Raw genomic sequence first — 144,179 nt, 5'->3', positions numbered from 1 at the left:
AATGGTTGATAACAGTGATAACCATTTAAGTATTTTTGCTCCTATGACAACGAGTCAAGTGTGGTGCCAAACACATTGACACAAAGTTATACGTTGTAAAGGAGATAGTCCGAAATCATGATTGAAATGCATTGTGAATATAAATGATAGACAAGTGTTTGCGGATCCTCTTATTAAAGGCTTACCGCCCGGTGTGTACAGAGAACACACAGTCGACATTGGTTCATGGTATAGCCTATGTTTCTGGACAATAAAGGGCCCAAAGTTAAAGTACCTATTTCAGAACCGAGAGGTGTGTTGTAGCTGTTAAGTCTATCGGCTATTGACCGTGACGATGAGGCATGCTCATATGCACTAATCCGTGATGGAGTAGGTAAACAAAGAATAAAGAATGTAGAAAGTAAAGATTGAGATAAGTTAAAAGACAATATGAGATCAAGGGGGAGAATGTTAGTATTGATCTCCACCATTTGGGCCCAACGGACCAAATGGACCTTGACTCGCGCCCTGATCGGGGGCTCCCAGCCCATGGAAGGCTGGTGGGCCCCCGTCGTGCAGCCCTATAAAAGTGAGGTGAGGACCAGCGGCACTATGGACGAGGTTCATCGCTGCCGCCGTGGTTGCCCATCTCAAACCCTAGACCGATCCAAAGGGTGGGCTGTAGGCGACGGGAAGCACCACCGGCGCCACTCCTGCTCCACACCGCCGTCAGCCTCTATGTCCCGACGACCACGGCATCGCCACTGCAACGCCTCTCCATACATGACTGCGCCATGGAGGTTGTACGGGCTACGAGCAATAGTTTTCCCCAACAAAGAGTGAGTTTTCCCGTTTGATCTACTCCTAGTCGATTAATGGTTTCTAACAAAGCAAAGCATAACACGAAGAAAGAACTCTGAAGAACTTTGAATTGAACGAGTTTTGCTGAATTTAGTAGCACCGGTTCACCGGTGACAAAGCCCCGGTCTAACCGGTAGGCTTCGGATACACCAGTGCCCTATCACCGGTGCATTTGGTCTGTGCGAGATGAACCAAGTGAAGAAGCCCAAGTAGCACCGGTTGAACCGGTGGCGCCAAGTTGAGGCATCGGTGTAATCACCATACTATCCTTCAGAGACAATGTCAAGCAAGGAAGAGTTGTTTCTTCAGCACCGAATGAACTGATGGGACACCGGAGCAAAGCACCGGTGCAATTCCACGGAAGCTGAGGACAAAAGGTTCAGGACCGGTTGAACCGGTGCACCACCGGTGCAACTCACCGGTCTAACCGGTGACAGCCACGTCAGCTGTCAGAGGCCAACGGCTAGTGCAGAAGCCGTGAGTGACCGGTTGCACTGGTGCCCCCTCACCGGTCTAACCGGTGCCCTCGCAGAAAAGTGGCCAACGGCTAGTAACGGCTCTATCAACTTGGTGGGATATATATATGCCATCCTCTGGTCATTTGAAGCTTGCTGGAGTACAGGAATATCACACCCACACCCAAGAACATCTCCAAGCCATCCAAGAGCTTAGTGATCATATCTTTAGTCCTTAGCACATTCTTGAGAGTGTTAGTGCTAGGTTAGCTCTTTAGAGAGTGAGAGAGCAAGGCTTTGTGCCCTTGTGCTGTGGTTCTTTTGTGAACCAACAAGATATCTTGGTGCACCGGCCCCTCGGAGCTTTGAGACTCGCCGGCAACGTCAATGACCCTCTGACTTGTTGTGGAGTGGCGTGGACGATCTTGTACGGGGGACATGGAGACCCCCTTCCTTAGTGGAACCCGGGATCAAGGTGACCGTGGTGACTCGGTGTCCCCGGAAGAGACTTGATTGCCGAGAAGCAATACTCTTAGTGAGTGCTTCAACAACGTAGATGTAGGTATGCCTTTGTGGCTAACCGAACCACGGGATAAACACCCGCATCGAGAGTTTGCTTTTTCCTATCCCGCTCTTTACGTTTCCGCATTTCTTGCTAGCAATTCATGTATGCCTTTACTTTCATAGAGTAGTATCTTGATAGAAAAGGCTATAGGTTGCTAAACTCTTTTGGGATAGGGGTTTCACACTAGCAAAGCCTTAGTTGCACATATCGATAGCATTTTTAGTTTAATATTGTGCAATTTAGTTGGAGCCATAGGCTAAGGTTTTAAGTTGCCTAATTCACCCCCTCCGCCTCTTAGGCTAGAGCATCCGAGCCGAGCTTTCAGATGGTACAAGAACAGTTCCTCTTGGCCTTTGGCTGGATCAACTCTCTCACATCCCTCTGTCCATGTGTAAATTGATGCAGAGTTCTTGTCGAAAGAAACTGCTTGTTGAGGGAATGGCCCAGCCCATGTTATAATGAGCCTCACGGGGTAGCCCAATGACCTATTTGTAAATCTTGTACTTACCAGGAATCGGAGGTAAATTGCCACCTCCTCCCCTCCTATATATATATAGCTGACCCCAAGTGGTCAAGGGGGAGGCTCTCTCTCCCTCATGAGCATTTCTCTCTCGGTAGATAGTTTTTCTCGATCGCTCTCAAGTTGATGTCTTCGTACCTCTCTCGATTGTCTTGGTGGACTCGATCCCCAACACTGTTGGGCACAGCTAACACGGAGTCATGTAGACTCCTGAGAAACGACCTTTTGCTTGTGTCTGAAAGTTGGGTCGCTTCACTTTGGTAAGGCTGGAAATGGAATTTAGTCGATCTACTTATTAGCTCTGAATTTCTTCTGCTCGAGCAGTAGAATATGCTGACTTTGGATGTCAAGCAGAGGAAGAATAAGACGAGATTGATCGCTTTTGTTATATGAGTGATCTTATCAAGTTTCATGACACATGAGGTTAAACACTCCTGCTTTCCATAATTAATTAGTAAATTTATCAGGATTAATCTACCGCGTGCATGCAGTGTCATAAACTCTTTTGACAGCACCAAAACGTAGGTGATTATATCTGCTCTGACCATATTGCCTTTTTCCTTTATTGACAACTTCATGCCGTGCATCAGAACTTCAGAAAGGTAGGAGAGTACTTATTTCTATAGTCGTTAGAGATGGGATGCAAGTTCAACAGAAAAATCATGTTCCCTGTTGGATTATCATTGTTACTAGTATGTGGTATGATGTGAATAGTTTGATCCAAAAAGAAGACACCAAAAAGTTTCAGTAAATTTAATTTGGTAGTTGAGCACTTCAACTACTTCTTAAAAAAGAAGAGAAAGGGACCAAATTTAGCCATTGAATTGAATTCTAAACTCATCACTCTTAGCTGAAAATGGACTCTAACGGCCAGTTTTAAGACATGAAAATTAAAATGATTTTTCTCACTAGTTTCCATAAACTGAAAATTCATCTACTAGATAAGCACTCTGTAGCTTGCGGTGTAATTTAGGCAGTGCTACAGGAAAAAACAAAATAAAGGAAGACAAAGAGAATCGACTAATTGGAACATAGCTTGTGATAGAAACACTTGCGATAGTCTGATTATAATCAAGGATAAGGACGAATGCCGACTATTAAAAAGTTACACAATTATATGATTGCAGGATATAGAGCCAGCTTAGATCAACTCAAAAATAGCCTAAATAATAGTTTCTTACTGTGGCTGTGTTGATTGCTTGGTTTCTTTTGGTAGGGATCATCCAAAGAGACCAGAATATATATTTGTCTAGAGAGAGGTCATTTGTGTGCCGTAAATGTTTTATTAACCATTAGCAAAGAAAAGAGGGACTCAGATTTTTCTGCATGCCAAACTTTCCTGGATGACGAGTGCCAAGTGCCAGGTTAAAACATGGTTTCCTCCTCTTACAATTCCACAGCTGCTGACTGCATTTTCATCCAGGCTGAAAATGATGGACTCAACCATCACACTTTTCCAAGCTTGGACATGTTCAGCATCTTTTTTCTTTGTTCCCATGCTCGTTAAGGTCACATGCATATATTCTCATGAGCATGTAGTTATCTGTTCATGCATCTGGAAATGAATAATTTATGCATGGCAACAGTTTGAGTCGTATGAATGCTTTGAGATTCTTCAGCTCTAGCCGTACAACTAGTAAAGGGGGAGCACCGGGGAGGACCTCTGTTACCTCTCCTAGTGAAAAAAAAAACTAGTAAAGGGGGACTGATTTTCTTTCCTAATCCGAAGCTTCTCCAAGTTTTGTCGTTCCAAATGTAAGTTACACTTAAATTCGAGACAGATCCGCACATACCTTTCCACTGACATAAAACAGCATTAAATTTGTCTGTCAACAAAGCTTTCTGATCAACCCTTTACTCATCAGTAGAAAAATTATGTATGCACGGTTAGCTTTTACATCCTGGACTTTTCTTCCTGAACCTGTTAATTTGAAGAGGCAACCACGGTCTCAAATCACGACAACAACTGGCCATAAAAAGAAATTACACAAGTTAACAAAAAAGTAGCAAATGTACTCCAAAGTATCTAAAAGATACCAGTCAGGCCCAAAATTAATTTGCAAACAAGCAAAAGGGTCCAATTTGCGTGAGTCAACTTGCGTGTTTTCACGCTCCACTTTTTTCTTAATTTGTGCTAACTTCTGTACAGTGTTGAAACCTTTTGGCTTTCCTTCTTCTTATTAATACGACAGATAACTCTCCTGCTGGTTCCGTTTCAAAAAAGGGTCAAATTTGAGAGGAAAATCTAGTAACTTATTTTTTCTCCTATAATGCAATGGCACGTAGCTGTCCTTCTTTCTAGGAAAAAAAAATCTACTAGTAACTTCTGGTTGGTATTGATAAATAAAGTCCTGGCTGAAACTAAGACATGTTGTTGTAGGAATTACCACTCACCCTCATTTGTGGTTAAAAAAAAGGATAGCAGATAATTCACCCCTGCAAAATTTAAAGGACTAGCTTAACAAATCAATTACACTCCTACCGAGTCAAAGGGCATGACCTCTGCCTTGACTTGGCACAACATATATAGTGTTGATGTGCTCAACCATAGAAAAAAAAATCTGGCCATCATCCATAAAAAAAATGTCACTAAGATGCGTTCTAAGTCAAAAATTGATTCGTTAAAAGTTTGTAAAGTAGATTAGGTTAAATAATAATTTCTTAGTTTCTCTAATTTGTGTAGGAAATGAAATGAGAAAGTTTAACTTATAAGGCCAAAATTCCACTGACTTGACCTGGGCAGAAATTTCTGATATCTTAATCTTTCTCTGTGTTTAGTTCAACATATGACCACTCATTTACAATAAGAACCAATCAAGAAGAGGCCATCCAAACATATTAATACAGCGATTAACCAAGTCCGTACTACACAGCCTCCATTTGGCCCCATCACCATGTATGACATGTATGCAGCTACCTTACCTTAGCCCTAGAAGCAAGAACAAAAGCTTCTAAAGCCAGCCATGGAGGAGAAGAAGCCGTCGGAAAGGGTCAAGGAGACACTACCGGAAAACCGACGTTTGGAGAGTGGCGGCGGAGTGGAAGTCGGAACTGAAGATGATGATTTGGTGTTTCCTGGGTTCCGGTTCCATCCGACCGATCAGGAGCTCTTGAGCTTCTACCTTGCGAGGAAGGTGGAGAAGAAGGGCTTCAGTATTGGCATCATCAAGGAGGTCGACATCTACAAGCACGACCCCTGGGATCTTCCAAGTAAGTCTTGATTGGTTGAATTCTTCTTTGATCGGAGGAGCTAACAGCTAACTGTTTGTGGAGGTATGAATAATGTGCAGATGAAGCTCGGCATGTGGTGCAGGGTGCAGGAGACAAAGAAGACTGGTACTTCTTCTGCCTGCGTGGCCGCAAGTACAGGAACAGCATCCGGGCCAACCGCGTCACCGGCTCCGGCTTCTGGAAGGCCACCGGCATCGACAAGCCCATACACGGCAGCGCCGGCGGCGAGTGCCTTGGGCTCAAGAAGTCCCTCGTCTACTACCGCGGCAGCGCCGGTAGGGGCACCAAGACCGACTGGATGATGCACGAGTTCCGCCTCCCCTCGACGGCGTCGTCGGCTGCCGAGCTCCAAGATGCAGTCAGTGCTAACAATTTCAGATCGATCAACCTCTAGTCATCACAGATAAACTGGAACAACACAATTGTTAATTCTTGGTTCATGTCTAATCACACAGGAAATATGGACGATATGCCGGATCTTCAAGAGGAACATGTCCTACAGTAGGAGGTGCCAGCAGCAGAAACAAGAAAACGGCAGCAAACGATGCCAGCAGCAGCAGCAGTTGCAGTATTACTATGACTACCGCTATCACCATCAGCACGGCGCTTCCATGACGAGCAGCTTCGGTTCGTCAGAGGCGAGCGAGGCTTATCCCACTGACAACCACCAACCGTTCCTGCTGCACGGTCTCCATGGCGTATCATCAGCCAAAACAACAACAACAACTTCATCAGGATTGATGGGAGCTCCTTTGCTGCCATCGATGTCAGTGTGGAGCGAGCTGACGACTTTCAGAGACAGCGGTAGCACCTGGGACGAGCTCGGGAGGATCATGGAGATCTGACGACGGATACAACCTGTCTACTTGTAAATATATACGATCGCTAGCTTTTGCATGGCTTTGTGGCATCAGTTTTACATTTCTCGAATGTTTTATGAACACGAGTGTGGCTGCATATGCTTGCAGTACTCACCAGATCGGATCATGGTTTTAAATCATCAGCTAATGGCGGCAGGGCTGCCGTTACGACGTTTAGCAGACTATAGCTGTCATTTAGCAGGTTAAATATCATAGCGGCTACCCTTCCTAGCAGCTATAGCCAACTATTTAGAACCTTGGATTGGATATGTAGTTTAGTTTGCTGCAGATAACTCCTCCTGAATGAACTTCTCAGTATGCTTTCTGAAATCGGCATACGTATATATCCAACATCACTGCAGATAATTGAGGCCATGATTCCACTCCCTATCTAGGTGGGTGGTGAAAGAACTAGCAGTGGACTGTGTGGATGCTAAGAAGTCCACAATATATAGTGACTTTTAATTTTAATTTTTTTTATGGAAGCCAATTTTCATTGATGGTAGTGTAATAAATGTGTGTATGTTTAGTGTCTTGTTTGATGCATATAGGAGTCAGCTTCCATACATATAAATCAGGAGGAGTAAAATGGTAGTTTTTTTTTGTAGAAAAGGGAAACTTTATTAATTTCAAGTTTGATACATCGAGGTGATACATCGCCTTGAAATATTCCCGGCCTCTGCCCTAATGACACACAACCCTACAAAAAGTTTTTGATAGAAGCCACGCACACTAATAGCTGTCAATCCTACAAAAAGTCCTTGGCCACCTGGGCCAAAAAATGCGACGCCGCCAAGGGTGTCCTGCGAAGAGGGCCGTTGTAGGATAGCCCATGTTCGTAACCAATGTGTAGTCATGAAGATAACTTGCAAGAAAGAATGTTTTTTGTTATCAAATACCACTGCATTTCTGCAACACCAAACATACCAGCAAAGGGCTGCAGCACCTACAAGGACAAGTGGTTTGTAATCTTTTGGTATACCATTCAACCAGTTTCCAAACATACTAGATACACTACTTTGTTTAGACAAACCCCAAGCCGTGTACACCGAGGCCCATACCAACCGTGTAACGCGGCAATCAAAGAAAAGATGTTGTATTGTCTCATTTTCATGACAAAAGCAGCATTGTTGGCTCCCTTGCAAATTATGTCTTGCTAGGTTGTCTTTTTGTAAGTATGACTCCCCGTTTTAGGTACCATAGAAAGATCTTGATCTTGAGTGGGATTTTTAGTTTCCAAAGCTTTTTGTTTGTATTAGGGATATTCTGATGTATTAGTCCGAAGTAATGTGATTTTACTGTAAAAACACCTGCCTGGTCTTGATTCCATTTGAAATCATCCCGTTCGTGGTTAAGTGTAATGTTAGCTAGGCGTGCAGCAAGGTTATTCCACATTACTAATTTGTTGCCAATTAGATCACTTCGCCAAGATAGATTGGGGGTACCTGAACTCAGTACCTCGGCCACTGTATCCTGTTTTTTGTGACTATGTTATAAAGTTTTGGGTATTGTTCGTGAAGAGATCTATTACCTAACCATGCATCTTCCCAAAATCTTATCTAAGACCCATTATTAATGATGAAGGTGCTGAATTTTAAAAAGTTTGCTTTGACCTTCATTAGGCTTGCCCAGAAATGTGAATCCCCACTCTTCCATTGGACTTGTACTAAAGGTTTATTTCCTAAGTACTTACTGCGTAGGATTTGCTGCCATGTACCGTCTGTCGTTAGAAGATGGTATAGCCACTTACTGAGCAGAGAAATATTTTTAAGCTCTAGGTTATGTATTCCTAGTCCTCCCTGATTCTTAGGTTGGCACAGAATACTCCACTTTGCAAATGGTATTTTCTTTTGTGCTCATCACTTTGCCAGAAGAATCTAGACCGAAAGTAATCCAGCTTTTTACGAACCCCTTTTGGGATTTTAAAGAAGGACATCATGTGCATGGGAAGGCTGCTAAGGACCGAATTGATGAGTGTCTCTGCCTCCAGTTGAAAAAGTTTTTCCCTTTCCAACTACTGAGACGTTGCTCAAATCGTTCTTGGATCCTAACCCAATCATTATTAGACAGCTTCCTATAGTGGATCGGAATGCCTAAGTATCTGATTGGGAAGTTGCCTGAGTTGCAACCAAACAGTTCCATATAATGGTTTTCGTAGTTCTCAGCTTCTCCAAAGCAGAAAATTTCACTTTTGTGAAGATTGATTTTAAGACCAGATAACTGCTCAAAAGCGCAAAGGATGTTCTTCATGTTTTGAGCTTGTTCCAAATTGTGGTAAATGAATAGTATTGTGTCATCAGTGTACTGTAGGATAGAAAGACCACCATCAATTAGGTGTGGCACCACTCCATGTACATCATCACTGGCTTTGGCTCTATTGATGAGGAGTGTGAGCATATCTGCTACTATATTGAATAGGATGGGTAAAAGTGGATCTCCCTGTCTCAGCCCTTTCTTCGTTTGAAAGTAAGGACAATCTCATCATTGACTTTAATCGTCACGCTGCCGCCTGAGATGAACGACTTAATCCACTCAATCCATTTGGGTGAAAAGCCTTTCAACCTAAGCGTTTGCAATAAGAAGTTCCACTTTACTTTATCGTATGTCTTTTCAAAATCTATTTTGATGATAACCCCACTCAGATTCTTTTGCTGTAACTCATGTATAGTTTCATGTAGAACTACAACTCTCTCTAAAATGTTCTAGCCATGCATAAAAGTTGTTTGTGTAGGGCTGATAAAGTGGTCTACCACTGAATTAATACGGCCTGTGGCCACTTTTGTGAAGATCTTAAAGCTGACATTCAGCAGGCAGATGGGTCTGTATTGTTGGATTTTGTTTGCTTCTCGGGTTTTAGGCAATAAGGTTATGACACCAAAATTGAGACTGAATAAAGGCAGGTCACCAGAGTGCAGATCATGGAACATGTTCATCAGGTCACCTTTGATGACTTCCCAAAAATGCTGGTAGAACTCAGCAAGGAAGCCATCCGGCCCTGGTGCTTTGTTGTGTTCCATGTCAAAAATTGCTTCCTGAATCTCCTTTTCAGTGAACGGAGCCGTGAGAAACTCGTTTTCTGGTTGACTGACTTGAGGGATATCATTCATCCTATTATTCAGGCTGAAGTGGTTGTCCTCCGGTGGTCCAAATAGGTCTTTATAGAACTTGGTGATATACTCTTTGAGGTTTTGTTGACCCTCTATTTTCCCTCCCTCATGTTCCTGGGAGAAGATGCGCTTCTTTCGATGTTTGCCATTAGCAATCATCTAGAAGTATCTAGTATTGTTATCCCCAGAAGAACATCAATTGCTTTGGCTCGTTGATAAAACCTAAGTTCTTCTTCCCGTAGAAGTTTTATTAGGTCATCACGAGTAGTCTCCAACTGGTCTCTCTCTCCCCTTGAGATAGATTTCTTATCTCAGCTTGAGTGTCTAGGTTAGTCACAACCTTTTGTACGTTTTCCTTTTGGGCTTTATACACCCCATGATGATGGCGTGCCCATCTCCGCAGGTGCTTTCTTAGTGCCCTCATTTTTCTATTCCAACGTTGAACCGAATTTTGCCCCACAACTGGTTGAATCCAGATTTCTTTGACTTTTTTCCTTTAAAGTCCTCATGAGACAACCAACTTAGTTCCATCTTGAACTATTTAGGATGTCCCGAAAAAGCTGGATCACCAGTCTCTAAAGGCAGCGGAGTATGATCTGATACCCCTGTGTCTAAAGCATGTACCGTTACCAATGGATATTTGAGTTCCCATTCAATTGTCATCAAAACCCTGTTGAGTTTTTCATAGGTAGGATCTATTTGTAAACCCCAGGTATTAATTATCTGTAATTAGGGCTAATCACATGCTTGACATGATAATTAGCACTAATTCATTCATTTATAAGGATATTAAATAAATTTGGCTAGCATTTTAATATATGTAATGTTGAATTACATTAAATAAATTTGATTTCTTCTCTCTTTAGAATTTCAAATTTTATAAGGTTTTGAACTTTCAAATCTAGGTGGAATGGGTTCCCAGAGCTATCCTCTACTTCTGTACAAAATATCCAGATTTTTGCACCTCTCCAACTACCTCGATTGAGTGAGTAAAGAGAGAGGAAAGAAAATCCTATGAGAATATCAACTTTTACTGTAGTGCCGAGAGCCTTCTCCTTCATCTCGCTGTTGCTCGTCAACATGCCGTGCCACCTCACCTCCACGCGTTCGCAGTCGAGAGGACGGGCCAAGTGAGCCTCTGGGTGCTTCCCCCTTCTTCTACACGCTCCTGCTGCTGCTGCTCGACCGCTGCCCCTCTCTCTCCCTCACCCCTCTCTCTCTCATGTGCGAGCGCCGCTCGCTTGCGCTGCTGCCGCGGCGCCGAGCCCGCGCGGCACCGGGCCGTGCCTCCGCGAGACACGGCGCGCCGCGGACGCCCCTGGCCCTGCTAACCTCCGTGCCGCTCCGCCCCACCGCCGCCTCGCCTCGCCTCGCCTCGCCGTCGGCGAGAACGATGCCGCCACCGCCGCCTCCACCACGACCACCGCGGATAGCTCATCTCCGGCCATCTCCCGCCGTGCCGAGCACCTCCCAAGGTACCCCGTCGCTCCCTCTTGCTTCTCCCCCACCGCCGCCGGCCATGCTCGGGGCCTCACGTAAGAATAGGAGTAATTCCAGGGGTTTCTTTGCAAAGTCTGTGACTCATTTGAATAGTTCTTAATAGTGCTGCGTAATTCTAGAAAAGTCTAGGGGCTTTGATGAAAAGTGTCTTTTCCTTTTATGCATAAATTAGCTGTTAACTTCTAAAATTCATATAAAATCATAGAAAAATCAGAAAAATACAACTAAATTTTGTTAGGTTTCTTAAATCAAGATCTACAAAGGAAAAATATGCATGCATGTGAAATGTCAATTTTGCCCCTGCTAAAATTTTGGGTTGTGTTTAATCTAGTTTATTTTGTATCTGTTGTTCTGTTTGTTTAAAAAATCTTGAAAATTTTGTGGTAGCCTACTCTTTGCATGTGTATTTCACTGGAAAATTTTCAGGTGCCTAGCTTAGGTGCATGTTTGTGGATCTATTATTGTCGGATTTCCATCCTAGGGCTAAAATAAATATTTTTGGTCACCGATAAATGTTAATAAATTTTTGTTACACTCTTTACCAATATCTTATCATGCCAGCTAATTTTTGTTACTGAAACATGGCTGCAAGTTAAGTTTTTGTATTTGTTTAGTTTCTAGCTATAGCTTCATTTTACAAAAGCATTGCTAAGCAATTCCTTTCTGCATGTTTCGATCCATCAAGTTATGTCATTTCTGGGTGAAGTATATTAACTCTTGTTAGCTAGACAGGTTTGGCTAATCCTTATTTGGTGAGTGCTTGCAATGATTTGATTTAAGTTAATTTGTATGTTATGTTGGGGTTAATTTAATTACCTCCTGTTATCAATAAATACTGGAAAATCATGATTGCTTGTTAATTCCAACAATTTAAGTTAGTCCTGTATAAGTTATGTTAACCACTTGAGAACTAGTTCATGAGTTGCTTTTATTTATTTTACTTTTATGCCTTGCTGGTTAAATAAATTGTTCTTTCTTGCTTTATATCCTTGCTTAGCCTTTTCTAAGCAAGCTAGTAATGCTTTTTAGTAGGAAATACTTCAGACCAAAATACTTGAATGAACTCTCGTGTTGTAGCACCAACCCAGTTTGTCTTTTTGAGTGTGTATGCGGTGCTTGCTTGATAAATGATTGCCCAGTCATGTCTTTCTTTTTAATCGCATTGCATTGTCAACACCCATGCAATTGTGACCTTATGCTTGCTTTATATGACTTTTAAATGCATCATGTGGTGTTTTTCTTAAGTTCATGCACTTGCATCGTTGCATCTCATTTAGGTACGCTAGGCGTACAACGTGTGGACATGGAGCACGTGCTGACGGAATCGAACCACAAGACGGTGTTGGGTGGACGCATCCTAAAGAGAAAAGAACCCGCTGGAGCAACCGAAGACCCGGCTCAAAGTCAGAAGGGCCCAAGGCCTTGTTAGTACTAACACTGACTCAGTGTTATCCCAGGCAAGCCCCGGAGCATAACCCTAATTTTAAGTATTTAATGTTTATTTAAGTATTTCGTGCATTTACGTTCGAGGAGTTGTATGGAACTCTAGTATGCATGTTCTCCCTAGGTACTTGAGGGTCAATACGAGTATGCAGATGTCGTTAGAAATGCTATGCTAAGTAGGATCTCGGTAGAAGTCGAGTGATTCCTATCACTCGCGAGATTTAAGATCTTGTTACTTGTGGCAATGTAGTTTGAGAATGAATCAATGAGGAAAGAGAAATGAAGACTGGGCGGAAATGAATTGGTTCTGGATATGAAATGGATGGAAAGTAAGTCTCCGCCTGTGTCGATTGAGGACCGTACCGTTGTTGGCATTGCTGACCGAGTTTGAACAGTACTAACCACATGCCGGAAGTAGGAGGTAGTCGAAACCGGTAAGCTAAATACCTGATTTGCAACGATACTTTGAATCGCGACCTGCTACTCTGGGAGTGGAATGATGGCGGGTATTGGAGTGTATGTCGCCTCCTAGTTCTCTGGGAGTTCGCTGTGAGGGACCCTTCACCCGGGTTTTGGCAAGCGTGGTTCAGACGTCGGGGTGATGATGGGAACAGTTGACGTGTGTGGTCCGGCGTGGCTGCATGTGTCATGTGAGTTAGGTCCACCTTGCAAGGTTAAATTGGATCGATTCGCCGTCTCTCTCGGTTAAGAGAACCTTGGTCACTGTGTCACATCGTAGTAAAAAAAGTGAAAATGAGAAGAGAAGTATGATGAGATATGTTTTTGGTACTCTGTAAAGATTAATGTGATCAACCATGGTTGCTTTAGATGTTCAGGCAAATCTAGTTGGTACTTGATAAACTTAAATTGAGCTAAAATATTAAAAGTAAGGATCTAGTATCAGTAGCTTTTCAGCAAAACAAACTCCAGAGCCAAAAAACTTTGCATGTCTAGATAATAGGCTAAGTATACCCGTGTCGGGTAAGTCTTCCTGAGTATTAGTATACTCAGGGTTTGTTGTCACCCTGTTTTCAGGTAACTAATGCTGGTTGGAGCTAACCAGGATCCACATCGGTGGGCTCGTTGTGACGTCCTCACGTCATCGTAGTTACTGTTGTTTTTCTAAACTAAACTTTTATATAAATTTCGCTGCATGTTGAACTCTGATAATTTGTTTTAAAACTCATTTTGTAAAGCTCTTCTTTGTAAATTAAAGTTGAGAAATTTTGTCTGCTGGTAATCACCTGTGCTCGTCTTCGTGCGAGACTTCTAGTGTTTTTCGATCCTTAACCCGACAGACGACGAGATTACACCATTTTAAGTGCGTGGCAACTTGATTAACCATTAAGATGATAGTTAGCGCACTTAAGCCGGTTTAATTTGGGCGGTTCTGTTACACTGTTAGAGAGTTTGCCCAGGTGAATTGTCGACCCGTCAACTCTATCTCCCGAAGATCAAAACTATCCATGACAGCATTGAATTGAAATGACCATCGGGGATTAAAGTTATCTTTGTTTTTTTCTTTGTTGTGTCTCATGATATTAAAATCTCCCCCGATTAAGGTTGGCAATGTATTCTGTTGACAGGTGCGAACAAGCTCAGACAAAAAGGCTGATTTAAAATCCACCTGTGCTGGCCGTAGACTGCCATTAGAATCCATTTGAAATCATCTTGTCTATTGCGGAGATGGAATTTTATGAAAAATTCCCCTTCCACTATTAAGGATAAGTCAAGGATTAAGGAGTTCACCCCCAGAAGAATGCCACCCGAACGCCCTCTTGGCGGTAGACAATGCCAAATGAAATCCGCACCTCCCGAAAGTCGGTTAAGGTTGGCCCTAGACATGTCTTGTTTCCCAGTCTCCATGACGGCGACAAAGTCAAGGTTGTGATCTCTCATAGCTTCTGATATATAGCTGTATTTCGCCAAGTCTGATAGACCTCTGCTATTCCAATAGAAGCCTTTCATGGGGAAACTCTTTTTTTAGTTTTTTGGGCTCTCTTTCGAGCCTTCTCCTTTTTCGATGATGATTTAGATTTACGACCAGATACCTTAAGGTCACATATTTTTGTGCCAAGGTCCAAATAAACATCCGTTATGTCTTTCACTAAGTGGGAAAGAAGACTACTGTCATCTTCAGAGTCCTCCCCATCGCTTAAAGAAAAGGGATTAACTTCACCACTATCAGCCCTACTAGCTTTTGGTTGAACTTTGATTTTGTCAATTTCGATGTGTTTCAACGCATTATAGGAAACTTTAATTGTCTTTGGAGTGCTACCCATAGAAATTCCTATCGATTTTAATTTGAAGTACATGTATCAATTGGTGACTTCCCTGTATTTTTAGGTGTGTTGGGGCCTTTCTGTGGAGTTGCCACCGAGCTGTCTAAGTTCCTTTCTGCAGCTCTTCTTGTGGCCTTGTCCATCACTAGCTCGTCCGCTGCAGAACTTCCATCTGCAGAATACGAGTAGTTAGCCCGCGCACTCCGGCGTTTCCCATCAATAAAAACTGAACCAATCTCAACACTAGACCGGTCATTACCTGCCATGTTGTTGGTTGGAGTCGAAACAACAGTCATGGGCGCCTCCTGTGACTCCATCTGAACAGGCGACATATTTCATTGTGCAGTAGGTCCGGCTGTATTCAATGGTGTTCCAACTTGTATAGTAGATGCCCTGATGGTCGAGACCTGCGGCTTTCTCTTCCGAGCATCGGTCGATGTCGACTTCTCCATCTCTCTTGACGCTGCCAGCTTATCGAGGCGGCCAGACTGATAGAGCATGGCAGTAGCCATCTCCTTTTGGGCCGCAGCCCTCTGGGGCGAACCAGCAGGGTCAGCCACTAGGGGCGCCGCCACCTGTGCCAGATCAGCTGCTCCCAACATGCCATCACGAGATTCTGAAACCACCGAGTAGCATTGCAATGTTACGGTAGGGTAAACAGAATTTTAATGACACGAAAAGCGAGGATGGTACTTACTTACTTTCAACGCTTCCAAGATCCGTGCTAAAACTATTTTTTGGTACAGTCACTGCGATAGGAGGTAACTTGTCGCTTGACGCGAAATGATCACACACCAAAGCCCGAGAGTCCCGTACACCAACCTCGAACTGCACTTGATTCAAACCAAGGCGTGCCAGTCAATTTGACCTATAAATTAACAAGGAAACAACAAACCGTCAAATATGAGAGAGTATCGGCTAGATTTCCGAATAACTCTCACGTGTCGTATCGGCAAGGCTCTGCCGATACAGAAAACGACAACAGATCGAGTATAATAAACGTGTATTAAAAGCGATCTACAAGGAATCGGCAAGAAGCTGCCGATACCGGTATGCAACTAGACGGTTAGATCTAAAACCGACATATGCCAAAAAGATAATGCACAAACCCACGAATGTATGGATCTGAGCAAAGCTAAGCTTATAACCGATCTAATCAACTTTATAAGATTTAACGTGATAGCAAAAGAGCTAACAGCCGATTAAACAGATTACTAAGCCGGATAAATTGTGAATAGATCTAAACGAGAAAACAGCGATGCGCCCAAGATCAAAGCTTAGATAAATTCGATAACTTTTGAATAGATCTGAACGAAGCCACAATGATACGCCCGGAAGCTAAAGCTCAGATTTACTCGGTAAATGAAAACTTACCAGCAAACCAAGTCGCTCGAATGTTAGGCGTCCTTGATCAGCTTGAAAGAACTCGCGAAAAAAGAAAAGGGCGAAATAGTCAACGAAAAAGTAAATTGCAAGAAAGAGTAAAGTTTTGTTGGTTGGATGTGTATCAATCTTTTACAATAACCGGGGGATCATATTTATACCCCACACTAACAAAGATCTAGCCGATCACGACAAACATGATTCTAACGTAAAAAAACAAAATCTACTTCTAAATAGAATATTCCCTGCCAAACTGAAGCCAAAATATCCGGACAACTCTGCCCTTCTTCGGTCAATAGGATCTCCATCGGCGATGTACGATCACATCTGCCAAATCTACCATTCCTGCCCAAACAGAACCTTTTCTCCTTCGCAACACTCAACCTTGACACGTGCTAAAATCTGGTGTCAACACATGCCCCCCAATTTCGGAGTAAAATGTCCTTTTACTTTGAAATTAAACCTTGTCATGACTACGCTGCCGAACGGTCTTCTCATCACTGTCGTCTCGCTTTTCGTGCAGACAGTGAGCCAAAATCTCTTCTTTGCTCTTCACCTTTCACCTTCCCGTCCACACAAACGGAATCTGCCGATTCACCTTCCATCTTTTTACCCACACGCTCTCCCCAATTAAATCCAGGGGTAAAAGCCATACCAGCACCCACGACCGATTCATCTTCCTCATTTTGGGCTATAAATAACCCCCATCGGCATAGTAATTTCCTCATCGGCCATAACTTTTTTTTGCTTCCTTCTTCTTCCTCCAGCCAAAAACCCCCAGCCTCTCTCTCTCTTCTTCCTAGCAAATGGCAAGCACCGTCGCCGCGTGCCTGCGGAACATCCCCAGCCACGTTACGGAGGTCACCGGCCACGGGGCCCATGAGGGCGCTACCAGGGCCATCGCCGTGGTGTCGACCATGTCTGGGGCAGACTACCGTCAGTTCCAGCCGATCTTCCCCGACTGGGGCGCGGCGCGGGAGGAGTTCAAGGACTTGGTTGATGACCTCAGCATCATCGCCGACGCCATCATCGATGATGTTAGCCTGGATGGGGTTGTCAGCAATGTCTTCGGCGAGGAGTCGGATTAGGTTGTAGTGATGTAACAGCCTATCTGGCTCCTTGTAAATATAATGAATGGGCCTCCTCCCCCTTTCCATCTTCGTCTCGCTCTGATTTTCTCTGGATTTTCTCGCACTTAACCGTGACCATCGCATGCACTGAACTCATGCGCCTTCATAATCCAAATTAGAGAACTGAGCATTAAAACCCCAACAAACAAAGAAAAACACCACGCAATCTTGAACAAAATCTGTTTTTTGCAATAAGGGAGATACATATTATATCAGCCGCGAAAGCATTTGAACGCGCTCACGTCACGATCAAATCTTTCTTATTTTTATGCTGAAGGCGACACTTCTCTGTATCGGCTATATTTGGAACCAACCGATCCTTCATGTAATCGGCTATGCATCTACCCAAACACTTGGGTAATACTTCTTCAAATATTTTCCATTAAGTGCTCTGGAAAACTCTTCTCCTTTCAATGTCTCCGAAATATATGCGTTTCCAGGAACACATCTGTTAATCTTATACGGTCCTTCCCACGTTGGGGACCATTTGCCAAATTTGGGATCCTTAGTTCCTATCGGCAGGATCAATTTCCATACCAAGTCCCCCTGGTCAAAAGTTTTGACCTTGACCTTTTTGTCATACCATCGATCCACTCTAACTTTGTTGGCCTCAACATTTATGAGAGCGTGTAGCCAATGACCAGTCAAATCCTCCAACTCATCTTTCATCAGCGCCATGTAATCATCAGCCGTTAACTGATCTTGGAACGTGACACCTCTGAAGCCAAGTCAGTTCCCAAGGAAGAACAGCTTCATGCCTGTACACTAACTGATATGGAGACACCTTGGTGGCTCCATGACAAGCCATCCTATAGGCTCACAAAGCCTCATTAAATGTAGTATGCCACTTCCTCGGCTGCTCGTCAACCTTCCTCTTAATCAACTTAATGATTCCTTTGTTGGATGCTTCCGCTTGGCCATTAGCTTGGGCATAGTATGGAGAAGAATTCAACAATTTGATTCCCATACTCATGGCAAATTTCTCAAATTCCTTAGAAATAAATATACTACCTTGATCGGTCGTAATAGTCTGTGGAATACAAAACCGATAGATAATGTGTTCCATCACAAACTCAATCATCTCTCTGGATGTCACAGTTTTCAGAGGAATCGCTTCAACCCATTTGGTGAAATAATCTGTCGCCACCAGTATGAACTTATGATTCTTGCTGGATGGTGGATAAACCTGCCCGATTAGATCAATTCCCCACCCTCTGAATGGCCACATGGCTTAATTATAGGATTCATAGCCGATGTCGGTGCCCTCTGCACGTTACCAAACTTTTGGCACTCTTGGCGCCCCTTATAATAAGTGAAGCAATCTTCCAGCATTGTTGGCCAAAAATATCCGTTTCTCCTGATTACCCACTTCATCTTGTATGCTGATTGATGATATCCACAAACACCTTCATGTATTTATCCCATCAGAACCTTAGCCTCTTCCTTGTCAAGGTATCTGAGCAAAACCCCATCAACCGTCCGATAATATAATTCCCCTTCAAGCAATACATACTTAGTTGCTTAAAATCTAATTCTTCGGCTCACTTTCTTGGAGGGATCTTCCAAATAATCGACAATTTCTTTCCTCCAATCATCAGCAGGCAATTCCAGAGCCATCGCACCTTCTATCGGCCGATAACCAGAGGCATGCTGAGCCAGCCGATTCGCATCACCATTGTAAAACTTGGGGACATGTTCTATAGTCACTTTCTTAAACTCTTTCAGCAATCGACAGCATTCTTCATGATAAACCCGCAGGATATCATCTTTATATTCATATATGCCAATCAATTGATTAACCACCAACATAGAATCCCCAAATATCTCTACTGCATCGGCTCCAATTTCTTGTAGTAGTTGAATTTCTTCGAGCAAAGCCTGGTACTCTGCCTGATTATTAGTAGCGGTCACTTCTATTGGAAAAGACAAATCAAAAGTTGCCCCCCTAGGCGATACCAAGACAATGCCGATACCAGATCCAGCTCCACATGACGAACCATCAAAGAACAATGTCTATGGAACAAGATCAACAATTCCCAATTCTGACCCACAATGCTGAACAACGAAATCGGCCATGACTTGTCCTTTCACTGCTTTAGCCGATTCGTATCTTAGATCAAACTCAGATAAGGCCAAAATCCATTTTCCAATTCTCCCATTTAAAATCGGCAACGAGAGCATGTACTTAATCACATCATCTTTGCTTACCACAACATACTCAGCCGATAATAAATAATGTCTAAGCTTGGTACAAGAAAAGTATACGCAAAGACACAATATTTCGACGGGAGAATAACTGGTTTCAGCATCTAAAAATCTTCTGCTAACAAAATATATCACACGTTCTTTTCCTTCAAATTCTTGAATAAGGGCCGATCCGATAGCACATTCATCAGCCGATAAATATAATTTAAACGGCTTGTGCTTTTGCGGTGGAACCAACACAGGAGGCGATGTTAAATATTGCTTGATTTCTTCCAACACCTTTTGTTGTGCTTCTCCCCACACAAATTTTTGATCGGCCTTCAACTTCAATAATGAACTGAATGGCTGTATTTTACCAGACAAATTAGCAATAAACCTCCGGATAAAATTAATCTTGTCGATCAATGATTGAAGTTCAACCTTTGTTTCTGGAGCCACTACTTTGTTAATGGCTTTAATGGTTTTCTGAGTAATTTCAATTCCTCTTTCATGAACCATAAACCCAAGGAATTGACCAGCCGACACACCAAACGCGCACTTGTTGGTATTCATCTTTAACCCAAGCTTTCTGGTGCACTCTAAATGTGACAATCCAGGTTTTAGGGGTTAAAAATATAATTTTTGTGTTGATTTAAAAATTTAAACCATGATTTCCAGAGCAAGGGTATTTTTGTAATTTTGAAAAAGTGCAAAGTCCTTTTTACAAAATAGTTTTGCAAAAGGAAAATTTTCAAATTTTATGAGGGGTTAAAATGCACATTTTGTTTTCACTTTTACCCTCATAAAAAGACATTTTTATGCGTAGGGCGACCCTTGCAATTTTGAAACTTAAATTGTGTTCTTTTGTACTTTGAAAGATTTGATGGATTTGAAAATATTTCAAAATCCTTTGACCTAGTGAAATTTTGCACAACATAAAAGTTGTAGCCCATGAAAAGTTACACAACTTTCATGTTGAACACTTTTTCATTTGAGCCCGAAAACCGTGAGAAATTTTATGTTTACAGAAAACCCCTAGCCTTTTTCCTTTTTACAACCAGGTCCACCCACAGTATCTTCTTCCTCCTCTCTCTGTTTGAAACAGAGGCGCCGCCCCTTCGCCGCCGGTCTGCACCGCCGTCGCTGGTTTCGCCCCCAGGCTGGCCGCGCCGCCACTGGAGCGCCAACCAACCTCCCTAGGTCCTCCTTGGCCCCACTTCTCCCTCGCTGGCACCCCTCCTCTTCCCACGCCGCGCCGCTGGTCTCGCCGCCTCTGTTTTGGAATTCCGGCGAACCCGGCCGCCGCAGGAACTACCTCCCGAGCTGCCTCGCCACCCCACGTGTCGAACGCAAGTACCGCCGCCTCTTGAACTGCCTCTGCCTGGCCTCCATGCCTTGCGCCACGCTGCCCAGGGTAATCCTCTTTGAGCCACATCTCCGGCCACCCATGGAACAGCCATTGCTGCCGCCGGACTTTGCCCACAGCCCTGGCGAGCTCATCCCTTCCTTCTATTGCTTATCTTCTCCATTCTGGGCCTATAAATAGCCCTGGCCATACTCCATCACCAGCATACCTCACCACCGCACCCTCTCCCAACTCCGGCAAGCCCTGTCCACTGTGGACCCGTCGCCACAGTCCCCCTCCGACCCACACAACCCTCCAGCTAGCTCCGCCTTGAGTTCGTGAAGCTTTTCCACCACCTCGCCTCGCCATTCCCTTGCCGGAACACCGTCGTCGCCGTTCATCCCCGCCGCCGAGCTCTACGCCATCGCCGACGAGCTCCCTCCAGCATCCCGCGCCCCATCCAAACCATCCATCAGGTGCGCCTTGATCCCCTCTTGCTCCCTGGCCACTTACCCCTCGCCGCCAGTGAATAGTACCGCTGGATTTGGCCGGTCAACCCCCTTCCCCTGCTTTGACCCTGGCCAAGGGCCTATTTGCTTTGGTTTGAATCTTTTCAGGGTCCTTGCTGCAAGAGTTCAAATCCTTTTCAATATAAACTTTGAAAATTCATAGAAATTAGTAGAAAAATCAGAAAAATGCCAAATAAATTTTATTGTGTTCCTCTTAATTAGATCTATAACTTTGGATACTGAAGTTTGTTTGAAACTTTATATTGTGTGCTCTAGTTTAATTGTTAGCAAATGAGTGATTTATTTATATCTTTTTAACCATCGCTTTGTTACATTTGATTTTTGGAACCTAGCATCCTTTTGCCATGTATAGACTTGTGAAAAACTTGTGGTCCAAATGCTTGACTTTTACTTATTATTTCATGTGCTTTGTTTATTTCTAGCATATACATTTGTTTATTTGTTTAAAGCATGCTTTTGTTAATTTCTTAGGACCATTTTTTTATCATGATCTCTACTAATCATAAATAGTTTATGATAATTTTTGAGATAATTGTTGCACTGTTTAACTTGAGTTTTTTATTTATTCTTGAGTTTTAGGGTTAATTCATAAATGCTAGTTCCTATTCATGCAAATTTATGAAAATATTCTTGAGAGCTACTCCTGAGTAGTATGTCATGTCCATGAAGTTTCAGTCCCTAGTTATATCTGGAACTTGACTTATAAATAGATTTTGTTGTGCTAGTGCTGTTTTTGTTAAAACAAACTCCATGTTTGAGCCTGATTCATATACATGGTCTTTTCTTTTGGACTTTGAATTAATGTTTGTTTTAAAACCCTAGTTGTTGAATTTTCTTTTGAATTCAAATTATTGATTTGAATTCAACACACCCCATGTTTCTAGAACTACCCTTACTCTCTTTTCAAACCTTGTTTCTTAGTGTAGCTAGTTTTGTTATTTTATGGAGTTCCTTGTGTTTACTTTTACTCTATAAATGATTACCCAGTAAAGTAACACTTTTAAGCTCGGTCTTAAATGTTTACTTTATTGGATAACAACTTTTTAGTGAAGGAAAACTATACTTAAGCACTTCACTAATTTCGGGTGCTGTATTGCATATAGAAATAATATTGCTAGACGACGGAATATACGAACTCATCCAGAATCTTGACGGAAGATAATGAAGACCTGAACGTGAACCCGAAGTCCGAGAGTGAACTACATGAAGCCCAATCAACATCACGGAACTAATTGAAGTCCCGAACTTCGATTCGGAAGAATTAAAGCTTATTGACTTTATAAACGTCACTAAAGGCAAGCCCCGATGCATAATCCTATTATTTTAAATTATGCAACTATTATTATTATTTACTTGTGCATTTAAGTTATTGGAGTTGATTGAAAACCTTAGATGCATAATTCTAGATACCTATTGATTGAACACTAGAAATAGAGTTCGACTAGATGCTATGCTAATAGGACCGGTAAAAGTCGAGTGATTGCCTGTCACTCGCAAGCTTATAGGAGTTGATTGTTTACTTTCTGCAATCACTATAAGGACCATGGATGGATTGTGATACAAGTTTCATGGTGGAAATCCGTCTGTGTTGATAAAACTTGATAAGGCCGCAGTGTGTGGTAGTGTTGATTAAGCATTTGAAAGTACTAGCCACATGCCGTAAATATGGTACGTGGCAAGCCTAGTAACTGATCGGCCCGGCAAGTGGACATACCTCCCACTCTCTTTTAGGGATAGGATGAATAAAATGAATAAGATGGAACTGGTAGTGCTACACCATGACTATGAGGGACGAGGTCTGGAGCCCTATAGTCGGGGAAAGATACGGCTATGAGGGATGAGGTCTGGAGCCCTATAGCTGGGGAGAGTGGTCCTGATCCATGAACCGGAATGGGAAGCCAACGGTTGTTTGGGAGTGACTCAACAGTGCTCCAAGCGTGTGTGTTAGGTTTACCTTGCAAGGATTCAAATTCGGTTCGAACTGTTCCGCCGCTCACGGATAATGAGACTGCTTAATCTCTTTGCCACATAGAGTAAGAAGTGGAACAATGATGATACTCAATCTTGTTGGATGCAAATAATTTCTCTACCATGCTTGTATAGATAGGTGCAAACCTAGAATGGTTAATCCAACTAGAATCTGAAAGCTAAAATTTGAAATTAAGGATCTACTCTTTGTTGCTTTTCAGCAAAAGAAACCCCAGAGCCTTTATAAGCCTTGCATGTCTAGCTAAAGGGATGTTATATACCCTTAGTCGGGTCAGCCTTGCTGAGTATTAGTATACTCAATCTTGCTTTTAACATTGTTTTTAGGTAACTCTTGGAATGCTTAGTGAGAATGACATCATGTACGGGCTTCATCATAATGCCATATATCGTCGCTAGATATCGTTTCCTTTTCCGCTGTTTATAAACTCTGAAGAACTTATCTACTTTCAAATTTCTGAGGTTTTTTTTGAATTCTCAAACTTAGTTTATAATAACATTTACTATTTAAGTTCCTATTATAAAAATTGTGGCTAATGTAATCTCTGGACTCACCTTCGAGTGAGGTATGTTGTTTCGATCCGAAATACAGTGGTTTTATCGGGATTTTACCCAACAGACTGTCAGATTTTTCCGTTCGAAGTGCGTGTTAACCATTTTAGTAGTAATAGTGATGGTTAGCGCACTTAAACCGGATTAATTCTGGCGGTTCTGACACACTAAAGCTTTGTGCAAATTGGCTAAATGTTCTTGATGCCCCTTGGATTGTACCACAACATCATCAATGTAAATCTCCATAATGTTGCCGATGATCTCATGGAAAATATAATTCATGGCCCTTTGGTATGTAGCTCCAGCATTTTTCAGCCCAAAGGTCATGACAATCCACTCGAACAAACCAACATGTCATGGGCATCTGAATGCAGTTTTATGGATATCTTCCTCATCCATGAATATCTGATTGTACCTAGCATTACCATCCATAAAACTGATAACTTTGTGCCCCGCAGCAGCATCTACTAGCATATCGGCAACAGGCATCGGGTAACCGTCCATCGGCATAGCTTTGTTGAGATCCCTGAAGTCAATGCATACGCGCAGCTTTCCATTTTTCTTGTACACAGGGACCACATTAGATATCCATTCAGCATATCTGCACTGCCTGATGAACTTTGCTTCTATTAACCTTGTGATCTCGGCCTTTATATCTGGCAAGACTTTAGGATTGCATCTTCTCGCACTCTGCTGAAATGGCCGATACCCAGGTTTAATAGGCAACCGATGTTCAACAATAGATCGATCCAAGCCAGGCATCTCATAATATTCCCAAGCAAAACAATCTTTATATTCTTTTAATAATTTCACCAACTCTTGTTTGTACTCAGGATCTAACTTGGCACTAATAAACGTCGGCCTTGGTGTGTCTCCATCTCCAATGTCTATCTCTTCTAATTCATCAGCCGACGTGAACCCATGCCCCAACTTCCCTTCATCATCAAGGAACTCATCCATTAGGAATGGTTGGAGAAACCGACTGCTTGGATCGGTGGAAGTATGAGAACCATGTTAACAGGTGCAGCCGATGACCCTTGGATCTTGCTGATCATCAGCCCTTGGCTTGACACGCCAATCTTCTGACCTGACTCCCTTCTTCTTGGGAGCTTCCTTTCTTTCTTCCTCCAGCAACTCTGTTTGATGTAGCCTCTGAACTTGCCTCTTCTGCGATCTGGTCAAACCCGCTGGACACCAACGAGGCCGATCAATGTTATCATGAACAGGCTCTCTTTCTGGACCCTGCACATAGGCTGATCATCTGGAACCCGAGCGTTGGCCATATGCTCTAACCGCTCATCAGCAGGAATCCTTCCTCCCACAGGATCACGTAGGATGGTCCTGCCCCCCAGCCGATCACGCACTGAGACTGCATTGAGACCCTGCCCCCCAGCCAATCATGTACAGGGATGCGTCTATCATCACCCCTTTTCTCTGATGATCGGCCCTCGAGGCCTCTGGTCGAATCGTGGCTTCTTGTACGATCGGTCTTTACAGTAGAAACCATTGCACTCCGGACAGTTATCCACTGTCGGCAGAGTCAACCCTTCCTCCCAATAGTACACAAAGAAAGGACATCTCCAATGCCCCTCATTATGTCGTGTAGCTTCTTCTCTGTATTGCCGCCTTTTCTGGTCACGCTGAAACTTGTTCAGCAGCATCTGAGACGTGACCTTCTTCTTTGGTGCCGTAGACCCTTCAGCTTCCTCCTGCGGCTTCTTGCCTTTGGCTTCATCGGCCGATACCTGAGCTTTGGGATCAACAGCTCCAGATTCTTTGGGCGTTTGCGATGTGAGCACCTTTGTCTGCAATGCATTCTTCTTCCCTCCAACATCTACCATGTTAGTAGGAAACGGGTGCCCATCGATCTTCATTGGCTTTTTGGGTGCCTCAAATTTGAGCCTACCCTGCTCGATAGCCGATTGTTTCTGCTGACGGAACACTTTGCACTCATTCATGTCATGAGACGTTGCATTGTGCCACTTGCAGTACTTCATGTTCTTGAGCTCTTGATCTGTGAGGATCTTTTGATACGGCTTTAGCTTGATCTGACCCTCTAACAGCAACAGATCGAAGACCTTGTCAGCTTTTGTGATATCAAACCCATACTTCTCGGGTTCCTTGTTGCCAAACGGGCATGAGATCGACTTCTTGTTATTCTGAACCCATTCAGCCGATCCCACCATCTGGTCATCATCGGAGTCGGAGGAATCTTAGTAATCAGCAAAGTTAACTTTCTTCTGAAAGTTACTCCTCTTTTGCTCGTAAGATTTGATCTCCCCCATCATCCCGTGAGCCATCTGACTAATGCTATCGAACTCTTGGGAAGTATATTTCTCCTTGATGTGTGGCAAAAGTCCATGGAAAGCAACTTCTGCTAGCTGCTGATCAAACAGAACCAAGCTGTAGCACCGGTTCTTGACATCTCTGAACCTTTGGATAAAGGCAGCAACCAATTCATCGTTCCTTTGCCTCAGATTGGTCAAATCGATCAGCTTCATCTCGTACATGCCAGAGTAGAAGAACTGGTGGAACTATTTCTCCAGATTGGCCCATAACAGTATAGAGTTTGCTGGTAGCGTGGTAAACCATGTAAAGGCCGATCCTGAGAGAGACATAGAGAACAAATGCACCTTCAGCGCGTCATTCTGCACTACTTCTCCACACTACATGATGAATCTGTTGACGTGCTCAACTGTGGAGACTTTCCCTTGCCTAGAAAACTTGGTAAAATCTGGTAGCTTGTATTTGTGGGGCAATGGGATTTGATCATACGCAGCAGGATATGGCGTCTTGTACATCAAATTCTGCTGCTTTGGCCTTAAGCCAAACTGATCTCTCATCACTTCAGCAATCTTAGATGTCTAGTCAATTTGTTGACCAGCTGCTGGCGCTGGCTGTGATGGAGGTGAAGCCATAGGCAGAGCTGCCGATGCGGGTTGCGGACTGGGCGTAGCCATTGGCTGAACAGTCGATGCCGATTGCATAGCATGCTAAGTGACTTAACTAGATGGTGGCTGATATAGGACCATCTCATTGCTGGCTCTGGCTTGTGCTGACCCCCGATTAGCTTGCTGCTGTGCCATAGGATGTATGTATGGCACATTCACATGATGGACAGAACTAGTTGTAGGGTCATGGAATATCCAAGTAACTCCATTGCCGTGAGAAAATCTGGACATGAGGACCTTTGTAGGAGACTTGGGTTGTATCAGCATCGCCAGATTTTGTTGATGATATGTCGGCCCAGAAGCCGACATGTTAGTTGGACCGCCACATTGGTTGGACCCATTGACTGCGGTGCTGATGCATTTGGAACCGCTGGCTGTGGAGCCAACGTGCTGTCTTGAGGCTGGGTCGGCTGTGGAGCCGACACGTTTACTTGTTAATTTGACGGCTATGAAGCCGACGAGCTTGCTTGCCCCCTGTAGATGGAATAAAGAATTCTAGAGGCATACAAAGACCAGTAGCAGGGTCCCATCTAGCAGGGAATCCTGTCATGAAGCCTCCCTGCGCATGTGTGGCCATTGGCGTAGAGTTTGTAAACACAGGGATGAACTGAGGCGGCACTGTTACGCCGATCGACTATGTAACTCCAACGTTTCCCTCTGCCTGAGTCTGAAGGTTAACTGGAGGTACTGCAGTAGCCGATCCGGTAGGGGCGAAGATCATCTGACTAGCCTGCTGATAGGCCGGTCCCACAAAACCTTGCAATCCCTCCTCTTGTAGTGTCTTGACCACAGCATTATGAACAGAATTGGCCATGATCGAAGCATGGCTTATAAAAGCCTGACCGACCGCTTGATTCACCATGTGTGCCATTCTGTCCTCTTTCTGCGCCTCAATATAAGATGGGAGAGTAGGAAAATCAAATTTTTTGATCACCTCTCCGCTCCTGTTTATGCTGAAAGATAAAAGTCATTGTTTCTCATAAGCATCAGTAGCTGCCTTGAATTCTGCCTTCCATTCATCCTTCAGCTTGTCCTTGTCGACCAGGATGCAGTTGTCGTCCTCGACGTCGGACATGTTGATTATTCTGGTCCCACCTGGCGTGCCAAAAGATATGTTGCCGCGAAACAATCACACACCAAAGCCTGAGAGCCCCGTACGCCAAGCCCGCACTGCACTTGATTCAAACTAAGGCGTGCCAGTCAATTTGACCTGTAAATTGACAAGAAAACAGCAAACCGTCAAATACGAGAGCGTATCGGCTGGATTTCCGAATAACTCTCACGCGTTGTATCGGCAAGGCTCTGCCGATACAGAAAATGACAACAGATTGGGTATGATAAACGTGTATTAAAAGCAATCTACAAGGAATCGGCAAGAAGCTGCCGATACCGATATGCAACTAGACAGTTAGATCTAAAACCGACACGTGCCAAAAAGATAATGCACAAACTCACGAATGTATGGATCTGAGCAAAGCTAAGCTTATAACCGATCTAATCAGCTTTATAAGATTTAACGTGATAGCAAAACAGCTAACAACTGATTAAACAGATTACTAAATAGGATAAATTGTGAATAGATCTAAACGATAAAACAGCGATGCGCCCGAGATCAAAGCTTAGATAAATTTGATAACTTTTGAATAGATCTGAATGAAGCCACAACGATATGCCCGGAAGCTAAAGCTCAAATTTACTCGGTAAACGAAAACTTACCAGCACACCAAGTCGCTCAAATGTGAGGCGTCCTTGATCAGCTTGAAAAAACTCGCAAAAAAAGAAAAGGGCGAAATCGCCGACGAAAAAGTAAATTGCAAGAAAGAGTAAAGTTTTGTTGGTTGGATGTGTATCAATCTTTTACAATAACCGGGGGCGCATATTTATACCCCACACTAACAAAGACCTAGCCGATCATGACAAATATGATTCTAACTTAAAAAACAAAATCTACTTCTAAATAAATATTCCCAGCCAAACTGAAGCCAAAATATCCGGTCAACTCCGCCCTTCTTCGGTCAATAGGATCTCCATCGGCGATGTACGATTACATCTGCCAAATCCACCGTTCCTGCCCAAATAGAACATTTTCTCCTTCGCAACACTCAACCTTGACACGTGTTAAAATTTGGTGTCAATACATGCCTCCCAATTTCAGAGTAAAAATATCCTTTTACTTTGAAATTAAACCTTGTCATGATTACGCTGCCGAAAGGTCTTCTCATCACTGCCATCTCGCTTCCCGTGCAGACGGTGAGCCAAAATCTCTTCTTTGCCCTTCACCTTTCACATTCCCATCCACACAATCGGAATCCGCCGATTCACCTTCCGTCTTTTTATCCACATGCTCTCCCCAATTAAATCCAGGGGTAAAAGCCGTACCAGCACCCGCGGCCGATTCATCTTCCTCACTTTGGGCTATAAATAACCCCTATTGGCACAGTAATTTCCTCATCGGCCATAGCTTTCTTTGCTTCCTTCTTCTTCCTCCAGCCAAAACCCCCCGTCTCTCTCTCTCTTCTTCCCAGCAAATGGCAAGCAACAAGCACGCCGGCGAGGGTTCCTCTGATGCGCCTCTGCCACTCCGCCCCCGTCACGGGTAGCATTTCCTTCTTTCTTTCACCAATGCTGCATCTTAGATTAGATCTCTGACTGGTTCTTGTTCTCTGTAGGGACATCGACACCGAGCTCCCAACGAACTTCCACACCCTGGATAAGGGCACCCAGGGGTTCATCCGCGACCTCCTCCGTCAAAGGGAAGAGGCCCGCCGCCGGCTCGACGCGGCACAGACCAACGGGGTCGTCATCGGTGGCCAGCTCTCGAAAGCCGACACCAGGGTTGCCAGTAAGCTTCCTTGCCATGGCCCCTCCATCGATCACTTCAGCTCCTTGTTCTAACTCCCTTTTCTTTCAGACCTGGAGTCGCAGGTCCAGACCCTCCTCAACGCAGCCCGAGTCGCCAGACTCGTCAATGTCTCGGGGAGCACCATCGCCGCGCGCCTGCGGAACATCCCCAGCCGCGTCACGGAGGTCGCCGGCCATGGGGCCCATGAGGGTGCTACCAGGGCCATCGTCATGGTGTCGACCATGTCTGGGGCTGACTACCGTCAGTTCCAGCCGGTCTTCCCCGAGTGGGGCGCGGTGCGGGAGGAGTTCGAGGACTTGGTTGATGACCTCAGCATCATCACCGACGCCATCGTCGATGATGTTAGCCTGGAAGGGGTTGTCAGCAACGTCTTCGGCGAGGAGTTGGATTAGGTTGTAGTGATTTAACAGCCTATATGGCTCCTTGTAAATATAATGAATGGGCCTCCTCCCCCTTTTCGTCTTCGTCTCGCTCTGATTTTCTCTGGATTTTCTCGCACTGAACCGCGACTATCGCATGCACCGAACTCATGCGCTTTCATAATCCAAATCAGAGAACTGATCATTAAAACCCCAACAAACAAAGAAAAACACCACGCAATCTTGAACAAAATCCACTTGTACGGGGTGTGTTTTTTGCACTAAGGGCGATACATATTATATCGGCCGCGAAAGCATCTGAAAGCGCTCACGTCACGATCAAATCTTTCTTATTTTTATGCTGAAGGCGACACTTCTCTGTATCGGCTATATTTGAAACTAACCGATCCTTCACGTAATCGGCTATGCATCTACCCAAACACTTGGGTAATATTTCTTCAAATATTTTCCATTAAGTGCTCTAGAAAACTCTTCTCCTTCCAATGTCTCCAAAATATATGCGTTTCTAAGAACACATCTGTTAATCTTATACGGTCCTTCTCATGTTGGGGACCATTTACCAAATTTGGGATCCTTAGTTCCTATCGTTTGGATCAATTTCCATACCAAGTCTCCCTGGTCAAAAGTTTTGACCTTGACTTTTTTGTCATACCATCGGCCCACTCTAGTTTTATTGGCCTCAACATTTATGAGAGTGTGTAGCTGATGACTAGTCAAATCCTCCAACTCATCTTTCATCAGCGCCATGTAATCATCAGCCGTTAATTGATCTTGGAACGTGACACGTCTGGAGCCAAATCCTGTTTCAATGGTGATTTTGACCATCTTTTTTTCTAACTTTGTGATTTTCTCCCAACATTTTTTGAATTGAATCTACCGTTTATCCCTATTTTTTATCTTCCTTCGATGGAACTAGATTAAATGAATAAAGAAAATAAAATTAAAATAAAAAAATGCGTGAGTGGTTCACTGATCAATGGCTTGGGATCCGGTCATGCCTCTCATTGTTCGAAGTGAGGAATTCAACGGTGGCTAGTGAAACCGAGTGTGGAGGGTGAGGGAGATACAAAAATGTCAAGTCTTTTTATGACTTGGGTGCGCAGTGAAACTTATTTTGTACCTAAGGAATTTGGACCATTGCAATTTTTTTGGTTAAGTTTTGCATTGTCAACATGCCTTCTGAGTGGTTTCATTCACCAAAACAAGTTTTCTTTAATGATGAGTAAATTTTGGCGTTCCTATTTTAAAATAGGAGAAAGATGTCATCGGTTATCTTACAAAAGGCCTAAAATAAATAGTCTCAATTTTACTACCTCCAGTGGTTTGTCCCCTAAAGTATCTGGATAGAGAAAGAGATTCTTGGTTTTATACTTCTCTTAACCTCGCTTTTTCATTTGCACTCGTCCGGCTAGCTAACCTTGCCTATCATCGAAGATTTCTAAATTCGTGATATGAGCCACGAAGAAAGTAGCTTATACAAGAAAGGATGACCATTCACAGGTTGAAGGTGGGCACTGATCGTCTAACCCCATATCGTTTTGATTTTTTTTGCGAGCATTGTTTGCTTACGGCTAGTATATTATTTGCTTGTGAATGGTCCAGTGCAGGAGAATCGATTGCATATTCTGACTTAAAATTAAACTTGTATATCAACTATAGGATACATGCTATTTGCCGCCGCGTGCTAGGACTCGGGAAAGCCCAAAAGCAATCGACAAAGAGTTTGCTGAGCTTAGTAAACATGACACGACAACTAAAGTAACGACAAACAACCGGTTTCCGGTAGTGACGATGAAATAAATGAACAAAAAATTATTAGGATGGATAAATGTAAAGTGGAATTTTTTAAGAGGGTAAAGCAGAACAAGTGTTGTCGCATTTTTTTTTCCAATATTCGATAAGATGATGTTCCCTCCATCACAAAATATAGGTACTTCTAGCGTTCAAATTTTGTCTCGTAATATAGCTACTTTTAAGTTCCCAAGTGAATTTGAATTTTTTGGTACGCGAGGTCTAAAATATACCTCCTTACATGCAAATTAATTATGGCATACAGAAATGCATGCTAAGCTAAATAGGAAAACCTTAATTATTCTCTTATTCAGTGCATGGTAACTAAAGAAGGATAATATAGACTTTTACTCTCCATCCCTAATCTGTTTGAAAACTCTAGAAGTAGCTAATGTGATAGAGGGAGTAATCTCCTTGATCGTTTCATATATTCTAGCTAAGCTTTCGGTCCCTTCATGTGCCCAAACTTGTTTAAAATTTTCCCTCTATATGCAATTCTTTATTGAGATGATGGTCTTATTTGGTTTGTAGAATGCTAGAAAATAGTAACACTTTGACCGTTAATTACGGTGTCAAACAAAGTCAGTTTACAAAACCAACTTCAGAACCCTTGCGCTAGGAACCCTGAAGATTCTAATGAGAACTTTGACCGCGTGCTTTGAGGATAGTTACTGTAGTATCACTGTAGCTAATTGTCGATTAATTACCGTCATCCTATTCGTCCTATTCGTCGTGAAAAATTATACACATCCTTGAAAAAGTTTTGCAAATATATTTTATTTGGTCCAATATGCGGAGGCTAGAATTTCCATTATAGGATCGCTAGAATGGGAAAGGTCGATATTGCGGTAGACAATTGAAATTTCTTCTGTATAAAAAATTGAAATACCTTTCTCCAAACAAAACTGAGACGGGAAAGGGAGGGGTGTATCTGGCGAAAGAAATGAGCTAGATTCTTGCCGCCATAGATAACTTTTTCCGAAAGCGGTAAGCGATAGCCCATCATCACATCAACGATGATTACCTTAGCCGCTGTGTGTGTGTTAGCATTAGTGGCTCAATAATCCTCCCTGCACCCACACACCCGGTGGAGCGACCAATCATCGGTGTCCCTCTCCTCTCCCTGCGGTGGATAGCTCGCCTCCGCCGGTTCACACGCTCCGGGACGCCCGTCATGGCCGCCGCTGCCGCCCAATGCGTCCCGCTCCGGGGGTCCCCGCTGGCACCAGCCTCGCCGGAGACGGCTAAGGTTCCTGCCTCCACCCCGACCTCCTCGGCCGCCTCTGCTTCTCCTCCTCTCCGCGCCGCCGTCGCCCCGAGCTCCGGCCGCCGCCAACTGGCGCCGCCGCTCCGGTGCTCCTCTTCGTCGTTGGAGAGCCCGGCACCGCCGAATCTCTGCTTGCTTGTGGAGGTGGAAGGGTGAGGGCCTTAAAAATCCTGCCTTTTTAGTGCTCGGTTTGTTAATTCCCCTTGTTTTTATCCCCAAAGGAGTGTCTTTTCTGCTTCTTGAGGATAGCAGATGCTGAAGCTAGAGCTGTTTCTGCTACTACTTATCTTAAAAGTAGCTTAGATTCTTAGAATTACTGGGCAGATGTAGAACGTGGTTGGAATTGGTGAGGACAACGTGTCCTCAGATATAATTCGTGGAGACAAGTGCCACGAATAAGCGATGTGGTATCTGATTAATTCCGCGAGAATCCTTTCTCCATTATTTCAGTTCTAGCTGAAGCATGCTTCATTGTTGAACAAATACTGTTAAGTTTATTTTCGAGCTTTTGTGGAGTGGTGAATAGTGATACCTTTTCTTGCCATCCTTTGCCTTGCTGATCTCTGAAGAATCACTGTTTCTGATTGAACATTTCTTGTTCTGTTCCTCCAGAGTTCTAGCAGATGTTTACCGTTTCGGCAATCGACAAGCTTTCAATGTAGGTGCGAGATATATAAATATTCTTCTGTGCTTCATGCCCTTATCAAATTCTTTTACTCTTCTGTAGCACTTCATGTTTTCTTCAATACATGCTATGCCATGCTGAGGTTGAAATGCAAAGTAGCAAATTCCGTAGATCAACCAGGCAGGAGTCTAGCGGAATAGAAGTCTAACTGCACAAGTATGCATAGTTCTTGCCTGTCTTGATTTTAATATATCTTAACATTTTATTCCACCAGCATTTCAAAGTCTCGGGTTAGATTGTGCAAATTGGACAGAGCCAATATATGCTGATTTGGTCAGGTGCGTATTGAATTCTCAAGCATCGTCAATCATATGTCCTGTCTTTCCTTTAACATTGAGTTAAATATTGATATTATGGACTGGAGCGTGTTCCCTTGCTATTTTGTTTCGCCTTTGTCTAACCTCTTAGTTTGGACTACACTGGAGGGGGTGTTTCCTTTTCACTTTATGTTGATTATTTTCCTAAAGCTGCTCTGTTTTCTAGGAAAGCTCGGGGTGATGAGGAAAGGATGCTGGTATTGTTCTTTGACAGGGTATGGTCTATTTCTTCCCCTAGTACCCTCCTTTGTCAAGTATGAGTTAGCAAATCTTGCTACAGTACATCTCAAGTCAGCCATTTGCTTAAAGACATTGGAGTGGAAAGCAGAACTAGCAAATTCTTTCAATTTCTGTAGTCTGTAGCCAAATTTCATTAAAATTTTATTCCTTTCTCCCATGCAACAAACTAATTGTTGTGTAACATAGCTTTATGGAGCTGTTTAATTGCTGATGCATTGCATTTTCTGAATTTAACCCCTTCCTCTGACTTAACACAGATTGGCTGGCCTACATCTTTGCCAACTAGTGAGAAAGGATCGTTTATGAAAAGTGTTCTTCGTGAAAAGGTAAGCATTCAAGCATTAATTGGTCATACTTTATGATATATCAGGCCTTGACAGAAGTTTGCTTGAGCTGTTACCTGGCTGGTAGTCTGATAGTGTTTTTTTTATCCTTTTGACCTTTTCCTAATTGCCAGAGTCCTGATTTCACCTAACTTTCCAAGGTTCTCAGTTTCATGTGTGCACATGATCCATGAATGATTTTACTAAGGAATGGGGGTCAACAATTTATCCAGTACAACTGGCTGGCAGTTTTAGCAGTTAGAAAACAAGGTTTTGTATATAACCTGAAAGCAGGGTTTGCTTAATTCCTTTCTATGCACTAGTTTTTCTCCTTGCTTTTATGCACTAGTTCCTGGTACTGATTTCTAATTTGGAATCCGATTTCAACCAATCTGATTAGTCAAGATCTTGAATTTAATTTATATCAAAAATTCAAAATGGACTAGTGGTTCTTCTCTTTCAACCATTTTCATTATAAATATTTTTATATTGACTTCTTTGAGCTGTTCGAGAAAAATTGACTTCTTTGAACATCTTTCTTGTTCTAGTTGAAAGCTTTGGAAGACTTCTCAGCTTCTGATAGGTTACCACTACGTCCTGGAGTCGAAAAGTAAGACTTCAATCTCCTGCTTGCCTCTTTTGTTAGAAGATCTCTCTAGATAGAATGATCTAGGAAATTTTGAATTATTATTGATAGACTTTATTTTGTTTTGAGAATACGCAGGAGAGCTGCGTATCTTTTTCATTAAGAAGAAAAACAGAATAAACATTGTTACAACATGAGGTGCCGAGGCTCTCGCTGGCACATGGTTCAAACTATTGGCTTATGCTAAGGAAAGAACAACTGGAACAGAAGAAGAGTAGTTGTTATCTAGACTAAAACAGCGACTCCTGATGTTGGAACTACAGCATAGCTGAGTTCACTAAGTATAGCTGAGTTCACTAAGTCTTTTTGCTCCATCTTGAGTCCATAACCTGATCTCTTCACCGATATCCCAGACTACTTGAGCGACTGTTGCGTTCTTGCTTTGGAGGATGCAAGCATTCCATTCCTTCTAGATTTTTCAAGCTACCTGCACGCAGGGAGTTGAGGCCCTTACGATGTTGCTTGTGCATACCCTGCCTGAGTTGCAGCCACCAGTCAATTACTTGTAAATTGTAATATGCAGCCTGTATAGACGTATCCAAGGTCTTTCTTTTTTTTCTCATCCTTAAAAACTTTGCAAGAATTACAGGACAATTTTACTCGATCATATGTGGGGCATTTGTTGCTATCTAAAAGAAGGAACATAATTCACAGCATTTCATATAAAAGTTTCTATGTATATTCTGATACTCATGCTGCATGCTTTGATTCCATCAGTGCATGAGCATTTATAAGCAAAGTACCTTGGTCCTTATTTTGAGCTTTTGTTATTTTCTGAACAGCCTTTGTCTCTCTTCAGTACTGTATGCTTGCATGGGATATGAATGACTCTATCTTGATCTTTAAGTTGCCATGTGTCTGATTCTGTGTATGAAATCATTCAAAGGTTCATTGATGATGCACTTAATGAGGGTGTTCCCTGTGGCCATATTGGCTGCATATGGGAGAAATGGAGAAAAGATTTCAAGGTACAGTTTGTATAAGATAAATAACTACTGTCCGCTCTTTTTATCTCTCAAACTAATTGATGGCAATATTGTAACCTGTCAAAATATTTTGTGTTCTCATTTCTTTTCTATTTGACTCTAGATCTATAGTTAAAAAGTTGGGTCCTGAAAGAACATCAAAAATTAAGATTGTTGGAAAAGATGAGGTTGAAGGAAGCTTCTACGGGCAACTTGTTCTTGGTAAAGGTATCACGTCCAGTTTGGATGAACAACTTATCAAGGAAGCCCAAAAGGCTGGTGAGTATTTGCTATTGAAAAAATTGCAGCCTGGTTCATTTTTCGTTTTCAGTTCATGGATCATTTGAAGTTAATTCCAAATGTTCTGTTGCAAACTGCGCAGAGAAGCAGAGGATTGCAGAAGAGGTTGCATCGATCCTAAAGCTTAGCGTTGACATCACGGCGTCTGAAAGGTTATTACTAGCACTTAACTCCCTGGAAGAATATTATCTACATTTGACTGCGTAGAATATTATCTAAATTTCACTGCCCAGTCGCCATTCTCAGCTCTGAGAAGGTAATAGCAGCTCTGCGAGTTGGATCTGAATATGTTGGGTGTGACGTGCAAAACTGCATTCTTGTTGCGGGCAGCCAATCTGGCGTCCTCGCAGCTGAGCGCATTGGCATGCCATGTGTAGTTGTTCGATGCAGGTAAACTGTCTTTGCCTCTCATACATTGGTTATTTCAACCAACAACCATGATTCCGGTGCTTGTTATCTTAGTATCTGTGTCTCCCAGCTTTACTGCCAGAGCAGAATTTCCCTCCGCGAAGGCTGTCATGGATGGATTCGGCGGTACAGACTTAACTGTATCAAAACTACTGAGCAAGAAATGGTCTTAAAAACGCAACAGACTTAACTGTATCAAAACTACTGAGCAAGAAATGGTCGTAAAAATGCATCAACTATCAAAACTAAGGATGGATTTGGGACTGTGATGATTTGGTAATCGACTGAGTGCTGCTGACCGAAGCGCTTTATGTAAACATGAGATGTTGCTGAGGAAAGCTGTGAGAAGCACAAACAGTTATTGTTTTAGCAGTTGAGCAATAATGTAAATGAGCAGTTCGAGTATTCAGTAAACTGTCAAATTTGGTCTGTGATCTTTGGCTTTTACTCCTAGAGTTGAGACAAACAGAAACAAGAACAAAAGGATTGGTGCAAAATCTTAATCTGTCCTGTCCGTTAGTTTCGATTTACAGGCACTTACGTGGTAAATGTTCACATATTATTTGAATTGAATTACTCTAACGTTCGTGACCTCAAGAGATATATTCCCCTCTACACTGTTGTGCTACATTATCAATAGATGTTTGCTGGCCCACTTTCATTGAATGGTGGTGCGCCATGCAGTAGCAAGTAGTTGCATGCCTCAGGTGCTTTATTTGTGTTGTGAAACGGTGCCTGTTGGCGTACGTGTACCCATTCACTATCGATCTCATCAAAGACTTAGCAGTTAGTTTTGTATTAGCAGTTAGGCTTGTCACCAAAGGGACATGTCCTTTGGCGTTTCTCCCGAACAGTCGCGTCCGTACGACGCAACCGTTCACTTGTATATATTCCAAAGAGATCAATGAAAACATCGGTTGTTCCCAAATCTTGTTCATTTACATTCACGCTTTAACACGTTATCAGCACCGCTCTACGAGAACATGTAGAGGAGAACGCACTACTCTCAGTTCTGCGCTCTCGAGAGGGAATCCAGAAGGGGATCGAAGTTGCACTGTCGCCGGAACTCGTCGCCCCGCCTCCTCTGCCTCGTTCATGACGATGGCGAGGCTGACAACCGCTGCTCTGGCCTTCGACAATCCGGCGATACAGCCATGCTCTAGCACTTCTCCAAGATACGACGGTTACGAGAAGGAATACTGGATTAAGGTAACTGCCGTGATTCGTACCTTCCTCATCGTCAATCTGAAATCTTCCCCAACTCCATCGCGCTCACCGGCACCATGCTTGGCGAGCCCCCGCGGCGGCCCTCGCTCGGCCAGGCCCAGGCCCAATCCGCGCCGCGGTCAGCGGCCACGCACTGCGGATGACTGCGCCCCGCGCGGCGCAAGCACAGCCACGCAGCGGCTCCCAGTCAGCCCTGGCTGGCCACGCCCGCGACGAGGCGTCTGGCGGCCTCATGCCCCGGAACCGCGGCAGGGCCTGCGGCCTCGCCGTGGTGGGGCGGTCTGGCTAGGCAGAGGCTCGTGCCCCATGCCCATGGCTGGGCGGCCAGCGGCTACGCCCGCTCCCGGGACCCAAGCCCATGGCCGGTCGGAGACAGCCCCGGCGGCCTCGCTCTCCTAGCGGCGGGTGGCCGGCTGGCACGCGCATGTTGCCGGAGGCAGCCTCGGCGGCCTCGCAGCCCTCAGAGGCTGGCTGCCGGCCGGCTCGCGCCCGCGCCTGGAGCCCGGAGGCAGCCCGCCTGCGGCAGCGATGGCGCTCACGGTCGAAAGACCGAGCGTCGTTTTTCTTTCCCGTGAACTACGTCCGTGGGGGAACGGGAACCAGGGAAGGATAAGATTGTACAGATTTGCATTAAGACCCTTATGTTTTCTGCGAATCATGTAACAATATATACACAAATTAATTATGCATTCTGTTTTATGGTTTAGCCTTGGATTTCTTTTCCCCCGTAAACCATATTACAGACGCTGGAAAGCAAATAACTTTTGCACTGTTATTTCATCCAGTTCTTTGCATAAAATACCATGATGCGTATTATTTACCTTAGTAAATAATATTTTTGAGGCCATGCGTCATCAAAAAATTACATCATAATATGTATTTCTATATTTGAATTTACCATAGTAAACTCATACATTCCAGATCCTATTTTTCTGGATTTCTTTTTAGTATCGTTCAAAGTGTTTGTCCAAATTGGCAAACCCAACGAAATGATACTATTAGCATTACATGTTCAAAGTGTTTGTTCAAATTAACAAATCCAATAAACATGTGTTCTATTATATGTTCAAAGAGTTTGTTCAAATTAGCAAATCCAATAAACATATAATATTTTTATTATGGTATTGTTCAAAGTATTTGTCTCAATATATGGCAAATCCAATAAAAAAATATCATCACAAATAACGACCTCTTCTAACGACCATGATTTTGCAATCTATTTATTATTTTGCAATCACTCTTTATTTTAAGCCCAATTATGCTTTAATTAAAAGCTCTAGGCACTTAAATAATGAATGCAACATTTTATGTGTATCATCACAAAAATAATTGTATAACACGCATGTTCGAAAATCATTTTGTTGGCCACTCCACAAGGTAGCACCATAGTTGCTACTGCGGGATCTATACTAAACAATATTTAGTGACTATCCTCAACGTCCGTACCCAACATCACCACTTAGAACATTTGGTCTACATCTTTTTATAAAAGATGACTACCATTAATTCTGCATCTGTATTGACCACTCTAGCACCATAGTTGCTACTGCAGGATATACACTAAGCAATACTTAGTGACTATCCTCAACGTGCGTACCCAATATGTTTGCGAATTAAACAAGGTCTACATCATTAATGGATGACTACCTTTAGACGTGTTCATACAATTTACATTAACAATTTGGCATCTACTATTAAGATAGATTATGCCCAATTCGAGGTCTACACCTTCATGGTGACTACCTCCATTATATTGTTATGTAAATAAGATACACCATCATTAATACAAGATTTATCTTGTCTTTATTTTGCATCTCATTACAACACACCTCAACATTTTAAGTTTTACTTAAAAATGTTCGATGGTTTGCCTCGTGTTGGATAAATGACCGTCAAAGAAGTTTAATCGCTCTTGATGGTTTCCATTATCCAACATGGTCAATGGACGTAAGGTTAAACTTAATGCTCTATGGATTGATACCAATATTTGATGCTCCTCATAAGAGAGCATCACTTGCTCATGATAAATTTAAATAAAGCACCATACACATCCAGATCACACATATGTGTATCTCAAAGGATGCAAATCAATGCACTGGCTAGCTCTCAATAAGTGATATGAACAACACAAGGCAATAATTTTGCCCAAATGCCAACTATGTTTGGCCATAATTTTATCTCTAGGACTTCATGTCCACTTGAGAATAAAAGTTATGTTGTTCCAAATATCCTCATTATTGCGTTTTTGCGATTAACCGCAACTTACCATATGAATTCTAGAAAATTCCTACAATACTTCCGGTCTAAATGTATGATAGATTCTAATGAGTAATCATCATTGGCATCATAGCGATGCTCCATTAGCACCTAAAGTACAGTTGAATTTTTAGGATCATGAAAAGCTTTGGTCGTGCTACTATCATACTCCCTATTGGTACTCAATTAGTAATCACGAATCCAATATTACATTCTGATTCCATAATGTACCCAATTCGATTATAGAGATATCCATCAACGTGGTTTCCATATTGAAACCCCAAGATGACAACCAATGGAATATTTTCTCTTAAAAATGGATATGGCAAATCAGGTGCTCATACAAGGTGCCCTCTATTTGATTTGGACTACACATACATAGTATACATACTCTATATGAGTGCAAATTCAAATTCGAATATTGCCTCACTCTATATAGAATTGTTTGGGATTCAACTAGATGGAAAGGAATCTTGATTACTGGACCATTGTATTGCTAACACAACTATGAGAGATTATGCTCTTTCTATGGGTATTCAAGTAATCATGGATGCATCAATGTATCCCGATTCTATAAATACCATATGTAGTTTTCATATTATCTAGTTACATGGTTTCCACTGAAACCCAATACTAAGGAGCGATGATGAAAATCTTCACTCTATTTAGTGCAACATATATGAAAGCTAATTAAATTCTGTAGATTCTTTCCATATTATCTAGGGTGTATTATACATACATCAATCCCATATTACATGTTGCGTACACAATAATTCTCTTTTGATGCCAGCAAGACTTGGCATATTTTCCTAGGTTTTTCAATCATAGGAATAATATGAGAATTATTATCAATTCTATTTGTCATAGCATCAATATGAGCCACTAAATTTCTTGAAGAAATTCAAGTACATACTAGTGCTTCACTTAACCATTTATTGTGGACCATATGTACTCACTTTTGATGCATCTATAATATAGTCCCACATGTGTGTATTATCTTAGTCATAAGAACCACTGATATACCAAACTTATTTCTCTAAATCTTAAATTTAGAGCAAATTATCCTGGACGCAGGATAAATCCATTTTACATGGAATTGTTTGTATTTTGGGAACTATATATTTTCAGTACCTTATGTCCATACCAATAATGGTTTGTTTGAATCTCTTATTGAGAATCAACTTAATTGCATGACCCATTAAAATAGAATTGTAATTACCAACACTAAGTTGTTTTCATGTGGCCTTACACACTACATCCATAATTCAAATTCATCAAACTGCACTTATACAACACCCTCCGTTGCAGTATGTACGTGGAGCTTTGGCCACAGCCAAACATTCCCTATCTGCGCATCGAGTATGTTTGCACATACCAATATCACCACCCCAACATACCAATGGGCATTAGGGGTCCCAATGAGGTATTATTATCCGTCATTCATACAATACGTCGGATCTCTATAGGGGATTTATATAGCCCGTATGTTGATCACAATTTGAGGAGAATTCCAGGCATTAGGGGGAGACTTATACCACACAAAGAATGCCAGGAATCAAAAGAGTATCACATATTGATATTCAATCCTCATATCCATGTACCAAAAAGAATCTAAACCAAACCGTTTATACCATCTTATATTTTTGCATCATATTGCAAAGAATCTGCCAAAAGCATTTACTGATAATAAGGGTGTCACAAAATCCTCTTATCCTACTCACAATGTGCCCAAAAGAATGGAGGTACCAATGAAAACCATTCATCTCTCACTTCCAAAGATGAGGGGGAGAAGTACGGCCGCTTGTAAGGATAATGCTCTAAGTAAGTATCTGAGGATACCGAGGACTGATCTATCCTCCAAGTCAGTAAATCCAAGCCAACCTCAAAGTTGGTAGACACCCAATGGACGAACATCCAATACCAGGATCGAAGTCTACCCAAATCAACGGTGCATCCAAATTCTGATTTCGGGATATCGGAACACCCTGACTCTATAATAATGGGAATGACAAAGAGTCCAAAAGGGTTAAAATTTTCACATGCTATATTGATTCCAAGCAATGAATCAATCATTTAAAGGCTACAAAATGTCGCGACATATACTCCTCAAAGATTGTTGTATACCTTACTGGATCCAGACCAAAAGTCCAAGGCAGAGTGTCTTCACACTCAAATTGGGTCAAACTAAAAGGTGGCAATCAAGGAGAATTGCTCTTGTTCAATGATGATAAGTATTAGTACAACTGATGTCTTCTCTCACATAGCTTATTTTAAGAAGCAAGGTGGTGAACAACGAGAGCTTGTAGCATATGGTTTCACGTGGAGACCCAGCATAATGTTAACATACCTAAGGGTATGTGTGAAAATTATGTTCCTAAATTCAATCATTGGCAGGTCAAATGAATTTGATAGGTTCGGATATATAAGTCCCAATGGACTTCACATTCTGAATCCAAATACAAATTGCAACATACATTGTGTATAATTCAGGTCATCATAGTATGACTTGAGACAGTTAAGTTGATTGTGGTACAACTTATTGATTGAGTTCCTTCCATAGAAGGATTACTCTACTCATGATTGCATATATGTGTAAAGAAATCCCTAATTGGATTCTTTATCATCTCAACACATATTGATTATTTCAATACCTTGAAATAATAAAGCAATCATTCAAGGTACAATTTCCATTATGTGGAATTGGCTTCTAAGACGGAATTTGAGATGAGATATGCTTAAGTCTCAACTTAAGTACATATATCAGTATACCAATATCCAATTGATATTGTTTGTCAATATCCAAATTATATATTGGACTTCATATCCACATTCAATCCCTAAATATGGACTTATATCCATTTAGACCCTGGGATAACAACCATAATGCCATAAAGCGCTCATGTATCTTACAATTGCAACATGCCTGATATTGCATTTGTAGATACTTTGCTAGCACAAAATAGCGCAACTTCTACAACACTCAAGGGATATCCATAGATATCCATATGGTAGTGGATATCACTGGCTATTTAATCCCCATGCCATATTACATACTGATTTGATTATAGTGGAATCTCCACACACACGTCATCAAATTTGACTCCAATGGTTACTTCCACTTATCATTATGAAGTATCACATATGCATGGCTTCATAGAGTGATCAAATGTGATTCCATAGAATCACCAACCATTATCTGTAAAGATAAGGTTGCTTGTATTGTCAAGATGGAAACAGGTCATATAAGAGCATAAATTATTGTTCAAAATGTTTTATCTCTATATTGGGAAATAAACATCTTGCCAAAGTAGTCTTGCAATCATTTTGCAGATTCACTCACTAAGTCCATACCTACATCCATATTTCATGGAATTGGTATTCAATGACTTTGAGAGTTGCAAGGTTCAGGGGGAGTCTTTTTCTGGATTATAACCTGTTCAAACATCATATTGTACTATTTTCCCTCTATGAGTTTTCCTCACAAAGGTTTCTCATAAAAGGTTTTTAACGAGGCAATATCAATACAAAAATGTGTCATATTTTCTATTTTCCCCATCGGGGTTTTTGTGGGAAATATCAAAGACACATATTGCCCTCACAACTCATTCATGATTTTTCCGTGAAAAGGTTTTTCATGTGAGTTATCCAAGAGGCAATACCAATAATATACCGTCATATTTTCTCCTATTTTTTCCACTGGGTTTTATAGGAGTTTTTGCGGTATATCAACTTATACAGCTCCTCATATTTTTCCCAAAGGGTTTTTGAGGGAGTTAACAATATGTCGTATCTCCAATATTTTTCCCCACTGGGTTTTTAATGGAATACCAATGACATAGTGATTTATTTTAAATCACACATATATGCTATTTTCTCCTTATTTTCCTACAAGGTTTAAAGGAGTTTTTATGGCATATTATACATACATATTCCTCAGATTTTTCCCACAGGGTTTTTCGAGGAATCCAAGCTTTCAACTTCATTGATCTCAAGTAATATTCGATCGAGGGGGAGTGTTGTGAAACGGTGACTGTTGGCGTACATGCACCCATTCACTATCGATCTCATCAAAGACTTAGCAGTTAGTTTTGTATTAGCAGTTAGGCTTGTCACCAAAGGGACATGTCCTTTGGCGTTTCTCCCGAACAGTCGCGTCCGTACGACGTCCATACGACGCAACCGTTCACTTGTATATATTCCAAAGAGATCAATGAAAACATCGGTTGTTCCCAAATCTTGTTCATTTACATTCACGCTTTAACAATTTGCCTTACAAGGAGCATGTGCACAGGGAGAACTGCTCTGCATGAGTGCATGATTACATTCATATATAAGTATACCATAGGTCATAGGCAATGATAATAGAAACAGATAGGTATAGGAGGTGTCAAGAAATTTTGTAAAACTGGGAAATAGGCTGATGGAAGAATCTTCATAAATGTAGCGTTCCCTTCCAAAAGTAATTAAAAACAAGTAAACACTACCATAGCAATGAACTTCTTCAGGACTTACACCTGATTATCGCAGCCTTCTTGAGTTGAAGATTGGACCCGTTAATTCTTGTTAAGAGCGGATTTCAAAAAAAAAAATACAACCAAAGTTTCCACTTTATTTTATTGTATCATAAAATATATGGGCTGATAAGTGGTATGGCGCGGCGCTGTAAATATATAGTGTTACTTTAATTCCCAGTAAGAAATCACTAGTAATTATATACTATAATAATACAGGCTAGGCGAGCATGGCTGCAGAGACGCAGGCCACGACGAGGGGCGCCACCAGGTTGGCCGCCGCGACGCTCCCGATCCCTCCCGCCGGCGCCGCCCGCCAGTACAGCGGGCCGTTGTACCCGTACGTGCCCGGGCCGAACCCGCCGGGCCCGCCGAACCACCCGTACCCCCAGCCGCCGCAGCACTCGTCGCCCGGGCTGCCGTACCCAAAGGCCAAAGCCGCCGTTGCTGCCGAACGGTAATACGGCATGAAAAATGATAAATAGAAGAACTCTTTTTTTTAGTTTATCGAATCTCAATTCCACGAAGGCCGACGACTTCGCTGGCGCCTTTGGACAAGGCCAAACACGATGGGGAGCAGGAGCATGCCAGCCATAGACGAGCGAGAGAGTGCCATGGCTGTGTCTGCCTCGTAGCAAAGTTAATAATTTAGTCTGCTGCTAGCTACAAAATTTTTTGGAACTCATCTCTTAGCCCACTTGTATAATAGTTTAGCTCTTCATCATAAATATATGGTCTACTTGTCTATCTCACAAAATGTCTTTATTCTTGTGTCGAAGCGGGCTGTAAACTAACAGCCCACTTCCTCTTTCTCTCCTCTATCTCAACATTTAGTCTACTTTTAACCCACTATAATAATTGCTTTCAAACGGTGCAATCACTCATGCCTCCATCTCCTCCTCCTTCCATCTCGGCTGCACCAGCTTTGGTCGTCTTCTCCATCGATCAATTTTCGAGGAACCATTGTTAGACTATGATGGCAGTTTTTTACTCTTTTTTATTTTGCAGCAATTAAGTACTAGTTTATTTATCGATTTGCGAGTGTAACAATGCTCAATCATGTCCTCTGGATTTTTTTAAAAAAATAGTGTTTTTTTCTCACACCACTCCAGCAGCAGTCTCCAGTCACTAGCCAGCCAACAATGTTTTTCTTTCACACTACTCCAGTAACAGCCTCCAGCACCAGCACCAGCACAGAACATGGCCTATATGAACCCCACCCATGCTGAGAGTCCATCCCTGATAACGAGCTCGAGCTGACGAAGTTAGCATCGACCATGTCCAAGCCAAGGTGAGTGTGCTGGCGGTGCTGATTTTTTTTTTTGGTTCGAGTTGCGAGTGCAGCTCGTGAATTGACTGAATTCCGAATTGACACCGTTGGGTTTTCGTCGTCATCGGTAGGTTGGACCAAGGTGGCCATCGTCACCGGCGGCGCGAGCGGCATCGGCGAGGCGGCGGCGCGGCTGTTCGCGTCGAGCGGCGTCACGGTGGTGATCGCGGACATGCAGGACGCGCTGGGCGAGGCGGTGGCCGCGTCGGCCGGGTGCACGTACATGCGGTGCGACATCACGGACGAGGCGCAGGTGGAGGCGACGGTGGGTGCCGTGGTGTCCGCGCACGGGCGGCTGGACGTCATGCTCAGCAACGCCGGCGTGCTGCTCCCAACGGGGTCCGTGATGGATATGGACCTGGCGGAGCTGGACCGCGTGATGGCCGTCAACTTCCGCGGCGCCGCGGCGTGCGTGAAGCACGCGGCGCGCGCCATGGTGTCGCCGAACGGCCCCCGCGGCGGCGCCATCGTGTGCACGGCGAGCGTGGCGTCGCTCCAGGGCGGGTTCGGGCCGGCGTCGTACACGGCGTCCAAGCACGCGGTGCTGGGCCTGGTGCGCGCCGCGGCGGGGGAGCTCGGGCGCCACGGCGTGCGCGTCAACTGCGTGTCCCCCAGCGGCGTGGCCACGCCCATGAGCTGCGCGCTCATGGGCATCGGGCCAGAGGAGCTGGAGGCCATGACGGTGCCGGGCAACGTGCTGCAAGGGAAGGTGCTGCGGGCGGAGGACGTGGCGGAGGCGGCGCTGTTCCTCGCGTCCGACCAGGCGGGGTTCATCAACTGCCACAACCTCGTCGTCGATGGCGCCACCACCGTCGTCAACCCCGCCGTGCTGCACGCCGTCGGACTGTGAACGCCGACCGTACCCCGTCTTGTTTGCCATTGCCATTGATCTTGTTGTTGCATAATCCTGGCACGTTCACATGATCCTGTTACTTTAGAGTTTGTTACAATAAGCTGAGCTCTTTCACCGTTGTGACGAGCGCGTCTGCAGGCACCTGATGCATGCTCCGTTCATGCAGAGGCAACCTGGGTCTTTAGTTTCCTCTTCTGTGCTCTGCACGTTCTCTTTGTGGGATGGCGCGGCCGTTTCGGGTGCGTGGAGAGCGCGGGGTTCATGGTCACGGCTTAGTTTGTTCAGGTTGCAATGATAGAGTCAGAAAAGCTGCCATTCTAGCAGCACAAAATCCTCGTGTTCAAGCATGAGAGTACAGGTGTGTGCTGTGTTCTTCTCCAGCTCCGGCAAGGTGTAGCCGGGGTCGCGACGTCACTGGTCCTGTGGTTTTTCGTTCATACTCCCTCCGTTCCAAATTATAAGCCATTCCAATACTTTTGAAGAGTTAAATTTTTTCAAATTTGACTAAATTTATATAACAAGAAAATAATATTTATGATACTAATTAAGTATTATTAGATTTTTTATTTGCTATATTTTCATAGTATAGCTACTTAATGTTATAAATTTTTCTGTTTCTCTTCATAATTTTGATTAAACTTTGAGATAGTTTGACTCTTCAAAATTTTTGAAATCACTTATAATTTAGAACGGAGGGAGTTGTTATCGCCATAAATTAACAGGGGCCGAAAGCAAGTTGGGCTTAAAGCAGAAGATTAAGAAAGCTTATAAATCGGCTCCTGCGTGAGCATTTGGGCCACATGGGCCATGTATCTTTAGATTTAGTTCAAGATTAGAGATAGAGTCCGATCGGGACAAGATATGATTATATTGTTTCTCAAGTCTCCGGATTATAAATATGTACCCTATGTTATTCATGAAGGGGGAGAACATCCTCACGATTGCAAACAACAACTCTCGGCGCATCGCCACCCCTAATTCTAGGGTTCCATCTAAGTAAACGCCATGCTGCCCTGATCGCTTCTTGCGATTAGGGCAGCATTGTTCTTACCTTTACCTTGGCATTACTCATACTGAAGCGTTTTTGATGGCGAGTAGTGCTAGTTATCTTGATGTTCGTAGCATGATTTTTAGTAGATCTATCATGTTCTTATTGTTTACCATCTACGAATATCATGTTTTCTCTATGTGTTCATGCTTGATCTTAAGCTAGTTCTCATCGTAGAGGATTAGTTGCATAGAGTTAACACCTTACTTCTTTTCTGTCTAGTAGATCCAATCTGTTACGGTTTGTTCTTATTCTATAAGGATTAGTTCAATATCTGCTAGGTTAGGCCCTAATACGGATTGGATGTTCCGGTGATGTAATAGATGCTTTATCTTAGCCTTGATAGGGATTGTTCCGGGAATCAGCTCTTGCTAGTTCTTAGGCCTCTGTTTTGAGTTATGGTTTAGTTATTTGTTATGTTCGCTAGGCCTAATTACGTGTAGGATGTTCCGATCTAGCAGTGAGGCTTTTACCGTCGTGGATCAGATCAGCTAGATTTAATTGAAGCAAGTTTTCCATGATTATTTGCTTTATTCATCAATATCCGGATAGATACAGATCCAATCTGACACCGGGACACGATCGTCTCTTTAAAGCCGATGCAAGAGTCGTCCCGGGGAACTGACCACGGCTCGGACTTACGTTTCCACGTATTTGTGTATGCAGGCAAAACGTTGCAAGCATGTTCGCACCCTCCTGATCGGGTATAGGTCAGGTGGCACGCCCGATATTCTCCGGAATCCCCGGGCGCGTGACGGAATTGCAGGCCATTGACGTGGGAGCAGTGCCTGCCAGTGCCCCGGCGACCTCCCGGCTCTTCATGTTGCTTGTCGCTGCTCGCCGGTGGGTTTCGACCGACAACACATTCTAGCACACCCGGTGGGACATTCATCAACAACAACGCCCGCCGCAGAGATGACGGGATCTCAGGACCAAGCGCCGGTTCCGCCGGTCACCAAACCTGTCACGTATGAAGAGCTGACTCCAGAACACAAGCAGAAATACGATGAGGTCAAAGCTCAGTTCGAAGCCGATCTCATCGGCTCCTTCGAGAGGACTCGCAACCATGGCATCAGATGGAAGGGGTTCTCGCCAGAGGGCGCTCTCGACAACATTGATCTGTCCGTGCCATCAGAGGAGCGCACCAGAGCCCTACGCCAGGAGATGAACTACATGGTGGCTCATACGCTTCATCGGCACTCGGAAAGCCTGGTGAACGAGCTTGAGCGCGTGGCACATCGCGTTGTCCAGGAGGTGATCAAGAACCAGTACTCCCCATCGGGACCAATTCTGGGGAGTCACAGGGGGGAAGCTGCATTGCAATCTAGGCCGCCAGTGTCCTACTCGCTCGCGGCAGCAGGGCAGCAGAGTTCGCCGATCTATGTCGTCCACAAGATTGGCGGTGACCCCGGGGAAGGACAGTTCCTGAGAGGAGATCCCACACGGCTACATGTGCGTGTACATTCCTGATAATATAAGTGCAACGCGCGCGGGACAGCTGGTGGGTACTGGAGCCTCAGGAGCAGATGCAGAGAAACAGGCATGGCTGGCAAAGTACGCTACCGGGCCGAGTGCTGAGCCCTCGGCCCCAGGAGTTCTTAGTGTGGAGCAGGTCAGTGCAATACTAAGGGATCAGTTTGGCATCCTGCCCAAGAGAAAGGCGATCGGCTATTCCAAGCCGTATCCAAGTGATTACGATTTGATCTCGTTGCCACCCAAGTATCAGCTTCCGGAGTTCACCAAATTCAGCGGATCAGAAGGGGCCAGCTCTATTGAGCACGTGAGCCAATACTTAACGCAGCTTGGGATGATCTCAGTATCGGATCCTCTGAGGGTCCGTTTCTTCTCCCAGTCTCTCACCGGTTCAGCTTTTGGATGGTACACATCATTGCCTCCAGATTCGATCCGTACTTGGAGGCAGCTGGAAGATTAGTTTCACACCCAGTATCATTCAGAGGCTGCTGAAGCTGGGATTGCCAACCTCGTTCAAGTTAGGAAGAAGCGAGGGGAAAGTGTTTCAGAGTACGTGCAGCGCTTCCGAGAGGTCAAGAACTGATGCTACACGTCGCGCATAACAGAAAAGGAAGCGGTTGATTTGGCAGTTCTGGGACTCGCTAAGCCGATCAAGGATCTGGCTTTTCAGTTGGAATTCACCTCTCTGGCACACATGGTGCAGAAGCTTACGGCATATGAACACTACCACCCTGATCTGTACCAAGAAAAGTTCAAGCGCCATGTCAATATGGCCCAAGCTGGTGATTCCGATGACTCTGGCAAGGAACAAGAAGTGGCTGTAGCAGAATGGACCCGGGGGGTAAACCCCGTCCCGTGCAAATGGGTCAAACAGAAGGGGCTTGTGAAGGGCTTCGACTTTGACGTGGCCAAGGCAGAGCAGATATTCGATCTACTGCTCAAGGAAAAGCAGTTGAAGCTCCCAGAGAGTCACAACCTACCAATGGCACAGGAGCTGCAGGGGAGGCTATACTGCAAGTGGCACCACTCGTTCACCCATGCCACAAATGACTGCAAGGAGCTACGTCGGCAAATCCAATCGGCTATCGAGCAGGGCCGATTAATTCTGGCCCAACACATGATGAAAGTGGGCACTCAACCGTTCCCACAAACTAATGTGGTGGAGCTGTCAGATTTCGGATCCGAGAGCCAGAATTTGGCATTCCAGATCAACATGGCAGGACCCATCCGCCACCGTGTTGGGCAGAGGAAAGAGGTCGTTTCTGGTAAACGGCCCCAGGATGAAGACAAGCCAGAGTAGCAACATGTCACTGAAGAACAAGTGCGTCACATCCGCAACCGCCCAGCTTCCAATCGGCTTCTGGAAAAATACTAGTACCAGTACAAGTTGTGCCGCCGATATGAATCGGAAGAGGAGGAGTACGAGCACCGCATAGGGAGGACGCTGGGGAGGCGCCAGGCTATACGCGATCACTGGCATTGCCCATTCTTCAGGTAATGTTGAAACTCCGGAATGAGCCGATTGCCTACTATAGATGATTGCTTGGAGTGCAGGCCTCGGGAACACCAGCAAGGCGAGACATCGGTGTTCCAGCGCTTGGGGACCAGAACACATCGCGATAACCGTGTGAGGCGGCCATCCAGGGATGATCTCAAGCCAGAAGAAGAAGACAAGTATCATCGTCCACGATGGTGTCCTGACGGGCTCAGCCGATCACAGAAGCACAGAGTGCAGCGCCTGCGCAATCTCGAAGAGGCGGAAGCAAAGTACCTCGACGTGTTGAGGAAAGCACATCCGGATCTCGCGGAGCAAGTCAGGCGACCGCGAAGGGAGGAGAGGCGTCCTCCAAGGAGGGAGTGGCGCCCCAAGTAGCCAAGAGCCGATGAGAAGCCATCGGCTGATGTGAACATAGTGTTCGTGCTCTCGTCGGAGTTTCGTGCACCCCAACAGGAAGAATCGGCCATCGTGCAGCTGGATCTCGGCCCACAGCCGATCATCTTCGAGAAGCCCAACGAGAAAAGCTACAAGCACCTGAAGGTATTGTATCTCAAGGGCTTCATAGATGGCAAACCTGTGAACAGAATGTTGGTCGACACTAGCACCGCAGTCAACCTGATGCCGTATTCAGTGCTACGCCGGCTGGGTCGTTCCACTACTGATCTTATCAAGACCAATGTGATGCTCAATGATTTCAACGGTCAACCGTCGGAGGCACAGGGTGTCCTAAATGTGGAGTTGACAGTTGGCCGCAAGACCGTTCCAACGTCGTTTTTCATTGTCAACAGTAAGGGTACATACACAGTGCTGCTTGGGAGGGATTGGATTCACGCGAATTGTTGTGTTCCTTCCACGATGCTCCAGTGTCTGGTCCAGTGGGATGGCGATGAAGTAGAGGTGGTCCGTGCAGATGATTCCAGCGAGGTTTCGCTTGCAGACATGAACACCTGGGATGCGGAAGGGCAAGAGCCGATCTCAGGGATCGCGCTGGAAGATTGTGATCGGATTCAGGCAACAAAAAATGGACTGAGGCTGGTCTTATCTACTGGCCTCACAGAGTAGACACATCCTGGCAAACTACGGAATCTAGCAAGGTTAGAGGGGCCGGTCCCAGCGACCGGCCCCAAAAAATGAGTAATATGTACTTGGGGTTACAATTGTCATGTAATGTACAAACAATGGCCTTTGTTGAGCATTCAGTTCTGAATAATAACGGAAATGTGGGAACGGCCAGCCCGTGCGGTTGGCCGGAAAATTTTTCTTGTCATCTCCCTGTGTTTGCTGTCGATGTCGATGTCGATCTTTCAGACGGTGGCAAGTTAGGGTACGGGTTTACGTCTGCTGACGATTTGGAGGAAGTCGATATCGGTCCCGGGGATAAGCCGCGACCGACATTTATCAGCAAAAAGTTAGACCCGATCTTGCGTGAACAAATGATAGCACTGTTGAAGGAGTACCGGGATTGTTTTGCATGTGATTATACTGAGATGCCCGGTCTGGATAGAAACATCGTCGAGCATCGGCTCCCGCTTAAGAAAGGATTTCGGCCGTTTCAGCAACCAGCGCATCAGATGAAGGCCGAAGTCCTAGAAGAAGTTAAGAAAGAGGTGGAGAAGATGTTGGATGCCGGGTTCATCAGGCCGTGCCGGTATGCGGAATGGATCTCTAGTGTGGTACCGGTACAAAAGAAGGATGGCCGATGGCGATTCTGCGTGGATTTCAGAGACCTCAATAGAGCAACGCCAAAAGATGAGTATCCGATGCCTGTTGCAGAAACATTGATCAACGCAGCAGCTGGCCATAAGATGATGAGCTTTATGGATGGTAATGCCGGCTACAATCAGATTTTTATGGCCCCAGAGGATGTACACAAGACCGCATTCAGAGTACCAGGTGCAGTCGGGTTGTTCGAATACTTGGTCATGACCTTTGGATTGAAAAATGCCGGTGCAACGTATCAACGTGCCATGAATTACATTTTTCATGATCTCATCGGCAAGTTGGTAGAGATCTACATTGATGATGTCGTGGTCAAGTCCACATCGGCTGGGGGACACCTGGAAGATTTGCGTCAGGTCCTGGAGCGGACTCGGAAGTTTGGGCTCAAAATGAACCCAAAGAAATGTGCTTTTGGCGTGTCGGCCGGTCAATTTTTGGGATTCCTGGTGCATGAACGGGGAATCGAGATCGGCCTGAATAGTCAAGAAGTTATGAAAACGATGAAGCCACCTACTACGAAGAAAGAGTTGCAGAAGCTCATCGGTAAAATTAACTTTGTCAGACGATTTATTTCTAATCTGTCTGGGCGCATCGAATCATTCATGGGTTTAGTGAAGATCAAATCCGATGATGAGTTTAGCTGGGGGGCAGAACAGCATCGAGCTTTCGATGAAATCAAAGAATATTTATCAAAGCCTCCAGTGTTGGTTCCTCCTTAGCAAGATAGGCCGTTCCATGTATACCTATCCGTGGGTGACACTTCCATTGATTCGGTGTTGATCCAGAAGCACGATGGCCAGGAGAGGGTGGTTTTCTACCTCAGCAGGCGCATGTTAGACGCCGAGACCTAGTATCCTGAAATCGAGAAGCTTTGCCTTTGCTTATTCTTTACATGTACAAAGCTTCGTCATATTTTGCTCTCGGCGGAAAGAATTGTCATATGCAAATCGGATGTCATAAAGCACATGCTGTCGGCTCCTGTTCTGAAAGGCCGGCTTGGAAAATAGATGTTTGCATTGTCAGAGTTCGATATTCGATATCAGCCCGCAAAAGCAGTCAAAGGACAGGCACTGGCGGATCTTGTTGCAGACAGGATCAGCACTGATATTGCTGCACTATTTATTCGTGCTTGGGCTATGTTTTTTGATGGATTGGCTTGTGCTGATGGGTGCAGTGTGGGAATTCTGTTGGTGTCGCCTCGAGGGGCGACTTACTCCTTTTCCATCAGGATGACTGCCCCATGCACCAATAATTTGGTGGAATATGAAGTTGTTCACAAAGGGATGTAACTGCTCCTCGAAGCTGATGCAGAAGCGGTGGAAATATTTGGAGATTCGAAGCTGGTGATTTCTCAGCTCACGGAAGAATATAGATGTGAGAGCGAGGCTCTTTTTCCGATATGGATGCAATGCCGTGAGTTGATGTCACAATTCAGGTACATCAATTTCCACTGGATACGCAGAACTCTGAACAATGAAGCCAATGACTTGGCACAGATGGCTTCTGGATACAAGAAAACATCCGATGGAGTCGATGTAGAGGTTCAGTTTTAGAACCCGGAGACTGGAGAGCCGATATCTTCAATTACTTGAAGGATTCGGCTCGGGGGGCACCCAGGAGGATAAGACTCAAGGCTATGAAATATGTTCTGATAGGGGATGATATGTTTTACAGAACCTTGGAAGGACTACTGCTTAAATGTCTGGGACCTTCAGAGTCAAATCGGCTCTTGCATGAGGTTCACGAGGGAACCTGCGGTACTCATCAATTGGCTCATAAGATGAAGTGGCTGATTAGGCGATCGGGTTATTACTGGCCTATTATGCTTGAAGATTGTTTCAAATATTAGAAGGGATGTCAGACATGTCAGAGGTTTGGCAAAATTCAGATAGTGCCAGCATCAGTAATGAATCCTATCATCAAACCATGGCCATTCAGAGGTTGAGCCATGGACATGATTGGTCAGATCAACCCGTCATCTAGCAAGGGTCACCAGTGGGTCTTAGCTGCTACAGATTATTTCACAAAGTGGGTAGAGGCAGTGCCCATGAGGTCAGTAGCGTCAAGAGATGTGATCAGCTTTGTCAAAGAGCACATCATTCACAGATTTGGGATTCCTCAAACTATTACAACCGATGGAGGATCGGTCTTTATATCAGAGGAATTCAAGAAGTTCGCCGATGACATGGGGATTAAGCTGATCAGATCATCTCCATACTATGCCCAAGCTAATGGACAGGCTGAAGCATCCAACCAGAGCCTTATCAAGCTCATAAAGAGAAAGATTGATGAATATCCTAGGCGCTGGCATGAGGTGTTGTCGGAAGCTTTGTGGGCGTATCGTATTTCATGTCACGGGTCCATCAAGACGTCACCGTATCACTTGGTCTACGGCCAAGATGCTGTGTTACCATGGGAAATCACGGCTGGATAGAGGCGTGTCGAGTTCCAGAATGATCTGACAACTGAACAATATGCAACCTTGATGAATGACAATGTGGAGGACCTGACAGAGCTAAGACTTTGTTCATTGGAAAAGATTAAGGAAAACAAGGCTAAAGTTGATCGTGCATACAACAAGAAGGTCAAGCCAAAGTATTTCCAAGTTGGAGACTTGGTTTGGGAGGCAGTATTGCCATTGGGAACTAAAGATAAAAAGTATGGCAAGTGGTCTCCAACTTGGCACGGGCCGTACAAGATTGATCAGGTTTTGCCTGGGAATGCATACATGCTCGAGGAATTGGACGGCGTCAAGTTTCCTGTTGCTGTCAATGGCCAACACCTCAAGAAGTATTTCCCGAGGATGTGGGAAAGCGAGTAACAAGAGCCGATGAGATCCATCTGGCTGTACCGAGAAAGGCCAACATGTTGAGTTGGCTAGTAAAAATAAAATAAAAAAGAGAGATAGGCCAACACGTTGAGTTGGCCAGTAAAAAAAAGAGATAGGCCAACACATTGAGTTGGCCAGCAAAAAAAAATGAATGAGAAGCCAACACGTTGAGTTGGCTAGTAAAATACATATGAGAAGCAAGATAGCCGATGTGTAACCATCGACTTAAGGTGTTTTAAATGAGTACTAGTTTCAGGTTTAACAGGCAACATCAAATGTTTTCTGAATAGTTCTACTAGTTCAGGAATCCTTCTATGGCATGGATGGCTTCTGCACGTACAGCGTCAGCTCTTGCAATGATTTCTTCGTCGTCCTTGTCATCGCCTGATATTATATGTCGACTCAAGGTGCTTATCTCTGCAAACTATGCCTGTATTCGTTCAGTCATTTCTTGGGCTTCCTGCTTAGAGTTTGCAATCGAAGCTTTCTCCTCTTGGATTAGTCTTTGGGTATTGCGGACCTTTTCTTCAAGTTCCATCAGTTCCTTTTCCAAGAGGTTGACTCGTCTTGTGCTCTCGGAGATATCAGCTTTAGCATCCAGAGTTGCCTTCTTTTGGTTGAGTAGTTTGCACTTCTGAGCGATGTTGGCTTTCAAAGGGATTTGAGAATGACGCAGTTCTATTCTCTGTTGTGCTGCCTTCACCTCTGCCCGAAAGAAAGGAAGATAGCTGGCTGGCCAAAGTTTGACTCGAAGTGATTCTGGAAGCTGGGATTCTATCTGCTCAAGAATTTCTTTTATCTTGCTGGAATCATCAACCAGAGTAATGATCAGAGCAGATAGTAGATCCTTGATGAGTTAAAGCTGATTTGCCAAGTTAGCCGATTGCTGCAAAGATGGAGCTTTTGCTCCAGGGGCAGTTAGACCCATTGATGCCGGGTCAAAGGAAAGCAAACCTGAAATGTCAAAGCCCTATGGACATATCTGAAGTTAGAGCGAGGTGCATTTATGAAGCTATCGGCTGGTTCAGAATTGGTTCTTGTAATGTTACCTGTTGTGAAGAAGAAGCGTTGGGCGGTTCAAGAGTGATCGTCCTAATAGAGCTTGTGTCGGCTTCAAAAACATTGACTGTGTCAGCTTGCCCCTCGCTTGCCTCTATCAGTACATTAGGATTTGTAGTCATCTCATGTTGTACTGGGCTTTCTGCATTGGGGATGTCTTCAGCCATGTCCTGAAAATAAAATTTCGGTCAACCAGAATATATGTGCATAAGGAAGAAGTTTCAGAAAAGATGTATTACCTGGTTGGAGTTAGTATCTGATGGACTTGGGGAAGATTGGACAATTTTCTTAATGATCCTTTTTGTAATCATCTTCCTTTTTTTGGTTGGAACTCGGGGGGCAACAATTGCAGAAGCTTGTCTTCGTTTGGAAGCCGACTGAAGTAAGTCTGGCTGAATAGTCATTACCACTTTCTTCATTGATGGTGATCCCTTGCAGAAGAGTACATCAGGGGCAGTTGGAAGAAAGTGGAATGGCTCCCCTTTGCTGGTCATAGGTTCTGGACCATCTTGTTGCTGCAAACAGGGTGAGCAGGATTATTTAAGAGAAAAAATAGAGGGCTTAGAAAGAATGAATGCATAAATTCAGTACCTCTTCTTCGGGGATTACGTATTCAGGGTCAATTTGCTGCAGTCGAGGACCTAGAGCTTTTCTAAATACATGTGTTTTCCACATTCCCCACCATGTGCTAAAATCGATTGATGAAGGGTCAAAGGACAGATCGGCTGGTATTGGAATGTGGAGATCATCGAACATACTGTAGCATCTTGAGCTGGTGAGACCATCGGGCAGTTCGGCTCTACTCTCCACCAAGTGGTGAATATGGAAGTGGGGAGGGACTTGTCCTAGGCCAAATTACCGAGCTGCTATGACTGGTTGGTAAGTTTCGTAACCTGGCTTGATAATTCTATTGGAGGTGCTGATGCCAACTGAAAGGAAGCCAGGTCTAATCATTAAAGAATACAGATGTCGAGTGCCCACAACTGAATAAACCACCAAGGGCCTCCAGTTCTCAGTTTCTTTTGTTTAAGCAAGTTAGATGTCATCAAATGGAGATATCTGTAGGTTTCTCCAAGAAAAAGTTTATCTAGGCCAGTGCGGTTGCCATGGGCCAGATGATAGGCCAAGGGAAGATAATTCTTAGTTGGAGCTAAAGGACCACAGAAGATGAAATGTTCTAACCAAAGATTTAAAAAGGCTGTGTGTTCCTTTTCAGTCACTGGACCTTTTGTTTTCATATGTTGGCTCATGTAAGTGCCCCAGTTTGTGAAGTTAATCTTGGATGAAAGTTTAAAGGGAACTTCTGCCATTCTGTGAGCAGCAGGATTTGGAAATTCAATGTCTAGGCCAGTGATCATGGTGACATCTAGCAGAGTAGGGGTCATGGGACTGTGGCCAAAGAGGAAACAGTTCAGAGCATCAGACCAAAAAATAGCCGATGGTTTTCAGAAGGTTTTCATCTTTGTCAAGGGGTGATAATGATAAGCTAAGTGCATCGGCTATGTTCAATTCCTACCACAAGGGCATATAAGCTTTTGCTACTCTGCTGTACCATGTAATCTAGCTCTCAGGAGGGTTAGGCCAGGCTCTTAAGCAGTCGGCCCAGAGGTTCAAATCAATGTTTTGACTTACGAAAGGGATCCTATTTGCTTCACAAGAGATCAAATCTATGGGATTTTCGTAAGCTCGTGGGCCAAGACAGAAAGATTTTAGATTGGAAGGATGCGGTAGAAGAATGTCTGACACCTGAAGTTCAGGAATTCAGAAGTATGAATATGGTGTCAGGTTTCAGAGTTTAATTTGTTTAGAGGCTTAATAAGCTGAAGAAAGATAAAAGGATTGGGCTGGATGTTATCTTCAGGCCGCAGATTGCCGCATCATCGATTGCAGAATTTGTTGTTTGAGCTACAGAGTTCGCCATGGTTCAGATCTGTTGATTTAGGGTTTTGATTGCTATGGGTTCTAAATCAAATTCTGGATTCTTGGAGAAGTTCTTGCTCGAATTTGTAGAGCTGGGTTTTCGAATTACCATCGGATTTGAGAGTTTGTTTCGAGTTCGGTTCAAGGTGGAAGTGATACTCTACTCTTGTGCGGGTTGCTTCTAGTTTGAATTTCGTCGACTCTTAGATATTTATAGAAGCCTGATGCGTTGCCATCGGCTTTTTTGGAAAATAAATCAAACACACAGCAATTCAAGGAAATTAACTTCATTAGAAGGAAAGGTTTTTACAAGAAAAAAGCCGATTTTTAGAACGGAATTAATCCTTCGGCTTTACAATCCTACTCCTACAGTACTACTTCTACTGCTCGTAGGTACCTAGTACCTACGACGCTTGGGGCTTCGGGCCAGTGCATCCCCGCCGTCGCTGTCGTCGTCGTCGTCGTTGCTGGTGCCGTCGAAGGCGCTGCTGCCGCCCTCGGACCCAAAGGCGCTGCTCCGACCGCCGCCGCCGCCGCTCTCTTCCTCGCTGTCCTCCTCGGAGGACCCGAGGAATCGGAAGGATTTTCCTCCCATCGGTTCGTCGCTGGAGGAGGAGCTGATTTCCTCTTCCGAGGAAGAATCGGCTCCATCCTAGGAGGAGTCTTCTTCGTCTCTCTCCAACTCCTCCTGGAACAGGAGTTGGAGGTCTCCCCCCTCGGTCTCGAGCTCGTCCTCCTCGTAGACGACCCCGAAGTCAAACTCCTATGCATCCCAATGCAGAGGAGCCAGCGCCTCATACGCTGTTGTCGGGTCCCACTCAGGAGTCGGCTCTCGGCTCTCCGGGATGGAGTCGATGGAAGAAGTGGAGAGGGAAGAAGAAGAAGGAGAAGAGGAGGGGGAGGAATCTCTGAAGGAGTTAGAGCCGGAGGAGGAAGAAATCGCCATGGTTACTGGAGGTGGGGATTTCTGTGCTACTTGGCTTTGGAGGAAGATGAGTTTGCCGTGAAGAAGAGCCGATTCGGGGTGAGATTAAATAGTAAAAGGATGGAAGACGGATCGGCAGTTTCACATTCTACGAGGAGCCAATTGCAGAGACGTTGCGTCTTCCTTGGTGGTTGCAGTGTGTTTTAATGAGCATTAACGGGAAGATGGAGCGACGGAGTGGTTTTGGAATTATCATTGCCAAACCCAGGGGGGCATGTAATTTATGGGCCGAAAGCAAGTTGGGCTTAAAGCAGAAGATTAAGAAGGCTTGTAAATCGGCTCCTGCGTGAGCATTTGGGCCACATGGACCATGTATCTTTAGATTTAGTTCAAGATTAGAGATAGAGTCCGATCGGGACAAGATAGGATTAGATTGTTTCCCAAGTCTCTAGACTATAAATATGTACCCTATGTTATTCATGAAGGGGGAGAACGTCCTCACGTTTGCAAACAACAACTCTCGGCGCATCGCCACCCCTAATTCTAGAGTTCCATCCAAGTAAGCGCCATGCTGCCATGATCGCTTCTTGCGATTAGGGCAGTATTGTTCTTACCTTTACCTTGGCATTACTCGTACTGAAGCGTTTTTGATGGCGAGTAGTGCTAGTTATCTTGATGTTCGTAGCATGATTTTCAGTAGATCTATCATGTTCTTATTGTTTACCATCTACGAATATAATGTTTTCTCTATGTGTTCATGCTTGATCTTAAGCTAGTTCTCATCGTAGAGGATTAGTTGCATAGAGTTAACACTTTGCTTATTTTCTGTCTAGTAGATCCAATCTGTTACGGTTTGTTCTTATTCTATAAGGATTAGTTCAATATCTGCTAGGTTAGGCCCTACAAACGGATTGGATGTTCCGGTGATGTAATAGATGCTTTATCTTATCCTTGATAGGGATTGTTCCGGGAATCGGCTCTTGCTAGTTCTTAGTCCTCTGTTTTGGGTTATGATTTAGTTGTTTGTTATGTTCGCGAGGCCTAATTACGTGTAGGATGTTCCGATCTAGCAGTGAGGCTTTTACCGTCGTGGATCAGATCAGCTAGATTTAATTGAAGCAAGTTTTTTCATGATTATTTGCTTTATTCATCAATATCCGGATAGATGCAGATCCAATCTGACACCGGGACACGATCGGCTCTTTAAAGCCGATGCAAGAGTCATCCCGGGGAGCCGACCACGGCTCGGGCTTACGTTTCCACGTGTTTGTGTATGCAGACAAAACGTTGCAAGCACATTCGCACTCTCCTGATCGGGTATAGGTCAGGTGGCACGCCCGACATTCTCCGGAATCTCCGGGCGCGTGACGGAATTGCGGGCTGTTGACGAGGGAGCAGTGCTTGCCAGCGCCCCGGCGACCTCCCGGCTCTTCGTGTTGCCTGTCGCTTCTCGCCGGTGGGTTTCGACCGACAACGGGAGTACACCTCTTCACAATGCCAGGAATGAATCAGTAATGCACACCATTGTAGAACACTAGAACTAGAACTCAGTAAAAGAGCTGGGCCATTTGTCTTGCCATGTTGTGGAAGAATCAAAGCAAACAGATCGACCTGCCGCTGGCTGGCGGCGCAACTGGGCGGTTTTTTAAGTCTGAACCCGACGCGGTGTTGGTCAGTGCACGCACATGAGGCCATGATCAAAGTCGGAGTGGGCACGTGCATCTGGCAAAGCTCTAAAAGTGATTCGGTATTGTGATTGCAAATCGTAATCACTGCCGTTTGACACTTGACGGGAGAGAGAGCGAAGAGTAAATATTGGTACTGTATGCTCTCCGTGTGCTTGCTCGGGTTGCTGGTGTTAAGAAGGGCAACCGCTATGGTATTTAGTCTGTTATAGCCGGTAATAGCCCGCTAAACGCCATAGCAGCAGCCCTACCGCTAAACGCCTTAGCCGGTGATTTAAAATCTTAATTAGAATCGGACCGGTAACCGAACCGATGGTGTGCTCGGTTCGCTAGTCCACTGGTCTGACCGATTGAACCAACAGTTCAAATCGATTAAGTTTTAACATACAATGCAAGGCACAAAGTGATACAGCGGTTCTTTGGTGGAAACCCGTTGTGCACGGTTCGAATCTCCCATCCGCGCCATTTTGCCCATTTATTACCGCGCAGGCACCCCTGATCGCGCAGGCACCCCTGATTGCAAGCCGGTCTTTTACATGGACCATATTGGCGGAGCCTCCCGCTTCGCCTCTGCACCAAGGGCCCTGTTTGGTTACTTTGCGCTACCTGCGTTTCAAAAAAAATCTTATATGCATGAAGTACTAAATAAAATTTGTTTATAAATTTTTTTTAGAGATGGATGTAACTTTTTGCAACGAATCTAATAACGGTAATTAATCTATGATTGACTACAGTAATGCTACAATAACTGTCTTCTAATCGTGCAGTAAAAAACCTTATTAGATTCGTCTCGTAAAACAGCGCTACACGCCCAAGGTATGCCTGTTTGTCTCACGTTCTCCCTGCCCCTTATCTCTGTCCCCAGATCCGTCTCCTACCGGCCATCTCCCTCCAATTTCCCACATCAACAGTTGTGCTGCCCTCTACTCCACATCTATCTCTGTCCCCAGAGGAAAACAATGCTGGTGTAAACCAGGTACGTACTAAATTAGAACAATTCATTAATATCATGATGTTTTTTGCATTCAATTAGAACCAAAATTATTTATTTCCACATTGCAATGTAGATTGAGCCACAAAATCAAATCACAATAGAGAAAGAAAATATTCCACCTATTTGCTCAATCACAACAGGTACATATGCCTTTATTATGGTACCTTACAATAGTTGTATATATGAGAAACAGTGGATGTGGTGAACAAATTAGATGAAGCATCTGTGATTTGTTCGATCCGGATGAATTTGCGTTCACAGCAACAATGGAGATGCAAAATAGAAAGACACGCATTAATTGTAGTAGAACATTATTTGTCGTTGGTGATAACCTTTGCTCTTGAGCTCTTCCAATCAAGAGGCTGCCTGAGTGATGAGCTTCTTCTCCTTGGTATACTCAGAGAATTTCTCGGCGATCGCAGCAAAAGGCGCCGGGCTCACCATGGCTTCAAGCTCCGGGTGCGCTTCATCAATCTCGTACTCGACAGTCGATCGTATCACCGACGAGTCGGGCCCCTTTGCGATGACCTCGAACCGTACCATGTAGGAGAGGAACCCCAGCTTCAGGATGTCGCCATCGATCACCTGCGCCTCCTTGATGTAGTTCTCGTTGTCAACCTTGATGAACTTCTCCTTGTAACTCTCCAGGCCCGGAATGCCTAGCAAGAGAGCAGAGAAACTAATCACATCAAGTTCTATTTTTGGAACGCATGGTTTCTGAAAAAAAAATGATTCGATCTCTAATTGGTTTTACAAAAGAAGGCCCAAGATTTTAACTGCCTGATTCAGTTGGAACCTCACCAGGGGGGTACGTCAGCTGCAAGATGGTACCGACGCCGCCGTCGCCGCTGATGACCTCGACTTTGGCCAGGACTTGCGGGAGCAGCTCCGCCAACAGCTCGGCGGCGCGGAGCGTGCCGTAGATCGCCCACAGGTCGGAGGCGGAGACGTCTGTCTCGTGCTCGTGGACCGTGCTCCCCTTCATTGTGATTGTAACCTCTCCAGCTCGATCGCTCGGCCTTCAGCTGACTGAGCTGTCTTTATGTACTGAGGCAGTGGGTGTCTGCCTGTGAAAGCCTTGGAATCTGGAGCTGTGGTTTCACTGAGAGACCGTTTAGTTTCCAAAAATTTTTCACACACTACAATAACTTGTAACGTTTGACTACTAGTTTAAAGTATTAAATGTGAATAACTAACAAAATCTATTCCATAACCCCCGGATGAAATCGCGAGACGAATCTAATGAACCTAATTATGCAATAATTAGATAATATTGTGCTACAGTAACCAACCTCCAATGATAGATTAATTAACCTTAATAGATTCGCCTCGCGATTTCCGGTCCATCCGTGTAATTAGTTTATAATTAATCTATATTTAATACTCCTAATTAGTGGTCAAACGGCCCCAAAAAATTTTTGTCCTGAAACTAAATGGCCCTGAGATCTAGAGCTGTGGAGTCATCCTCGTGTTGTCTCCGACGACCCAGAGAAAAAATAAAGAGTCAATTCCCTGTATGCCATTGGAAAATTGAGTTGATCCCTTATGTGCCATTGGAAATTAACTCATCCATTTTATGCCATCGTTTATAATTTTTCATCACCTACATGCCATTGCCGTTAAGTTTCCTAATAGAGCCGTTAAAGCGTATGGCGAAAAGACAACAATACTCCTCCCCCACCGTGCCGCGCGCCGCAGCGCTGCGCCGCCGCCCGAGCCCTGTCGCGCGCGCGCCGCTGCCGAGCCGCTCCGGCCCGCCGTTGCCGCTGCCGCTCCGCGCCGCCATTGCCGAGCTGCTCCGCACCGCCGTTGCCGCGCTGCGCGCGCCCGGATCTGCTCGCCGCGGCCGGCGCGAGCGGAGGGAGCAAGGGCCGCGGCCGCCATGCGCGCCCGGCCCTGCTCACCGCGGCCGGCGCGAGCGGAGGGTGGCCGATCGGGGAGGGGGGCCCGCCGCCACCTCGACTCCTCCGCCATGGCCGCCGCGCGTGGAACCTGCCGGCGGGGCACCGCCGCGCCATGGCCTCCGCCGCGTGGGCGGGCCTCCACCGCCGCGCCATGGCCTCCGTGACAGAGAGAGGAGGAGGAGGAGGAGGGAGGAAGGCGATGGGGACGGGATGGGCCTCCACTGCCGTGTCATGGCCGGGGCAGGGATGGGCAGCGCACGGAGCTCCGCGGCGAGCTCAAGCTCCACCAGGGAGGCTTCGTGGCCGGGGGGCAGGGGCAGGCGCCGGCCCGCGCGTACGCGGCCGCCGGGGCAGGGACGGCCGGCCGGCCGCGCGCACGGAGCCGCCGCCGGGGCAGGGACGGGAGCAGGGGCGAGCGTCTTGCGAGATCCAACGGCTCTGTTAGGAAACTTAACGGTAATGGCATGTAGGGGATGGAAAATTATAAATGATGACATACAAGGGATAATTAATTTCTAATAGCACATAAGGGATCACCTCAAATTTTTTTGAATGGCATACCGGAAATTGACTAAAAAATAAACTACTGTGATCACGCCCATCACGCACGCTACATAAAAAATTTCGGATCACGGAGGGTCAGGTCTGGACGGTACACATACAGACGTGTGGCCTGCCGGGGCGTTGTCGTGTAATCAGATCAGCCTTTTGGGGGCGCGCGCCTTTGTTTATCGCTTGCCTTGGAATTGGGACTACGCTGTCTTCGCATTTGTTTGGATGGACTCCGTGTTTACACTAGTTGCGTGCAACCGTGCTTGCATATATGATGATCAGGTCATCAGGCTAAGACTCTAGTACTTCATTGTTCAATCCTCACTTCCTCCTGCTCTGCCGGCAGCCGATGTGTATTTTGTTACCCTGTAAGCATCCACAAGTCCAATCGTTTGCTGCTGGGTGAGTGCTTATATTAACCAATGTTTAAAATAGCCGGCTATAGCTTTTGTTGATTTCATCAGTTGATTAAATTTGAGCGCTGTTAAGTTCCTTTGCGGGCCACCTGCTAAGCAGTAATATCTAAACACTGAATTTCTATTTTACTCGAGACCATAATACAAGGCCTCGCACACAAGCTTATGCTTTCCAAAGTAGCATTTTGCCTGCCCCAGATCCTATCTATGGCCTTCAAAGCCCATGAAGGGAGGTCCAAAGCCATAAGGAAATATATTATCACTAGGTGTGTACACGTATGTTGCTACGGGAGTGTGAGAATTTTTTAAAGCAACTGTAGAGCATGATCATTAAAAACATGTTATTTCTAATGCACTTGTGGGAGTATGAAAAACATGTTTTGACGTCGCATGATGAAATGAAGCATAAAGAATAGAATTATCGACTATACATACCAACTTCTCAAATATGCATCTTTCAACAAAAATAACAGGTTTGCAGCTGCAGCAAATGGAGGAGAGAAAGGAATGAGCATATGCAAAAGAAAAGGCTACACAAATGAGAGAAAAAAATGCCAATGTATTTGCTGTTAAAAAAATGGTGCTACAACTTCATATTAGTTAGAAGCAACGGGCACAAACCAAACAATAGAACATATTATACAAAAAGTAGAAGTCAATTCTCTAGTCGGATATAACATACACCTTACTACAAACAAGTTGTTGATGTGATGTAATAGAAATGTTGAGACCACCAGCAACAAAATCTCGACTACAAAACCAAATGTTAGCCACTACAGGTGGATAGTCGTTGGATCTCCATTTAGATGGTCTCTAAAAATGTTTATCTCCCAATCAGACACTAAAGAAACATAAAACACTGAGCTCACTCAATGCAATTAGAAAAAGGTTTCATCAAACCTCCCAAACCTGGGTAGCGCTTGCAGCTCTTCCAATCTCAGGCGTGTGAACAGCTCTAGTCCATCCCATCGTATTCTCCCACCATGCCTCCGTTCCTCTAATTTGCTTGCAGTACTCTTCAAGGTCAGTATATTCCATTTGAATCAGAGAGAAGGTTAGTTTTTGGGGTGACTTTGTCAATCTTGAGGATTTACCGGTTCAGTCTTCAAAGATGCTCATAGGGAAAGAGTTTATGCATGTGCATCTATAAGGGTGTGTCAGCGTAATGGTAACGGGGTCCCCATAACACCAGACTCATGTGTGATTAAAGTGGGAGGGGCCCGCCAGCCGCGTCAGCCGGAGACGTCAGCCGAACGCGGTCGTGGGCCCCACGAACGTCCACACATGGGGTGTGGGCACCCACTGGAAGCGGACTGGGCCTGGCCCGGTGCGGGAAACCCGGGGGGATGTTTTCTTGCCCTCGAAGACACCCATCCGGTAAAAAGGATCTTTACCAGGCGGTTACGGCGCCTCACCGCCGGACTCTATACAGAGCTCGAGAGGGGGTGCGGCTTCCCCATAAGAGCATCATGAATACGGGGATGCCGTGCGCTCAGAAGATAAGACGATAGGCGGCGGACAGCTTATCTTTGTGCTGCCCTCCCATCGACTTGAAGATGGACGGTGGCTGGAACCCACCTCCATTTACCATGCCCCTGTCGCGGTAAAAGCTGAGGTCACCCCGGACGAAGCCCCGGGGTTGGCCGGGGTCGGCCGAGGTCGGCCCGGGCCAGAAGGGTCCACCGGACGACCCCGGAGGCCACCACGTGGCCATACTCGCGCTACCCCGGACGCCCTCAGGGACGCCCCGGAATGCTCGAATCAAACAGAAGGCCCCGGAGCGCCTCGGGACGAAGGGCCCACCGGCCAGTGTCTACGGCCACCCCGGGCTCTCCCGGGGTAACCCAGGATGGCTCCGACGCTGGTGGCCCCCAGGTGGCTGCTACAGCGGGCCCGACAAGAAGCCTGCCTGCCTGACAGGGGCAGGACAGTCTGGAAGACGGCACCCACCATGCAAAGGGTGTGTTCACATTAATTAGAGAGCAACAGAGAAAGCATATGTAGTCTATAAATAGAAAGATCCCAGGACATGGAAGGGGACCGATCTTTTCGGGACCTAACTAGCTCACTGGTTCCGTGCTTGGGCTTTTCAACTCGGAATCACCAAAGAACCAATCCATACACTCACACAGGACGTAGGGTATTACGCCTCCGGGTGGCCTGAACCTATCTAAATCCACCGCATCAATCCGCTTCCTTAGGGGAAATTCTTGCGCGGTTTATACCCATAGCCGAATCTCTAAATGGGGGTTACCAGTAATTCCTGCTAGCAGTAATCGTACACCGTCAGCTGGCAAGCCAGGTAGGGCGTATAGCACGTAAGATTTCCTTTCTGCAAAGCTCCACCTCATAGGAATCCATGGCGAACCGCTCTGACCGTTCTGACGGCGAGAGTGGCAACGAACGCGCACATTCGTGCCGCGGGCTCTCCAGCGCCTCTCCTTGTCTGGGGACTGGGAGCTCGTCGACCACGATCACGCCCATCCGTCGGTTGGTATCGCACATTACTGCGCCGCCGCGGCTCGACGCCCCTGGGGCCAAGTCCGGCGGAACGACGTCGACCAATGCCCGCATCACCCGTTTCAGTGCAGAAGCACGAGGCCGAGCAGCGCGGCGGTGTGCCAGAACGACCCAAAAGACTGGGCCCGGGTGCACTGATCTTCGTTGCTAAGCAACTCTGACCCAATTCGGCACGCACCGGTAGTTCCTCGAGTGAAGCCTCAATAAAAGCCACGCTCTTCCAGGATCGCATAGACAACACTCATACGAAGGTGAGTCCAGATATTACAACACAGGTCATCTCATACATATCAGAGTTTGCAACGGAAAAGTAAATTTATTACAAAATCATGTTCAGAGTAATGAAGTACTACGAAGTTCCAAACTACACAAATTATTCAAGTGTCATTGTCTCAGCAGAAGCAGTAAAAGACATCTAGCGAAAACATATGATGCATCGATAAAGCCCATACAAAACATGTCACTCAGTGGGAGGGTGATCAGCACCAGCCGAAAGGCCATCCCACTCAACAGACCAGCCCAGAGGCAAATGACACAGCCAAGTCAGATTCGCAATCATATCCTCGAAGTTAGTATCTAAAAATAGTGCCACAAGCAAGGTTGAGTATACTAATACTCAACAAGACTTACCCGACACCGTATATACCATAGTCAATTAACTAGACATGCAAGGCTTTTTGATTTGTTGGGTTTATTTTGCCAAAAATACCTCTAAGAGTTGATCCTTATTTTCAAAATTTAGCTTTGCCATATTCTAGTTGAATTAACCATTCTAAGTTTGCATCTAACTCTACTCAAACATGGTAGAGCAACCATTTAATCAACCAGCAGTATTATTATCATCATGTTCCACTTGTTACTCTATGTGATTGAAAACGTTAAGCAGTCTCATGCCGTGAGAGGCGGACGATTCAGAATCGAATTTCAACCTGGCCAGGGGAACCTAACGCACATGCATGGGGATCGACTTCGCTTTCGCCCACGCTACTGTTCCCCTTTCTTTCCAGTCCGTGGATCCAGGATACTCTCCCCGACTACAGAGTCCGACCATTCTGCACCCGTACGTCGCAACAAAAAATTTAAACCCTACTTCTACAAAGAGGGTACCAAGTCGTTCCACTCGCTGGTCCAATCAGGTACTTAAGCTTACCGATTACCATATTTCTCGGCATGTGGCTAGTACTTTCAAACGCTTAACGAGATGAGCCACACACTGCGACCTTAACTAATTTCGACTGCACCAGCGGGGTATCACAACTACACAACCCCGCCCGTTGTCCTTATATTTCAGTAGGAATTAAAGTCAGTCAATTCCTATAATATCGCGAAAGGCAGAAAACCTCTCGACATCTACCGTTCCTAATTAGCATGGCAACTAGTCGATAAAAAAGATCCGGGAGTCAAACATAGGTACCTAGGGATCATGCATCTAAGGTTTTCGATCAGCGCCTAGAAAACGTAAATGCGCAAATAAAATTATTACAACACATACGAATAACGCGGAAAATAATGGGTTATGCACCGGGACTTGCCTTCTTGGGCACTGTCAGGCTGAGAGTCTTCTGGGTCTTGGCCCAGGTCTTGAGCTAAGTTAGTTCAATTAAGATTAACGTCCGACGCAGCAAGAGAATCCGAAGGAACCAACTCGTAGTCACCGTCAGCGAGATTAACCGATTCTATATGCAGTGCAAAGATTTATGGTTACAACATGATATATGATTTCTTTCCTTCACGATATAGTTGCAGTTCAACAAAAAGTTAATTCAGTGATGATCTTTGTGAATTCATTTCCTGGGCAGTCATTTATGGAGTAGGGTTTATATTTATGTTACTTTTTGAAGGAGTGTGTTGGGGTGCTTAATTTCCTTGACTTAAAACATAAGAATAAATTCATAATTTCATAACAGAAAATATACTCATGATCTGGTGCTGAAAAATTTGTGTAGAACAGATTAGATAGACTAGCATCTACTGTAAAATTTTCAGCATTTAACAACAAGGCATCTAACCATGAAAAATCATGCAAACAGATTAACCTAGATACTTCACGAATTTGCACAGGTTGTTACGCATGGTTTCTGGAGTTACAAATTTCACAGCAACGTCTAGGCATGACATACTCCATTCTGTGAATTTTCCAGATTTTATCTACTCATGCAACATGAGTTATAAAATTAACAAAACTACAAAGGTTATGGGTCTCAAAATTTTACCAGAACTTAGAAATGGTCTAAACATGCTTCAGAAAATATTATCAAGCATTAATTACTCGGTAAACTATAAACTTATGCATTAATTAATATATATACTATATATAAACTTGCATATTTATTTGGGATTCAAGGTTATCAGTACTGCATAAGAATTTTTTACCAATTAAAGTACTCATACTAACCAAGAACATATTCAAAGACCATGACTAGATATGAACTAAAGCATCCAGAACAAAAATAGCAAATCTAAGCATGATATCAAAAGCATGAATTATAACTGTAGGAATACTTGGTAAAAGTAGCTAAAAATTTGCAGACATAAACACATGTCTAAAACAAAGTTCCAAAAATAAATCTAGATTTTTCTACACACAGGAACTATATACTATGAATTAGGTTCATCAAACAAGCATTAAATAGATTATATAGCAAACTAGATCTAAAATTTCTCAAACTTGTATGACACCAAGGAATCAGTAGGATGTTCATCCAGAAAAAGTTTCATAACTAAACCAGGTCTATTTCTACCAGCATTAATATAGGAAGCTAACTAGTGTGATTTAATTTGTATTTGACTTTTTCCTTCCTAATTTACTTTCCAAATTCCCTCTATAGGTTATTTGAATTAAATGGACTGACCTTTAGTGTACAGACACCAGAGGTGTCTCAGCCTACCCCCTTAAAAAGAATCTCGTCTTGAGATTGGATGATAGGAATTAGGGACAAAAAGTGAGGTACCTGGGGTAAAGGTTGTGGCAGAACCACCTGAATTATCCCGACTCAAGTGCGCTGGCCATCACCCTAAAGGCAACACCGGCTCAAACGCACTTCAAACGGAACAATTATTGGTCTGTCGGGTAACATCCTCACAAAACAAAACAACTGCCAAATAGCTTTGGACTTACGGGATTAGCGCCGGTGGTACGACACCAATTACGTCTCTCCCTATAATATCTAGTCGATAAATTCTAGCTGTTCTTAACTTATCGTATCGCGGTTAGTATACCTGTAGAAGATTGGCAGAATACATATATACATTGAACCTTTCATGCCAGCACTCATGAAAGCGTTCCCATACATTATCGCTCACTATAGAAGCGGCAGCCATACAATTTCCGTCGTATGGCCAATGTTAACATACGCCACTGAGATAGCGCATTCACAAGTTCCTTTACTCCCAATATAATCTACCGATGGTCGGTATATTGGCAGTAGCTCAAGTAGGCCACTGCTTGAGCGCAGCGTTCGGTTCGCATCGCCGACGGGAAGGTCTGACTCCCTCAGCTAACTGAGTACACTTTACTTCCAATATAGTCAACTAATAGTTGGTATATTGGGAGTACCTCAAGTAAGCCACTGCTTGAGGGCAGCATTCGGCTCGCATCACCGACGGGAAGGTCAGACTCCCTCAGCTGACTGAGGATCCTTACCTTCTTACCTTAGCGTAGATGCGTCGTTACAGAAATTAAGGGTTGCTTGTGAGTATGGTTTGACAAAAATGTAAAGTGCTGGAAGTCAGATATACATAAACCATAAATAGATAGCCACCTAGTAACTCCCGTAAATTCCCTAGGACTTTAGGTTCTATGCATAACCCTTAACGAAACCAACATAGTTTTATAAACACTTTGTTGGTCTAATTTTTATACCGAAATCAATTTTTAAGGTTCCAACACCTCTGGTGTACACTTGCAGCTCTGATACCAGCTGGTAAAAATTTGAAACCTTTTTGACATCATTAGCTAGGTCAAAGTTTTAAGATTCTTGAATATACTTGTTTTGCTAATTTATTTGTGCTGGTTGAAATACTAAAGTTCTGTGTATGAAACTTTTTCCATGATCATATGTTACTAAAACCTTACTGTTGCCCAAGGTTGGGAAATTTTCGATTTGTTTAACTATTTCTTTGATTTAATGCTTGTTAAGTAGGCTTTAATTATGATAAATAGTTTCCTTGCTTAGAAAATTTTGAGAATTTTTGTGAAACTCTATTTCTGTCATATGTTCATGTCTTTAATATTTAGGATCCAGAATCAGTATAGAACTTCCTGTACTAATTAGTTTTATCATATGTGGTTTACTATTGTCAAAATTATTGCTTTAGGTTTATGCCTAGATAAATTCTGAAAAATTTATGAGGTGTTCATAATCTTATTCAGTCTTTTCTGAAAATTTTTGAGCTTTATAAGTATTGTAGTTTGTCCTATATAATTCAATCTTTCTCTATGTACTATCTGAATAATTGTTTTATTCTGATTAAATGTCTGCATGAAATGGCATGAATTTTACAGGGTAGATTACTCTATGTACATCCTGTTTGAAGTAGTTTTTGCTGAATTTAAGTACTGTTTGTGTACTGAGTTACTCATTTCTTTGCAAATCATGCTTGACATGTTATATAAACTATTTGAAACTTACTTTGTAAGTTTAATCAAATTGTCTTGTGATGTTAACCATGTTGTTTTGTGTAGTCATAGATGTTAAATAACTACTCTATAAACGATTGCCCATATGCTTAGTTATGTTTGTTATCTTTTAAATTGCAACTTTATTGTGAAACGTGTGTTTATAATACCGTTTCTTGCATCACATATAGATACGACTGTTTTATCGGACGGGACGTATGAGCTGATCCCGGAGTCCGAAGAAGGTGATCAAGAGGCCCAGTTGAACGCCACTGTACTAACTGAAGACCCGGACCAAAATCCGGAAGAGCCCAAGGCTAATCTAGTTAGCGACTACCGAGAAGGCAAGCCCCGGACATAACCCATATTTCAAATTATTACAATTTATCGTTATTACTTACTTGTGCATTTACAGTTCTTAGGATTTGAATTGAAACCCTAGATGCATGATCCTAAGAACCTATGTACTGAACACTAGACCTAAGTTCGAATAATTGCTAAGCTTATAGGACCGGTAAAAGTCGAGTGATTGCCTGTCACTCGCGAGCTCTATAGGAATTGCTTGTTTACTTTTTGCTATCAATATAAGGACGATGGACGGGGTTGTGTTCGATATCATGACCTTGTGTGAGACCACGTCTGTGTTGATGAACTTGCTAAGGTCGCGGTGTGTGGTAGCGGTGGTTAAGTTTTTGAACGTACTAGCCACATGCCGTAAATATGGTACGCGGTAAGCCTAGTAGCCGATCGGACCGGTGAGTGGATATACCTTTCACTCTCTCTTAGAGATAGGTTTTTATTTATGTTTATGTTGCGCAACACCGCGGCTACAGGGAGGAAGATGGTGCCCTGTAGTCGGGGAGAGTGACCCTATCCACAGGTCGGAATGAAAGGTAAACAGTTGTTTGGGAACGACCCGACGGTGTTCCAAATGTGTGTGTTAGGTCTGCCTGGCCAGGTTAACAAATTTCGATTCGAATCATCCGCTTCTCACAGTTTGGGACTGCTTGATCCCTTTGCCACGCAGAGTAATAAGAGCAACATTACTATGATCAATCTTGTTGTTTGACTAAAGTTCTACCATGGTTGGATAGGATTAGTTGCTTACATAGAATGATTAATCAACTAGAATATGTAATGCTAAAAATGTGAAGTAAGGACCTACTCTTTATTGCTTTTCAGCAAAAGGAAAACCAGAGCCTTACAGAACCCTGCATAGTCTAGTTAGGTGGGCTAAGTATACCTGTTGACGGTTAAGTCTTGCTGAGTATTAGAATACTCAGCCTTGCTGTCGAAACCTTTTTCAGGTATGAGTTTTGAGGACCAGATCGCTAGTCTGTCTTGGCCCTGCTCTTTGCCTCCTGGCTGGTCCGTAGAATGGGATCCGTCTTCGACCGGCAATGACCCTGACGAGTGATACCTTGCTTGGGCTAGCTTGGTATACTTTTGCGACGTGTTGTAGCCGTCGTGTTTTCTTTCCGCTGCTTTTTAAACTCTAAACTTTAAACTTATGGCTTGTATAACTGTTTTACTAAGTTTGGACCTGTAATATTACTTTGAACTTGTGTAATAACTATTATGTTTGTGTTGTAAAATATGTGGTTGTAATATCTCTGGACTCGCCTTCGTGCGGGGTATGCTTGTTCGATCCGAGAACCGGTGGTTGTATCGGGACGTTACCCGACAGACCAAGAATTGTTCCGTTTGAAGTGCGTTTGTGTCGGTGTTGCCTTTATGGTGATGGACAGCGCACTTGAGCCGGGATAATTCAGGTGGTTCTGCCACAAAGCTCAGAAAACCAGGATATTGGCGGTTGAGGTATTCCTCTGTTTCACAGGTGGCTTCTTCTTCAGTATAATGTGACCACTGAATTTTGTACATTTTTACCACCTTTCGATGGGTACCTCTTTCTTTTTGATCCAAGATTCGAAGTGGATATTCAACATAAGAGAGATCGGGTTCCACCTAGATTTCCTGTTGATCGATGATTTCGGTTGGAACTCGAACACATTTCTTGAGTTGGGATATGTGGAAAACATCATGGATAGCTGCGAATTGCAAAGGAAGTTGCAGTCGATAAGCCACTGGACCACATTCTTCAATGATCTCATATGGTCCGACGCAGTGAGGTGCTAACTTTCCTTTGACTCCGAAGCGTTGAATGCCTCGAGTTGGTGAAACTCGTAAATAAACATGATCACCAACATTGAATTTTAAAGGTTTCCTCCGCTTGTCAATATATCTCTTTTGCCGGCATTGGGCTTCTCGGAGATTTACTTGCACCACTTTTACCTTCTCCTCACCCTCGACCACTAATTAGGGTCCAAATATTTTGCGTTCTCCAGTCTGGGATCAACTCAAAGGAGTTTGACATCTTCGACCATACAAAGCCTCGAATGGTGCCATCTTCAGACTGGCCTGATAGCTGTTATTATAAGAAATTCAGCCAAGGGTAAACATTTGTCTTAGTTCTTGTCATAATGGATGACACATGCTCGAAGCATGTCCTCGAGAATTTGATTCACCCTTTCGGTCTGTCCGTCAGTCTGTGGATGGTAAGCTAAGCTTCGAATTAATTTAGTTCCGAGAGCCTCTTGGAGCTGCTCCCAAAACCTTGCCACAAACTGGGTACCACGATCAGAGATGATGGTTTTAGGTACACCGTGCAGACAGACAATTCGATCGATATAGATTTCAGCATATTTCTTGGCCCGATATTCAGTATGCACTAGAATAAAATGAGCGGTCTTTGTGAGCCTGCCAACAATCACCCAAATAAAATCTTGGTGTTGTGAAGTATTGGGTAAGCCCACAATAAAATCCATACTGATATCTTCCCATTTCTAGGACGGAATTGGCAGAAGTTGGAGAGTTCTAGCAACTTTCAAATGACTAGCCTTTACTCTCTGACATGTGTTATACTCTGCGACATATTTAACAATTTCTCTCTTCATTCGAGTCCACCAGAAATTTTGCCTGAGATCCTGATACATCTTGGTGCTACCCGGATGAATGGAAAATTTAGAGAGATGTGCTTCGTCCAAGATTTATTTCCGTAATTCATGATTTTTGGGAATGACTAGGCGATCCTCAAACCTTAAGATTCCTTTATGGTCCACACAGAAACACTTGTATTTATTTTCGCCCTCTAACACTTTCTGCTTGATGATTCTGACAATCTTGTTCTGCAATTGTGCCATGATGACTTGGTCATAAAGCATCGGTTCCACAGAAATATGAGTCAAAGAACCCTGAGGAATGATTTCTAATCTTAGCTTTTGCATTTCAGCACACAATGTGTCGTTATACGACTCCACTGATAGGCAGTTGCAGTGAACCATGCGACTGAGCGCATCGGCTACGACATTGGCTTTGCCCTGATGATAATGAACTTCCAGGTCATAGTCTTTGATTAATTCCAGCCATCTTTGTTGCCTCATATTCAGTTCACTTTGGGTGAAATGTATTTGATTCTCTTATGGTCAGTGTAGATATTGCAATGAGTGCCCATAAGATAGTGTCTCCAAATCTTGAGAGCATGAATAACCGTTGCTAGCTCAAGATCGTGAGTGGGATAGTTTAGCTCATGTGGCCGAAGAGCTTGGGAAGCATATGCAATACCCCGATTGTCTTGCATTAAGACACAGTCAAGACCAATACCCGATGCATCACAATAAACATCATAAGACTTGCTGTTGTCGGGTTGAGCTAAGACTGGTGCTGTGGTTAGATGTGCTCTCAATGTATGGAATGCATCATCACACTTTGCATCCCATTTAAACTTGATGTCCGTCTTTAGCAGTTTCGTCATTGGCTTTGCAATTCTAGAGAAGTCCGGAATAAATCTACGGTAATATCCTGCCAAACCGAGGAAACTGCGAATCTGATGAACTGAAGTAGGAGGTTTCCAGTCCATCACTTCTTGAACTTTGCTGGAGTCTACTGATATGCCATCGCTAGAAATTGTGTGACCCAAAAATTTGACTGTGTCCAACCAGAATTCACACTTAGAGAATTTCGCGTACAGCTTATGATCTCTGAGGCATTGAAGAACTATGCGCAGATGTTGTTCATGTTCTGCCTCATTCTTGGAATAGATCAAAATGTCATCGATGAACACCATGATGAACTTGTCAAGTTCCAGCATGAATACCAAATTCATGAGATACATGAAATAAGAGGGAGCATTTGTGAGATCAAAAGACATCACCAAATATTCATAGAGACCATATCTGGATGAGAATGCAGTCTTGGGAATATCGCAAGGCCGGATTTTAATCTGATGATACCCCGAACGAAGATCGATCTTGGAAAAGATCTTTGCTCCAGCCAACTGATTGAACAGTACGTCAATTCGGGGGAGTGGGTATTTATTTTTGATAGTTACCGTATTGAGAGGCCGGTAGTCGACACACAACCTCAGACGTTCATCCTTCTTCTTCACGAACAAAGCTGGACAGCCCCATGGTGAAGCACTTGGGCAGATAAAACCTTTGTCCAGAAGTTCTTGTAGCTGGATTTTTAGTTCAGCCAATTCTTTAGGCGGCATACGGTACAGTCTTTTCGAAAAAGGAGCAGTATCAGGCTGCAGCTCAATAACAAATTTGATATCCCAATCTGGTGGCATACCAGGCAAGTCATCTAGAAAAACATCGGCATATTCACGGACTATGGGAATATCTTTGATTCGAAGATCTTTCAAGGCATAAACACACGAGTTGACACATTCTGGATGAGGTAAATATAGAACTGAGTGGCCATGGGTAGGAGAATTTATTTCAACGGCTCGGGAAGAGATATCAAACATGACCCCATGTTTATTCATCCATTCCATTCCTAGGATAACATCCATTCCTTCTAGTGGTAATAGGATTAAATTGGTGGGAATTATTTTACTACCGAACTTAAGTGGTACCATTCTACTAAGTTGATTAGACGCTATTTTACCACAAGGAGTAGATATCATTTAAGAGCCTTTGGTGTGACAAAAATCTAACTCAACTTTTGCTCCAAATTTAGAACTAATGAAGCTATGAGATGCACCAGAATCAAATAGGATAATTGCGGGATGATGGTTTATAGAGAATATAACCGACATAATTGGTGCGCCCTCTAGAAGATCAGCCAAGTTGGTGAAGTTAAGTCGGCCTTGCCTGACTTGAACGGTTTGTTTCTTGCCCTTGTTCTGATCATTTCTGCGAGAAGCCTGCCCCTGAGATTGTCTCGCCTGAGGGCACATTTTTGCAAAGTGATTTGGACTTCCGCATTTGAAACAACAATTGTTGTTGTCAGGGCGAGCGGCTTGCTGAATATTCGGCCGAGGGCCGGTCTGCAGCTGCTGCGGTGGTGCAAAACGAGCTTGCTGCAGTTGCTGCTGAGGAGGTCGAATGATCCAACTCCCTGGTTGAGGGGCTTTCTGAGAGGGTGCGGTTGGAATATTCTGCACAATTCGATACCTCGTTGCAGAAGCACTCGAGGGTCCAACAGGTGCCTTGTGCTTCTTTTCAGCACGATGGGCCATAATGAGATCCTCCTGAGTGATGGCCAGATTTACCAAATCACTAAAAGAATCAGCACGCACCAGATTGAGCCTCTCCTGTAACTTGGTAGTGAGGCCTCGACGGAAGCGTTCATGCTTCTTTTTATCGGTATCCACATGATGACCAGCATACTGACATAAGTGATTGAAGGCTTGGGCATACTGCAATACGGTGCGAGTGCCCTGAGTAAGTGCCAAGAATTCATTTAGTTTTCGATCAAGAAGACCCGCAGGAATATGATGAGCCCAGAAAGCATCCTTGAACTCATTCCAATTCACCACATGATTAGCCGGAAGCATTCCGTGGTAATGATCCCACCACATACGAGCTGATCCGCGAAGTTGCTGCGCAGCGTAGCGAGTCTTGTTCGCTTCGGAACAAGGAACATACAGTAAAGAAAACTTGGATTCGATTGTGCGAATCCAAGCGTCCACATCCAGTGGTTCATCCTCCTTGGTGAATAGCGGGGGCTGCGTACTTGGGAAGTCTTGGTAGCTCGCTTCTTGCGGTTGATGAGCATGAGGCCCACCTCGCTGTTGCTGTTGAGCTTGCACCACTTGCCGCAAGATTTCGGTTTGAGTGGCTAAGACTTCCGCAATGCCCGGTGGTGGAGGAGGTGCAGGTGGATTACCATTTCCTCTGGCTCCAAAACAACTGGGACTACCTCGAGTTGAAACAACCATCTGAAACGTGAATAGTTTGCATTAGGCACAACATTTTCAACATCTCAAATGGAAATAGACAACTCAAGACATGAATAGAAGAATAATTATTTCATCAGCCGTGTTACACAGAAAACTGTCAATACAAAACAGTACATAACTGAAGTTCTGTGTGTGCTATGGAATTGAAAATTTTACAGGAGCTATATAATTTCATGAGCTACAACATTGGTAGTCAACTCAAGGTCAGAATCCCAGAGTAAGTCAGTTGAAAAATTCAATTACTACTCCTCTGGTTTTCTGATTTTACAGAAAACAGAGCCTCTGTAATTTGCGTATATCTCCTGGTATACATGTCCGTTTGAGCTGAAATTTTGTGATCATTTAGATGATGAAATTTGGAACAACTTTGGTATTCAACTCACGAGCTAATTCGGAAAGGAATTAAGGATACAAATTCGAACTAGCTGCTGGGTTCAGCTTTTCACAGTCTGCCAACACTTTACATAAGTAGCATTAGAGGTTCATTACATCCATCATCTTCTCACTTCTACTTGGTTACTTCTAGCATCAGTACTAAGGGGTTACTCAACTCTGAGTTAGCCTAGTAGCCCATGATCCAAAATTTAGGCTACACTAAGAGGAGTTTACTAAAGTCAGGAAACAGCGCCTCGGTCCACATGTTGACCGATGCCTCACTCTCTGCAGGAGAGTGGGTCTCGAACTGCACGGGCTGCGGTGCCTGTTCCTCAAAGTCGATCTCGGAAACAACCTGGACCTCCTAAGGCTCGTCCTCACCGTCCACCTGCATCTCATCGGGTGGTGCGTGAAGGGCGTCCTGCGCCTGTTGCAGCTCGTGGAGCTGTCCTTGAGCATCGTCGAGGTCTAGCTGGAGGTGGTGGAACTGGTCCTCGAGAAAGTGGATGGTGGCATCACGATCCATCACCGTGTCCTGAAGCTCCTGGACCTGGCTCTCAAGCTGGGTGATCAGAGCACCCCTGCTCGTCCCTCAGCTGGACGGTTAGGTGTAAAGCCTGAGCCTGGTCGACAAGCTGAGCGGTGGCTTGGCTCTGGAAGATCTGGAGTCGGTAAAGTGCATCCAAGCACCACATGGTCGTCCATAGCGCTCCGACGGGGTCGAGGGTTGCAACTGTGGCCACGTTGGCCATCCTGTCACGCCAGAGCGGGCCGGCCGGGTAGTGTACGGGAAACAACCCGAACGCAGACAAAAGAACCTCCAACGGGTGTTGAGTACAGAAAGTGACTATTGCTAGCATGGCGGTGGTCTCCCAGGTGTCCAACAGGCGGTGGCCGATCACCCGAGTCATGATCCGCTCCCACCCGTTGAGCGGGTGCTGCAGGATCACCATCGTCACGCTGCAACGGCGCACCCCGCTCTCCACGAAGTCGTGGCCCTCGTAGAGCGGTGGCTGGGGGTAACCGGCTGCACTCAAGAGCTCCCAAAGATGGCGAGGAAGTCCGTCCCAGTGCAAACAAGCTGAGTGCACATGCCCCTGCGCGTCCATCATCACCAGCTCGTCCATCTGTCCCAACAAAAGACCGATGGATCAGCTGATAGTCAAACAAGGGATGGGCTCATTCTGGACAGTTAAAGAAATTGATCAAAACAATAGATAACATACTCCGAAAATTCTCAAAAGTTTACAGAAGATGCCTAGGGTAGTGAGGAACATTTCATCTAGTCATTGCTAAGGCCAGTTCAGATCCTAACAAGGTGATATGTTCAGGGTCTTGAAGCGATGTCGAATCAGAAAACAGATTGTCCAGAGAGTGTGTAATTTGACCATATCTACCAAACCACTTAACCAAGATAATTCAAACTTTTACAGTAGGTTCTTAATTAAGGTACCTACAGCTTTCATGTTGTATGATTTTTCAATTGAGCAACTTAAGATGGTCGAAAAATTCAGTTTAGACAAACTGCTCCAAATTGACAGATTTGCAGAAGGTTACTATAAATTCGAAAACACTAATGTAGGAAGCTTGAAAAATTCTCAAAATTTCAAAGAAGATTGGGAATTTACTTAGCTACATTTAATATTACAGCCCGAACTTGATTTGAGGTGATTTTTATATCTTAAAAATTCGACGAAACCAGAATTTCAGATTTCACAGATTACCTAGATGATCCTTAGGGATGGAGTTTTAACCTTTCTGATTGCGGTTTCTTTTAAACATTTCTTTGCTGAAGATTTAGGGATAAATGCAGATCCTAATCGTCCTCACCAAGAAAAAATTGCCAAGTAACCTTGGACTTATGCAATTAGTTTACGGTGGCATACATAATACGTCTCTCGCCATATAACTACTCGATATAGCTATCTAGCCTAGGATTTGGTTTCGAGTTAGCGTACCTGCAGAAAATTGACAGTATATAAATGAACCTTCCGTGCCAGCACTCACGAAAGCGTTCTCATACATTACCGATCACTATAGAACCGGCATCCATACAATTACCGCCGTATGAACAACGTTAAACATACATCATCGAAACAACGTATTGACTGAGTACCGTCATGGACGGGGAATTGAATTCTAATTTTCGAACCATTACTCCCCATATATTCAACCGAAGGTTGGTATATGGGCAGCAGCTTAAGTAGGCCACTGCTTGAGCTCCAGCGTTCGGCTCGCATCACCGACGGGAAGGTCAGACTCCCTCAGCTGACTAAGCAAGCATACCTCTGCGGCGACGATGTAGTTGTAGAATTTAAATTGCGGAATTTAAATACTGAAAAGTAATGTGCTGGAAGTTAGCCATACAATATAAGCCACCAGATTATACCTATAAGATTCCCTAGGGCTTTACATTCTAGACTTATCCTTGTAGATCCTAGACTTTTCAAAAACTTTAGTACTTTTGAAGTCATGTTTTAGATTTCTTGTTTAGAAAACAGAGGCTGCCATCTCTGGTAGGCTGTCTGCGAGCTCTGAGGCCAGCTGTGGCGGAACCACCCAAAAGACTGGGCCCGGGTGCACTGATCTTCGTTGCTAAGCAACTCTGACCCAATTCGGCACGCACCGGTAGTTCCTCGATAAAAGCCAAGCTCTTCTAGGATCGCACAGACAACACTCACATGAAGGTGAGCCCAGAGATTACAACACAAATCATCTCATACATATTAGAGTTTGCAGCGGAAAAGTAAATTTATTACAAAAACATGTTCAGAGTAGCGAAGTACTACGGAGTTCCAAACTACACAAATTATTCAAGTGTCATTGTCTCAGCGGAAGCAGTAAAAGACATCTAGCAAAAACATATGACGCATCGATAAAGCCCATACGAAACACGTCACTCAGTGGGAGGAGGATCAGCACCAGCCGAATGGCCATCCCACTCAACAGACCAGCCCGGAGGCAAAGTACACGGCCAAGACAGACTCGCAATCATATCCTCGAAGTTAGTACCTGAAAATAGTGCCACAAGCAAGGTTGAGTATACTAATACTCAGCAAGACTTACCCGACACCGGATATACCATAGTCCAATTACTAGACATGCAAGGCTTTTTGGTTTGTCGGATTTGTTTTGCCAAAAATGCCTCTAAGAGTTGATCCTTATTTTCAAATTTTAGCTTGGCCATATTCTAGTTGAATTAACCGTTCTAAGTTTGCATCTAACTCTACTCAAACATGGTAGAGCAACCATTTAATAAACCAGCAGTATTATCGTCATCATGTTCCATTTGTTACTCTATATGACCGAAAACATTAAGCAGTCTCATGCCGTGAGTGGCGGACGATTCCGAATCGAATTTCAACCTGGCCAGGGGAACCTAACGCACACGCTTGGGGATCGACTTTGCTTTTGCCCACGCTACTTTTGCCCACGCTACTGTTCCCCTTTCTTTCCAGTCCGTGGATCCGGGATACCCTCCCCGACTACAGAGTCCAACCACTCTGCACCCGTACGTCGCGACAAAAATATAAACCCTATTTCTACAAAGAGGGTACCAAGTTGTTCCACTCGTTGGTCCAATCAGGTACTTAAGCTTACCGATTACCATATTTCTCGGCATGTGACTAGTACTTTCAAACGCTTAACGAGATGAGCCACACACTGTGACCTTAACCAATTTTGACTGCACCAGCGGGGTATCACAACTACACAACCCCGCCCGTTGTCCTTATATTTCAGCAGGAATTAAAGTCAGTCAATTCCTATAATCTTGCGAAAGGCAGGAAACCTCTCGACTTCTACCGTTCCTAGTTAGCGTGGCAATGATAAAAAGATCCGGGTGTCAAACATAGGTACCTAGGGATCATGCATCTAAGGTTTTCGATCAATGCCTAGAAAACATAAATGCGCCAATAAAATTATTACAACACATACGAATAGTTAGATGAATAATAACGCGGAAAATAATGGGTTATGCACCGTGGCTTGCCTTCTTGGGTACTGTCAGGCTGAGAGTCTTCTGGGGCTTGGCCCAGGTCTTGAGCTAAGTTAGTTCAATTAAGATTAACGTCCAACGTAGCCAGAGAGTCCGAAGGAACTAACTCGTAGTCACCGTCAGTGCGATTATCCGATTCTATATGCAATGCAAAGATTTATGGTTACAACTTGATATATGATTTCTTTCATTCATGATATAGTTGCAGTTCAACAAAAAGTTAATTCAGTGATGACCTTTGTGAATTCATTTCATGGGCAGTCATTTATGGAGCTGGGTTTATATTTATGTTACTTCATGAAGGAGTGTGTTGGGGTGCTTAATTTCCTAGACTTAAAACATAAGCATAAGTTCATAATTTCATAATAGAAAATATACTCATGATCTGGTGCTGAAAACTTTATGTAGAACAGATTAGATAGACTAGCATCTACTATAAAATTTTCAGCATTTAACAACAAGGCATCTAACCATGAAAAATCACACAAACAGATTAACCTAGAGACTTCACGAATTTGCACAGGTTGTTACGCTTGGTTTCTGGAGTTACAAATTTTACAGAAGCATCTAGGCATGACATACTCCATTCTGTGAATTTTCCAGATTTTATTTACTCATGTAACAGGAGTTATAAAATTAACAAAACTAACATGCTAGCAACAAGGACTAATCCCACAGGGAGTTCTACAACGGTTATGGGTCTCAAAATTTTACCAGAACCTAGAAATGGTCTAGACATGCTTCAAAAAAAATGATCAAGCATTAATTCTACCAAATTAATTACTTATGCATTAAACTATATATAAACTTGCATATTTATTTGGGATTCAAGATGATCAGTACTGCATAAGAAATTTTTACCAATGAAAGTACTCATACTAACCAAGAACATATTCAAAGATCATGACCAGATATGAACTATAGCATCCAGAACAAAAATAGCAAATCAAATCATGATATCACAAGCATGAATTATAACTGCAGGAATACTCAGTAAAAGTAGCTCACAATTTGCAGACGTTAAGACATGGCTAAAACAAAGTTCCAGAAATAAATGTAGATTTTTCCACACACAGGAACTATATACCATGAATTAAGTTCATCAAACAAGCATTAAACAGATTATACAGCAAACTAGATCTAAAATTTCTCAAACTTGTATGACAGCAAGGAATTAGTAGCATGTTCATCTAGAAAAAGTTTCATACCAGATGATCTGGCTCCACAGTTGTTTTCGAAGATTTATGTTTTCAGGAGCACAAGTCCGGAATAAGAAGAAAACACAAAGAATACGCAGACAAAGTCGCAGAAGATCGCGTCCTGTGTAACTCATGCAAAAGAGGCCCACAAACCAGACCAAACAGACCAACGAAGCCCTAGCACCGACGTACCAACATCAGGGCCCACCAGGCAGTGTACCAGAGAAAGACGATGGCCAGAGGCGGCAAGGTGGGGTCGGCCGAACCAGGGGTTCGGCCAAAACCAGACAAGCACCTGTCCAGGTGCATTTTGGCGGGAAGGCTGATCTTATCCTTCTGATGGCGGTTTGGCATGTTTCCATGTATGAAGATGGTGGGAACCGACCTCCACAAGCTATATAAGGGGCCTCTCATACCACTCACCACACACACCACTTGATGGCCCCTCTCTCTCTCTCTCACTCTCTTGTGACTTGTACTCCTTAGGGTAGTGGAGCTCGGCTAGAACTTCATCTCTTTAGCGAATCCAGTCGTTCTCGGGGTCGGCGAGCAATCCTCGGCCTATGGTATGGCTTTGTATTCCGACTTTCGTTATGCTATTCATATTGAGTTCGTTCTTGGTTGTCTTGCTATGTTCTTAGCATGCTTAGCCTTGATCTATGCTTTGTCAAGTTATACTAGTTGCTTGCTTATACCAGATGATCTGGGTAAGGATATCGGTTTGTTGTGCTTTTGGGCTTACCTTAGCATCTTACCTGTCCATCCGAAGAGTGGGGGACCCAGGGGTGCTAAGGTAGTGACCTCATATGCGGGCATGGTGCCCGGGTATGCGGGATCCCTCAGATATGACGGTGCTCCACGTCTTGACTGGGGTAGACCGTAGTTGGTGACAACCCTGTCGGTCTGCCGGGAAGCTGTTTCTCGGTTAGCGTATTCCCCGACATTCGGGTATCGTGTAGGAGTTCATGCAAAGATGAAACGGGACTGGATGGTCTCCAGTGCGGGTCATTCTCCACGATGTCCCTAATTTCCCGGCACCTGTAGCTCTAAACATGTGGCTAACATAACTTATCTGCTGACATAAATAGTATATTAGGATTTGTGCCTATGCTCCCACTAACCTTAGGTGTGCTTGTTTATTCTTTATTCATGAGAGTTGGATGTTCTGTGTGTGTCACATTACCCCTGATTATCCTTTGTTTATCACTTACCCCTGTATAATTAATAGTCTGCACCTTATTTCATAATGTCATGGTTATGTAACTAGTAAACATCTTTACACAACCTCACCATCCCTTGGGAAAATATAAATAACGATACCCTGAATACTTCTGGGTGAAATGCTACAACGGTATATCCGTGTGCTTGTGGATCTTTCTGTAAATATTAAGACATACCAACCCAGCATTTCTGGCACCGTTGCTAGGGACGAGCTTAACACCACCGTTCCTAGTGATTGCGCTAAGAAATGCCAACAAGCATTTCTGGCGCCGTTGCCGGGGATGGCACTCGGTGTAAAGATTTTACTAAGCACATAAACCTGGCAATATGAGTAAGAGGTAGCTACTGCTTATACAGGCTAATGTGTTTATCTTTTTGTTTTCTCCTGATTAGATGAAAACAGGGTAGTGTATGTCTGATTTCTCCTTACCGACAAACTTTGTTGAAAATCCCGAGAAGCTCATGAGAAGGGTCCGACCTAGTGTTGTCCCTCCTCCGCTCTCATAGTTGACAAGCGAGCCAGCTTCCCAAGCACCATCAACAATCACTGAACCCATGGCTGAGAAGACTCTCCGCGACTTCTCCGTCCCTTCAGCTCTCAATGTGGCAACTGGACCCAACGTTGATGTTGGGGACGTGAACTTTGAGCTAAAGTCCAGCCTCATAAACATGGTGCAGGCTAGCCCATTCTGTGGCAAGCCAAATGAGGATGCCAATGCCCGTCTCCAGAACTTTCTGGAGTTATGCAAGACTGTAACCATACGGGGCATTACAGCTGACGCCATCAGGCTCCGTCTATTTCCTTTCTCCCTCTTGGGGAAAGAAAAACAGTGGTTTTATCAGAACAAGGAAGCCGTCAGCACGTGGGACAAATGTTCCACGGTGTTTCTCGCAAAATTCTTCCCGTTGGGCAAAACAAATGCCCTGCATGGAAGAATTTTAAGTTTCCAGCAAACAGGGATGGAATCCATCCCAGAAGCTTGGGAGAGACTTCAAGAATACATACTCGCCTGTCCTCATCATGGGATGGATGAGTGGTTCGTACTCCAAAGCTTCTATAATAGGCTAACAATAACATCCAGAGCCCATCTTGATGCCGCTGCTAGAGGAGCCTATCTGGATCTGACAATTGCCAAGGCTACGGCCTTAATTGAAAAGATGGTCTCCAACCAGGGCTGGAACGAGGAGCGTTCCCAACTCAGAACAAAGGACGGAATGCATACCATCAAGGAGATGGACATGCTTGCCACCAAGCTGGACCTCCTACTAAAGAAACTCGATGAAGGGAACCGGCAACAGATGCCCGTTCCTGTCCATTTCATGAACTCATACTCAATGTGCGAGGTTTGTGGTGCCGGTGGACACTCGCAGATACCCGAGACCCGAGAAGACGCAGCCTACGTCAACAACAACAACACTGGGTTCCGTCCACAAGGAGACCAGGGGTGGGGTCAAGCATGCCTACCATTCCAAGGAGGAGGTAACAACTTTAACTCAAATTTCAATTGGAATTTCAATTCGAACCAACCCTCCTTGAGAGATCTTGTCTTTGGAAAAGCTAAAATAAATGAATCTTTAAACAAAAAGCTTGCTTCCAATGATAAAATTTTGGAAAGTATAAATGCTGAAGTTGAAACTCTCTCTTCTGCATTTAAAAACCAATTAAGTTTCAACAAAATGATAGAAACACAACTTGCGCAAATAGCTGCTGTTGTTCCATTTTCAGAAAAGATAAATGCGGTGACCACGAGGGGTGGTAAGTCCACTCGTGATCCACTGCATCCTAACCATGTAGAGAAAGCAGCAAGGCCACAAGTAGAGGAGGAAGAATCTCCAAAACATGATGAATCTGAAGAACCCTAGGAAGAAAATCCATGGAAAACTTTCGATACAAGCTTCCTCCTGTTTTCCTCCCGGAAACAAAAGATCACCGTGGACGAGCAGTTTACTCGTTTTGTTGATGATCTAGAAGATACATGTCAACGTACCATTGCTGGACGTAATGCATGTACAAACTTACGCCTGCTACATCAAAGACATCATCAACAACAATCGACCGCTGCCCACAATGGAGGTTGTCAAGCTTACGGATGAATGTAGTGCTGCTATACTCAACCAACCACCAAAGAAGAAAGAAGACCCGGGATGCCTAACGATCAATTGTTCGATTGGCACTCAACACTTCGGCAATGCCTTGTGTGACCTTGGGGCTAGCGTCAGCATAATGCCCAAGGTCGTCTTCGACAAGCTCAACTTCACTCATCTAACGCCAACACCAATGCACCTCCAGCTAGTAGACTCTTCAGTCCGTTATCCAGAGGGAATCGCTGAAGACGTTCCAGTCAGAGTTCGAGACTACTTCATCCCAGTTGACTTCGTAGTGCTCGACATGGAAATATCAAAAGAGACACTGCTCATCCTTGGGCGGCCATTCTTGAGCACTGCTGGAGCACACAACGATGTGGGAGTTGGAGAAATCCGCTTCAACATCAATGGGAAAGAAGAAAAATTCCTGTTCCAGCCCAAGAAGAAACAATGCTCAATGATCAACATCAAATCCGGGCCAAGCACACAAGAAAAAGCCGAAGCGACGTCTCCTAGTCAAGATCCTACGACCACACGATCCACAAAGACAACCAAGAAGGTGTGGCGTAAGGTCGCAAGTTTGTCCTCGTCCAATTCTCCAAGACGAGCCGAATAGTGGTAACCAAAGCAGGAGAAAGGTCCTGCTCGTCAGACTCAAAACGACGAGCCCTTGCCGAAGGTAAATCGGTACGTATCTCATATTTTCTTTTCACCATTTTGATTTTCTTGACTTTTTTTATTTCTCCCATTGCATATTTGAATTTTCAAAACACTCTTGCATGCTAGAAAATTTTCTAGTACTTTTTCTATTTTTTCACAAAATTCTAAAAATATTTCCGAGCATTAAAATCCTTTGGAAAATAAATTTGAACATTTTTTCGAAGCAAAGTTTGGCTGGCACCAAAGTTTTAAAAGTATATGACCGTTAGAAGGGCAGTGGGCCCTGGCTGTTAGCAGGGAGGGCCATCTAGGGTTCGGCCGAACCTTAAGGTCGGCCGACCCCCCTCCTAATGGCTAGTGGGCCCATCCTTCTCCAACGGTCACTAGCCGTTGAGGCTTGTCCCTTCCAACGGTGCCTGGCCATTCTCTCTTTAAATAGAGGACGAGGGGTGAGTGTTGAGCTCTCACACTCAACTCTCATTCACTCACTCCCTCTCAAACTCTCTCAAACTTTGCTCTCCGGTTTTCATTGGATTTTTGCTCAAAATTTTATTTCAAGAAACGTCTCTCTCTCATTTCTTTGCTACAAGAAAGAAGGAGCAACTCACGGGTAAGAACGTTCATTTCGATTTCACTAACGTATCCTGTTTCGAGTTGCACGTGTTTTGTTGTGATCCATCATGAAAGGCTTAGGATGGAAGGTTTCCGGAGCATTCAAGAAGATGATGGCTGGAAGTTCATCCTGTTCTCGGGGTGGCTCAAGCTCATACACTCCCGAACCTATGCCTACACCAAGCACGATGGACTATGAGGAAGAAGAACAATACAAAGAGATGCAAGCCGAACCGCAAGCCGAGGCCATAAAGATTGATGCAGAAGATGACCCCTACCTTGACTTGCGAGATGATCGTGAACGACAAGGCTATGCCATCCTCAAGAACCGAAGCTTCGTCCACACCCGAGCATTCGATCCGGATCTCCTCATCAAAACAGGTATGTATGAATACTTCTCTAACGTTTGGCATGCAGTTGGATGGGATAACTTTGTTCCCGTTGAGGAGTATGGTTCTCGACTCCTCACCATCCAATTTCTTTGCACTCTTCGGGAAGTGAAAAATGGGGTTTATTTTCGACTTTTCGGGAAAGAATACTTGCTTTCTTGGAAAACTTTTACCGGCCACCTCGATTTCAACCAACGCTGGCCAATTTCTCTTGAGCAAGCTTGCCGCGGTTTTAATCGTCATGAATTTTGGGGCCAGATTTCAGGTCAAGTTGTCCATGGCAAGTTTGCACCTCGGTGCAACGACATTCATAATCCAACTCTTCAGTTGATGCACAAATGGTTAGCCATCACTCTCTTTCCTAGAGATGATGTCCGACTTGTGTACAACGATGAGTTTCTCATACTATATGCCATGGTCAACAAGATAAAAATCTCCCCCGTGCAAGTTTTGGTTAAGCAATGGCTTTCGAATTTCAAGATGACGTGTCCTATTGAGTGCACTTCTTTGATTACTCGCATCGCTACATGTGTCGGTGCCTTAGAGGGGAATTCTATTCCTTTCATTGAGGGCGACCGTGCGTATATCGCCGAGGCTTATTTGATCCAAGGTCACAAACTCAAGAAAGTCCCGAATGACTCTTTGATTTTCTTCTACTTGTGCTTTACAATTGAGATTCCGCTGCCCAATGCGGAGTTCCATTTGTATAGTTGCCATTCATTAACCATCCCTCTCGTTCCACAAGAAGGAGCTCGTAGGCATAGATCTTCTAGTTTACCTGGCAGGATGACAAGAAGCAGGACCAGAAGGGAAGCAGAACCAACACCACCGCCTCAGCAGCCACAGCACTCACATCAACATGAGGCCGGTGGTTTGTCATGATATAGTGCCATCACTGAGGAATGGGCACGGTAGGCACCAGGCTGCCGGTCCACCAGTTCCAGCTCTAGCGGGGCCCCAAGCCTCATTAGATGTACGGCCTCGTCCCGAGGTTTCAGTGCCATCACCCAGCAGCTAGGTGAGCTGCGAGTGCAGAGCGACAACATACAAGACACGCTGCACCAACACATCGATACATCCCAAGCATGGCAGCGTCACACTAGCGAGAGACTCCACGACATGGAGCAGTTGCAGCTGCAGCGATAGGAGGAGTGGAGGGCGTACTACTGCTGGACGAGTTTCAACCCCGATCAACCGTAGTAAGCCTGAAGCTAGCTTGGGGGAGGACCCCCACGAGAGGTAACTTGTATCATTTATCTTTACTGCTTTCATAACCCTGCATGAGATCCATAAAAATTTGCAAAATCTAGAAAATCCATAAAATTTGCATAACTAAAAAACAAATAAAAATTTGCAAAACTTAGAAAACACCAAAAATATTTCTCTAATATGTCTAGTAAGCATGGTGTGAGTTTTCCTTGTTGAGATGATGAATAGTTGCTCTGTTAATTTTCTTTATATGCTTAGTTATAACTTTATGCTCTATCTAGTTTTGGGTTCGTTGGCTTAAAAGTTCAAATCTTAAACTTGAAACTTGTGGGTAGCGAAAAGCATGATCCGAATCTAAGTTGTTGTGAGCCATGATATGGTTAAGTAGAGTTGCTATGATCTTCTCTTACGTGATGCTTGATATCCGGAGTATTTAATTTTGAGAATACAAAAATATAATAAAGTTCCTCGATGATATGAAATTCCTATCCAAAGCCATATGTTGTTTTTATTGCAAAACTTTCCACATATACAACTTGCTATCTCATTGAGCTTTGTCAAATTGTTGTGACCCTTAATGAAATTCATTTCATACTCTCATGATCAAGATCACGTACACATTTCCACCACATGCTATGCTTCTACACTAGAAGTAAGCAACACATCCATCCATCCACAAAATAAAACTCCATGTTTATGTATGACACCACTCTCTCTCAAAAATACATCAAAGGATATAGGGCTATGCAAAAAGAAAAATAAAAGATGCATACCCAAAGAAGGTATGCCACATGCTTCGGTATGTCAAAAAAAGAGATAAAAGATGCATACCCAAAGAAGGTATGTCACATGCTTAGGCATGTCAAAAAAAAAGAGAAAAAGAAAAGAGAGAAAAGATAGCCCCTTATCCAAAAAGAAGAAAAGGAGAGATGGTCCATACAAAGGAGTCTATACACCATCCACCAAAAATATCCACACACTTGCACATCTTGATCAAGGTTTATGACTTGTTTCTCCTTTGGATCCGGTCTTTGACTTAGCAAAATATGAGAAGCAGTTATGCCTTCAATCCTCCATACCTCCAGCTCCACAAAAATAGCCATTTGAGATAGGTTGAGGAAGAAAGGCACAATAAAAAAGCCTTGGTGATGAATTATACACATTGAGCGATCCGAGAGATCATCCGAGGAACTTTATAAATTTCTTTTGAATTTTTTTTTACAAAACCTTTGTATTGACGGTTGAACTAAAGAGAAAGAAATATGAGCACTCTATGATACCGTTCTGACTCTCAACCGCCAAAGATGAGGTGTAGCTATAAGCTCCATAGGAGTAAGGTAAGAGGTAAGAACAAAGGCCAACTTATTCAAAATTAAGGTAAGAAGCATTTGGTTTTGCCTAAGTATAAGTTGGAAATTCAAGATCGTAGCAACTCCTGATAAAAAACAAGCGCCTTGTTTTGCTTAGGACGAGCAAAAGGCTAGCTTGGGGGTGTGCTGGCAGTCATTAAGTGCGAAATATGACCGTCAACTATACTCATAAAAGACGGAAAACCATACCTCTTACTCGCATATTTGCATCACTAACCTAGCTCCACAGTTCTTTTCAAAGATTTATGTTTTCAGGAGTATAAGTCCAGAATAAGAAGAAAACACGAAGAATACACAGATAAAGTCGCAAAAGATCGCATCCTGTGTAACACATGCAAAAGGGACCCACAAACCAGACCAAACCGACCAACGAAGCCCCGGCACCGACGTACCAACATCAGGGCCCACCAGGCAGTGTACCAGAGAAAGACGGTGGCCAGAGGCGGCAAGGTGGGGTCGGCCGAACCCAGATAAGCACCTATCTAGGTGCATTTTGGTGGGAAGGCTGATCTTCTCCTCCTGATGGTGGTTTGGCATGTTTCCATGTATGAAGATGGCGGGAACCGACCTCCACAAGCTATATAAGGGGCCTCTCATACCACTCACCACACACACCACTTGGAGGCCTCTCTCTCACACTCTCTTGTGACTTGTACTCCTCAGGGTAGTGGAGCTTGGCTAGAACTTCATCTCTTCAGCAAATCCAGTCATCCTCGGGGTCGGCGAGCAATCCTCGGCCTCTAGTATAGCTTTGTATTCCGACTTTTGTTAAGCGATTCATATTGAGTTCGTTCTTGGTTATCTTGCTATGTTCTTAGCATGCTTAGCCTTGATCTATGCTTTATCAAGGTATACTAGTTGCTTGCTTAGACAAGATGATCGAGGTAAGGATATCAGTTCGTTGTGCTTTCGGGCTTACCTTAGCATCTTACGTGTCCATCCGAAGGGTGGGGGACCCGGGGGTGCTAAGTGTTGGCATTTCTTAATGATCACAGAATAATCCGCAAGCGCACGAAAGATACCGTTGTAGCACTTCACCCGGAGAGTATTCAGGGTATCGAGATTTCACAGGGAATGGAGGTGTAACGATCTTCTGGCTAGCTTAACCTAGGAGAACAAGAGGTAGGGGAGCTTTGGGGTAGTGTGGTTTATCTAAGGTTAAGAGTCAAGGCAAGGTGAACTTAGGCTCGTCACTTGTTTACTTCGGGCACCGGTCTAACCCAGGTACTGTTTGGGACCTCCAGCTTGTGGCTCTACACCGTACTCGGATAGGGGGGGAGTGCACTAACCACGAAGCAGCTTTGTAGCGGACCGATGGGGCTATCACCACCTGTGGTCTACCCCACAATACTATGGAGCACGAGGCAAACAAAGGCAATCTAGGACCTAAGCACCACACTTAAGCCTTCGACTACGTACTATAGCGTTGCGCAGGGTTACCCGTCTTTATCAGGGGCCCTCTACCAGAGTATTCGTTACGAGAACGGATGACGAACCCGTAAACAAATGAATAACTTAAGAATACTTAACCAAGAACTTAAACAGAAGATGAACACCAGATACTTACTCAAGTGATTCGTACCCATCGAAGTACAAGACGAAGAGAGGCCAACACGTCCGGCTCTTCTCCGATCCTCCACCTCGCACACTTCCTCTACTCTAATGATACAAGTGGAGTCCTACTACTACTCCTTCTCCTTGTGGAATGAATGAAAATTGTGAATGACTTGAGAGGGTGTGTGGAGGCCCCTTATATAGTGTGGAGAGGTCGGTTCCTGTGTGAGAAAAGCGCGGGAACGCTGGCAACCGACGTTGGGATGGCGGTGGCAACCTTCCTTCCGAAGCTGAGGGGGCCGGGAACCAGTCTAGGTTCGGCCGAACTTGAGGTTCGGCCGGCCCCACTCTGTTGCCTCTGATCACCGTCTTTTGCTGTGTAACTGGTGAGTGGGCCTCTCTTGTGTATGTCGGTGCCGGGGCTTCATTTGTCGGTTTGCTCTGTTTTGTGGGCCCCCTTTGTAAGTGTGACGTAGGGTTGGATATTCTGTGGAATTGTGTTGCGTCTTTTGTCTGTTTTCGCCTTAATCCATGTATGGGTGCCTGCAATCCAAGAATCACCAAAACTTGTGGAAATGGTTAGAAATAAGCCCTATAACTACTTTTAGTGTTCGAAAGTTATAAAAAGATGCAGGAGTTGACGGCTTTATTTCTGACTTAAGGACCGTCAACAACACCCCCACACTTAGCCTTTGCTCGTCCTCGAGTAAAGAGGTGAAGACTAAGGTGGATGCAACTCCTCTGAAGAAACCTGCATACAAATTATTCCAAGTTTTCTCCCAGACTTGTGAACTTTTTAAGTGTCTACCATGCTTATCTTGATAATTGAAACTTGGAACGGTTTAAACTTCAGGTTCCTTAGTCTCCGGAGCTTAGATACTTAGGTTTTATGAATTTTCAAAATCAAAACATAGCTTAGCTCCTCAGCTTGTACTCTCGGATCTCTCTTTTTGCTTTTTGGATTCCTCACCAAGGCAGATCATGCCTTCTTTTCCTCCTACCTCTAGAAAGGCTTATGTGGAGCTCAGGGTAGAGAAAAGTTGAAGGCATACCTGTTCCTCTTGTGTTGCTAAGTCAAAGACTGGATCCTTAGGAGAAACAAGTCATAAACCTTGATCAAGATGTGCAAGTGTGTGGAATTTTTTGTGGATGGTATACGAACTCCTTTCATGAGCTATTTCTCTCTTATTTATTTGTACATGGGCTATCTTTCTTTTGAAACACATTGGACCTTCATGTGTCCAAATTTCTTTTCTTTCTCTTTTGAATACCTTGGACCTTCATGTGTCCAATTCTCTTCTTTTTTTTCTTTTTTTTTAACAGCCCATGTCTTTGCAACTTGGAGAGAATAGCCATGAATAACATGGAGTTTATATTTTGTGGAATGGAATGGGCGAAATGTTCTTGAGCAACTCCCGATGTAGAAGTTGGCAAATATATGTGGAGTGTACGTGATCTTGATCATGGGAATATGAAATGTATCTCACAAAGGGTCACAACAATTTGACAAAGCTCAAAGAGATAACAGGTTGCATAAGTAGAGGGTTTTCAATTTTGAACAATATATGGCCTTGGATAGGAATTTCATAAACAAATGAGGAGCCATGCTATTGAGTTTTTAATTTTATAAAAGATATTCTAAGTACTTTACAAGGGAGAACTAGGTTCCATTCATTTTAACCATATCTCAAAAGTCAATTACTAGATTAACATGGGGTCCCTAACATGAATTGGTTCACAAGAATGAGATAAAGACAAGGAATAAAGAGTATGCAAATTTTATCGTGAAGTGCATGGTTCTTTTTAATTTTTATTTTACAGAGGATTTTTGCACAGGATTTTTATTGGAACACAGGGAAAACAGAAGTAGGGATACAAATCGAGGTCTAGGAGATCACAGGGCCGAGATGGGCTCTCCTTGGGCTCGGCCGAACCCATGGGTCAGCCAATGGTGTGGGCTCCCTAGCACGAGGGTGTCGTGGTCGTGCGTGTGGGCGTGTGGGGTACGGATGATCGCCAATGGTGTCTTGGCGATGCGCTCGGCCTCCTGGTCGACTTCCATGGCTGCTAGCACGAGATTTACCGGCGAGGGCTCTCCCTCGAGGGCAAACGTGGACGAGACTTCGTTGAATGGGATGATCGCCTTGCCGGCCATGGGGAATGCTCAGAATTGTGGAGAGGAGGAGAGCAAGAAGATCAAGATTGGAGGTGAGGAAGAAAGGAGGAGGAGAAGTTCATTTTAAAGGCAAAACCGGGAGAAAACTTTCATTCTGTAGCCTGGCACAAATGGAAATGAAAAGTGGCCGTTTGAGGGGATTCAAATACAAAAATTGGAGTGCAAACTCTGCCAGGTGGGGTCGGCCGACCCATGGGTTCGGCCAGCCCCACTTGGGCCCTTCTGGCTCTCATTTTTCTCTCATGGGTCGGGGGGCACATGGTGGCCCTCATGCAAGTGGTTTTAGGTTTTATTTTTGGGATGAGGAGTTTGAAATGTGTCAAATTCCACTAAATTTATAATATCAAACTCTTCACTAGAGTTATATGGCATATGAAAAACTTTTAAACGCTGGCCATTTACTTTAAATAACTTACCTTCGTCGTCTTGAAGTGTGACGGCTCCATGTGATAATGCGTTGACGACGGTATATGGCCCTTTCCACTTGCTTCGGAGCTTGCCTTCGCCGAAGAGTTTAACCCTGGAATTAAACAATAATACCTTATCTCCGGGTTTGAATTCCTTCGGCTTAATCCTCTTGTCGTGCCATCTTTTTGTTCTATACTTGTAAATCTTGGCACTGTGGTAAGACTTCTCTCTCCACTTGTGGCGGAACCACCCAAAACTACTGGGCCCGGGTGCACTGATCTTTGTTGCTAAGCAACTCTGACCCAATTTGGCACTCTCCGGTAGTTCCTCGAGTGAAGCCTCGATAAAAGCCACGCTATTCCCGGATCAGCAGACAACACTCACATGAAGGTGAGCCCAGAGATTACAACACAAACCAATTCATACATCTCAGAGTGATTGCAGCGGAAAGAAATTTTATTACAAACCATGTTCAGAGTAGCAAGTACTGCGGAGTTACAACTACTCAATTATTTAAGTCTCATGTTCAGCGAAAGTAGTAAAGATAACTAGCGAGATAACGTGACGCATCGGTAAAGCCCGTACGAATGCGTCACTCAGCGGGAGGGTGATTAGCACCAGCTGAAGGGCCATCCCACTCAACAGACCAACCCGGAGGCAGAGTACAAGGCCAAGTAAGACTCGCAAACAGATCTTCAAAGTTAGTACCTGAAAAACAGTGCCACAAGCAAGGCTGAGTATGCTAATACTCAGCAAGACTGACCCGTCTCCGGATATAACATAGTCCGATAACTAGACATGCAAGGCCTTTTTTGGTTGGTAGGGTTTGTTTGCCAAAAATGTCGCTAAGTGTTGATCCTTACTTTCAGGTTTTACTTAGCCAGATTCTAGTGGAATTAACCATTCTAAATTTGCAACTAACTCTACTCAAACATGGTAGAGCAACCATTTAATCAACCAGCAGTATTTTCATCATCATATTCCACTTGTTACTCTATGTGACCGAAATTATTAAGCAATCTCATGCCGTGAGAGGCGGACGATTCCGAATAGAATTTCAACCTGGCCAGGGGAACCTAGACCACACGCATGGGGATTGACTTCGCTCCCGCCCACGCTACTTTTCCCCTTTCTTTCCAGTCCGTGGATCCGGAACACCCTCCCCGACTACAGAGTCCGACCACTCTGCACCCGTACGTCGCGACATAAAAATAAACCCTACTTCTACCAGGAGGGTGCGAGATCGTTCCACTCGCCAGTCCAATCAGGTACTTAAGCTTACCGATTACCATATTTCTCGGTATGTGGCTAGTACTTTCAAACGCTTAACGAAATGAGCCACACACCTCGACCTTAGCCATTTTTGACTACACCAGCGGGGTATCACAACTACACAACCCCGCCCGTTGTCCTTACATTTCAACAGGAATTAAAGTCAGTACAATTCCTATTTGCTCGCGAGAGGCAGAAAACCACTCGACTTCTACCGTACCTATTTAGCATGGCAACTAGTCGATAGAGAGATCCGGTATCAAACATAGGTTCCTATGGATCATGCATCTAGGGTTTTCGATCAACGCCTAGAGAACTTAAATGCAGAAAACCAACTATTACCATACATTAATAAATAGATAGCAGAATGATAATTCGGAAAAATAGTGGGATTATGCTCCGGGGCTTGCCTTCTTGGGCACTGTCAGGCAGAAAAGCTTCTGGGGCTTGGCCCAGGTCTTGAGACAAGTTAGTACAGTTCAAGGAGACCTCCTGATCCGCACGAGAGTCCGCGGGCACCAGTTCGTAGTCACCGTCCGCGAGATTAATCGTTTCTATATGCCATGCAAGATTATGAGTTATTCATGGATAACAATTTCTTTCCTTCACTATAAAGTTGTAGTCCAATGAAAGTTAATTTAGTGACGATTTCACATTTCAATGCATGGGCAAACGTTTATAGAGTAGTAAACATAACTACGTTTATTCATGAATGGGTGGGGTTTTGGGTTTTCATTTTTAATTTCAACACATAGCATGCTTTCATTCTTTCTTAACAACACAACTACTAAAGAGCTAGTGATGAAACACTAAAGTAACTCAGATCCAAACTTGAACATTCATGGTATAAATTTCAGCATCTACCATAGAGCAAAAACTATAACTATTCATGCAAATGGATTACTCTAGTTACTTCATCTTTTTGCACAGAATGTTCAACATGGGTTATGGTGCTGCAAATATTATGGGAGCAACTTCACAGCATATACTCAGCACTGAAATTTTTCCAGATTTTATACACTTATACAACAGAGGTGATAAAAAGAATAAAAACAGCAAGCCATTAACAAAGATTAATTCTACAGAAAGTTTTACTAAGGATTTGGTTCTCAATTTTTACCAGAGACTAGGCCTCAGTTAAACATACTCCAGAAAATTTTTCAAGATTTAACTCACTATGATAAATTAGTTATTCAGTTAACTTAACATGAGTTTGCATAAATTTCTCAAGATGCATTTGACCAGTATTGCATCTGAGCTTTTTATCACAGGTAGAACATACTCTAAACAAGATCATGCCCAAAAATAATGATCAGAAACATTGTAGATTACTCAGAACAAAAATATTAAATCTAGCCCTAAGATGCTAAGCATGATTATTCGACAAAGCCAAACTCAGTAACTGCAGCTCAAATTTTTTTGACAGGAACACAGAGCTAAAAAGAGACTCCAGAAATAAATATGGATTTTTCTGAGCATAAGAACTATATATGAGGAATTAAGTTGATTAAACAAGCATAAATCATGGTATATAGCAAATAAACTCTAATAAATCTGAAATTTAGGTATTAACAGTGTTATAGTTTTACATGCACGCAGTAAAAATTCCAGGGCAAGTTCATGCGCATATTTTCCAGAATTAAATCGATAAAGATAACAACAGATTAGAGAATCTTGATTGTTCCAACATGATAACTGTTTTGGGTTGGTGTCATCTTTTCACTGTGATCTTAAAATTCCATTAGTGATAACATATCCAAAAATCAAGCTCATTTGATGAGCAGAACTTCATGAACATGCATATGGTGGTTTTCTTAATCTTTTCCCTAGATTAAACTCGGTTGAGTTTCTGCAAATGTGAATGTTACAAAATTTGTAGATCTTGTTACAAGGAATCCAGATCAGTTGAGTTTGCATTTTTCCGATTTTTCTGTGATTTGTTTCTCATTTTAGGAGTTCACTGGTATACACTGAAAAACTTGCAGAAACACCCTTAAACGAAAAAAAACAAATTACAACCGGGTCCTTCGCCGGCCTTCTCCGCCGTGGCATCTTGCCGGTGGTGTTCTGCGGTGCAGGGCTTACCGGGGCTGCCACGGGGAGGCGCGTGGGAGAGAAAGGTTCGAGGAACACCTACCCTGGTCGACGTTCGAGCGTTTGGTGCACGGGTTCAAGCTCGTCGGCGTTGATGGCGGGTCGGTTGTTCGGTTCGCCGGCGCTGGAGGCGAAGGAGGGCTCGGCGTAGGGGAACAAGGCGCGCACAAGCACCGCGTGAGCTCGTGATGCTTCTGGGGTAGCTGTCGGGCTCGGTCTCCTTCGGAGCTGGCCGGTCCGCGGTGAGCCCGAGCTCGCCGGCGGCGGCGCAAGAGGGGAACGGCGTCGGGAGGGGGTTTGGTTTCGATTCCGCGCACGTGGAGCGTAACTAGGAGGTGGAGAAGCTTCTGCGGTGGTCGGAGGGGGCAATGTGGGGCTGGGCTAGCCGGCCCGCGCGAGCTGGATCTCGGCGGCCATGGCGGAGCAGCGGGAGGAGGAAGAAGAGGGAGAAGGGGCGCGACTGTGGGGTGCTGGGGGTCTTTATAGGCCAAGGAGCTCCTGGGGGAGGAATGCAGTGACTGGGGGCGGTCGATTTGGCCCTGGGCGACTCGACGGCGAGCGGGCGGAGGAGGCAGCGGCGCGGCGCATGGCGGAGGGTGTCGTGGCGGCACGGGGAGCGGCCTGGGACGCGTGTGCGCGCGAGGAGATGCCAAGGGGCGGGCCAGGTGGCGCTAAACGGTTTCCCCGGGTCCATTTGGCCGTGGGCGCGCGGTGGACGAAGTCCACCGGCGGCGTACGGCGGGCGGCGTGAACAGAGCAGGCCGGGGGAGAGAGAGATGGAGATAAGGGCATATTTGTGATTTCTGAAAATCCAGGGACCTCTCGGTAAACTAAAATTATCTCCTAATTGGAGGGCTCAAATGGAAAAGTGTTGAATACCATTTTTACATAACTTTTCAAGATCTACAACTTTTGTGTTATGCAAATTTTCGTTTGAAACTCACATTTTGAACTATTGGTACATTTGCATATTTGCACAAAAGGACTTTAGTTTTATTCAGTTTTTGACTTGATTTTGGCTGAAGTTCAATTGAGCACATGTCAATTGAAACACCTCTCATGAGCCAACAAAAATTTTGTGCACATTTTTGAATTAAATTTTGAGTAGCTTTTCACTCCTTTCTCTTTTTCCTTTAATTTCTTTTGTATGATTTGTATTTTATTTGGTCCTTTCTCTTTGAATTAATTTCTCAAATTTTTATTTTAACTTTAACTAGGGTACATTGATTGTATTTAAAAGTACTGACACCTGAGGTGTCACAACCTACCCCCCTTAAAAAGAATCTCGTCCCGAGATTGGATGATTGAATTGAGGCGGGGAAAATGATATACCTGAGGTGGAGCTAATGAAACCCGGATAATGTCGATTAAGATAATCCTCCGTCTCCCAGGTGGCTTCTTCTTCAGTGTGATGAGACCACTGAATTTTATACATTTTTACCACCTTTCGACGAGTACCTCTCTCTTTTTGATCCAGAATTCTGAGTGGATATTCGGTATATGAGAGATCGGGCTCCACTAAAATTTCCTGTTGATCAATGATTTCCGTAGGAACTCGAACACATTTCTTGAGTTGGGATATGTGGAAAACATTATGGATGGCGGCAAGTCGTGAAGGAAGTCGCAAACGATAAGACACGGGTCCACATTCTTCAATGATTTCATATGGCCCGACATAGCGAGGTGCGAGCTTACCCCTGACTCCGAAACGTTGAACGCCTAGAGTTGGGGACACTCGTAAATAGACGTAGTTACCAACCATGAACTTCAAAGGATCCCTTCTTTTATCGAAATAACTCTTTTGCCGAGACTGGGCTGCTCGGAGATTTGCTTGTACTATTTTTACTTTCTCTTCAGCCTCGACCACTAATTCAGGTCCAAAGATTTGACGTTCTCCAGTCTGGGACCAACTCAAAGGGGTTCGACACCGTCGACCATACAAGGCCTCGAAGGGTGCCATCTTCAGACTGGCCTGATAGCTGTTGTTATAAGAAAACTCAGCCAAGGATAAACATTTGTCCCAGTTTTTGTCATAATGGATGACACATGCTCGAAGCATATCCTCAAGAATTTGATTCACCCTTTCGGTCTGTCCGTCAGTCTGTGGATGGTAAGCTGAGCTTCGAATTAATTTAGTTCCGAGAGCCTCTTGAAGTTGCTCCCAAAACCTTGCCACAAACTGAGGACCACGATCCGATATAATTGTTTTTGGTATACCGTGTAGGCAGACAATCCGATTAATATAGATCTCAGCATATTTCTTGGCTCGATATTCAGTATGTACTGGAATAAAATGAGCGGTCTTTGTGAGCCTATCAACAATGACCCAAATGGAATCATGGTGCTGAGAAGTATTTGGTAAGCCTACGATGAAATCCATGCTGATATCTTCCCATTTCCAAGACGGAATTGGTAGAGGTTGGAGAGTTCCAGCAACTTTCAAGTGACTAGCTTTCACTCTCTGGCAGGTGTCACATTCTGCGACATATTTGGCAATCTCTCTCTTCATGCGAGTCCACCAAAATTTTTGTCTGAGATCTTGGTACATCTTGGTGCTACCCGGATGAATAGAAAATTTAGAGAGATGTGCTTCGTCCAGGATTTGTTTCCGCAGCTCATGATTCTTTGGAACGACTAGGCGATCCTCGAACCACAAAATCCCTTTATGGTCTACTCGGAAACACTTATATTTATTTTCACCTTCTACTACTTTCTGCTTGATGATACCAACACTTTTGTCGTATAATTGTGCCATGATGACCTTGTCATAGAGTGTCGGTTCCACCGAAATATGATTCAAAGAACCTTGAGGGATGATCTCCAATTTCAGACTTTGCATTTCAGCACACAATGTGTCATTATACGACTCCACTGAAAAGCAATTGCAGTGAACCTTGCGACTGAGCGCATCGGCTACAACATTCGCCTTGCCCGGATGATAATGGACCTCCAGATCATAATCTTTGATTAATTCCAGCCATCTTCGTTGCCTCATATTCAGCTCACTTTGAGTGAAAATGTATTTGAGACTCTTATGGTCGGTATAGATATTGCAATGAGTACCCATAAGGTAGTGTCTCCAAAGCTTGAGAGCGTGAATAACGGCGGCTAGTTCAAAATCATGAGTGGGATAATTTAGCTCGTGTGGCCGAAGAGCTCGGGAAGCATAAGCTATCACCCGATTGTTTTGCATTAGAACACAACCAAGACCAGTGCCTGAAGCATCACAATAAACGTCGTATGGTTTATTGTTGTCAGGTTGAGCCAAGACTGGTGCAGTGGTTAGATGTGCTCTCAAAGTATGGAATGCTTCATCACACTTTGCGTTCCATTTAAACTTGACATCCTTCCTTAGTAGCTCTGTCATGGGCTTAGCGATTCTGGAGAAGTCTGGAATAAATCTGCGGTAATACCCCGCCAAGCCGAGAAAACTGTGGATCTGATGAACTGAAGTAGGAGGTTTCCAGTCCATCACTTCTTGTACTTTGCTGGGATCAACTGATATGCCTTCACTAGATATAGTGTGACCCAGAAATTTGACTGTGTCCAGCCAGAATTCACACTTGGAGAATTTTGCGTACAGCTTATGATCTCTGAGACGTTGAAGAACAATGCGCAAATGTTGCTCATGTTCTGCCTCATCTTTGGAATAGATCAGAATGTCGTCAATAAAAACCACGACAAACTTGTCAAGTTCCGGCATAAATACCGAGTTCATGAGATACATGAAATAGGCCGGAGCATTGGTGAGACCGAAAGACATAACCAAGTACTCATAGAGTCCATATCTGGTTGAGAAGGCGGTCTTGGGAATATCACAAGGCCGAATTTTAATTTGATGATAACCCGAACGAAGATCAATCTTGGAGAAGATCTTTGCTCCAGCCAATTGATCAAACAGTACATCAATGCGGGGAAGTGGATATTTATTTTTGATGGTCACCGCATTGAGAGGCCGGTAGTCAACACACAACCTCAGACTGTCATCCTTCTTCTTTACGAATAGTGCTGGGCAACCCCAAGGTGAAGCACTTGGGCGAATAAAACCCTTGTCCAGCAGTTCTTGCAGCTGGATTTTTAATTCGGCTAATTCTTTAGGCGGCATTCGATATGGCCTTTTTGAAATAGGGGCTATACCAGGCTGAAGTTCAATGATAAATTCGATATCCCGGTCTGGAGGCATACCAGGTAAATCATTCGGAAACACATCTGCATATTCACGGACTACCGGAATATCTTCGAGACGAATATCTTTCATGGCATAGGCACAAGAGTTGTTGCATTGGTGATGAGGTAAATATAGAACCGAATGACCATGAGTTGGAGAATTTAATTCAACGGCTCGGGAAGAGATATCTAACATTACCCCATGTCTTTTCATCCAATCCATTCCTAGAATAATGTCCATACCTTCTAGTGGCAACAATATCAAGGTGGTAGGAATGGTTTTACTACCCAAACTAAGTGGCGCATTATGAACGATTTGGTTTGATGCGACTTTACCACCCGGAGTAGATATCATGAATGAACCTTTCGTGTGACAGAAATCTAACCCAACCCTGGCTCCGAATTTAGAACTAATGAAGCTATGAGAGGCACCAGAATCGAATAAGATAACTGTGGGGTGTTGGTTTATAGAGAATGTACCCGACATGATTGGTGCTCCCTCGGGTAGTTCAGCAAGGTTGGTGAAGTTAAGTCGGCCCTGCCTGACTTGAATGGTTTGCCTCTTGCCCTTGTTCTGATCATTTCTGCGAGAAGCCTGCCCTTGAGATTGTCCCGCCTGGGGGCACATCTTGGCAAAGTGATCCGGACTCCCGCATCTAAAACAACGGTTATTGTTATCCGGGCGAGCGGCTGGCTGAGCATTCGGCCTAGGGCCGTTCTGCTGCTGCTGAGGTGCAAATCGAGCTTGCTGGGGAAGCCCGAATCGAGTCTGCTGCTGCTGTTGAGGAGGCCGAATAATCCAACGCCCTGGCTGAGGGGCCTTCTGAGAGGATGCGGGTGGGTTATTTTGCACAATACGATACCTCGGTGCAGAGGCACTCGAGGGTCCAGCAGGTGCCTTGCGCTTCTTTTCAGCGCGGTGTGCAGAAATCAGATCCTCCTGAGATATAGCCATATTCACCAATTCATTGAATGAGTCTGCTCGAACAAGATTTAGCCTCTCCTGTAATTTGGTACTAAGGCCTCGACGGAAGCGTTCACGCTTCTTAGCGTCGGTGTCCGCGTGATGTCCAGCATATTGACACAATTGATGGAATACTTGGGCATACTGCACCACAGTACGAGTGCCCTGAGTCAAGGCCAAGAACTCGTTGAGCTTACGGTCAAGAAGTCCAGCTGGAATATGATGATCTCGAAAAGCCAATTTGAATTCATTCCAATTCACCACATGATCAGCCGGTAGCATCCCGTGGTAATGATCCCACCACATACGAGCTGATCCGCGAAGCTGCTGCGCGGCATAGCGAGTCTTGTTCGCTTCGGAACAAGGAGTAGTCAATAGAGAAAACTTGGACTCGATCGTGCGAATCCAAGCGTCCGCGTCCAGAGGCTCATCTGCTTTATTGAACAGCGGAGGATGAGTGCTGAGGAAATCTTGGTAGCTCGCCTCTTGTGCGTGATGAGCATGATGCCCACCCCGCGGTTGTTGCTGAGCTTGAACCAGCTGCCGCAAAATTTCCGTCTGGGCGGCAAGAACCTCAGCGATACCCACTGGTGGAGGAGGTGGAGGTGGATCGCCATTCCCCCCGGCTCCAAAACCACTAGGGGTACCTCGAGTCGATCCCACCATCTGAAATGTGAGTACTTTTGCATTAGACCCATCATTATCATCATCTCGAATGGGAATTTCAACTCAAGATGACATGTAAATATTCGGAATTGCTTAAATCACGTCGTGCAGAAAATCAGTGATACAAAAAAAAACGTTCATAACTGGAGTTCTGTACATGATATAAACTTGAAATTTTCACAGGAGATAGATAATTTCATGATCTACAACTTTGGTAGTCATCACAAAGTCAGATTTCCAGAGTAGGTTAGTCGAAAAATTCATTTACTCCTCCTCTGGTTTTTCTGTTTCACAGAAAATAGAGCTTCTGTAATTTGCGATTATCTCCTGCGATACTGATCCGTTTGGGCTGAAATTTTGCGAGCAGGTTCCCGATGAAATTTGGAACAATTTTGGTATTCAACTCAGGAGCTAAATCCGAAAGGAAAAGAGGATAAAAATTCGAACTAGCTGCTGCTTTCAGCTTTTCACAGTTCACTGATAATTAACGCTAGTAGCATTAGGGGTTCATTACATCCATCGTGCTCTCATTTCTACTTGGTCACTCCTAACATCAGTACTAAGGGGGTTACTCAACTCTAGGTTAGCCTAGTAGCCATGATCCAAAGGTAGGCCACACTAAGAGGAGTCTACAAAATCTAGACAACCGCGCCTCGGTCTACATGTTGACCGATGCCTCACTCGCCGCGGGAGTGTGAACCTCAACCGGTGCGGGCTGCGGCGCTTGGTCCTCGGAGTCCATCTCTGAAACGCCCTCGATCTCCTGGGGCTCGTCCTCCTCGTCCACCTGCATCTCGTCGGGAGGTGCGTGAAGGGCATCCTGCGCGTGCTGTATCGCGTGGAGCTGCCCCTGGGCCTCGTCCATCTCAAGCTGCGGGTCGTGAAACTGGTCCTCCAGAAAGTTGATCGTAGCGTCACGATCTGACACAGTGTCCTGAAGCTCGTGAACCTGGCCGTGGAGCTGGGCGATAAGAGTAGCCCTGCTCTCGAGCTCGGTACTAGCCTCCTGAAGCTGCCCATCTCTCAGCTGGACCGCCAGGTGCAGGGCCTGAGCGTGGTCCACCAACTGAGCGACGGCGTAACTCTGGTAAGTGTGAAGTCTGTAAAGGCCGTCCAAGCACATCGCTGTCGTCCGAAGTGCCCCGACCGGGTCAAGGGTAGCGACCACGTCCACGTGTGCCATCCGGTCGAGCCAAAGCGGGTCTGCCGGGTCAGGTGCAGGGAACAACCCGAACGCGGTCAGAACCACCTCCAGAGGGTGCGAAGCGCAAAAAGTGGTCATCGCCCTCATGGCGGTAAGCTCCCAAGTGTCCAGCAGGTAGTGACCGACCACCTGGGTCACGATCGGCTCCCACCCGTTGAGCGGGTGCTGTGGGATCACCATCGTCACACTGCAGCGACGAACTCCGTCCTCCACAAACTCGTGGCCATCGTAAATCGGTGGCTGGAGGTAACCGGCTGCACTCAAAAGCTCCCAGAGACGGCGGGGAAACCCGTCCCAGTGCAGGCAAGCGGAGTGCACGTGTCCCTGCGCGTCAACGACCAGCAGCTCTTCCATCTGTCCCAACAAAAGACCGATGGATCAGCTGATGGTAACAAGAACTACTAACTCTGGAATAGTGAAAGAAATGGCCAAAACTGTAGAGAACTTGCTTCAAAAATTCTCAAAAATTTACAAAAGATCCCTCTGATGTTAAGGAATAATTCACCTAGTCATCACTAAGCTCAATTCGGATTCCATGGGGGTGATATGCTCAGGTATTCAGAGTGATGTCAACCAGGAAAACTGAGTGTCCAGAGAGGGTGTATTTTGACTATAACTCTCAACCCAGACGTCAAATTTTTTTCAAATTTTTATGGTAAGCTCATCACTTAGTTGTCTACAACTTTCATGTTGAACGATTTTTAGTTTGAACAACTTATAAAGGTCGAAAAATTTCAGTTGTATAGACTGTTCAGAGTTAACAGTTTTACACAGGGTTGATCCAAAAATACAAATACCATGCTAGAAGGCTTCAAAAATTTTCAAATTTTTACAGCAGCTGGATAACTTAGGAAGCACCATTTAGTCTTACTACCCCAAGTCGATTTGAGTAACTTAACAGAAGGTTAAAATTCGTGGAAACCAGGTTGCAGACTTTCTGGATACTCCTTAGGATAGTGTTTTAGCTGATTTGCTTGCGATTTCTCCAGAGATTTATTTGCTAACCTTTTTGAGAATGAATGCAGAACCTATACGTCCTCACCAAGGAAAAAAAATTGCCAAGTAACCTTGGTCTTACGCAATGACTTTGGTGGCATACCTATTACGTCTCTCACTATATAGCTACTCGATATAGCTAGATAGCCTATAATTCAATTTCGAGTTAGCGTACCTGCAGAAGATTGACAGTATATAAAATGAACCTTTCGTGCCAGCACTCACGAAAGCGTCCTCATACATTACCGATCACTATAGAATCGGCATCCATACCATTACCGCCGTATGGACAACGTTAAGCATACGTTATCGAAACAACGTATTGACTGAGTACCGTCTTTGACGGGGAATTGAATTCCAATTTCGAACCATTACTCCCCATATACTCAACCGAAGTTGGTATATGGGCAGCAGCTCAAGTAGGCCACTGCTTGAGCTCCAGCATTCGGCTCGCATCACCGACGGGAAGGTCAGACTCCCTCAGCTGACTGAGTAAGCATACCTTCGTGGCGATGATGTAGTTGCAGAATTTAAATACTGAAAAGTAAGGTGCTGGAAGTTAGCCATACAAAATAAGCCACCTGATTATACCCATAAGATTCCCTAGGGCTTTACGTCCTAGACTTGTCCTTGGAGATCCTAAACTCTTTCAAAAACTTTAGTAGCTTTGAAGTCAAGTTTTAAATTGTTGTTTTGAAAACCGAGGTTGCCATCTCTGGTAGGCTGTCTGCGAGCTTTGATGCCTGCTGTGGCGGAACCACCCAAAACTACTGGGCCCGGGTGCACTGATCTTTGTTGCTAAGCAACTCTGACCCAATTTGGCACTCTCCGGTAGTTCCTCGAGTGAAGCCTCGATAAAAGCCACGCTATTCCCGGATCAGCAGACAACACTCACACGAAGGTGAGCCCAGAGATTACAACACAAACCAATTCATACATCTCAGAGTGATTGCAGCGGAAAGAAATTTTATTACAAACCATGTTCAGAGTAGCAAGTACTGCGGAGTTACAACTACTCAATTATTTAAGTCTCATGTTCAGCGAAAGTAGTAAAGATAACTAGCGAGATAACGTGACGCATCGGTAAAGCCCGTACGAATGCGTCACTCAGCGGGAGGGTGATTAGCACCAGCTGAAGGGCCATCCCACTCAACAGACCAACCCGGAGGCAGAGTACAAGGCCAAGTAAGACTCGCAAACAGATCTTCAAAGTTAGTACCTGAAAAACAGTGCCACAAGCAAGGCTGAGTATGCTAATACTCAGCAAGACTGACCCGTCTCCGGATATAACATAGTCCGATAACTAGACATGCAAGGCCTTTTTTGGTTGGTAGGGTTTGTTTGCCAAAAATGCCGCTAAGTGTTGATCCTTACTTTCAGGTTTTACTTAGCCAGATTCTAGTGGAATTAACCATTCTAAATTTGCAACTAACTCTACTCAAACATGGTAGAGCAACCATTTAATCAACCAGCAGTATTTTCATCATCATATTCCACTTGTTACTCTATGTGACCGAAATTATTAAGCAATCTCATGCCGTGAGAGGCGGACGATTCCGAATCGAATTTCAACCTGGCCAGGGGAACCTAGACCACACGCATGGGGATTGACTTCGCTCCCGCCCACGCTACTTTTCCCCTTTCTTTCCAGTCCGTGGATCCGGAACACCCTCCCCGACTACAGAGTCCGACCACTCTGCACCCGTACGTCGCGACATAAAAATAAACCCTACTTCTACCAGGAGGGTGCGAGATCGTTCCACTCGCCGGTCCAATCAGGTACTTAAGCTTACCGATTACCATATTTCTCGGTATGTGGCTAGTACTTTCAAACGCTTAACGAAATGAGCCACACACCTCGACCTTAGCCATTTTTGACTACACCAGCGGGGTATCACAACTACACAACCCCGCCCGTTGTCCTTACATTTCAACAGGAATTAAAGTCAGTACAATTCCTATTTGCTCGCGAGAGGCAGAAAACCACTCGACTTCTACCGTACCTATTTAGCATGGCAACTAGTCGATAGAGAGATCCGGTATCAAACATAGGTTCCTATGGATCATGCATCTAGGGTTTTCGATCAACGCCTAGAGAACTTAAATGCAGAAAACCAACTATTACCATACATTAATAAATAGATAGCAGAATGATAATTCGGAAAAATAGTGGGATTATGCTCCGGGGCTTGCCTTCTTGGGCACTGTCAGGCAGAAAAGCTTCTGGGGCTTGGCCCAGGTCTTGAGACAAGTTAGTACAGTTCAAGGAGACCTCCTGATCCGCACGAGAGTCCGCGGGCACCAGTTCGTAGTCACCGTCCGCGAGATTAATCGTTTCTATATGCCATGCAAGATTATGAGTTATTCATGGATAACAATTTCTTTCCTTCACTATAAAGTTGTAGTCCAATGAAAGTTAATTTAGTGACGATTTCACATTTCAATGCATGGGCAAACGTTTATAGAGTAGTAAACATAACTACGTTTATTCATGAATGGGTGGGGTTTTGGGTTTTCATTTTTAATTTCAACACATAGCATGCTTTCATTCTTTCTTAACAACACAACTACTAAAGAGCTAGTGATGAAACACTAAAGTAACTCAGATCCAAACTTGAACATTCATGGTATAAATTTCAGCATCTACCATAGAGCAAAAACTATAACTATTCATGCAAATGGATTACTCTAGTTGCTTCATCTTTTTGTACAGAATGTTTAACATGGGTTCTGGTGCTGCAAATATTATGGGAGCAACTTCACAGCATATACTCAGCACTGAAATTTTTCCAGATTTTATACACTTATACAACAGAGGTGATAAAAAGAATAAAAACAGCAAGCCATTAACAAAGATTAATTCTACAGAAAGTTTTACTAAGGATTTGGTTCTCAAATTTTTACCAGAGACTAGTCCTGAGTTAAACATACTCCAGAAAAGTTTTCAAGATTTAACTCACTATGATAAATTAGTTATTCAGTTAACTTAACATGAGTTTGCATAAATTTCTCAAGATGCATTTGACCAGTATTGCATCTGAACTTTTTATCACAGGTAGAACATACTCTAAACAAGATCATGCCCAAAAATAATGATCAGAAACATTGTAGATTACTCAGAACAAAAATAGTAAATCTAGCCCTAAGATGCTAAGCATGATTATTCGACAAAGCCAAACTCAGTAACTGCAGCTCAAATTTTTTTGATAGGAACACAGAGCTAAAAAAAGACTCCAGAAATAAATATGGATTTTTCTGAGCATAAGAGCTATATATGAGGAATTAAGTTGATTAAACAAGCATAAATCATGGTATATAGCAAATAAACTCTAATAAATCTGAAATTTAGGTATTAACAGTGTTTTAGTTTTACATGCACGTAGTAAAAATTCCAGGGCAAGTTCATGCGCATATTTTCCAGAATTAAATCGAGAAAGCTAACAACAGATTAGAGAATCTTGATTGTTCCAACATGATAACTATTTTGGGTTGGTGTCATCTTTTCACTGTGATCTTAAAATTCCATTAGTGATAACATATCCAAAAATCAAGGGCATTTGATGAGCATAACTTCATGAACATGCATAAGGTGGTTTTCTTAATCTTTTCCCTAGATTAAACTCGGTTGAGTTTCTGCAAATGTGAATGTTACAAAATTTGTAGATCTTGTTACAAGGAATCCAGATCAGTTGAGTTTGCATTTTTCCAATTTTTCTGTGATTTTTTTCGCATTTTAGGAGTTCACTGGTATACACTGAAAAACTTGCAGAAACACCCTTAAACGAAAAAAACAAATTACAACCGGGTCCTTCGCCGGACTTCTCCGCCGTGGCATCTTGCCGGTGGTGTTCTGCGGTGCAGGGCTTACCGGGGCTGCCACGGGGAGGCGCGTAGGAGAGAAAGGTTCGAGGAACACCTACCCTAGTCGACGTTCGAGCGTTTGGTGCACGGGTTCAAGCTCGTCGGCGTTGATGGCGGGTCGGTTGTTCGGTTCGCCGGCGCTGGAGGCGAAGGAGGGCTCGGGGTAGGGGAACAAGGCGCGCACGAGCACCGCATGAGCTCGTGGATGCTTCTGGGGTAGCTGTCGGGCTCGGTCTCCTTCGGAGCTGGCCGGTCCGTGGTGAGCCCGAGCTCGCCGGCGGCGGCGCAAGAGGGGAACGGCGTCGGGAGGGGGTTTGGTTTCGATTCCGCGCACGTGGAGCGTAACTAGGAGGTGGAGAAGCTTCTGCGGTGGTCGGAGGGGGCAATGTGGGGCTGGGCTAGCTGGCCCGCGCGAGCTGGATCTCGGCGGCCATGGCGGAGCGGCGGGTGGAGGAAGAAGAGGGAGAAGGGGCGCGACTGTGGGGTGCTGGGGGTCTTTATAGGCCAAGGAGCTCCTGGGGGAGGAATGCAGTGACTGGGGGCGGTCGATTTGGCCCTGGGCGACTCGACGGCGAGCGGGTGGAGGAGGCAGCGGCGCGGCGCATGGCGGAGGGTGTCGTGGCGGCACGGGGAGCGGCCTGGGACGCGTGTGCGCGCGAGGAGATGCCAAGGGGCGGGCCAGGTGGCGCTAAACGGTTTCCCCGGGTCCATTTGGCCGTGGGCGCGCAGTGGACGAAGTCCACCGGCGGCGTACGGCGGGCGGCGCGAACAGAGCAGGCCGGGGGAGAGAGAGATGGAGATAAGGGCATATTTGTGATTTCTGAAAATCCAGGGACCTCTCGGTAAACTAAAATTATCTCCTAATTGGAGGGCTCAAATGGAAAAGTGTTGAATACCATTTTTGCATAACTTTTCAAGATCTACAACTTTTGTGTTATGCAAATTTTCGTTTGAAACTCACATTTTGAACTATTGGTACATTTGCATATTTGCACAAAAGGACTTTAGTTTTATTCAGTTTTTGACTTGATTTTGGCTGAAGTTCAATTGAGCACATGTCAATTGAAACACCTCTCATGAGCCAACAAAAATTTTGTGCACATTTTTGAATTAAATTTTGAGTAGCTTTTCACTCCTTTCTCTTTTTCCTTTAATTTCTTTTGTATGATTTGTATTTTATTTGGTCCTTTCTCTTTGAATTAATTTCTCAAATTTTTGTTTTAACTTTAACTAAGGTACATTGATTGTATTTAAAAGTACTGACACCTGAGGTGTCACACCACTCTTCCAACTCTGCCAGTTGAATCTGTCGATTCTTTCCGGCTTGCTTCAAATCCATGATCCATTGCCGGATGGCCCAGTGGGCTCTGTGTTCTAGTTCCACTGGCAGATGGCATGTTTTGCCGTAGACGAGTTGGAATGGGGACATTCCGATGGGGGTTTTGTATGCTGTCCTGTATGCCCATAGTGCATCAGGCAACTTACTTTTCCATCCCTACCCCATCTTGTTGACGGTCTTTTGCAGAATATTTTTAATTTGTTTGTTGGAAGTTTCTGCCTGACCGTTTGTTTGTGGGTGGTATGGAGTGGCAATGTTGTGCTTGGCTCCTAACTCCCTTAGGTAGTTTTAGAAGGTTTTATCAATGATGTGTGACCCTCTGTCACTTATGACCATTCTTGGAGTTCTAAACCGGGGGAAGATGACTTCCAGGAACATCTTCCGGGCGTGTTTGGCATCAGCAGCTCTGCAAGGTAGTGCTTCCACCCACTTGGATACGTACTCCACTGCTACCAATATGTACTCGCAATCCTGGGACTTCGGGAATGGTCCCATGATGTCGATGCCCCAAACGTCGAATAGTTCGACTTGGAGATCGTTTGTGAGGGGCATTGCATTGCGAGTTGTTATGCCACCATGCATCTGACATCTTCGACACCTTCGAATGAATTCTCTGGTGTCTTCATACATTATTGGCCAGAAGAAACCACTTTGCCAGATTTTTGCTTGAGTTCTGAATGCTCCATAGTGGCCTCCATGTGCCGCAGTGTGGCATTTCTCGATGATTTGTATGGCTTCTGCTATGAGTACGCATCATTGTTGGCATTCCTTAGCGTCGCCACTAGGAGGGGTTAGTTCCTAGCAACGCCACCAGAAATGCTGGTGTTGGTATGTCTTAATGTTTATAGAAAGATCCGCAAGCGCATGAATATCTCGTTGTAGCATTTGACTCGGAAGTATTCAGGGTATCGTTATTTATATTTTTCCAAGGGATGACTAGGTTGTGTAAAGTTTATTTACTAGTTTCATAACCATGACACGTATGAAGTAAGATGAAGACCACAGACTATATAGGGGTAAGTGACAAATAAAGGATAATCAGGGGTAATGTGACACACACAGAACAGCCAACTCTCATGAATAAAGAATAAACAAGCAATCCTAAGGTTAGTGGGAGCATAGGCAAAGATTCCTAGTATACTATTCATGTTAGCAGATAAGTTACGTTAGCCACAAGCTTAGAACTGCAGGTGCCGGGAAATTAAGGACATCGGGGAGAATGACCTGCATTGGAGAACATCTAGTCCCGTTTCATCTTTGCATGAACTCCTTGTTGACGGTCCTTAAGTGTCATTTTCGACCGTCAACTCTTGCAGCTTTTTACTAGAAATAATCACCAAACTTAGATATAGGGCTCATGACTAATCATTTCCACGAGTTTTGGTGAATTGTCATCTGCAAGCACCCACATCTGCAAAAGAGAGAAAACATGAGTGAACACGAGGAAGAATGCACAACACTGAGACATGTCAGTTATAAGGAGGGCCCACATGTCAGAGCAAACGGGGGAACCAAGGCAAATGCACCACGGGATCTTGACGAGGGCCCACAGATTAGACTCCCCGAGGAAGATAAGGATGAGCTGCTGCTAGGTGGGGTCGACCGACCCCCGGGGTCGGCCGAACCTGGCCAGCATCCCGTCCAGATGCACTTCGATGTGGCGTGCCCCCTACTCCTCCTGATCACCTTCCATATATGCATTTGGCGGGAACCAACCCTGAAGACTATAAAAGGGGCCTCCCTCCACCTCTCACCTCACACACCTACACACTTGAGCTTCATTTCTCCATCCTATCCTTGTAGTAGTGTCCCTCTAGGTGTTCTCCACCTAGTTGTATATTTAGAAAAGAGGAGGAGAGTGAGAGTAGAAGAGAGGAGGAGGAGTCGGGCTTGTCGGAATCTCCTCAGCTTTTGTACCTCTACGGATCTGCTTCAACTCGAGTTGCTTCCAGGTTATCTTTCGATATTTTTGAAATTATTATTTGTCTAAATTCAGTTCTTGCTTTATTTCACTTTCGGGAATTCCGCTCGACCGAGTGCTCTAGTCCAGGTACCAGGTTAGAGTAGTAATCATTAGCATAGACATGGTATCTAGGCTTGTGTTTACTTGAGTTTGCGCCCAACCCCACGGATAGTTGTGGTAGCCCCGGAGGTGACAGCTCCGACCAGGCCTTTGTATTCCACCACGTTCGGGTTGGTGTTTTCGTTGGGCTGTTGGCGGCCTGACCCCGATCACCTTTTTCCAGTCTTTTCGAGGATCAGAAAGGTACCGTCGCTCCGAAGTAGGTGAAGTTTAGTGAGCCTGCCCCTTTAGCATCTGGTAACCCCAGGAATACCTTAGGAGACCCTCTCTTCCTACAAAAACATCCTTTCTACCTTCTCTTTGGATGACCTTGGCCCCTTTCTAGTTCACTTCTCGTTCCCCGTGGAAATCGGTACCTTGGAATACTCCGTGTGAAAGCTACAGTGGTATCCGTGCGCTTGCGGATTTATCTATTTGCGTTAATAAATACCAACAGTCCTACATGATACCCGAACATCGGGGAGTACGCTAACCGAGAAGCTTTCTGGCGCCGTTGCCGGGGAATGGTAGCTGTTCTAGAATCGAACCAAATCATCCGCGTATCCTTTTTCATTTTACCACCACCACTTTCACCACAATCATCAACCACCCACCACATGGATTCCACTCCTATTCATCAATTCTCTGCACCGAAGGGCGAGTTCTTAGAGCCACCACAGTCGTCAAAGCTAATCACAGCCCCTGGCTATGAACTCCGTCCTGGCTTTATAGCCATGGTTCGGGACCAATCCTTTTCTGGGCATGAAGATGAAAATCCTTATACCCATCTTCGGGAATTTGAGCATTTGTGTTCTTGCCTTCATATTGAGGGTATGGAACATGAGACCATCAAATGGATGTTGTTTCCATTCTCCCTTTTGGGAAGAGCGAAGAAATGGTATGCTCATACCGTTGGTGGAGTTAATGGAAACTGAGACGAACTTCGGGACAAATTTTGTCTCGCTTTCTTCCCCGATTCCCAAGTTGGTGCCCTTTGTATAGAAATTCTCACTTTCTAACAGAAAGAGAAGGAGACTCTAGGAGCAGCTTGGGTTAGATTCACAAACCTTATAAGTACTGGCCCAAACCTTTCTTTGCCTGACCACGTCCTTTTGAATCACTTCCATCTTGGACTGAGCAAAGAGACTGCTGATTACCTAGATATTTCTTCTGGACGCTCGTTTAAGCAAATGGCCATTAGCGAGGGGAAGTCCATCCTTAAAAAAATCCTTGAAAATACCCCTTACACCGACATATATGACGAGTCCCCGAAAGAAATAGTGGAGTCAAGTCCCGACCAAGAAAAGGAGGTGCTCGCAACCGTTTCTAAAATTCCTTTGAATCCTTCCCATGAACCGGTTGCTGATGAACCTCTCATTAAGGGAATGCACCAAACTCAAGAGGATGATGAACCTCATCCCTCTTCTTTTCCCTTTGAATTCGAGGAAGATCTTTTTGAAGATTTTGGAAATGCCTCGAATTTTCCAGTACAAGTGAGACCTCTAGTGCACTCTGCACCGACTGAGGATGATGGTCCGCACAGTGAGCCCTTCCTTTTAGAACATATCAAAGGACTCTCGGCCATCATGAGTTGTGAATGGTCGACAGAAGCAGAGTTATCCAACGAGGTAGCCCGAATCATCACTCCATCTGATGTTCTACCTTGCATCCTTAAGAAAACCATCTTAGAGGCTCACTACTGTTAGCCCGTTGGGATGAATATTATTCCAAAAGTCTTAGCTGAAATGCTTTGCCCCAATGAGTCTGTGATCCCATCTCATAAGCTTGTAAAAATTCCTTCGAGAGTCATTCTTGAAAGCTATGGGATCATAAGGTCTATTCCTTTGCGCATAAGAGATTCTGAGTATCGTCTGGATTTTCATATCTATGATGTCTCAGAAATGTCCTGCTTGATTGGTTTACCCTTAGGGACACTCTTTCAGGAAAGACCAAAACAGGGTCTCTTGAATGTAAAATTGGGAAGTTCTCCTATCGCTGTTCCACTTTCACGCTCAAACAATGCGATAATGGAGCCTAAACCCACACGAAACCCTATGGAGAATGTCATGATGGCTTACCTAGAAAACAAGGCTGAACCAACTCTAGACGTTGAAAACTTCATTGAAGAAGAAGAAGAGCTGGCAAAACCCATTGAACTAGATCAAATCGAGGAGCCATCAGAACCCTCAATCGAACTCAAACCCCTTCCTTCCGGCCTAAGATATGTCTTTCTAAATGATAACCCCTAAACTCCTGTCATCATAAGCGACAAGCTCTCCCAAGAAGAAACCCGAAAACTTGTTGCCGTCCTAGAAAGAAACAAAGCGGCCATAGGCTACTCGCTCCAAGACCTCAAAGGGATTAGTCCCACCCTCTGCACTCATAGAATCCCTATCGATCCTGACTTTTCACCGTCGAGGGAACCACAAAGGAGACTTAACAACGCTATGCGCGAGGTTGTTAAGAAAGAGGTCATGAAACTCTTGCATGCCTTATTATCTATCCCGTGCCGCATAGCGAGTGGGTCAGCCCGGTCCAGGTCGTACCGAAGAAAGGAGGTATGACAGTCGTTGAGAATGAAAAGAATGAACTTATCCCTCAACGGACTGTCACGGGGTGGCAGATGTGTATAGATTACCGGGAACTCAACAAGGCCACTAAGAAGGATCATTTCCCATTGCCGTTCATTGACGAAATGTTAGAACGCCTCGTGAACCATTCCTTCTTTTGTTTCCTTGACGGGTACTCCGGGTATCATCAAATCCCGATCTACCCCGACAACCAAAGTAAGACTACATTTACATGCCCGTATGGAACTTACGCATACCGACACATGTCATTCAGATTATGCAATGCTCCAGCTTCCTTCCAACGGTGCATGATGTCTATCTTCTCCGACATGATCGAGAAAATCATGGAGGTGTTCATGGACAATTTTACCGTCTATGGCAAAACCTTCACAGATTGTCTGGAGAATTTAGAAAAAGTCTTACAAACGATGCGAAGAAAAGCACTTAGTCCTGAACTAGGAGAAATGCCATTTCATGGTTCAGGAAGGGATAGTGCTTGGACATAAGGTGTCTGCTCGTGGGATAGCGGTGGACAAAGCAAAGATTGAGGTCATTGAACAACTTCCACCTCCCATGAATGTGAAAGGCATTCATAGCTTTTTAGGCCATGCAGGGTTCTATAGGCGTTTCATCAAAGACTTTTCTCAAATCGCTAGACCCTTGACAAGCCTTTTGGCTAAAGATGCACCTTTCATATTTAACAATGAGTGCCATGAATCCTTTCGAATCCTGAAAAAGGCACTCATTATAGCCCCAATCATCCAGCCACCTGATTGGAAGCTGCCCTTTGAAATCATGTGCGATGCTAGCGACTTTGCTGTTGGGGCCGTTTTAGGCCAAACAGAGGATAAAAAGCATTATGCTATATCCTACGCTAGCAAGACTTTATCCAGGGCACAGCTGAACTATGCCACAACTAAGAGAGTTGTTGGCAGTTGTCTTTGCAATAGACAAGTTTAGATCTTACTTAGTGGGGTCAAAGGTAATTGTGTATACCAACCATGCTGCACTCAAATACCTCCTCACTAAGAAAGATGCTAAACCTCGGTTCATCCGATGGATTCTTCTACTCCAAGAGTTCGACATCAAAATAAGAGATAAGAAAGGAGTAGAGAACTCGGTAGCCGATCACTTGTCTAGGCTTCATCATAGAGACACACATGAGTTACCCATCAACGATTATATTAGGGACGACACTCTCCTCAAGGTAACGGACTCAAATCCATGGTACGCAAATATTGTCAACTATATGGTTGTAGGATATGTTGCACCAGGGGAGGACAGGAGAAAACTCAAGCATCTAAGCCGTTCCCACCTGTGGGACGACTCATACCTCTACCGAGTCTGTGCCGATGGGCTGTTGAGGAGATGTGTCCCAAATGTTGAAGCCACAAAGATCATAGAAAGATGTCATCCATCACCCTATGGAGGACACTATGGAGCATTTCGTACACATGCCAAGATCTGGCAAAGCGGATTCTTCTGGCCAACGATGTACCAAAATGCAAAAGAATTTGTCAGAAGATGTGCTAGATGCCAGAAACATGGAAACATCAACGCATGGGATGCAATGCCGCTCATGAACAACCTCCAAGTGGAGTTGTTTGACGTCTGGGGGATAGACTTCATGGGACCATTCCCAAAGTCTGGAGATGCAGAATATATTTTGGTAGCAGTGGACTATGTGTCCAAATGGGTTGAAGCACTTCCCTGCCGATCTAACGGTGCCAAGCACTCCAGAAAGATGTTCCAAGAAGTGATATTCCCAAGGTTTGGAACACCCCAAATGGTCATAAGTGATGGAGGGTCACACTTCATCTACAAGACCTTTCGGTAGTTCCTGGCCGAACATGGAGTTAAGCACAATGTTGCAACTCCATACCATCCCAAGACAAATGGTCAAGCTGAAACATCGAACAAACAGATAAAGAACATTCTGCAGAACACCGTGGATGAAATGGGGAAGAATTGGAAGAACAAGCTGCATGATGCACTATGGGCATACCGAACAGCTTACAAAACGCCCATAGGCATGTCGCCAAACCAGCTGGTATATGGAAAAACATGCAATCTACCCGTGGAGTTGGAGTTCAAAGCCCATTGGGCCATCAAGATGTGGAATATGGATCTCCACCTAGCTAGAAGGAAGAGACAAATACAAATATCTGAGCTAGAGGAATGGAGAGAAAAAGCATACCACAGCTCCAAGATCTACAAAGAAAGAATAAAGTGGTGGCATGACAAGAGAATCAAACACAAAGAGTTCAAACTAGGAGATAAGGTCTTGATGTTCAATTCAAGGGTAAAACTCTTTGGTCATGGAAAACTTCGGAGTAAATGGGAAGGGCCATTCAAAGTGATCGAGACCTCTCCACATGGTGCCATCACGCTCCAAAGTGATGACGGTAACATATTCAAGGTAAATGGCCATCGTTTAAAAATTTTCCTTGAACCAAAAAAAATAGAAGAAATTGACACGATTGAATTTCTTCAATTTAATGATTCAACTTAAAACATTCAATCTTGTCGAGAAAAAAACAAAAACAAATTAAAAAAAATTGTAAAATATGAGTCCAATAAATTTGACTCTCTGGTGTTTCCCACCAGAAGAGTCTCTGTTATTTTCACTTGTTTTTGTCTTTGAATAAAAAGCAGATATAGCTCCAAAGAAGTGTGGGGGTGTGCAACACCTCCATTGAAGAACAAAAGGCACCGAACCACATCATGAACTGTTGGAGGAGCATGTACACAACTTGGTTTGATCATTTCCTTCCCACCTTTTCATATGCATTCTCCTGGTTGTATGCTTACTCTGCAAAAATTTAAAAAGAAGCAAAAGTCCACACTTAGATTTAAAATCTGAAAGTAAATTTAAATATAGCTCTTTAAGCATGGTCTGCATAAATTTTGTTCCTTACATATCCTCAATACTTGTGGGTAAAACATATAGAAAAAAAATATTGCCTAAGTTGTTGTGAAGTGAGATATGGCTTTGGCATGGAAATCCTTCCTTTTCTATTCAAAGTACTTGGAGAATTTGCTTTTGCTAAAATATATAAAAAAATCCATAGTCTCACATACTCCTCAATGGTAATAGAAATTCCTTCCAAGGCCAAATTTCATGTTACATTTTGAAACCCTTCAATGTGAAGTGAGATATGACTTTTGCTGCTTGTTATTGCTTTGAGCTTTGTCAAGCTTTGTTGACCCATGTCAAGAAATTTATCATGCTTTTAAAACCAAGATCACGTACACGCCACAAAAAATTTGCACTACTCCTATACTGGGAGTAGGCGCAAGACATACATTCCACTTAGGATCCACCAAAAAAATGTTCTACTCCTACACTGGGAGTGAACAAAAATATATTGGTTAGGCTCTTTCAAAATAAATGCTCCAAATATGTATGATCTCTCTCTGAAAAGTTTTGTAGTGAAAAGAGACATGAGGCTATCATTAAAAAATGATGAAAGAAAAAGTGAGACATGAAAAAAAGAGAGAGAAAAACGAAAGGAATAAAAGATAGCCCATGTTCTCACAAAAGGTGTCTTCAAAGTCTCAATAAAGAGAGAGAATTGTTTCAAAGAGCATAATAGAATTAGGATAGCGTCTATATATCCACACACTTGCACATCTTGGTTTGATTGTATGATATTTTTCTCCATGGATCCATTGTTTGACTTAGCAAAATATGCAATACAAGTATGCCTTCAAACTTCCCCTACCTGAGCTCCACATAAGCTTTTTAGATGTAGGAAGAAAAAGAAGGCAAAAACTCAAAATGCCCTGGTGAGGAAACAAACACTTTGAGGGATTTGAGAATACCATTTGAGGAATGCATGTGAACTATGTTTTTTAAAAAATCTCTCCAAGTTACTAAGATGGGAAAATGGAATGAGATGGCTATGTTCCAGAGCTGTTCCATTTCTCAACCGCTCAAGAAGATATGTTAGCCACCCCACATATCCCACAAGTATAAGGTATGTTTTGGGATAAGATTTATGACAGTTCCATATCTTGAATTGCTATGTTTATGTTTACTTTATCTTCAAACTTTACTCGAGGACGAGCAAAGGACTAAGTTTGGGGGTGTTGTAGACGGTCCTTAAGTGTCATTTTCGATCGTCAACTCTTGCAGCTTTTTACCAGAAATAATCACCAAACTTAGATATAGGGCTTATGACTAATCATTTCCACAAGTTTTGGTGAATTGTCATCTGCAGGCACCCACATCTGTAAAAAGGAGAAAACACGAGTGAACACGAGGAAGAAAGCACAACACTGAGATGTGTCACTTACAAGGAGGGCCCATATGTCAGAGCAAATGGGGGAACCAAGGCAAATGCACCACGACATCTTGACAAGGGCCCACAGATCAGACTCCCCTAGGAAGATATGGATGAGCTGCTGCTAGGTGGGGTCGGCCGACCCCCTGGGTCGGCCGAACCTGGCCAGCATCCCGTCCAGATGCACTTCGACGTGGCATGCCCCCTACACCTCCTGATCACCTTCCATATATGCATTTGGCGGGAACCGACCCTGAAGACTATAAAAGGGGCCTCCCTCCACCTCTCGCCTCACACACTTACACACTTGAGCTTCATTTCTCCATCCTATCCTTGTAGTAGTGTCCCTCTAGGTGTTCTCCGCCTAGTTGTATATTTAGAAAAGAGGAGGAGAGTGAGAGTAGAAGAGAGGAGGAGGAGCTGGGCTTGTCGGAATCTCCTCAGCTTTTGTACCTCTACGGATCTGCTTCAACTCGAGTTGCTTCCAGGCTATCTTCCGATATTTCTGAAATTATTATATGTCTAAATTCAGTTCTTGCTTTATTTCACTATCGGGAATTCCGCTCGACCGAGTGCTCTAGTCCAGGTACTGGGTTAGAGTAGTAATCATTAGCATAGACGTGGTGTCTAGGCTTGTGTTTACCTAAGTTTGTGACCAACCCCACGGATAGTTGTGGTAGTCCCGGAGGTGACAGCTCCGACCAGGCCTTTGTATTCCACCACGTTCGGGTTGGTGTTTTCGTAGGGCTATTGGCGGCCTAACACCGATCACCTTTTCCCAGTCTTTTCGAGGATCGGAAAGGTACCGTCGCTCCAAAGTAAGTGAAGTTTAGTGAGGCTGCCCCTTTAGCATCTGGTAACCTCAGGAATACCTTAGGAGACCCTCTCTTCCTACAAAAACGTCCATTCTACCTTCTCTTTGGATGACCTTGGCCCCTTTCTAGTTCACTTCTCGTTCCCCGTGGAAATTGATACCTTGGAATACTCCGGGTGAAAGCTACAGCGGTATCCGTGCGCTTGCGGATTTATCTGTTTGCGTTAACAAATACCAACAGTCCTACACGATACCCAAACATCGGGGAGTACCCTAACCGAGAAGCAGCTTCCCGGCGGACCAATAGGGTTGTCACCACCTGCGGTCTACCCCAGTCACACCATAGAGCACCATCATATCCGAAGGATCCCACATACCCAGGCACCATGCACGCATATGAGGTCAGTATCCTAGCACCCCGGGTCCCCCACCCTTCGGATGGACAGGTAAGGCAAGCCCGAAAGCACAACGAACCGATATCCTTATCCAGATCATCTGGTCTAAGCAAGCAACTAGTATAACTTGTTAAAGCACAGATCAAGGCTAAGCAAGCTACGAACATAGCACGATAACCAAGAACGAACTCAATATGAATAGCATAACGAAAGTCGGAATACAAAGCCATACCAGAGGCCGAGGATTGCTCGCCGACCCGAGGACGACTGGATTCGCTAAGGAGATGATGTACTAGCCTAGCTCCACTATCCTAAGGAGTACATGCCTAATTGCCCTTTAGAGGATAAGATCAGTTTTCCCGCCAAAACTCAGCCTGTTTGGCTGCCAGGTGGGGTCGGCCGAACCCCCCCTGCCGCCTCTGGCCACCGTCCTTCTCTGGTACACTGCCTGGTGGGTTCTGATGTCAGATGGTCGGTGCCGGGGCTTGGTTGGTCGGTTTGGTCTGGTTTGTGGGCCTCCTTTGCATGTGTTAAGCAGAACACGATCGTTTGCAATGTCTGTCTGCGTATTCGTCGTGTTTTCTTCTTATTCCGGACTTGTAATCCTGAAATCATAAATCTTCGAAAACAATTATGGAGCTAGGTTAGTGATACAAATATATGAGTAAGAGGTATAGTTTTCCTTCTTTTATGTGTATAGTTGATGGTCATAATTCGCACTTAACGACCGTCAACAACACCCCCAAGCTAGCCTTTTGCTCGTCCCGAGCAAAACAAGGCGCTCGTTGTGGATCAGGAGTTGCTACAATGTTGAATTTCCAACTCATACTTAGGCACAACCGGATGTTTCTTACCTTGATTTTGAATAAGTTGGCCATTGTTCTTACCTCTTACCTTACTCCTGTGGAGCTTATAGCTTCACCTCATCTTTGGCGGTTGAGTGTCAGAACAGTATCGTAGAGTGCTCATATTTCTTTCTCTTTAGTTCAACCGTCAATCTGGAGGTTTTGTAAAGTTTTTCAAAAGAAATTTATAAAGTTCCTCGGATGATCTCTCGGATTGCTCAATGTGTATGATTTCTTACCAAGGCTTTTTATTGTGCCTTACTTCCTCAACCTATCTCTAATGGCTGTTTTTGTGGAGCTGTAGGTATGAAGGATTTGAAGGCATACTTGCTTCTCATATTTTTGTTAAGTCAAAGACCGGATCCAAAGGAGAAACAAGTCATAAATCTTGATCAAGATGTGCAAGTGTGGATATTTTTGGTGGATGGTGTATGAACTCCTTTTGCATGCACCATCTCCCCTTTTTCTTTCTTTTTGGATAAGGGGCTATCTTTTCTTTTCTCTCTTTTTTCTTTGATATGCCTAAGCATGTGGCATACCTTCTTTGGGTATGCATCTTTTCCCTTTTTTTTGACATGCCGAAGCATGTGGCATATCTTCTTTGGGTATGCATCTCTTATTTTCTTTTTGCATAGCCCTATATCCTTGGCATATTTTTGAGAGAGAGTGGTGTCATACATGGACATGGAGTTTTATTTTGTGGATGGATATTTGCTTACTTCTAGTGTAGAAGCATAGCATGTGGTGGAAACATGTATGTGATCTTGATCATGGGAGTATGAAATGAATCGCACTAAGGGTCACAACAATTTGGCAAAACTCAATGAGATAACAAGTTGCATATGTGGAAGGTTTTGCAATGAACAACAACATATGGCTTTGGTTAGGAATTTCTTATCATCGAGGAACTTCATTATATTTTTGTTTTGTGTTTTCAAAATTAAAATACTCCGGATATCAAGCATCACATAAGAGAAGATCATAGCAATTCTACTTAACTATATCATAGCTCACAACAACTTAGATTTGGATCATGCTTTTTGCTACCCACAAGTTTCAAGTTTAAGGTTTGAACATTTCAAGCCACCAAACCCAAAACTAGGTAGAGCATAATGTTGTAACTAAGCATATGAAGGAAATTAACGGAGCAAATATTCATCATCTCAACAGGGAAAACTTACACCATGCTTACTACACATATTAAAAAGGAAAATATTTTTTGTGTTTTTCTAAGTTTTGCAAATTTTTATTTGTTTTTAGTTATGCAAATTTTTATGGATTTCATGCAAGGTTTTGAAAGCAGTAAAGATAAATGATACAAGTTATCTCTCGTGGGGGTCCTCCCCTAAGCTAGTTTCAGTCTTACTATGGCGGATCAGGGTTGAAACTCGTCCAGCGGCAGTATACCCTCCACTCCTCTTGTCGCTGCAACTGCAACTGCTCCATGTCATGGATTCTCTCGCCAGTGTGAAGCTGCCATGCTTGGGTAGTATCGATGTGTTGGTTCAGCATCTCTTGTAAGTTGTCACCCTGCACCCTGCAGCTCACCTAGCTGCTGGGTGACCGAAACCTCGGGACGAAGACGTCCATCTGATGAAGTTCGGGGCTCCACTGGAGCTAGAACAGGTGGACCGGTGGCTTGGTGCCTACCGTGTCCACTCCTCATTGCTGGCATTGTGCCATGACGAACCTCCGGCCTCATGCTGATGTGTATGATGTGGCTGCTGAGGTGGTGGTGTCGGCTCTGCCTCCCTTCTGGTCCTGCTTCTTGTCATCCTGCCAGGCAAACCAGAAGATCTATGCCAACGACCTCCTTCTCGTGGAACGAGAGGGATGGTTAGAAAATGGCAATTATATAAATGAAACTCTGCATTGGGCAGCGGAATTTCATTTGTATAGCCCAAGTAAAAGAAAATTAAAGAGTCATTCGGGCCTTTCTTGAGTGTGTGACCTTGGATCAAATAAGCCTCATCGATATACGTACGGTCGCCCTCAATTGAAGGAATAAAATTCCCCTCTAGGGCACCGATACGTGTAGAGATACGAGTAATCAAAGAAGTGCACTCAATAGGACTCGTCATCTTGAAATTCAAAAGCTATTGCTTAACCAAAGCTTGCGCGGGGGAGATTTTGATCTTGTTGACCATGGCATATAGAATGAGCAACTCATCGTTGCGCACGGGTCGGACATCATCTCTTGGAAAGAGAGTGATGGCTAACCATTTGTGCATCAACCGAAGAGTCGGAGTATGAATGTCGTTGCACCGAGGTGCAAACTTGCCATGGACAACTTGACCCGAAATCTGGCCCCAAAATTCATGACGATTAAAACCGCGGCAAGCATGATCGAGAGAAATCGGCCAGCGTTTGTTGAAATCGAGGTGGCCAGCAAAAGTTTTCCAAGAAAGCAAAAATTCTTTCCCGAAAAGTCGAAAATAAACCCCATTTTCCACCCCCCGAAGAGTGCAAAGAAATTGGATGGTGAGGAGTCGAGAACCATACTCCTCAACGGGAACGAAGTTGTCCCATCCAATTGCATGCCAAACGTTAGAGAAGTCTTCGTAGATACCTATTTTGATGAGGAGGTCCGGATGGAATGCTCGGGTGTGGACGAAGCTTCTATTCTTGAGGATGGCGTAGCCTTGTCGTTCACGATCATCTTGCAAGTCGAGGTACGGTGCATCTTCTACATCAATCTCTATGATCTCGGCTTGCGGTTCGGCTTGCATTTCTTTGTATTGTTCTTCTTCCTCGCAGTCCATCATGCTTGGTGTAGGCGTAGGTTCGGATGTGTACAAGCTTGAACCACCCTGAGAACGGGACGAACTTCCACCCGTCATCTTCTTGAATACGCCGGAGACCTTCCGCCCTATGCCTTTCATGATGGACAAAACACGTGCAACTCGAAACGGGTTACGTTAGTGAAACCGAGTTGAATGTTCTTACTCGTGAGTTGCTCCTTCTTTCTTGCAGCAAAGAAATGAGAGAGAGAGAGGTATCTTGAATTCAAATCTTGAGTAAAAATCCAATGAAAACCCGAGAGCAAAGTTTAAGAGAGTTTGAGAGGGAGTGAGTGAATGAGAGTTGAGTGTGAGAGCTCAAAACTTACCCCTCGGCCTCTATTTAAAGGGAGAATGGCCGGGCACCATTGGGAGAGACTAGGCTCAACGGCTAGTGACCGTTGGAAAAAGCTGGGCCTACTAGCCGTTGGCAGGGGGCCGGCCGACCCTAGGGTTCAGCCGAACCCTAGGTGGGCCCCCCTGCTGATAGCCATGGCCCACTGCCCTTCTAACCGTCATAAACTTTTTAGACTTTGGTGTCGGCCAAACTTTGCTTCGAAAAGATGTTTTTGGGTTTTTGTGAAAGTCATAAAAGGTGCTAGAAAAGTTTCTAGCATGCATGAGTGTTTTGAAAATTCAAATATGCAGTGGGAAAAATCGAAGAAAGTTGAGAAAAGCAAAATGGTGGAGAGTGGTTATGAGATACGTACCGATTTACCTTCGGCAAGGGCTTGTCGTTTCGAGTCTGATGAGCCGGACCTTTCTCTTGCTGTGTTTACCACTACTCGGCTCGTCCTGGAGAATTGGACGAGGACGAGCTTGTGACCTTACGCCACACCTTCTTTGCACGTCTTTTCTTGGATCGTGTGGTCGTAGGTCCTAGTGGTGGGGATTCTGGTGCTTCCCAAAGTGCCTGCCCTTCGTCGTCCTATTGGTTCAGGATACGCTGCTCTTCTCTTTGTTTGAATCTGAAGAACATGTTCTCCTTTCCGACGCGGAAACAGATTTCTCCTCTTCCTACGTCGATCCTCGCTCTGGCAGCCCTCAGGAATGGTCGCCCAAGGATGAGCTCAATTCCGAGGTCGCCCTCTCTGTTCATCACTATAAAGTCTACAAGGATGAAGGAGTCTCGCACGCGGACCAGGACATTCTTGGCTTTCCCTTTGGGATACCGTATTGTAGAGTCTGCGAGCTGCACCCACATGTATGTTGTTGAGAGAGCAGGGTATAAGAGTTTCTCATATATTACCATGGGCATAATGTTGACATTGGCCCCCATGTCGCAGAGCGCATGCTCATAGTATTGATCGAAGATTGAGCAGCTGATCATGGGGACCCCTGGATCTTTTTGAATTGCTGCTACCAGGCCATCCCAAGTGTCATTCTTCGGGGGATTGCACCTGCCTGCATGGTTAGTTCAAGAAGTCTGTCGGGGAAGGTGGCCCCACCTGGTAGACACCATATTCGCAGTTTCAACGGGAGATTCGGGTTGCCCCGGAATCTTTCCAGACTCAGAAACAGGAGCAGGAGCAGCGATTTGTGCAAGTTGTGTTTCTATCATTTTGCTGAAACTTAGTTGATTTTTAAGAGCAGAAGAAAGAGTTTCAACTTTTGCATTTATACCTTCTAAAATTTTATCATTGGCGGCAAACTTTTTGTTTAAAGATTCATTGATTTTAGCTTGACCAAAGACTAGATCTCTTAAGGAGGGTTGGTTCGAATTGAAATTCGAATTGAAATTTGAGTTATAGTTGTTACCTCCTTCTTGGAATGGTGGGCGTGCCTGACCCCAACCCTGGCCTCCTTGTGGACGGAACCCGGTGTTGTTATTATTGATGTAGGCTGCATCTTCTCGGGTTTCGGGGCAGTCATTACCCGAGTGTCCACCATCACCACAAACCTCGCACGTAAACTATGAGTTCATGGCATGGACGGGAACATGCATCTGTGGCCGGTTCCCTTCATCGAGTTTCTTTAGTAGGAGGTCCAGCTTGGTGGCGAGCATATCCGTCTCCTTGACGGTATGCATTCCACCCTTGGTTCTGGGCTGGGAACGCTCCTTGTTCCAGCCCTGGTTGGAGACCATCTTTTCAATCAAGGTTGTAGCCTTGGCGATTGTTAGGTCCAGATAGGCTCCTCCAGCAGCAGAATCAAGGTGGGCTCTGGATGTTGTCGTTAGCCCATTGTAGAAGCTTTGAAGCACGAGCCACTCATCCATCCCATGATGAGGACAGGCGAGTATGTATTCTAGCAGTCTCTCCCAAGCTTCTGGGATGGATTCCATCCCTGTCTGCTGGAAACTTGTAATTCTTCCGTGTAGGGCATTTGTTTTGCCCAATGGGAAGAATATGGCGAGGAACGCCGTGAAACATTTGTCCCACGTGCTGACAGCTTCCTTGTTCTGATAAAACCATTGTTTCGCCTTCCCCAGGAGGAAAAAAGGAAACAAGCGGAGCCTGATGGTATCAGCCGTAACGCCCCATATAGTTACAGTCTTGCATAACTCCAGAAAGATCTGGAGATGGGCGTTAGCGTCCTCATTCGACTTGCCACAGAATGGGCTTGCCTGCACCATGTTAATGAGGCTGGACTTCAGCTCAAAGTTCACGTTCCCAACATCAACATTGGGTCCAGTTGCCACATTGGCAGCTGAGGGGACGGAGAAGTCGCGGAGAGTCTTCTCAGCCATGGGTTCAGTGATTGTTGATGGTGCTTGGGAAGCTGGTACACTTGTCGACTGCGAGATCGGAGGAGGGACGACGCGAGGTCGGACCCTTCTCACGAGCTTCTCGGGATTTTCAACAAAGTTTGTCGGCAAGGAAAAACCAGACATACACTACCCTGTTTTCATCCAATCAGGAGAAAACACAAAAGATAAACACATTAGCCTGTATAAGCAGTAGCTACCTCTTACTTATATTGCCATGTTTATGTACTTAGTAAATAACTTTACACCTAGTGCCATCCCCGGCAACGGCGCCATAAATGCTTGTTGGCATTCCTTAGCGTCGCCACTAGGAGGGGTTAGTTCCTAGCAACGCCGCCAGAAATGCTGGTGTTGGTATGTCTTAACGTTTACCAAAAGATCCGCAAGCACACGGATATACCGTTGTAGCATTTCACTCGGAAGTATTCAGGGTATCGTTATTTATATTTTCCCAAGGAATGGCTAGGTTGTGTAAAGTTTATTTACTAGTTTCATAATCATGACACGTATGAAATAAGATGAAGACCACTGACTATACAGGGGTAAGTGATAAATAAAGGATAATCAGGGGCAATGTGACACACACAGAACAACCAACTCTCATGAATAAAGAATAAACAAGCAATCCTAAGGTTAGTGGGAGCATAGGTAAAGATTCCTAGAATACTATTCATGTTAGAAGATAAGTTACGTTAGCCACATGCTTAGAACTGCAGGTGCCGGGAAATTAGGGACATCGGGGAGAATGACCCGCACTGGAGAACATCTAGTCCCGTTTCATCTTTGCATGAACTCCTACACAATACCCGAACATCGGGGAGTACGCTAACCGAGAAGCAGCTTCCTGGCAGACCGATAGGGCTGTCACCACCTGCGGTCTACCCCAGTCACACCGTGGAGTACCATCATATCCGAAGGATCCCGCATACCCGGGCACCATGCCCGCATATGAGGTCACTATCCTAGCACCCTCGGGTCCCCTACCCTTCGGATGAACAGGTAAGATGCTAAGGGAAGCCCGAAAGCACAACGACCCGATATCCTTACCCAGATCATCTTGTCTAAGCAAGCAACTAGTATAACTTGTTAAAGCACAGATCAAGGCTAAGCAAGCTACAAACATAGCAAGATAACCAAGAACGAACTCAATATGAATAGCATAATGAAAGTCAGAATACAAAGCCATACCAGAGGCCGAGGATTGCTCGCCGACCCGAGGACGACTGGATTCGCTAAGGAGATGAAGTACTAGCCTAGCTCCATTACCCTAAGGAGTACAAGTCACAAGTGAGTGTGAGAGAGAGGCCTTCAAGTGGTGTGTGTGGGAGCGAGTGGTGGGAGGCCCCTTATATAGTGCTTGAGGTCGGTTCCCGCCAATTCTATACATGGAAACATGCCTAACCGACCTCTAGAGGATAAGATCAGTCTTCCCACAAAAACTCAGCATGTTTGGCTGCCAGGTGGGGTCGGCCCCTGCCGCCTCTGGCCACCATCCTTCTCTAGTACACTACCTGGTGGGTCCTGATGTCAGATGGTCGGTGTTGGGGCTTGGTTGGTCAGTTTGGTCTGGTTTGTGGGCCTCCTTTGCATGTGTTAGGCAAGACACGATCGTTTGCAACGTCTGTCTGCGTATTCGTCGTGTTTTCTTCTTATTCCGGACTTGTGCTCCTGAAATCATAAATCTTCGAAAACAATTGTGGAGCTAGGTTAGTGATACAAATATGTGAGTAAGAGGTATAGTTTTCTTTCTTTTATGAGTATAGTTGACGGTCATAGTTGACGGTCATAATTCCCAGAGATGTCGACGGCTCTCGTAGATAAGCTTTTTCTTGTTCTCCCCAGGTGGCACATATCTTGCAACCATAAAGTTCACAATATTTGCGTACCATGGGGTAGAGTCCATCACCTTAAGAAGCATGTCATCTCGTAGAAAATCATTTATCGAAGTTTCCTACAAGTTAGTGACCTGCATACGTGATAGATGATCTGCAACAGTATTCTCTACTCCCTTTTTATCTTTTATTTCAAGGTCAAATTCTTGGAGTAAGAGGATCCATCTTATTAAGCATGGATTAGCATCTTTCTTGGTGAGCAAGTATTTTAAACTGCATGATCAATATAAACAATAACCTTTGCTCCAACCAGATAAGACCTAAACTTGTCTATAGCAAAGACAACTGCCAAGAGCTCCTTCTCTGTGGTTGCATAATTATGTTGGGCTCCAGTTAGCGTCTTGCTAGCGTAAGCGATTGCGTGATGCTTTTTTATATTTGGTTTGGCCTAAGACCGCCCCAACAGCAAAATCGCTAGCGTCACACATTATTTCGAAGGGAAGGCTCCAATCAGGAGGTTGGGTGATCGGAGCCGAGATGAGTGCCTTTTTCAGAGTGTTAAAGGCTTTTAAGCACTCGTCAGTGAACTCGAAGGGTGCATTCTTAGCTAACAGGCTTGTGAGGGGTCTAGTAGTTTGTGAAAAGTCTTTGATGAATCTTTTGTAGAACCCTGCGTGTCCTAGGAAGCTATGAATGCCCTTAACATTTACCGGAGGTGGAAGCTGTTCTATGACCTCAATCTTGGCTTTATCCACCTCTATTCCTCTTTCGGACAATAAGTGTCCGAGGACGATGCCTTCACGGACCATGAAATGGCATTTCTCCCAATTGAGAACCAGGTCCTTCTCTTGGCATCTTTGTAAGACCTTGTCTAAATTTTCAAGACAATGATCGAAAGTTTTTTCATAGACGGAGAAATCGTCCATAAAAACTTCCATGATTTCCTCGATCATGTCGGAAAAGATAGACATCATGCATCTTTGAAATGGTGCCGGAGCGTTACATAGCCCAAACGACATCCTACGATAAGCATAGGTTCCGTAGGGGCATGTAAACGTGGTCTTACTCTGGTCGTCGGGATGGATGGGGATTTGATGATATCCCGAATACCCATCGAGAAAGCAGAAGGAGTGCTTAGCTAGCCGTTCTAACATTTCATCAATGAACGGAAGCAGAAAGTGATCCTTCTTTGTTGCTGCATTGAGTTTTCGGTAATCTATGCACATCCTCCATCCCGTGACGGTTCGTTGAGGGATTAGTTCGTTTTTGTTATTTTCAACGACCATCATACCTCCCTTCTTTGGCTCTAACTGGACTGGGCTAACCCACTTGCTATGTTGCATGGGATAGATTATCCCAGCATGCAGGAGTTTCAGGACTTCTTTCTTGACAACCTCTCACGTCATATTGTTGAGCCTACACTGAGGCTCCCTAGAAGGTGCTTTTGTAGGATCTATTGGAATACGATATGTGCAGAGGGCAGGGCTGATTCCCTTAAGGTCTTGGAGTGAGTAGCCGAACACAGCCCTATGCTTTTCCAGAACAACAATTAATTTTGTTGTTTCCTCGTCAGATAGCTTGTCACTAATGATGACGGGGGTTTCAGTGTTATCATTTAGAAAAGCATAGCGAAGTCTAGAAGGAAGAGGCTTCAGTTCTATGGGTTAACGAGGAGATTGTTCATGAGTAGGTAACTCAAAGGTTTCATCCTGATCATCCTCTTCTTCTGTAAAGAGTTCGGCATCTTGTTCTAAGGAGGATTTAGGAGTTTCTATTGGAAGGGCGGCCTCTACCTCATCAACTGTTTCCTCTTGGGGCGTAGGTTTGGTCATGGAATCTTTTGACCGAAGTATTGGAAAGCTGATGTCCTTACCCCCAAGAGTTACGTCGAGTGTTCCCAAAGGGGAAATGTTTTGGAACATCTTCTCGACGGGATGCCCGATTAAAATGTCGAAGTCTTGGACTTCGAAGATATGAAAATCTAAGGCAATCTCAGTTTTATCATACCAAACAGGTATGTCATGCAAGATTCCGATACCTTCCATGGTGGAATGAGGTCCACTCCATATGGATCTTGAGGTCAGGAGCAATGGGTTGTCACTTAGGTGGCTAAGTGCAAAGGATGCAGACATGATATTTGCTCCGACCGTGGGGCTGTAGTGAGCTGAGACAGCAGTTCCTTGGATGAAACAAGGAAGAGTATATAAAGGGGTTTGAATTTGAATTGCTTCGAATGACATCTCCCCTTCGTGTACCCATTCACTGTTCATGACAGCTGTCACCACCTTAATGGCTTCTTGTAAGGAAGCTTTGTCTGGAGGGGTTATTGGGTCCTTGGGAACTGGAGGACTCTTTTCACGGGGATACATCGAGGTGTTTCCATAGTTTTGAAAAATGTCCTCAATGTTGAAGGGAAACTCTGGAGGTTGAATTTCTTCTTCCTCCATTGTTTCTTGTTCGGGGGAAGATTCGGAGGTTGGTTCTATGGGATTTGGTGGTGGATTTGTAGAATCAACCAACGGAACTTCCTCATGGCTTGAGAATTCTGCTGCCGGAAGGGTTTTTGTGAAGGTTGTGTTATCTAGGATACGATCCAGGAGAGCTTCTCCTTCGGTTGTGGTTTTATGGGTAAACGACCCTCCGGCAGAGATCAAGCTGTAGGGCAGATTCCTTGCTAAGCCCTAACCAGAAGTGTTGAAGCAACACGTGGTCAGGGATAGACAAGTCTGGGCCGGCATGCGTAAGCTGTGAAAACCTGGCCCAGGCTGCACCTAAAGATTTCTTCTCATCCTGACGAAAGTCGAGGATTTCTTTCTGTAGGGAAGCGATGCGAGAAATGGGGAAGAACGTGAGACAGAATCTATCTCGTAGTTCTTCCCATTCTCCATTTACCTTTTCTACATTGTGGGCGTACCATTGCCTCGCCCTCTCATTGAGAGAGAAGGGAAACAACTTCCACCGAAGTGTTTCTTATGCCATGCCTGCGATTGACAGGCATGAGCACAACTGCTCGAACTCTCGTAGGTGGTGGTAGGGATTTTCGTTATCATATCCTGAGAAGGTTTGTTCCCGAACCATGGCTATAAAGCTAGGGCGGAGCTTGAAGCTGGAAGCTGTGATTGGCTTAGATGATTATGGTGGCTCTACGAACCCGCCCTTGGGAGCGGAAAGCTTTTGGATAGAAAGGTTTTCCATGGTAAAAGAAAAGGATAAAAGAAAAGAGAAAGTAAAAGAAAAGATACACGGGAAAACTAGGTTCGAAGATAACTACAGCAACCATTCCCCAGCAACGGTGCTAGAAATGCTTGTTGGTATTTCTTAACGATCACAGAATAATCCACAAGTGCACGGAAGATACCGTTGTAGAACATCATCCAGAGAGTATTCAGGGTATCGAGATTTCACAGGGAACGGAGGTGTAACGATCTTCTGGCTAACTTAACCCAGGAGAACAAGAGGTAGGAGAGCTTTGGGGTAGTGTGGTTTATCTAAGGTTAAGAGTCAAGGCAAGGTAAACTTAGGCTCATCACTTGTTTACTTCGGGCTCCGGTATCACCCAGGTACTGTGAGGGACCTCCGGCTTGTGGCTCTACACCGTACTCGGACAGGGGGGAGTGCACTAACCATGAAGCAGCTTCGTAGTGGACTGACAGGGCTGTCACCACCTGCAGTCTACCCCACAATACTGTGGAGCATGAGGCAAACAAAGGCAATCTAGGACCTAAGCACCACACTTAAGCCTTCGACTACGTACTCTAGCGTTGCGCAGGGTTACCCATCTTTATAAGGGGCCCTCTACTAGAGTATCCGTTACGAGAACGGACGATGAACCCGTAAACAAATGAATAACTTAAGAATACTTAACCAAGAACTTAAACAGAAGATGAACTCCGGATACTTACTCAAGTGATTCGTACCCATCGAAGTACAAGACGAAGAGAGGCCGACACGTCCGGCTTGTAACACCCCGAGTGTCTGCACAGTAATTAAATAGGTGTCTGCACAGTAATTGTGTATGATTGCTATGCATCATGTGCTTGAAATGCTTAAAAAGGATCTTTTTGTAATTATGAAAGGTTATACGTGTAATTATGATTTTATGCAAGGTCCTTTATATAGTTATTTATGAATATAGCTTTTGTCGAGGGTGTTTTTGTAAAATTTCAGTGCATTTAATGCATGGTAGCCATTTTTGCTTGTAAGTCTACATTTGATGTGAAATTGCTTTGAAAAAGACAAATTTCCTAGAATTCAAATTCCTTTCTATGTTTTTAATTTTAGCTCCTGTATCTTTGGTCAAATAAATTTTTACACAACATCAAAGTTATAGATCTTGAAAAATTCAACAACTTTCATGTTGGGCACTTTTCCTTTTGAGCTTTGGTTTAAAAGTTATCGCTGGTTTACAGTTTAGTCCCTGGAACTTTTGGAAATTGCAAAATCGCCCTTATCCCCTTCTTCCCCCTCCCTGCTCTGCTTCTCGCCGCCGTCCACCGACAGCGCCGCCCGCCGGCGCCTTCCCAGCTTTCCCGGCCATTACTTCGCCGTGCGCTGGCATCCACGCGTCGCGGACGACCTCCTCCCCCTCCTGTTGCCTCGCGCTGGAACTCCTCGGCCGTGCCACGCACCCCTGCAGCTTCCAGAACCACCCCGGCGGCCGCCACCGCGACGCCGCCGTGGAGAGCCCGAACCAGAGGCCCAGCTCTCGATATTTCGTGCGCCTGAGCACTACAAGAACCCCAGGAGTCGATTTCACTCCCTCCTTTGCTCTCTCCTCGCTCCCACACCGCAGAACACCGCCGCCGCCCCGCTGGAACGCCGGCGAGCTCACCCCACCGCGGAGCCGCCACCCCAGACCAGCTCCACCCCTACAGCCCCCACCGTTAGCCGCACCTCGCCCTCGCGCAACTCCCAGGCCCCTTCCCCTCACCCGAACCCCACCGGAGTCACCCCGCCGCCGTGCTCCGAGCCCGCAAGCCGCCGCTCGCCGTCGACACCCCGTCTTCGACCACCCTAGCCTCGATTCCAAGCACCCAGAGGTGCGCCTTGAACCCGTGAAGCTCCCACACCTCTCTACCCTCGCCGCCGGCGACCCTCTCGCCGGGAAACGGCCGGTCAAACCCCGCCTCCCCTCTCTGACCCGGCCAGGGACGTCGGGTTTGAATTTGAAAAACCCCAGGGGGTTATCTGCGTAGTCAGTGACTCATTGCAATAGTGCCTTAGGGACTGGTTTGCAATGTTTTTCAGTGAACTTTGAAATTCAGTATCAATTCATAGAAAATTCGTAAAATAGGAAATCTTGATGTTTTGGAATCCTCTTGAAGAGCTCTATGCAGTAGAACCATAATATGTTAGGCTTTAGTTGCAAGTTTTTGCTGTAGATTTTGATTTGTGTTACTAGGTTTATAAATACTAGTTATTTAATCTTTTTCTTATCTGATGCTTGAAAGCTGGTTTTCCTATAAAATTTTGGTGGTAGTTTACTCTTGTTACACTAGCTTTGTTATAAAAATTTCATGATCAGGTCTCTTGTGTAGCTATTTATTTGGTTTAATCCTTGTTTAGTAGACTTTAATTATGGTAAATAGTTTCTGTTCTTGATAAATCCTGAAATTATTCCTGAGTGTATATCTGGAGTATATTAGCTTGTCTAGGAAGTTTGAGCTGCAGTTCATGGCTAGGTCAAGGGATAAAAATAAATCTTGCTAATCTGTTGTCTGTTTTTTTTATTTTCTCATATTTATTTCTGTATAGATAAAATCATGAAAAATTCACTGTAGTTAGTACTTATCTGTATCAAGCTCCTGTTAAATTTTGAGCTTCTGTTTTGCTCTAGTTTGACCTGTATAATTCAAGTTTGTCTATGTGCTGCCTGCATGAATGATTTGTTGTGTTTATTTGACTACAAGTCTTGGCTTGATTTTTACAGGGTAGATTGCTTTGTTCATGTTCTGTTTAGTGTAATTTTGGTAGATTTTATTACTGTTTGTACTATGAGTAGTTGATTGGTTAGCAAACTATGTTTTGTTTGTTATAAGAAAACCACCCCCACTTGTTTATGAAGTTAGTCAACTTTTTTTGTGCTGTTGATCATGATGCCTTGTGTAGTTAGTTTTGTTATTTAACTACTCTATAAACGATTGCCCATGTGTGCTTATAATGTTGTTCTTGCATTACATATAGACACGACTGCCTTATCGGACAGGACGTACGAGCTGATCCCGGAATCGTCCGCCTCTCACGATGAAATGAGACTGCTTGATTGATCTGCCACACAGAGTAATAAGAGCAACAATTTTATAATCAATCTTGATGATTTGCTTAGAAGTTCCACCATGATTGGATAGTAGTTGCTTACATAGAATGGTTAATCTACTAGAATCTTGAAAGCTAAAACTTGAAAGTAAGGACCTACTCTTTATTGCTTTTCAGCAAAGGAAAACCAGAGCCTTACAAAGCCTTGCATAGTCTAGCTAAGGTGGGCTACATATACCCGTTGGCGGTTAAGTCTTGCTGAGTATTAGAATACTCAGCCTTGTTGTTGAAAACCCTTTTTCAGGTATGACGTTTGAGGATCAGATCGCTAGCTTGACCTATCCTTGCTCGTTGCCTCCTGGCTGGTCCGTAGAGTGGGATACGTCTTCGGCCGGCAATGACTATGACGAGTGATACCATGCTTGGGCTAGCCTGGTATCCTTTTTGCGACGTGTTGTAGCCGTCGTGTTTTATCTTCCGCTGTTTAAACCCTGAAGCTTTATACTTGTGGCTTGTACAACTGTTTTACTTAAGTTGGCTTTGTAATAATGTTTTTATCTGGTTTGTAATTATTACCATGCCTGTGTTGTAAAAATTGTGGTTGTAATATCTCTGGACTCGCCTTTGTGCGGGGTATGCTTGTTCGATCCGAGAATCGGTGGTTGTATCGGGACGTTACCCGACAGACAAAAATTGTTCCGTTTGAAGTGCGTTTAAGCTAATGTTGCCTTTATGGTGATGGCCTGCGCACTTGAGCCGGGATAATTTAGGCGGTTCTGCCACAGCTGGTATCAGAGCTGCAAGCATACACCGGAGATGTTGGAACCTTAAAAATCGCTTTCCGTATAAAATTGGAACAACAAGGTATTTCGAAAAATTACGTTGGATTCGTTAAGAGTTGTGCATAGAACGTAAAGTCCTAGGGAATTTATGGGAATTACTAAGTGGTTATTTCTGTATGGTTTATGTTATCTGACTTCCAGCACTTTATATTTTGTTAAACCATACTCACAAGCAACTCTTAATTCTTGTAACGACGCACCTACGTGAGGTAAGGTGGTAAGGATCCTCAGTCAGCTAAGGGAGTCTGACCTTCCCGTCGGTGATGCGAGCCAAACGCTGCCCTCAAGCAGTGGCTTACTTGAGGTGCTTCCAATATACCGACTATTAGTTGACTATATTGGAAGTAACGTGTGCTCAGTCAGCTGAGGGAGTCTGACCTTCCCGTCGGCGATGCGAACCGAACGCTGCGCTCAAGCGGTGGCCTACTTGAGCTGCTGCCAATATACCGATCTCGGTCGACTATATTGGGAGTAAAGGAACTCGTGAATACGCCACTGAGTAGCGTATGTTAACGTTGGCCATACGGCGGAAATTGTATGGCTGCCGCTTCTATAGTGAGCGGTAATGTTTGGGAACGCTTTCATGGGTGCTGGCATGAAAGGTTCATTGGATATATATATTGTTCTGTCAATCTTCTGCAGGAACACTAACCGCGATTCGATAAGTTAAGAACGGTTAGACTGTATCGACTAGCTATATAGGGAGAGCCGTATCTATGTTATACCACCGTGCTAACCACGTAAGCCCAACCTTAGTTGGCAATTGTTTATCTTGTGAGGACGGTCAGGACGTGCATACATATCTGGTTGATGTTTGATTGGTTCATAATATTTGAAGTTGCTACATGAGCTTTTTAAGGAATTTCTAGTATGAATCCTTATAAGATAAGTGTTAGTGTGCTTAAAACATGAGTGAGTGAAATTTTGATGTTAGAAGCATGCTTGTTAAATGCTTAGGTTTCCTTGGATGAAAAATTTGGTTTCGAGTCATGCCTTCCTCCTAAGCCCCATCTTGTTGTTGTAAGGATCTTTTCATTCCTTAGAATCTCAAATGATGAACCAGTACCGATTGTGGTTTATTATTCTTTGAGTTTGGAATCTTATCATCTTTTGATTTAGAATCATAGTTGTTTTACCGCAGTCTTCTTAAAGCTTTATTTGAGAAGTCTTGAGATAATTGTATTACTCACATTTGAATCCTTTTTGATTCAGATGGCGACTTGTTCCCAGATCTTTTGGGATGAGGAGGGGAATGCTCATACCGACTGTCTGTACTGGGAGGGTTTCCCAAGGATTCTTTGGGATTCACTTCGTATCTTCCACTACCCAGATCCACCCCAGTACACGGGACGCCAGTTTTCTGAGGAGGGAATTAAGAAGAACAGAGTTACAATGACCATTCCTCAGCACCCCACCTTGGAGTGGCCACCGATTGAGATTGAGGTGATCGGGTACCGTCTGGTAGATGCTTTTGAGGCAGCAGCTCTCAAAGCAATTACTACTTTTTGTGAGCACCATCCCGAGGAGGTAGCAGCATATCCTATTGGTTTGTTTCCAGCAGTCAGTGCTGGCAATGCAGAGTGGCTGTTCAGGGTCACACACTTTGGGCACTTGATTGGAGATGTAGCGGATGAGACTATTGAGGCAGTAGTCAGATATATGAATGCTCAGTCTCACTACCAGATACTCCAGCAGCGACACATGGACCAGGTGATAGACTTGGCCCAGAGTTTTCAGCGAGGCCTTCGTTTGAGGGATACTCAGATTCAGGGACTTCAGGATGCCGTTGCTGGGAGGGATCTGGCCATTGCACAGTTTGAGCATCAGGCTATGGAGCATGGTGCTGAGATAGAGCAGCGCAACATAGTTATTGGTTTTCTTCAGGGGCAGGTGAATGAGCTTCAAGCAGATTGGGCTGATGCTTTAGCACATGTTGGTATGCTCCAGGAGCAACTAGATGCCCCAGCCGAGCCTGCAGTAGCAGAAGAGGACCCAGAGGAGATTGAGGGAGTATCTGATTTAGATTCAGAGCACGCACTTGCTGAGCCTAACCCGCAGCCGGATGACTCTTCTTCCGACAGTGCCTCTTCTGTGGGCAACCTCGACGACTTCTAGGCGCCTTATACTAGTCCTAGATAGTTCGTGTTTTCTCTTGTTGTAGCATATGTATATAGGGAAGATGACGTTGTAAAATAGCCCTAGGGAACAGTACCACTTGTTGTATTATATGTGGTAAGGGTGAGTGATGTTAGGTTGTAAGAAAAATGCTACTTTGAGTGTAATAAGTAGCGACTACCAGTTTAGAAATCATGATCTTCCTGTTTACCAATTCTCTTCGTTGGTACATTTCTAGGCTGTTTGATGAATACTACCGATGTTGCAAGTTTTGTGGCATGGGTGCTCATCAAATTTAGCCTATTGAATTTGTGAGACTAAATTTTTAGTCCAATAACTTCTATGATCTCCGTTGATTAGCAGCATAGCACATAGCGATAAAGAATAAATTGCTAGATGATCTTCTTTACCCTTTTGCTCTCAGTATTAAGTATCCAAAACGATGGAGCTTGAAGCTATCTGACAGCTGACCTATTCTGAGTATTATGGGTTACATAAATAGGTGTTATGCATATTGTACTACACCGCATTTAGTTAAATTCTGCTGATTTTATTTTGATATCCAATGTATGATCATAGCATGTACCATTGATTTTGGAAGCGAGAAGTGTGTATCTAATGGATCTTCCATAATTACAGATGGTTGGTCATACTCGCGGAACACCTGATGGCTTCGGTTGTGAAGCTGGCAGTGGATCTCAGCAACCACCGCCACCCCCGTCGAATCTGGCCGAGTTAATGGCCATGCAAACAGAGTTGCTTCGCCAGCTAGTCCAAGGGCAACAAAATCAGCCACGCCAACAGTATGGAGGACGGGAGGCACAACCAGCGGGTTACCAGGAATTCTTTGGTACCCAACCTCCGCTTTTCAGCAAAGCTGATGACCCATTGGATGCCGATGCTTGGCTCCGTACAATCAATTCCAAGTTTGCTTTGTTAGCAGTACCGTGTGTTGATGCAAACAAGGCCCACTTTGCCGCTCAGCAACTTCACGGTCCTGCACGTATATGGTGGGATCATTATTGTGCAATGCAGCCTGCTGAACATGTCATATCTTGGGAGGAATTCAGAACTGCCTTCAGATCACATCATATTCCGGATGGACTAATTGAAAGAAAGTTGAATGAGTTCTTGACTCTAGATCAGGGAACCCGCACTGTTTTACAATATGCACAGACCTTCAATCATCTGTGCCAGTATGCGGGCCATCATGCTGATACGGATGCCAAGAAACGAGATCGTTTCCGTCGTGGCCTCACTACCAAGCTCAAGGAACGCCTGAACCTTGTTCAGCCTAATACCTATAATGAGCTGGTTAATATGGCCATTACGCAAGAGGACTGTATTGCTGCACATCGTGCTGAGAAGAAGCGAAAGGCACCAACGGGACCCTCGAGTGCCCAGCCACCGAGGTATCGTCTAGTGCAAAATACTCCACCCAGGCCTCCGCAAAGAAATGCCCCAGTGGGCAGGTTTGTCTTTAGGCCGCCTCAGCAGCAAGGAGGATTCAGACCTCCAGTGCCTCAGCAACAGCAACAGCAACAGCAGCAGTAGCAATTTAGCCCAAGGCCGAATGCCTCATAGTTCAATAGTGGGAATAGTAATAATCGATGTTTCAACTGCGGCAGTGCTTCTCATTTTGCCAAGAATTGTCCACAACCCAGAAGGAATAATCCAGGGCAAAACTCCAACCAGAACAACAACAAGAGCAAGGGCAAGAGGCAAATGGTGCAAGTCCGGCAAGGGCGAGTTAACTTCACTACTCTTGCAGACCTTCCAGAGGGAGCACCAGTAATGACGGGTACTTTCTCTATCCACAATAAACCCGCAATCATATTATTTGATTCTGGTGCAACACATAGTTTTATAAGTGCCAAATTTGGAGCAAGAATAGGATTGGAATTTTGTCATACTAAGGGATCTTTTATGATAACAACCCCTGGTGGGAAGATAGCTTCCAATCAAATCACTAGACATGTGCCAATTAAGCGGGGTAGTAAATTGATCAAGACAGATTTGATCTTAATGAATTTAGAAGGCATGGATGTTATTCTGGGCATGGATTGGATGACTAAACTTAAAGTACTGTTAGATATCTCTTCCCGAGCTATTGAGATAGATTCACCACATCAAGGAGCCACCATACTCTATCTACCACAATGAGAGTGCTTTAACTCTTGTGCCTATGCCACAAAAGAAATTAAACTTGAAGATATCCCTATTGTGTGGGAGTATGCAGATGTATTTCCAGATGATTTGCCTGGAATGCCCCCTGATAGAAATATTGAGTTTGTTATTGAGCTTCAACCCGGTACCGCCCCTATATCTAAGAGGTCGTACCGAATGCCTCCAAATGAGTTAGCAGAATTGAAAGTCCAACTCCAAGATCTTCTTGACAAGGGCTTTATACGTCCAAGTTCTTCACCCTGGGCATGTCCAGCCCTGTTTGTGAAGAAGAAGGACAACAGCTTGAGGCTATGTGTTGACTATCGACCACTCAATGCGGTCACTATTAAAAATAAGTATCCTCTTCCCCGCATTGATATTCTGTTTGACCAGTTAGCTGGAGCTAAGGTGTTCTCTAAGATTGATCTTCGTTCTGGCTACCATCAAATAAAGATCAAGCCTTGTGATATTCCAAAGACTGCTTTCTCTACCAGATATGGACTATATGAATATCTGGTTATGTCTTTTGGCCTTACCAACGCCCCAGCATATTTTATGTACTTGATGAATTCAGTCTTCATGCCGGAGCTAGATAAATTCGTCGTGGTATTCATTGACGATATTTTGATCTACTCCAAGAATGAAGAAGATCATGCTGAACATTTGCGTATCGTTCTTCAACGATTACGAGATCATCATCTTTATGCCAAATTCTCCAAGTGTGAATTTTGGTTGGAAAGTATGAAATTCTTAGGTCACACTATCTCCAGTGATGGTATATCTGTTGATCCAACTAAAGTACAAGAAGTGATGGATTGGGAATCTCCTAATTCAGTTCATCAAATTCGCAGTTTTCTTGGTTTAGCTGGATATTATCGTCGGTTCATTACTGATTTCTCCAGAATAGCCAAGCCTATGACGGAGTTATTGAAGAAGGGAGTGAAGTTTGTTTGGAATGATAAGTGCGAAGAAGCTTTCCAAACTCTCAAAGCACGATTAACTACTGCTCCAGTATTGGCTACACCAGACAATACCAAACCTTTTGATGTCTATTGTGATGCTTCGGGTACGGGACTTGGTTGTGTGCTTATGCAGGACAACCGGGTTATTGCTTATGCATCAAGAGCTCTCCGGAATCATGAAAAGAATTATCCAACCCATGATCTGGAGTTAGCAGCTGTCATTCACGCTCTTAAGATTTGGAGACATCATCTTATGGGAACTCATTGTAATATTTACACTGACCATAAGATCCTCAAATATATCTTCACTCAAGCTGATCTCAACATGAGACAAATGTGGCAGAACCGCCTAAATTATCTCGGCTCAAGTGCGCAGGCCATCACCATAAAGGCAACATTAGCTTAAACGCACTTCAAACGGAACAATTTTTGGTCTGTCGGGTAACGTCCCGATACAACCACCGATTCTCGGATCGAACAAGCATACCCCGCACGAAGGCGAGTCCAGAGATATTACAACCACAATTTTTACAACACAGGCATGGTAATAATTACAAACCAGTTAAAAACATTATTACAAAGCCAACTTAAGTAAAACAGTTGTACAAGCCACAAGTATAAAGCTTCAGGGTTTAAACAGCGGAAGATAAAACACGACGGCTACAACACGTCGCAAAAAGGATACCAGGCTAGCCCAAGCATGGTATCACTCGTCATAGTCATTGCCGGCCGAAGACGTATCCCACTCTACGGACCAGCCAGGAGGCAACGAGCAAGGATAGGTCAAGCTAGCGATCTGATCCTCAAAAGTCATACCTGAAAAAGGATTTTCAACAACAAGGCTGAGTATTCTAATACTCAGCAAGACTTAACCGCCAACGGGTATATGTAGCCCACCTTAGCTAGACTATGCAAGGCTTTGTAAGGCTCTGGTTTTCCTTTGCTGAAAAGCAATAAAGAGTAGGTCCTTACTTTCAAGTTTTAGCTTTCAAGATTCTAGTAGATTAACCATTCTATGTAAGCAACTACTATCCAATCATGGTGGAACTTCTAAGGAAATCATCAAGATTGATTATAAAATTGTTGCTCTTATTACTCT

At 44.4% G+C, this 144,179-nt stretch overlaps 4 protein-coding genes, 2 long non-coding RNA genes, 2 other non-coding genes and 1 pseudogene across 9 annotated transcripts; 6 read left to right on the top strand and 3 right to left on the bottom strand.

Moving 5' to 3' along the window:
• The first annotated feature begins 4,570 nt into the window (after positions 1-4,570).
• On the top strand, positions 4,571-6,611 carry LOC120660142 (protein FEZ-like). Its single transcript, XM_039938503.1, has 3 exons — positions 4,571-5,590; positions 5,671-5,969; positions 6,067-6,611. Exons 1-3 carry the CDS (start codon positions 5,344-5,346, stop codon positions 6,454-6,456), a joined length of 936 nt encoding a protein of 311 aa, XP_039794437.1. The 5' UTR covers positions 4,571-5,343; the 3' UTR covers positions 6,457-6,611.
• Positions 6,612-32,949: 26,338 nt separating this feature from the next.
• On the top strand, positions 32,950-37,575 carry LOC120660140 (annotated as a pseudogene).
• Positions 37,576-37,912: 337 nt separating this feature from the next.
• Positions 37,913-38,468, bottom strand: LOC120660141. Its single transcript, XR_005669386.1, has 2 exons — positions 38,279-38,468; positions 37,913-38,214 (listed from the first exon to the last, which is right to left on the bottom strand). It is a non-coding gene; the product is annotated as an uncharacterized LOC120660141 (long non-coding RNA).
• Positions 38,469-45,273: 6,805 nt separating this feature from the next.
• On the top strand, positions 45,274-47,519 carry LOC120662504 (short-chain dehydrogenase reductase 3b-like). Its single transcript, XM_039941638.1, has 2 exons — positions 45,274-45,500; positions 46,383-47,519. The coding sequence occupies exons 1-2, from the start codon at positions 45,274-45,276 to the stop codon at positions 47,221-47,223; spliced, it is 1,068 nt and encodes a 355-aa protein (XP_039797572.1). The 3' UTR covers positions 47,224-47,519.
• Positions 47,520-61,728: 14,209 nt separating this feature from the next.
• On the bottom strand, positions 61,729-63,456 carry LOC120660137 (norbelladine synthase-like). Of its 2 annotated transcripts, XM_039938502.1 has the most exons (3): positions 63,179-63,456; positions 62,710-63,036; positions 61,729-61,989 (listed from the first exon to the last, which is right to left on the bottom strand). In XM_039938502.1, exons 1-2 carry the CDS (start codon positions 63,360-63,362, stop codon positions 62,732-62,734), a joined length of 489 nt encoding a protein of 162 aa, XP_039794436.1. In that variant the 5' UTR covers positions 63,363-63,456; the 3' UTR covers positions 61,729-61,989; positions 62,710-62,731. The 2 variants fall into 2 exon arrangements, with proteins under 2 accessions (XP_039794436.1, XP_039794435.1); XM_039938501.1 differs by lacking the exon at positions 61,729-61,989 and having other exon boundaries at positions 62,476-63,036.
• LOC120660139 lies at positions 62,197-62,708 on the top strand. Its single transcript, XR_005669385.1, has 2 exons — positions 62,197-62,359; positions 62,451-62,708. It is a non-coding gene; the product is annotated as an uncharacterized LOC120660139 (long non-coding RNA).
• A 22,888-nt stretch (positions 63,457-86,344) lies between the features above and the next one.
• LOC120663089 lies at positions 86,345-86,451 on the bottom strand. The gene has a single exon (XR_005670313.1). It is a non-coding gene; the product is annotated as a small nucleolar RNA R71 (small nucleolar RNA).
• Positions 86,452-87,491: 1,040 nt separating this feature from the next.
• LOC120662503 lies at positions 87,492-88,124 on the top strand. The gene has a single exon (XM_039941637.1). The coding sequence runs from the start codon at positions 87,492-87,494 to the stop codon at positions 88,122-88,124; it is 633 nt and encodes a 210-aa protein (XP_039797571.1).
• Positions 88,125-128,417: 40,293 nt separating this feature from the next.
• LOC120663109 lies at positions 128,418-128,524 on the top strand. Its single transcript, XR_005670332.1, has one exon. It is a non-coding gene; the product is annotated as a small nucleolar RNA R71 (small nucleolar RNA).
• The last annotated feature ends 15,655 nt before the right edge of the window (positions 128,525-144,179 follow it).

The sequence above is a fragment of the Panicum virgatum genome, chromosome 2N (genome assembly GCF_016808335.1).
Source record: "Panicum virgatum strain AP13 chromosome 2N, P.virgatum_v5, whole genome shotgun sequence".
Classification (NCBI taxonomy): Eukaryota; Viridiplantae; Streptophyta; class Magnoliopsida; order Poales; family Poaceae; genus Panicum; species Panicum virgatum.
This window is presented reverse-complemented; position numbering and strand designations above follow the sequence as displayed.

What these genes read in the sequence shown, in the direction of transcription:
- LOC120662503 (XM_039941637.1), top strand. Translation starts at nt 87,492, where the DNA reads ATGGAGGTTGTCAAGCTTACGGATGAATGTAGTGCTGCTATACTCAAC.
- LOC120660137 (XM_039938502.1), bottom strand. Translation starts at nt 63,362, where the DNA reads ATGAAGGGGAGCACGGTCCACGAGCACGAGACAGACGTCTCCGCCTCC. An exon ending in GCAGCTGACGTACCCCCCTG is followed by an intron (nt 63,037 to 63,178) that starts GTGAGGTTCCAA and finishes CTCTCTTGCTAG; the next exon opens with GCATTCCGGGCCTGGAGAGT.
- LOC120660142 (XM_039938503.1), top strand. Translation starts at nt 5,344, where the DNA reads ATGGAGGAGAAGAAGCCGTCGGAAAGGGTCAAGGAGACACTACCGGAA. An exon ending in CGACCCCTGGGATCTTCCAA is followed by an intron (nt 5,591 to 5,670) that starts GTAAGTCTTGAT and finishes AATAATGTGCAG; the next exon opens with ATGAAGCTCGGCATGTGGTG. An exon ending in CTGCCGAGCTCCAAGATGCA is followed by an intron (nt 5,970 to 6,066) that starts GTCAGTGCTAAC and finishes CTAATCACACAG; the next exon opens with GAAATATGGACGATATGCCG.
- LOC120662504 (XM_039941638.1), top strand. Translation starts at nt 45,274, where the DNA reads ATGGCTGCAGAGACGCAGGCCACGACGAGGGGCGCCACCAGGTTGGCC. An exon ending in GCCGCCGTTGCTGCCGAACG is followed by an intron (nt 45,501 to 46,382) that starts GTAATACGGCAT and finishes TCGAGTTGCGAG; the next exon opens with TGCAGCTCGTGAATTGACTG.